Source organism: Hibiscus syriacus, unplaced genomic scaffold, assembly GCF_006381635.1.
Source record: "Hibiscus syriacus cultivar Baekdansim isolate YM2019G1 unplaced genomic scaffold, ASM638163v2 tig00111277_pilon, whole genome shotgun sequence".
Classification (NCBI taxonomy): Eukaryota; Viridiplantae; Streptophyta; class Magnoliopsida; order Malvales; family Malvaceae; genus Hibiscus; species Hibiscus syriacus.
In genome coordinates this window covers 284487-415526 of record NW_024063044.1, presented here as the reverse complement: position 1 = coordinate 415526, position 131040 = coordinate 284487, and the positions used below count along the sequence as shown (strand labels likewise).

The 131040-nt window shown below is 33.5% G+C and overlaps 2 protein-coding genes and 8 pseudogenes across 2 annotated transcripts; 2 read left to right on the top strand and 8 right to left on the bottom strand.

The window, feature by feature from the left end:
- Nucleotides 1-13410: 13410 nt before the first annotated feature.
- Nucleotides 13411-26250, bottom strand: LOC120157884 (annotated as a pseudogene).
- A 1928-nt stretch (nt 26251-28178) lies between these two features.
- LOC120157868 lies at nt 28179-29361 on the bottom strand. The gene is made up of 4 exons (XM_039168867.1): nt 29254-29361; nt 29006-29056; nt 28660-28922; nt 28179-28578 (listed from the first exon to the last, which is right to left on the bottom strand). The coding sequence occupies exons 1-4, from the start codon at nt 29359-29361 to the stop codon at nt 28179-28181; spliced, it is 822 nt and encodes a 273-aa protein (XP_039024798.1).
- An 11724-nt stretch (nt 29362-41085) lies between these two features.
- LOC120157882 lies at nt 41086-42616 on the bottom strand (annotated as a pseudogene).
- A 5036-nt stretch (nt 42617-47652) lies between these two features.
- LOC120157881 lies at nt 47653-50914 on the bottom strand (annotated as a pseudogene).
- A 3677-nt stretch (nt 50915-54591) lies between these two features.
- Nucleotides 54592-84069, bottom strand: LOC120157883 (annotated as a pseudogene).
- Nucleotides 84070-84653: 584 nt separating this feature from the next.
- Nucleotides 84654-86386, bottom strand: LOC120157866 (annotated as a pseudogene).
- A 5289-nt stretch (nt 86387-91675) lies between these two features.
- Nucleotides 91676-93767, bottom strand: LOC120157885 (heat stress transcription factor A-8-like). The gene is made up of 2 exons (XM_039168874.1): nt 93424-93767; nt 91676-92751 (listed from the first exon to the last, which is right to left on the bottom strand). Exons 1-2 carry the CDS (start codon nt 93640-93642, stop codon nt 91789-91791), a joined length of 1182 nt encoding a protein of 393 aa, XP_039024805.1. The 5' UTR covers nt 93643-93767; the 3' UTR covers nt 91676-91788.
- Nucleotides 93768-99212: 5445 nt separating this feature from the next.
- Nucleotides 99213-104688, top strand: LOC120157875 (annotated as a pseudogene).
- Nucleotides 104689-107419: 2731 nt separating this feature from the next.
- On the bottom strand, nt 107420-115175 carry LOC120157874 (annotated as a pseudogene).
- A 4408-nt stretch (nt 115176-119583) lies between these two features.
- Nucleotides 119584-127056, top strand: LOC120157865 (annotated as a pseudogene).
- The last annotated feature ends 3984 nt before the right edge of the window (nt 127057-131040 follow it).

The following is a 131040-nucleotide window of genomic DNA, read 5'->3' as shown; positions in this document are numbered from 1 at the left end:
TTAATATCTCATCGTATATTTCTATAATTAAATTTAAATAAAAATTATTTCTATAATTTAATTCGAATTCACGTTAAGCCGCATTAAAAATCTTTTATTTTAAGGCTTAAATATAAAATAAGTGTATAAATTTTACCCTTTTTCACGAATATGTGTCAAATATTCTTTTGACTCATCATGATGTCTTAAGTTACAAATGTTATCACTTTAGGTATTCGGGCCGTCAACAGCGTCAATTTCTCTCGTCAAGTGATATATGTTACAATCTAATAATTATAAAAATTTTATTTGAAATTAAAAAAATTAAAATTATATATTTTTAAAAAGCATAATTTTTTTAAATAACCTCAAAACTTTGAGAATCTTCATTTCAACCCTAAGGCAAAGCTCCATCCGAATTCACCTCTCCCGACGACCAAAACTCCTATGAAATTATGATCAATTGACGTTTTATACCCTGCAAACCCTAGTATGAAAATCGCCCCACACGATTCCGATGGCCAATCGACGGTACCTACTGCGGCGTATGACTAAGAGGATAACATAGATTATGTCGGCGGTGAAGGACGTGGCACTTAACAGAATAATTTAACGCTATTGACGGCCCGGACACTTAAAATAATAATGTTTGTAACGTTATGCTCCGAGATGAATCAAAATATACTTTAAGCACGTGTTCGTGAAAAAAATATATAATTTGAACACTTATTTGATATCTAAACCTTATTTTAAATATGAACAAACTTACGAGACTGGACTGGTCCGATGGAAGGAATGAACATCCATCATCGTAACCTTAAACTCTTGAAAATCAATCATCCCCATTTCAGTCATTATCATCCTCCTACATTCTCCCATCGCCCATGCTTTTCAATGTCTCTTGAAGTTTATACAAATAAATTTAGGATTCTACGCTAGAATGTATAAATTTTTGAAAAATTATGTTAAAAAATTTGAGATGTACAATTAAATCATTTATTAAATGTCCTTTTTCAGATTCTCGAATACATGTTCGGATTTCATCTGTTTCGTGTTCAAATTTAACTCCAGGAATTGTTTGAAATTCAAGAACCCATCATCTAGAGTTGTTGTTTTAATTGGCCGAGGGAACCTCACAGATCGGTGGTTAATGAGAGTGTTGTTAGGTTTTAGGTTTAAATAACTCTATCAGCATTATGAGTATATGTTGTCAATATCTGAAAAAAAATATAAATAATTACTATATGTCGAAACCGTATTTCGGTTAGGCCCGAAATTGGGCTTCGACTTGAAATAATGGGTTAGAGTCGCCACTGACAATTTTAAAATGAATTTAGGTGGATCGGACACCATCTTACCTGATATGCGTTTTACCAGAAACGTGGCGGGTTCGGGAGTCGGTTACGGTCAAGGAAGGATTAGCACCCTTGAACCGCCCTTTCGGTACCAACTAATTTTTCAGTTAAATTAGAAATTTTAAAAAAATGTTTACCTTTGATTGTTTACCTTTGATTCAAATTAGAAAATAAAAAATAAAAAATGTTATACAAATAAATAAATAAATAAATAAATAAATGTTAAGTAAATAAAATAAATAAATAATAAATCAAAAGGGAAAAAAAGAGAAAAAATAATAATAATTTAAAAAAATGTTTAAAAATGTTAAATTTTAAAAGCAATAAAATAAAGAAAAATATTAAGAAAGAAAAAATAATAATTAAAGAAAATAAAAAAACTTAGAGGATCAAATTGAAATAAATTACAATTAATGGGTTAAATTGATATTAAAAATGAACTGCAAAAGTAAAAATAAAAAGTTAGTGGGCCAAATTATAATGATTAAAATAATTTTTCATGCAAAAGAAAAAAGATCACAAACCTTGAAGGGCCAAAATGATAATTTGCTCTTTAAAATTTCAAAAGCAATGGATTCCACGTGAATGCCTTGAACCTTTCTCCAATAATTGTGAAACCAAATTTAAATTTGGTTCATTTTTCCTCTCTAAAATCTACACAACATAAAAACAGAGAGGTCCCTCTCGCATTGGCTTTAATTTTCAGACCACCGTGGTGCTCGTCGCTGGTCACCGTTCGACCCCAAATTTCACGGGAGGTCTCGTCTCGATGCGAGGAACACGGATCCGACCTCCGTTTTGCGAGGAACAGTCTCCAACTTGACAAAAAGATCATCAACCGTTCAACTTTCTCCATTCCGATTTACCGCTGTCCGTCGTTGGATTGTCAAAATTTTCAGGTATGTCGTTTTCTTGTCTTTCATTTGCCTTCTTATTATGTTTTGCATGTTTTGTTGGTGGTTAATGCTTCCATCGGGTTTTATTCGAGCAATCACGATGTATGTAAAAAAAAGCATGAAACAAAAGGGAAGCTTTTAACTAAAAGAAACTCTTTTATTGACTTTGATGATTGAGTTACAATATGAATTTGGTCTCCCCCTTGTGCATGATTTACATAATATTTATAGCCCAAAAGTGTGGCTATTTTTAGAGTTTAAATCGGAGTAAAACACTGATGTTGGTTGCTCTTGTTTATTTCTTTGTGTGGCGTTGGTGAGGGCTGAGGATCCCGGTTGTTGAAGGCGAGACGTGCAGCGTAAAGATCGGGCTTGTTGACCGAGCTGTTGCAGGAGGCGTGGGGCAAAAGGTTCTGAAACGTGGTCGAACTCGAGGAGTCTTCGGGGGCAGCTCCACTGGATCCAGTTCAGGTTAGTGACTGGGCTGTAGCTAACAAACAAATGGAAAAAAATATTAGTTTAATAACAACAGTAATATAATAATGTAATATACGTACTATACAATGTAAAAATAACGTATATATCGGACGAAAATTAGTATCTACACTATCCTATAATCATTCCATAGTATTAAAAAAGTAATAGGCGTGCAACTAATTATAATATTTCAAATATGACTGTAAATTTTAGGCTTAATGGCCAAATAAGTGTTCAAACTATACAATTTACGTCAAATAAGTGCCCACATTTTTTTGGGCCCATCAAGGTGCCTAATGTTACAAACGTTAGCACTTTAGGTTTTTGGGCCGTCAACGATATTAGTTTTCCTCATTAAATGACACGTGTCATAATCCGATAATTTTGAAATTATTTTTTAAATATTAAAATATTATTATATTTATATTAAAAAAACCTAAGTTTTCTTATATTATAAAACAACAAAAAAAATCTCAAATCTTAACCTTAATTCGCCGTCATCACCCTCTTTGACCACGATCACTGCCGCCGACGTAGTCCATTCCATCATCTTAGTTATATGTCGTCGTAGTTGTTGTCGATTCACCATCGGAATCGCGAGATTTAGAACATTGATTTGTCATCGATCGATCTTCAACCGATCACGATTTCATAGGATTTTGATCTTCAGGGGGAGGGGAGGTCTGGTGGAGTTTCTTCGACGATAAAGAGTCGGCCTGGTTTTAGGGGTTGAAATGAAGGTTTTCAAAATTTTAAGATTATTTCAAAATTTGTGTTTTCTTTTTAAAAATATATATATATATTTTTAATTTTTATATGAAAATTTTAAAATTATCAGGTTGTGACACGTGTCACTTAATGAGAAAAATTAATGTCGTTGATGCATGACCTGAACACCTAAAGTGCTAATATTTGTAACATTAGACATCCGGATGGATAAAAAAATATAAGCACTTATTTGACACAAATAATATAATTTGGACACTTATTTGGATATTAAGCATAAATTTTATGAAATAAGAATCTATCATTGAATGGTACGACTTAAATTTGTTAAGTGACATAAATTCAAACGAGATTCACGTGATAAAAAATTAAGTGCTTGTCAATTGCATGTACTTATGACCACCTTCCTTATGATACAGCTCCGCAGTGCTCCGTGTTTTTTTGGCATTATTTGTTGTCTTATTTGATAAAAGATGTTATATTAAAGTTGTATTAAAATATATTAAAATTGATAGTTTAAGTATTAAATATATAATTTATCCTATTATCTAAGATCAAATTATCAAAACATAAAAAAAATTATCACTCAATACATGACATATTATTTCCTTAAAAATAAAATGCTTACTTTTTTTTCTTACTTCAACTATTGTCGTTGAATCAATTATCATTGTTTATTTCTTCTGCAATCGAATCTCATTATTGATTATTTTACTCTTTCATCATCATAAATATACAAACAAAATATTACAAACAATGGCAGATCCAAAGTACACGCGTGTTCACTTGGAAATCGATTTTTTTATATTAATTATTCATTTTACTATTAATATCCACTTTAAAATTTTATTTCTACTGGGGAAACTTCCACGTTAATGCATGGCCAATATATTTTCCCAAAAATATACTCATGCTATTATTTCCCCAAATGGGTGTTCGCTACAGAAAAGTAAGATTTCCCGGCGTCTTCAGAGGTGTGGGATTCACTATCGGATATCTCGGCGTCTTTTATATATGTTAGTTCAAAAGATGTTCATGGGAGCTCTCGGCGTTCTATATATGTTCGTTCAAAATGTTCATGGGAGCTCTCGGCGTCTTCTTCAGCCTTGGGGTGGAGTTCTTGGCGTCTTCTTCAGCCTTGGGGTGGAGTTCTCGGAGTCTTCTTCATCAGCATCATGCAGGTCCACCAATAATGCATGCTAATGAGTTAGTTTGGAAGCCAATAATTCAATGAGTTTTGGCAGTTAGAAACCGATAATGCCAAAGGAAATTTTATATAAAAGCATACACTTTATAAAATGTTGCAAAAGTATTGGGCCCTAGCAATAAACAAAAGAACATGTTTTATAAAAGAAAAGTTTGGTCCCTGACAATAAACGAAAGCAAGCACATGTTTTATAAAAGAAAAGTTTGTTGTTATTAGAAGAAAATTTATAAAAGTATTAATTTTATAAGTGAAAGAAAGAAAGGTGACAAGTTAAGCAATAATGCATGCAATAATCAATAGAAAATTTTGCATGGTGGTGTAGTAATCGGAAATCACTCCATAATATGTGCGCATGTGAGTAATAACGGTGTGTTAATACACTGAATATGATTTATAAATAGGAGGATAGTGGTGTCTGGGAGAGTGAGAGAGTGAGTTCGAGGAGAAGTTAGAAGAGAAGAGAAAAGCTTACATCGAGATTTCGAGAGTTATTTCGGGAAAAAAAAAAAGAGAAAAAGTTGAACAAGGAAGAAATAAATCGGATTTATAGTAAGTTTTATGTAATTTTTATAATTCGTCAATTATTTTAATTTTTAAATAGAAATTAATTAGATTTTTTTTGATTTTAAAGAATGAACTATATTTATGATTTTGTTATTGAGTAATAAATCGAGTATGTAGTGGGTTATTATAATCCATTAACATCTCGGTAGGTTGGTGGTTGCAGGTTATTAATTATCCATTATAATTTAGAATGTAATTTATTCTAAATATCTATATTTTACGTGTAGAGAAAATGAGCAACAAATTTTCACGATTGTCATTACAATGGACACATGAGGAAAACGAGGCCGGGTTATTTTCAGTCTGAAAAACCTATAATATGATGTTTAAAAGGGACATCACATTTGTAGAGATGAAGGCGAGGATAGAAAGAAAAATTCGTGCTACTGTTGATGGTATGAGGTATAGATTTATGGTATGTCCCAATCCGGTCAGGTATGCTGCAGTACCATTGTAGAAGTGATGATATAAAAACTATGGTTGAATACATGACTCGAAAAATATTCCAATTATTGAGTTACTTGTTGTGTAATATATCTAATGTGCCTGGGTTATCGAGAAATGCGGTTGGAATTCATCTCAAATGGGTTTTGAGAGACAGTTCGATAACCCGACATATAGGTCGATGAACAGCTTCGTGGCGATGCTGGAAAGAGCAATGAAGTTGGTGGAACATCTGGAGCCGCACAGTATGACGCAGAAAACCGATGGGAAGAAAAACTTGAAGATTCCAGTGAAGATGAAGAAATTGAACCTCATTTGGGTGAGGAAGACGTCATGTTCGATGGTGATGAAGCTGATATCAATATTGGTGAATATCCGACACCTTATCAACCTAACCTCACATGCAGGAGATTGATATGAAGCAATGAGGGACCTGAATTCCACCTGAATTCCCAGAGATGCCACATTTAACTTCAGGTTACATGATTGAATCGTCTGATAACTCTGGTGAATTATCAGTTGGGAAGAATATAGAGGAAAAAAGAAGCTACACTGGCGATTAAAGAGTATTGCATAAGAGGTCAGTAGATTGCAAGGTTGTAGAGTCCAACCAGAAAACGTTGTACGTGAAGTGTGTTAATATGGGCTTGAGTGTAAGTGGCTGATCAGAGTGTCCAAAATACAAAGGCAAGATGCTTGGGTCATCACAAGGTACAATAGTCCACACACATGTTTGCAAAACTCTATCGAACAAGATCACCGACTACTGGACTCAGATGTAATTTGTCAATATGTGAAGGTTTTGGTTGAACAAAATCCAAGGATCCCTTACACAATACAGATCGCAACAGTAATCTTATTATTTATAAATTTGTATATTATATTTCAATTACTTTAATGATTTAACTTTAATGATTTAATAATAATTACTTTAATGATTTAATTTTAATGATTTAATAATAATTACTTTAAATGATTTAATAATAATTACTTAACTTTAATATTTAAAATAATTACTTTATTTAACTTAAGATTAATAATAATTACTTTAATGATTTAATTTTAATGATTTAATAATAATTACTTTAATGATTTAAATTTAATGATTTAATAATATTATTTAACTTTAATGATTTAATTTAATGATTTAATAATAATTACTTAATGATTTAACTTTAATGATTAATATAATTATTTAACTTTAATGATTTAAAAATAATTACTTAACTTTAATGATTTAACTTTAATGATTTATAATAATTACTTGACTTTAATGATTTATATTTAATGATATAATAATAGTAATATATTCGATTCATTACTTTAATTTGATACAAATAATTAATAAGGTTACAACTCTTGTCAGTGTTGGGGTGTTGTTGAGTAATAATGTTGAGGCCCACGTCGGTTTCGTTGGTCGTTGCACTTGTTCGGAGTTTGTTCAGCATAACCAACCTGCTCATTCATCGAGGGCATAGGTTCTAGTGTGTAAATATATGCCCACCACCACTATGCTCTCTCATCTGAGGACAACACTCGTACTTGTCATCATAGATGTCATCTGATCAAAATCATTTGTTGCCCCAAACATAGGAGAGAACATGAGTGATTGATGAGAACATGCTGAGGAGTGTATGGCGTAACACCAGAATCACCAACCACTTGACTAAATGATCTTGTGTGATCAAAAGATTCTGGTGGGATATTATCCATTGTCTCTTGTTCTGCTCCACGGTGAGAAGAACTCCTACTCCCATTCCCACTCCCAGTCCTTCTTGGTTTCTCGGGTTTACCGAATTTTTTCGTATACTCTATAAATTGTCGTCTTTCTTTGATCGTTGTCAAGAACGACTTTCCATCCCAAATATTCAGGTAATCCGAACTCTTGAAGTCAAAGTCATATGCTTGTATGGGAGGCGTTGGCAAGTATGAACCCCTGTTGTTCCAATGATTGATATGGGTTGGCAGCCTCACCGACCAATCCTCACCGACCCTACCCCACCCATCTAATCGATGGAGAGCATCATGATTCTCTGGAATGACTGGAATATGTTGGTGGAAGCCGAACTGCCTCAACACTCTATCGGCAAATTGGAACTCTACAAACCAATATTCACAACCCTCCCAGACATGTGCTTTTGTTTATTGCTAGGGCCCAATACTCTAATTTACCGTTACACCATTGATCCATTTCATGTTGTGGTTCCAATTTGCCGATAGAGTGTTGAGGCAGTTCGGCTTCCACCAACATATTCAGTCATTCCAGAGAATCATGATGCTCTCCATCGATTAGATGGGCGGGGTAGGTCTGTGAGGATTGGTCGGTGAGGCATGCCAACCATATCAATCATTGGAACAACAGGGTTCATACTTGCCAACGCTCACTCCCATACAAGCAGATGACTTTGACTTCAAGAGTTCGGATTACCTGAATTTTTTGGGAACATGGAAAGTCGTTCTTGACAACGATCAGATAAAGATGACAAATTTATAGAGTATACGAAAAAATTCGGTAAACCCGAGAAACCAAGAAGGACGGGAGGGAATGGGATAGGGTTTCTTCTCACCGTGGAGCAGAACAAGAGACAATGGATAATATCCCACCAGATCTTTTGATCACACAAGATCATTTAGTCAAGTGGTTGGTGATTCTGGTGTTTACACCCTACACTCCTCAGCATGTTCCTCATCAATCACTCATGTTCTCTCCTATGTTGGGGCAACAAATGATTTTGATCAGATGACATCTATGATGACAAGTACGAGTGTTTGTCCTCAGATGGGAGAGCATAGTGGTGGTGGTATATTTACAACACCAGAACCTATGCCCTCGATGAATGAGCAGGTTGGTTATGCTGACAAACTCCTGAACAAGTGCAACGACCACAACGAAACCGACGTGGCCTCAACATTATTACTCACAACACCCGACACCGACAAGAGTTGTAATCCTTAATTTAATTATTTGTATCAATTAAAGTAATTGAATCGATATTTCTATTATTATATCATTAAATATAAATCATTAAGTCAATTAATTATTTTAAATCATTAAAGTTAAATCATTAAAGTTAAGTAATTATTTTTAAATCATTAAAGTTAATAATTATTATTAAATCATAAAGTTAAATCAATAAAGTAATTATTATTAATCATTAAAATTAAATCATTAAAGTTAAATCATTATATTAAATCATTAAAGTTAAATCATTAAAGTAATTATTATTAAATCATTAAAATTAAATCATTAAAGTAATTATTATTAAATCATTAAAGTTAAATCATTAAATTAATTATTATTAAATCATTAAAATTAAATCATTAAAGTAATTATTATTAAATCATTAAAGTTAAGTAATTATTATTAAATCATTAAAGTAATTATTATTAAATCATTAAAATTAAATCATTAAAGTAATATTATTAATCATTAAAGTTAATCATTAAAGTAATTGAAATATAATAATACAAATTTATAAAATAATAGATTACTGTTGCGGTCTGGTATTGTGTAAGGGATCCTTGGAATTTGTTCACCAAAACCTTCACATATTGACAAATTACATCGGAGTCCAGTAGTCGGTGATCTTGTTCGATAGAGTTTTGCAAACATGTGTGTGGACCATTGTACCTTGTGATGACCCAAGCATCTTGCCTCTGTATTTTGGACACTCTGATCAGCCACTTACACTCAGGCCCATATTTAACACACTTCACGTACAACGTTTTCTGGTTGGACTCTACAACCTTGCAATCTACATGACCTCTTATGCAATACTCTTTAATCGCCAGTGTAGCTTCTTTTTTTCCTCTATATTGCTTCCCAACTGATAATTCACCAGAGTTATCAGACGATTCAATCATGTAACCTGAAGTTAAATGTGGCATCTCTGGGAATTCAGGTGCCCTCATTGCTTCATAATCAATCTCCTGCATGTGAGGGTAGGTTGATACGGTGTCGGATATTCACCAATATTGATATCAGCTTCATCACCATCGAACATGACGTCTTCCTCACCCAAATGAGGTTCATCAGTTTCTTCATCTTCACTGGAATCTTCAAGTTTTTTCCCATCGGTTTCTGCTCATACTGTGCGGCTCCAGATGTTCCACCAACTTCATTTGCACTTTCCAGCATCGCCACGAAGCTGTTCATCACCTATATGTCGGGTTATCGAACTGTCTCTCAAAACCCTTTGAGATGAAGTTCCAACCGCATTTCTCGATAACCCAGGCACATTAGATATATTACACAACTCAACAAGTAACTCAATAATTGGAATATTTGTCGAGTCATGTAATTCAACCATAGTTATTATATCATCATCTTCTACAACTGGTACTGCAGCATACCTGACCGGATTGGGACATACCATAAATCTATACCTCATACCATCAACAGTAGCACGAATTTTTTTCTTCTATCGCCTTCATCTCTACAATGTGATGTCTCTTTTAAACATCATATTTATAGGTGTTCAGACTGAAAATAACCCCGGTCTCGTTTTCCATCATGTGTCCATTGTAATGGACAATAAGAAAAATTTGTTGCTCATTTTCTCTACACGTAAAAATATAGATATTAGAATAAATTACATTCTAAATATAATGGCTAATTAATAACATGCAACCACCAACCTACCGAGATGTTAATGGATTAATAACCCACTAACATACTCGATTTATTACTCAATAACAAAATCATAAATATTCATTCTTTAAAATCAAAAAAAAATAATCTAATTAATTTCTATTTAAAAATTAAATAATGGACGAATTATAAAAATTACATAAAACTTACTATAATCCGATTATTTCTTCCTTTGTTCAAACTTTTTTCTCTTTTTTTCCCGAAATAACTCGAAATCTCGATGTAAGCTTTCTTCTCTTCTCTTCTAACTTCTCCTCGAACTCACTCTCTCACTCTCCCAGACACCACTATTCTCCTATTTATAAATCATATTCAGTGTATTAACAACACCGTTATTACTTCACATGCACACATATGGAGTGATTTCCGATTACTACACCACCATGTAAAATTTTCTATTGATTATTGCATGCATTATGCTTAACTTGTCACCTTTCTTTCTTTCACTTTATAAAATTAATACTTTTATAAATTTTCTTCTAATAACAACAAACTTTTCTTTTATAAAACATGTTCTTGCTTTCGTTTATTGCCAGAGACCAAACTTTTCTTTTATAAAACATGTGCTTTTGTTTATTGCTAGGGCCCAATACTTTTGCAACATTTTTTCTTTCACTTTATAAAATTAATACTTTTATAAATTTTCTTCTAATAACACAAACTTTTCTTTTTAAAACATGTTCTTGCTTTCGTTTATTGCCAAGACCAAACTTTTCTTTTATAAAACATGTGCTTTTGTTTATTGCTAGGGCCCAATACTTTTGCAACATTTTAAAGTGTGCTTTTATATAAAATTTCCTTTGGCATTATCGTTTCTAACTGCCAAAACTCATTGAATTATTGGCTTCCAACTAACTCATTAGCATGCATATTGGTGGACCAGCATGATGCTGATGAAGAAGACGCCGGAAACTCCACCCCAAGGCTGAAGAAGACGCCAAGAACTCCACCCCAAGGCTGAAGAAGACGCCGAGAGCTCCCATGAACATCTTTTGAACGAACATATATAGAAGACACCGAGAGCTCCCATGAACATCTTTTGAACTAATATATATAGAAGACGCCGAGATATCCGATAGTGAATCCCACACCTCTGAAGACGCCGGGAAATCTTACTTTTTTGTAGCGAACACCCCATTTGGGGAAATAATAGCATGAGTATATTATTTTGGGAAATAATATATTGGCCATGCATTAACGTGGAAGTTTCCCCATAAAAAACTTTTATATTATCCACCTTCAAAAATATTTCGATCGATCACTTATTACAAACATACAACAAATGATAAATGAGAGGGGTACCATAAACGATATATACAAGAGATGTCGTGAACCGAATTTTATAGCTTTTGCAACGAGAAAATGAGACTTTATTATCGCAGCGATGTGAAAGTATTCAACGACGGCAGACAAGTTAAATAATTTTAAAATTTTAAGAAATTAAAAATTTTAGAATTTTATTTTAAGAAAAAAATATTAAGGGTTATTATCAAAATAAGTGCTCATATTATACTATTTTTCTCAAATAGGTATTTAAAATATTTTTTGACTCATCTCGATGTCAAATGTTTTATTCACTATCATTTTAAGTGCTTAGGTGTTAACCAACGTTAACAAATCTTATTAACACGTGTTATGTTTTTAGTAATTTTGATAAGTTTATTTTTTAGAAAATATTTTTTATTTCTTTTTAAAAAAAGACCTCCCTGCGCAATTCCATCCCCATCCCGCCGCATCCCCTACTTTTCCGTTGTGCTCTCGTCATCATCTCCATGCTTCAATTAATTATATTTAATAATAAATTTGGGTTGAATTTAATAATAAACTTGGGATTGTGGTTAGGGATTTAGAAATTAGGTTTACGGATTTATGTTTAGAAATTTATAAAGTTATGGAGATTTGGTGATCGATCGGTTATGAAAGTATGAGAGTTTTGTTTGAGGTCGGTCGATCGGTCCGGTCACATGTCGTTAAGTGTTCGACTAATTGACGATGTTGATGGTGGCCGGCAGTGGCAAAGGGATTAAAATTAAGATTTTAAAAGTTTTGAGTTTTTTTTCTAAGGTTTGAAAAAAATTAGTTTTTTTTAAAATATTTTTTAAATTTTATTTTAAATAAAATTTATCATACATGTCACATGTCTCTTAATGGAGGTTTTTAACGACAGTTAACGTTCGAGCAGCTAAAATAGTAATGGAGAAAACACTAGGCACCTAAAATAATAACAGAGAAAATATTAGGCATCGAGATGAGTCAAGAAAAAGTTTAGACACCTATTCGAGAGAGAAAAAAAAATATTTTGGTATTTTTTAATAATGAAGTGATATATTTTCAATAAGCGTTAATGAGAGACTTTAAAATAATAGCATATAAAATATTAGGTACCTATTTGTTAAAATGGAGTATTGTTACTTAAAAGTATAATAAAAACACATATAATACTTATGTTTCAATGAAATTCCTTTTTATTCTACACCTAGTTCCAAAAATAATGAAAACTTTAAATCTTCCTCCAATATGCTTATAATAATTTTGGGATATGTTTATACAGCCATTCCCATTCGTTGACACTTTGACATGGAATTAGATAATTAGGATTGAATATCATCCTCCTCTTCCGAACAGTGATTAATAAAATGTGCAGGGCATACATTTATATGCCCAAAACTTTCCATGTTAAGATTAATGCTTAACGGTAATCAAAATGAACTCGAGCAATCAAGGGTTGGCGACATTACTCTCTTCTCAAAATACATGTTGCAACGCAACCGCTTGTGTGTCCAAAGACCTTTCTTCGTATCGGACGTGAGATTGATGACCTTTAAAGCGTTTGGTACGACACATGAACCAACAACCAAAGTTACAGGTTCAACTACTTCCATGACCCGCACGAACTAACTTACCTCAGTGGTTAAAGGAATCGTTATTGTTCGTAGAGGTCACGGGTTCAAACACCAGCGATTGTAGTAGGGTAATTAAGCTTCTATTGTTAAATGGTTGAGAATATTTAGAATATATACTACTTTATAACCACCTTAGCTTAATTGGGAAAAAAAAACTACTACTATGACCCTGTTTGCAGATTCAATATCACTGGAAGGTTATATTTTCACCATCCCAGCCTCCATGAGTTTTATTATAGAAACAAACTACTATGGATATACAATTTTACAAACTATACCTAATATTACCTGCGGCTCGTAGTACGATTTAACTACAAGTTAAATCTGCAAGACTCCCCAGCCCTCTCCTAGATGATCTTGAAGGAGGCTTATTTGTCTCTGATGTTGGAGATTGTTGGGATTCTGCTTTTGGGACCATCCTGGATATAGAAGAGCGATGATACGTTGATAAGAAATAGTGGAAAACCATAAAAATATATAAGACAAACGATGTTACTCCAACTCTTTATTTTCTCCCAAGTATATGCCCATGTCTGATACATAGGTAGCGGAGTATGGTCCTTCGAATGCATATAACTTCGAAAAGTTTGAGCATACTCATGTCGGGCGTGTACCCGTATCTGATACTCACTTGAGCATATCCATGTCGGACACATACTCATATCAACATTGAACTTCGAATCAGAAAAACATAGCAACAACGTACAAAGGGAACATAAAGACAATTGGAGTTTGAAGCTAACTCTATTACAGGAGAGGCATTTTCTTTACCTAATTGATAATATATGGCCTTGTCTAACAAAATTAAAACAATGATGCCAGAAAATGAAAACAAGACCCCAGACTAGCAGCTCACGCACCTTCAACAATGAAGTGGAACTGTCTCTTAATTGCGCTCGTGATTTTGCAAGCATATGGTGTTGTTGCTGAATTTTCTTAAACTGTTGCAGTGAAGCAAAGTCAAATCCATTCTGCAAATTCCCATTATCTTGGTCCATATCACCATCCTCAGTAATTTTTGATCCACTATGATTTAAAATTGGGGAGTAATGGTTGCCTGATGATGTTCGTTTGAGTTGATCATCATTGACAGAATTTGATGGCACAGTTTTTAGACGTCTTCGCAAGATCTTGAAGGCAGCACTTTGCTGCAGTTAAATAAACAGGTTGGGTATAATTTAACAATGAAAAATAATGCACATCTGTTGAGAGAGAGACAGTTTGTGACGGGTGCAGACAGATAAGAGATGTCCCCTTTAAACCATTAAACCACCCCAAACCCGACTGGAAGAGATATATTGATCTGTTTTGATGACGTTAAGTTTTTAAAAATAGGAAATACATACCTGTGGAAGTACCATTAAAAGGCCATATAATGCTTTCAGCAACCATATGTATCGTCGAGGTTCTAGAAGCTGGAAATCAGGAAAAGATCAGCTACATAACATATTTTCTAAACTAGAAAGAAAAACAAGGAAAATGGAAATCTAAACCAAATATGTATTACAAAATTGCAAATACAATGAAAACTAATGGACTCACTAAAGCTAACATATTTTGTCACGTTAAATTGATCATCAATCCCTTATTTTCAAGTTTACGATTAAACGCAACTATCTGATTGTTCGTCATATAAAATAGAAGTTTGATGGCCAGTCACTGAATTGTGGATGCATAACCTTTCCAAAAATGAAGGCTTCACAATCCCCGTCATTGGCAGAACATCCCATCATCAAATGGTAAGGAAAATTTTAGACATTACCATGTGAGGGAACATCTATATTACAGCAAACATAAAATAGTCATGAATAGCAAGTACTGCTTAAGACTTGCTGAAATATAAGCATCAGAAGTGAACCAAGTGAACCAAAAACTAAAAGAAAACTTACTGCTACAATCCTCAACAAATCAAGTATATTAAAGCCATAAAAACAATTGTACGGCAAGTTGGTGGTATCTATTTAAGCACCTGCAATCTTAGATAAGCGAAGATCGGAGCTTCGAGCAAGCGAATCAATTTATCAAGCTGGATCAAGAGTTTGGCATTAATATCTTCCTCGACCAGGGACTGTATCACTGCACATGCATGCTGGTACGTCTAACATGCAAATAAATAATAGATTAACAACCATGAAAGTATATGGTGCAACACAGCAACTGGTCCCTAAGCTAAACACACATGAAAAGAGAAAGACTGGCTATCCATTTAAAGGAGTTACAAAGTCTTACCTGAGCTAATAAACAAAGACTAACGATTGCCATGGGTGAATGACACCATGGTGCATAAAAAGAAACAAATAGATCTTTTCCAGCAGCATTAACCAGTGACTGTTTCAAAAGTTCCCGAAGATCAGATAGCTCAGAAGAAGTGAGTAGAATTAAATTCAATGCCTGAAACACAAGTGGAGAAAGTTTTAAATGTGTAGCTAATGGAAATACCATTCTAACTAAAGAAAGAAGTCCAGAAAAAATTATAACTTTAACATGTTGAAAATTTAGAATATCATTTTTGTACAGCCATAAATGTTATGTATATCCCATGATTTCTGCTCTATTTAAGGTTAATAATAATTTACTTCCAATGTATTTTAGGATAGAATAAATTAGCTCCTAATTTTTTGGGGGATTACAGTTTTCATGGAATTGACAAAAGTCAACTTCCATTTGTATAAATAATGTACAGCCTAATCCTAGAAAAATATAACAGAAAAATTCAGTTCTTTTTATTTTTACATAACAATATACTTAAAATTATAGAGTTGCCTCATGTTATTACTTATGATCAAAGAGCAATATTCCAGTAGTTGAAAACTTTAATTAGATAACAGAACCTGAACCATAGCACAGGCAAAATCTAGGTCTGCTTCTCCCTCTAATATGGTGGATAGCTCACGATAGACCCTCTCAGCATCCAAGAGAACACAAAGTCTACGGATTATTAAAGCACCACGCCTAAGAAAACAGCAAGATGATTTTCAAAGAAAAGGTGAAAGATAAGTAAATATTACAATAAGCATAGTAAGTCGGCCCTTTAGTCTACTACATGAGTGCTCAACTCGGAAAAACAATTCATAACAATTATAATTTCAAATCAAGAAATTTTGGAGCTTGAGGGTCCAAGATTCACCTTTCCAGAAGAGAACCATCAACCCGGAAATTATGCATCAGAAAAACAGCAAGCCGGCGGAAGTGCAGGGGATCTTGTGCTATGCAAGCATGAATGTCAAGAATCCGAGCACCACCTGGTTCAAAAAACAATTGCAAGGTAAATTATCATATAAAAAAGAACACTGAAGATACTAGTTTTTTTTCATCCATTTGTTTTTATTTATATTTTTTTATTATTTTTATTTTATTATATTATTATTATTTTTATTATTATTATACATACCAAAAAAACCGGCCTAGTTACAAGAGCCCAACCCAGACCGGCCCAAAAAAACCCTAAACCCATCTAGGGTTTTCATCTCAGCCCCAACCGCCTCTTCTTTTCCATCGTTGGATCTGGCTTAGATCCAACGGTCTAGATGGCTCCAGCAAGAAACCCTAGGGTTATGATACCCTAGGGCCACGTCGTCGCCGCCGCCTCTACTCTCATCAAACACTGTCGACGCTCATTGCCACGACGCCCACTGAAGACTCCGGAGATATCAACGCCAGCCGCCCACGTTTCAAGCTATAGGGTGAGTCACCACCATAGTTTAGTGACTCACCAAACTTTGCCCTATTAACCGGCCCGAAGCAAGCGCTGGTAATGGCTATAAAGCCATCGACCGAACCTGCAAAGAAAGAGGCAGAGAGCAAGAAAGCAACCAAAAACCCACACAATCAACAATAAATCCACAATACAAAACCGAAAGAAAGAGAAGAGATTGAAGGACTTACCACCGGGGAGCTACACAGTCGCCGGAGCCTCCGAATCTCGCCATAGAAACAAAATACAGAAGGTATTTTTTTGTAGATCTACGCAAATAGGAGACTTTTTAAGAAAAATGGGGTTGGAATAAGTCTTAGATCATTCGGATCTATATTTTGAGGAATTTAGAGAGAGGCGAGATAGAATTATTTCTCTCGTTTTTAGAGAGAGAATGAGAGGAGAGAAATGAGAAAATGGCTTAAAGGCCGATTATAAGGGGGAATAAATACCCTCACCAAAACGACGTAGTTTTGTTGAGGGACCCCTGTGTAATTTCGCGCATGTTTAACTATTCTCGCAGCCACTGTAACTTTAAAAACTTGCAATTTGATCCTTAAAGCATGTTTTCATTTATTATAATTTGGTATTCGAATTTTAGTTTATTATAATTTAGTCCTTTACATAATTATATATATTTTAGGTAAAATAACCAAGTTAGCCATTATAATTTTATTAATTAATATTTTAATCACGAACAACATATTTTAATTTGTTTTAATTTGATGTTCGAATTTGATATATGTTTATTTTAGTCCCTAAATTAATAATAGGTAAAATAACATGTTTATCCACTGTAATTTTAAATTACTAATTACGAATTAGGGTATTTAATTTTAATATGTTATAATTTAATCACTACTTTCATTTATTTATAAGTTTTATTATTTTTTTTCAATACTATAGTTTTAATTTTATTTATTTTAGTCACTATTTATTTATATTTTAATTTAATTTACTATTTAAATTTCAATATGTTTAAATAAATATTATAATTATTATTTTATTATTATTTTAATTTAGTCATATAAATATATATATATAATAAATATTATTTATTTATTGACTTTTTTTATATTAAATTAAAATCCTATTTAATATATATATTTGTTTTAATTTTATATAAATTACTTTTAGGAAAAAGTCATATTTTAATATTTATTTTTAATATTAAGAAAAGGGGATGCCTTAAAGCAACTAAAAATCATTTTTGATATTTCTAAATAAATAAATATCTTATTTATAAAAATATAAAAAAATATATGTTTATAAAAATTAATATATTTTCTTGGAATTATACTAATAAATTTAAAATCACATGATTATGAATTAAATATATTTTTGAATTCTTAAATTTCTAATAATAGAGACAATTTATAATTAATGAATATCAATTTTGGGCGATATAGGAGTGTTAATCATTCCCTAAACGTAACCGACCACTAATCTTTTTTTATTAAATTTTTTTGATTATACGCAGATCAGTTTATCTTTTAAATTATATTTTTTTAAAAATTATTTTAAAAGATTGTTTTTAGGTATTTGATCCACCTAACCCAAAAAGATCAATGGTGACTCCCAAAATATTTTTTAAAATCAAAATCATTTATTTATTCATTTTAATTTTTCTGTCAAGTAAAAATTTATACCCAAAAAAAAACCGGTTACGACAAACACCTTTAGGTTACCACTACACATTCATTTTAATACCGAGACAATATGTAAATATTTGGAATTAAAATCCTAAAATCAAATACGAAAAGTTCTAAATTTCAGTTTATGAAGTTAACAGGTATGGGAGAGCAGAGACTACATTAGATACATTCCAAAAATAATAACATTCAATTGTTTTCATAACTGAGAAGATCCAACTTCTCTCTAAAACTCATGCGTTTTTAAAAAAGTTTTCCCTGAAAACATCATCCCCAGTGTCATTCCCTTCCTAACCCAGCAACCGGCCACCATTTTCGCTGCCGCGTCAATCACCGTCATTAAGCTCCGACCGACGCTCGTCGGCATAAGAATAGTAAGAAAAAGCCACCATTCGAAGCCTCTCTTCTCCCTGGTTATGAATCTGTAGTTGGTTTTCTCAAAATCGAACTAGATAGACGTAGATCTAGAGGAAGATTTTCGATTCTGCCAGTCGATTTTCCTGAAGATACAAGCTGCTGCTTTCTCCTCCTCTTCCCTTCTCCATCTTTTCGATCACTGCTACCCCAAACCCATCTACAAATTTCACTACTTCAGCCTTTCCCATTGACGGCCTCCAAACTTTCCATTCTTCTCTTCCGCCGTTGATCATCGGAACTTCCAGGTTTGCTCGCCTCGACGCCAGCATCAAGGATAGGCTTCGTTTCTAGAGGGAGAGCCTCATCACAATGGATCTACGCCGAGTGTTCTTCAAATCTGCCGCCGTCGCCGGTGACTTATTCCGACAACAGTAATCTAGTTCTGAGCTTGGGTCCCTTCGCACGACATCAATTCGGCTTACAATGTATAGATCTCCTTCGGTAGGCATTGAATCGTCTCGGATCCGAGGTAGGTTGCTCCCGGGGTTATACAAGGCCTTCTCACCTTTGCGATTTGCCGACGGAGAGGCCAGACTTCGGTTAATGGTTCTGCCCCAGAGTTATGGCTCAAAGATGACGGCCAGGAGGCGACTACGGGTTATCCAATCACAGCCGGAAAATGGTGAACATCTCCAAGCCCTCGCCGAGGGCCGTGAATGGCGGGATTCGCCTGTTGAGAAGGAAACTGTCAATGGTGGGTCTGGTGGTAATAGGATGCAGCCGTTGAGCGGTGGAGATAGCGGGGTCAGGTTAAGTCAAGATCAATGGGGGGAAATACATATGAGATCCCGATTGGAGGCTTCGTCAACAAATAAGGACACCTTTTTTGTAAGAAATATGGCGGATAATGAACCTAAGTCTAATGGTTTGTCTCGTTCACAAGGAGGGCAATATAGAATTGGGAAGCTTTCTTTAGTAGCGGCATCACCAACTCTTTCTGCCGTTGATGTTGATCACGATGGAACCAAGGAGTCATCATGAAGGGGTATTCTGATGAAAAATCTTCTGAAGTAACAAATAGGAGGAGAATCGGGTTTCATAATTGGTGGAAGGAAGGTCAACCAAAAATCCATAATGGGTACAGAAGTGGTTGCTACACGTTATTTATCGAAAACCTACCAGAGAATATCCATTAGAAGAAGTTTGGATCTTTATTTTGCACTCACGGTCGGGTAATTGATGCTTTCATTCCTAATAAAAGAAACCCAAAAGGAGTTCGTTTTGGGTTTATTCGTTTTGCAACAATCGAAGAAGCAAGGAAAGCAATCTCAGAAATGAAAGGTTATTATATTGACGGCAACAAAATTAGTGTTTCTTTGGCTAAACATAAACCTCGACAGTCTTTTTGGAGAAAGGCCTCGACAACTATTCATCGCAAGGCGAGGATGAAAGTTGTTTCGAGGAATAATCATTGTGAAGTTGAAGGTGTTATTGACGAGGATAAACTTCACGTGTTGAGTAAATGTCTAGTGGGGTGGTGCAAGTACTTTATCAAAATTGGTAATCTCGCTAGTCAAATGTAAGCCAAAGGCCTCACTGGTTTCTCTCGTTAATGAGAGCTGCTAGATATGCAGTACTAATAATTTTTGAAGACTGCTTCATTGAGAAATGTGAAGAATGATAAATCAAAGACTCTCGCAAAGTGGTTCTCCAGAGTTAAAGCCTGGTCAGAGAATCTGGTGGTGGAATGTCGTCGAGTGTGGTTAGTTTGCGAGGGAGTTCCTTTTTACGCTTGGAATTTGGATACTTTCAAAAACATTGCAGATAAGTGGGGTAATTTATTAGCAATCGACGAAAGCTGTCAGTCACCATCATCTTTTGATCGGGCAAAAATTCAAATCCTCACAAAGGCTCATTTGAGAATTGATGAGTCGTTGGAGTTGAAGGTCGGTGCTAACTCTTTCAAAATCATGGTGCATGAAATTAAGCATTCCTTCAAACCAAATTCTTGGGTCCCTGACGAAGTCGATACTCATTAGATCTTGTTTCTTCAATTGGGGCTTTGATTTAGTTTACATGGTTGCAGGTGTTGGTTTTCTTTTGTGTTATGTTCTTTTGCGTTGTTTTTTTTCTTTTGCTGGAGGTGTAATTTAGAAACAGGGTGATTGTCGATGGAATTTTTTGGTTGAAGATGTTAGAGTTTTAGGTGTTTCTAATTTGTTGTAATGGAGTATTTCTCCATATGAGGATATTCATTGTTTTCATATGTATTCGATATTATTCTTATATAACTATGAGATACTCTTTTCTTCCTTCCAATGTTCATTAACATACTTCTTAGTATGTGGACGAATACGAATGGAGTTTTTAATGAGACCTCCAACTTTTATCAACAAAAAAATAATAATAACATTCATCTATATCTAGTGCATGGCACAAATAGTAATGTGTAAGATGTTTCAGGTTAGTAAGGGCTAAGATGTTTCCAATAGTCACAGAAAGAAAATTCCTAACCACAGTTTCATTATCCATTACATGGAAAAAGAAGCGAGGACAACTAATGATTATAACATTTGCAATACAATCAAAGAAATAAAATTTCCCAAGTAATGTTACATTATCACCAAATCAGCCTAATAAAAAGACAAGAATTGGTAACGAACTTCAAGATAAAGAGTGCATAAACAGAACTAATTGCTGGAATAAAAGCACAACTATAAATGATTGAATATTAAAGAAAACAAAACCAAAGAAACTCAGTAATGAATGTTAAATGGGCTGACCATTAGTAACTTGTACCAAAGTTTGGAATAATGTCAGAGGATATAAGTTTTTCAAGATAACCAAAAAAGGCAACAAAAGCAAAAAATTAGTGCATAGTTTGATTATCTAATACATGTGGAAAAAGTGAGGGCTACTAATGATTACAACATTCCCAATACATTCCAAGGTAGAAAAGTTACTACATTGTTTTACTATCACCAAAACCAAATGAAAGGATGAAAGAACAGGTAAGAAACTTCAAGATAAAGAACATAAACAAAAGAAACTCAGTAATGAATGTTAAATGGGTTGACCTTTACTAAGATGTACCAAGTTTTGGAATAATATCAGAGGATATAGTTTTTTCAACAAAATTAAGAAGACAACCAAAAAATGCAACAAACTCTGTCATAAGCTAGGGACATCACATTCTGACAATGAAATATAGAATTATAGTCTTCATAAGTAGTATGCTGTTTAGGTTCAATGAGTTGACAATGCAATAAAGATATCACACACCCGTAGTTAATCCCTTAAAAAAGAGAACCAAAATGAAGATGACAGTATAAAACCCCTAAAAGCAAGACTTTCTAGGTTCTTGGGAAAAATGCACATATCAGCATTGAGCTAGAAGTTTCAATAACAGTTGCACCAAAGAAATAAGATATTAAATATATTGGGCACATCCTAGTGTAATTTAGTGATGCTCATAAACAAAAAATAAATAAATAAAAAAGAACAACAAAATAAAAATAAAAGAAACCAAATTAGAATCAAACACAAAAGCAGGACCAGAAGTTTACCTCATCAGAAGAATCAGACAAAGCTTTCAATAAGGTGTCAAATATGTCATTTAGGAAACAAAAGACCTGTTTCAGGTAAAAAAAAAAGTTTAACATCATTTGTATTGGAGAAACACTAGCATCAGAAACTGCACCTAAATGTAACATACAATTAAGAAAACTATCACACCTTCACACAGGCAATGCCGTCTTTTTTATACATGAAAATATTTTAGGTAGCATTAGATATGCTTCCGCAAAGAATGCTAAAAGTATTACAAAAAAACACTCAATTAGGACTTTCTTCGTGATGCAGATATTACACATATGCACATGTACCAAAAGAAGTTGAGAAGGTCCATTTCCGGCATCCATGTACCAAAAGATTAGATATTTATAGCAAAAAATCTTTAAATACTTAAACAGTAATAAAAACCTAGACTTTGATGTAGTTTTAAAGCACTGATAGTATAAAACCAAAATATGAGAAAAACACAAGAACAGGATGCACATAAATAAATAACTGCTTTCTCACCTCAGCGCGATATCTGTTCAAAAGGGTTGATATCCAGTTCAATGCTTCAATTCTAGATGCCTCCCACTCACTATCCAGTTGCCTGATCAGTCAACACGGATAGTAATTACTACAAAGTCATTGCACAGTTAAATTATTTCAAAGAAATTAGAAAAACATCATTTTAAGCACTTTTGTATAGCTCTTCATAATTCAGAAGAGCTAAATATTCCCAGAGAAGTGCGAACAGCCAGTAACAATTTAAACATAGTATTTTTCCTAGGTAACAAAGACTACACCTCCTCGCAATGGAGAGAACGGCACCCACATCAAAGTTTTCTGCTGGATTAGCCTCAATTGCACGAAGTGCCTCATTGGTTTCACGAGCAACCTAATATAAGAATATGAAGATAAACACACAAAACGACACAAAGAAAACAACTCCACATGAATTTCTAAAAGGAATTGCAGATGGTTATTTTAAGATGCATTAAGGAGACTATAGAAGAAATAAACTTACCACTCTAGTTTTCTCTTCTTTATCAGATATGCAGGGAAGAATGGCTCCTAGGATGCCAGCATATTTTAGGAAAAAGCTGGTCTCCACCAAGTTTTACAAACTCACTTATCTGTACAATGAAAAAAACAGATTTGAACTGTCCATGATATGAAAGTACCAAATGGAATATTTACCGTATGAATAGAAAGAAAAGTAAAGTAAAGATTATCATAGTAAGTAACATATTGAGAAGGGGGAGAATCCCTTTTCAGAAAATATCCCCCTTTCTAGAGCAAGCTTAAGTAAATTCTACTTACCCAAGTGATAGCTGTTAACCGAGTAAATTCATCAGGAGCAGCTGCCCTTTGCACCAATATCTCAGCCATGCGACCATAATCTACAGACTTCAAGAGTAGCACTGCTTGAGTCAGAAAATTTACAAATGAAAAAAAAAGATTTTGTTTAATGAGAAATTCTTGTAAATGATACCAATGAGCCATAAATTTCTTTACTAAATAAGTAATCAGTCATGTTACTCATATATATGTGTAAAAGGAAATCTTGGCATAAGAAACTTTAAGAAAAGCAACCATAGAGCAATCCAACACTTAAAGAACAAAATCTCAGAGGATGTCTTACTGGAGAGTTCTTAATCTCTTGGAGAAACTCTGAAAGTGCTGAATCAGCTTGCTGCCGTATTTCACGACTAGAATCACTTAACATATTAAACAAACCTGAAAGTTACCAAGAGCTAATTAAATCACTTCTTCTAGAGAGTGGCATACTAGTTAAAAGGAATAAAACTATATTACCATCAAGAAAATCAGGGAGGAAACCCAACATGTCAATATCTGGAACACTATCCAATACAGTTATCCATCCAACCAAAAACTGACGGACATAGGGATTTAGAACATTCATGCGCTCTCTCAACAATGGTATAAATTCTTTGATACTGAAGAAAAAGCAACCATGTGTTAACATTATAAGGATGTTTCCTGGAAAATTAAAACAAGACCTCTAAACATAAACAAACTCCACGGAGAAAAAATGGAAGCAAATAAAGCACACCTGAACTGGTCACATTCAGTAACAATGTCCTGTTTCCCATTGAAAAATATAAGAGCAATAAATTTCTGTTTCACATGATCAAGATGCTGGCATTTAAATGAGGTAAAACTTACTAACCTTCACAAGCCTATCTAAAAGGTGAGCAGCACTCTGTACATTGACATCTGGATCAGCGGAGAGCTTGCATAAAGCATTAAATATCTGATTAAAGAATATAATTAAATCTCCCCGTACAACCTGTAGAGCAGAAGAAGGAATTTCCTGTCCACTGTTATTCAAGAAAACAATAAATGATAACAAAAAGAAAAATACTCTACCTTCACCTTTGCAATGTTATATAAAGCTTCACAAGCATAATAACGAACTCTGCTATCTTGGTCAGAAAAAGAACTAAGAACCGGTGGCACAATTTGCTGGCAGATTGCATCAAAAGCCAATTAATCACCAAATTATAACAAAAGAAGAGAAGAAAATTTAAGGAAATAAACAACTGAAAAAAAACTGACTTATCAAAACAGGAAAATAAAAGCAATCATCCAACATCACAGCAAACAACATTTTTCCAATTTTACTTCTTATTCCATTTGAGAAAGAAAATAAATTGAAGCAATGCTAATCCCCTCTAACTACAAAAGAACATAAAATATCAATCCCTACCAGAGATCAGAGAGGTCTGGAGATCAAAATCCTACAGTTTATTAAATCTAGAATGGAATATGACATAGCTTATGTCAGGTAACAGTCAATAAGGCACACCAAATGTACTTGCTTTCCTATTCATAGTCAAAGACGATACCGGCATTCACTGAAACATTACAATCATAGAGCACAAATCGTTAAACCTTAAAGCAGAATTCTTAGTTCTTAAATGAAAATGTGATGGTAAATATTACCCTAATCATTGCTAATAAGATGTAAACATTTTAATAGATAGCGATTTAAAATTTTGAAGGCAAAGTAATTCTTACCTCAAGATGTTGGGCCGCTTCAGAAGTCAACCCAACAGTGGCAGCAGCTAAACCTATCAATCCTCCCTGCATAGACGCAACAACAATTTTAACAAAACTAACCCAAAATTCAAATTAAATAGATACAAAGAATCATGGAAATGTACAAAATTCTGGAAATTATTCATCATGCACCAACCTTACGGTGATTGGCTTGTGGAGAGTAGACAAATTCCATAGCTAATAAATTGATCACCGCCGATATCTTCTCGTGATAGCCCGACGAAGCCAGCTGTTTCACAATTCCTTCAATCTACACATAATTGTGGTGAGAAAGGCGTGAGCAATTCAATCATTTAAATTCCATGAAAATTCAAAAAAAAAAAAAGGGGAAAAAAACCTCAAGGGCCGCATGCTTGCGCTTCTCATACAGCTTATCAGAAAGATTACGGAATAAGGAGGCAGGAATCACGGAGAGCGCGTCAGCCATAACAAATAATTAATTAAAGAAAAAAAAACATTTTCCTTTGATTAAATCAAATTCGCTTCCTGATCTTTTCAAGTTCGAATCTGAACATAGTTTTTGGTCTTTTTAGAGTTTGATGCTTCCTTTTGCGAGCGAGAAATGAAAAATTGGGGTAATTCAGATCTGGTAAAATGGAGCAGAAAGTATAAACCAATCGGTTTTTTCTTTTCTTTATTAATTTTACAAAAGGCTATCGGATATTCTAATTTCCTTATTAACTATTATTACGTAAGAAAGAAAGGAAATTGAATTTCATTTTCCGGGAAAGTTTGGTGTTTGGATTGTGGTGTTTTTGTTTGTGTAATAAGATGTTTAAAATGTTTTAAACAGTATTTTTAAAATCAGATCGGACCTTAAACCAAAGATACTAGTTTATTGGTTCATTGGTTTAACTGTAGTTTAATCGGGTTGAATCGAATTATATAAAATAATTTTTTTTAAATTTTACATAAAATTTAAAGCAATATTAATATATGCAGCACTAAAGAAAAACGTCTAAAGAGCATAGAATAGCAAATATAAGAGAACAAAACAATCTCACATAGTTAAAAAAATATAGAAGAGCATCCCAAAAATCTAAAGAATAAAAATAAGAGAACAAAACAATCTCACATGACTAATAAACATAGAAGAGCATCTCAAATGTCTAAAGAATAAAAATAAGAGAACAAAATAATCTCACATGACTAATAAACATAGAAGAGCATCCCACCTTACTTCTATAAATAATAGAGGTAATTTGACATTCAAAATCATGGAGCCTTTTGGTGAGCACATAGCAAACTATTCTTTCGCTTCAATTAAGCTTGAGTTTCAGGCTTCAATCGAGCTTTTAAAATTTTTTTGAGTTCGAGCCTTTTCGAGTTCAAGTTTCAATATTATATTTCGAGTTCGAGTTGAGCTTAATAATTTTTAGCTTGCGAGTTTTTGAGTCGAGTTGAGCTTACTTTTAAAGTTTTTGAGTTCGAGTCAAGCTCAGCAATACTGGAGTTCGACTCGGTTCGTTAACCAAACGACGTTGTTTGGTTTATTTTTTTTAAAGAAAAAAACAGAATCGGCGGTTCACACTGGTTTTGTCGGTTTTCAGTAGGTTCACACTGATTTTACCGGTTCTCAGCCGGTTCATTGCAAAATTAGTTTTGGAAGTTAACCGGACCGGACATACCACTAGTTCACGGTTCAACCGGTTGAACCGGCCGGTACGGTCCGGTTTTAATAACTATGGTTTTAAAACATATAAAAATTAGAGTAAACTATGCGAGTACTCATCAACCTATTATTTTACTTCCATTTTGGTCATCAAATCAAACTTTTTCTTTTTAAAATTACACCAACATTATTTTTTTTTTCTATTTTAATCATCGATCATTATTTATTTAACATCTATTTTAATCACCAATCACTAATTATTTAACGACGATGCTAACAATAGATTTCTTAATTACTTTTTGAACTTTTATGTTGTTTCCTATCTACACTTGTTTTTGTTTAATTTTTAATATTTCAAAGTAATGAACGTAGTCATATAATCCATATAGAGAGAGACACTTAAATGAGTAATTTTTAATCATTCTAATAATATCCCTTTTGAATGAATCATTTCTTTACATGCCCTTTGTCGTTTCAGGGTGGAGTGTTTCATTGAGCACCAAGATGCTTCTACTGTTCGAACTTCGACGAGTTCAACCGGAATTGTAAGTCGTGAGGCAGCCGACGTTCTCTTCTCGAGCAGTGTGCTGTGGGGTACTAGTCTGTCGAGTGATATCAGATTGAACATGGCCCTAACGACGGCGAAGACGTTGCTTGTATTACCCATGCCAAGACCAACTGAGATTGTTTTCTTGTACAGTCATGCATAGTTGAAAAGTGAAATAACACTTATTCTCTAATCACAATTCAAAGAGACAATACCTATCTTTTTTTATTTTGAAATAGGAAAATCTTTATATTCCAATAGCATCTGGGATTATAGACTTAATATAATTGGGTTTATTATAGTAAAACCAGTACGGATTGAGTCTCAACAAAGCCCAATACGCATGAGAGTGAGCGACTTAATTTGCATCACGGTTTACATAAAAAAAATTAAGATCACAATTCCTGATCAGAATATCTTGTGCTTCGTTGAGCGACAATCCGATGGTTGAAACATCTTCTCTTCTATTGGAAAGTCAGTTGACAATGAAAATCGTATCGCCTTCAATAATTGTATCCATCCACCCATTCTCCATTGCGAACTTAAGTCCTTGTGTAAAAGCTTCCACTTCCGTGGATTCTGTCGTGAAAGGTGGAGTAATTTGTCGACGCATGCCCCCTAGCACCATCCCGTTGTGGTCTATGGCCACAATGCCTATTACTGATATGGCTTTTGTTGTGCTAAAAGCCCCGTCAACATTAATCTTAACACCATTTGTCTTAGGGCAACTCCAAAATGTTGATTTCATCGAGTTCTGTGAGGGGGTGGGAAAAGTTCCAATTGAATTGGCTTTAACAAAATCAGCACAAAGCCCCCACACGACCACCATCACATCCCTATCGTCTTGCGTCTCTTCATCATGCAACCATTTGTTCCTTCAATTCCACACGTTCCAAAGCAACACCAGGAGTCTGGCTAGCCCAACTGTATCCAACTGAGTGATTGTCCATTCCAACCAATCCTTATACGAAGTCCCTTGCCAGTCGATGATTGAGGGATTGAGTCCTGAGATTTGGAGGATGGCACGCATCTTTGGGCAATTCTTAAGAGCATGGATCGTAGTTTCCAGTTCACTCCCACAAAGGGGACATGATCCCTCAGACAGTCGGGCCTTCTTCAATTTTTCCCTTGTAGGGATTGCCTCATGGCACACTCTCCATCTAAAGATCCTAATTTTGGACAGCGTAGGCAATTTGCTGAGGGTTTTCCATATCTTTCCCTGTTATGATGAAACCAACTGGTGTCATGATGGCTCCAAATCAATCTATTATCATGGGTGGGGGCAATGAGGGTTCTGAGGACTTTATTCGCATCTTCAGGGTGAGTAGTTGTTGGATCTTTGCTTCGTCCAATCTGGGGACATTTGGAAGCATAAAGTCGGAGCATTTAAAAGGAGAATCCTCATTATCGCGGTAAAGGCTCGTCCAACTTATTGGAGATGCATCCCCTCATTTGTCAAGGAACATTTTGGCTAGTCCAAGCAAACGAAGCTTTATTTCCTATTTTTGCTTCCAAAAAGAATGAATTGAGGAAATACTTTCTTTGAAGACTTTGAAAGCCAGGGAGTTTTCAGAAAGAATAAGAACCCACAAACAAAACGCCCTGCAGAAGAGAACAGCAGCCACCAATGGACAACTGCACAAGACACTACCCCCCATCTAAGCCACGCTACTACCCGTACATAACCATTCCAAGCCAGCCCTGTAACTCAGCAAAACAGGAGCATGCTAACAACCTGCCCTCTAAGCCATCAGCTATGTACACAAATAAACGAACAAAGAAACACCTACTGCCCTCAACATAAAGCCCAGCTAGTCAGCAAACCTTGCATGGACGATCCAAATATAATTGTTAGAAAAAGACTCAATAAAATTTAGGAGACATTGTTTAATAAATCAAATCTATTTTGCTTTTACACACATTTTGAATTTGATCCATATATTATGAATATGCTCCGCACATATTTAAGTTGTCATTTAATATTAAAATTAATCATTGGATTCATACGTTTCAAATACTCTCTCGATGTGGTTACTGTCCTTGGAGGTGACACGCAGGGAGTTGTTTGCATGATGGTGGCATTTAGCTTATTATTGGCTGCTTAGTTTGTTTCTTTTAAATTCAAAAATAAAAAATATAATAATAATATTTAATTCGAGATTTTAATAGGTAATAGATTAGTTGTACATATATATTACTTCTTCTTTTTCATTGTTAATCATTGAAACTATATTTTATAAGTGCAAACATAAATACTTACCTGGTTATAAAATTATTCTTTTTGATTTTTTTATTATGAAAAAAAAAATTATAAAATAACTTCAGTGACCGAAAATGCCTTATAATATACGATTTTAACCAACTTTTTTTGGATTTGCGAAAATGACCAACAAATTCGCAACGAGAACTCCAATTTCGCAACACAGGTTCCAAAATCGCAACGCGAATAGGTAAATCGCAACGATAATATGTAAATCGCAACGATAATATGTAAATCGCAACACAGAAGTTAAATTCGCAACGCTAATTACCGATATAGGTAAACAGTACTATCGCAACGCGATTTTCGTTTTCTCAACGCGAATTTCATTTTCGCAACGCTAATTACCTATATCGGTAATTAGCATTACGAAATTCGAGTTGCGAATTTGGAGAATTCGCGTTGCGATTTACATATTATCGTTGTGATTTACCTATTCGCGTTACGAATTTGGAAAATCGCAACGCGAATTTCGTTTTCGCAACATTAATTACTGATATAGGTAATTAGCGTTGCGAAATTCAAGTTGCGAAATTTGAGTTGCGAATTTGGAGAATTCGTGTTGCGATTTACATATTATCGTTGCGATTTACCTATTCGCGTTGCGAATTACATATTATCGTTGCAATTTAACTATTCGCGTTGCGAATTTGACTTTCGCGTTGCGATTTTGGAACCTGTGTTGCGAAATTAGAGTTCGCGTTGCGAATTTGTTGGTCATTTTCGCAAATCCAAAAAAAGTTGGTTAAAATCGTATATTATAAGGCATTTTCGGTCACTGAAGTTATTTTATCTTTAATGGTTGACCCTTTTTTCCCATATGTATGGGGTAAGGAAGAGGTAAGATAGTAGGCTGCCCCCAACACCAAATTGAGAGCAACTTCCGTAGGAGACCTCCGAATTATGAAATGCCCTTCGTGAGACTCGATCTCACGACCTCAAGGTTAAGAACCTTGTGCTCTCTTTAATAAAATTGATATAATAATAAATTTAACGAATTAATTTTTAAATTGTTTTATCATTTCCTGGTCACTGATGTGTCAAGTACATTAAATATTTTGGTTCTTCTATATTGAAATTTCTCTCTAATTTTTACTTTCCTTGGTGATTGCTAGGACTCTAAAGTTGCCATCTGATTGTGCTAGTGATTTTATACTTATTAATCATCACTGCAAAATGGAACAATGGAAGAGCTAAAGGTGATGCCAATTTAAAAACAATAGAAAGAAGATGTATTAAATGATAAAACTTTTAAATGTTGAAAATTAAGTTTTTAGAATCAGAATTAAATTAAAATAAAGTGTAAAAACTGAGAAAATAATTTATTATTACATCAATTTTATTAAATACGCACCATCCAAACAATTTTTAACTTGTTTTTTAATTTGGTGATCATTTTGTAATATTTTATAGTTCGCAGACTCAACAAAAATGTTCATATAATTAAAGGACCATTTGTGTACTTCACCCTTATTTAAATAATTAATTGCGCTGACTTAATATTTTTCAGCAATACTAAAACGAGACCACAAATTCAAACACGTTTAAACTTGAAATAATGTATAAAATCTAAACATCATCTATATCCGATTCATTATCTTTAAATAAATAGTGTTTTATATTTATCCCATATTAATAAAAAAATGTTACAACTTCAATAATAAAAAGAATAATTGAATGTTATAATTCATAGGCATTATTAAATGAAAAATCCTTGTTAATGTTTTTTTTTTGAAAAATAACTCGTGTCAGATTAGTTAGAAAATTAACCCCAAACAACCCATATAAGACTATCTCATGTCCTATAAAACGTGTTTAATGAACCTCGTGTTTTATAGGACTCTAGACCTATCAACTTTTTTCCAGATAAAGTCATTTAATATTAGATAAAGGCAATAATAAATACATGAAATTCGCTTTTCGTATTGTAGAACGCAATATATCTTATGTAGACAGTTTGAGGGTTATTTTTCTAACTAATCTGACACGACGGTTGTTTTTCAAAAAAAAATAATGAGGGTTTTTCATTTAATAATGCCCAATTCATATTCAATGCTAACTTCCTAATATCCATTATTCGAGTTTAATTAGGTGAATATGACTATTGTTTCCATTCATATCCACTTGATAACGTTTATTACACTTAAAATAGCAGCAAATATTAGTAAAATTAAAATAACTTCTACAAGATGCATCATTAAGTAAAAAGGATCAATTTTATATGGTAAAACTGTAAAAACAACAGCCTAAACAAATCTGTATCGTGGTAGAACCCCAAATATTAATAAACAGATGATGCCTAAAAGTTAATCTGATGCCCTATGTAGGATTGTAAATGAGACGAGATAGATCGTGAGCTACTCGAGATTGACTCGATCAAGGTTCGATAAATACTCGGATCGAATGGACTCGACTTAAGCTCGACTTGAGTTCTTAACGAGCCGAAATGAGCTACTCGATATTCGACTCGAAAAGCTCGTGAGCAGCTCAAAAAAATGTTATATTATAATTTTAGATTTTTTAAAATTATATTATTAAAAAAATATTAAAAATACACTATTGATAATTATAAAATTTTAAAAATATATTAAAAATTCTATAATACAACTACCCTCAAATTTTAATTAATATCTTTGTAATGAACCTTAAACCCTAAACCCTAAACCTTGAACTATAAACCATAAACACTAAACCCTAAAATGTACTTATCTCATAAATCGGTACCAAGTCGATTAAGTAATGTCTTTGTAATGAACCCTAAATCCTAAATCCTAAATCTTATACCCTAAATACTAAACACTAAACCCTAAACTCGATTATGTGATAGGGGTTAAGTTATGCACATGAAGGTAACATACAAATTATGCAAAATGATGTTATGTGACTCCTAAATAAATCATTCGCATACTTATACATAAACATATCAACATGCAAAATAAATATAAACAACTAAATAAAAAAAAATCCTAAACAGTGACTAATTTAAGAGAAACCTAAATGTGAGGAATAATTTAAGCTAAATATACTAACTTTAGAATGATGATTGATGATTAAATTCACGTAAATGTAAAATTAAACTTACAAAATTGGAATTAAATCAATGACTTAAATACAAAATGTGCATAAACTATGTCTTATATGCAATTGATCCTATTCGGTTTAAGTTAAAATAATATGGAAAATAACATAAATGACACCTGAACATTTAAAACAAATATGAAAATTTAAACAAATGTGATTGAAATACAGAAATTAAAATATAACATACAAAACTATAAATTTATTAAACATGCATATACATATTAAACTAATGACTAAATTTAAATAAACATAAAATTTAACATACAAATCAAGAATTAAATTAGAGATTTACAAAAGGGTGCTCAAGTTTGGGGGACTATAACTTAATTTACCAAAATATTAATATGAAACCTAAATTTAATTAAACCTAAACTAAACTCACGCATACAAAATACCAAACACAGTCGCATAACCCCTTTATTCTCCAACAACCTCTCTCGGTAGCTCTCTTAATCTCGTCTCTCCCTCTCATGCACACATGACACCACTCTCAACATGATGGTCCTCTTCTTCTTCGGCGAAGACCCTAATACAATAGGGTAAACCAAATCGAAAACTTCTACCCTTTAGGTTTCGAACTACCTAAATAAACCACTTTATTTCCCTACTATCCTCATCTCTCTAGGTGACCGAGAAAGCTCGAAAGCTTTCTACATCGGCCACCACAAGCGAGTGGCCAAATCCAACTCCGACCACCACGGGACTCAATTGGTAAGTCTCTAATCCTAACCCATACACTACCAAGCACTTGGTTCTATTCTAACTCATTCTTTTTATTTACCCTGATCTAAAGCTAAGGAACACAACACCACCAGCCGAATATTCCTAAGGCTCAGACGATTTCCATTTAACAGTCAACCCTTCCTCTTCTCTTAGATCCCTAGCTAAGGTATTTCCCCCTACACTTTCCTCATTTTTATGATCTAATTTCGTCCTAAGGCTTTCCCAGGGAAGGTAAGAAAATGGTCAAATTTTGAATCTGATTAGAACTTTAATTTTTGTCCATTTCTTTTTCTGTCTAAATTTGTAAAACATTTTGTAAATCGATTTCAAATTTCCAATGATTTATGTTACTACTTCTAGGTCCTTAATGCTGAGCAAAAGTCTTGATTCAAGGCTCACTGAAGCGCCATGGTATTAAACTATCAATTTCTTAGGAAATTATTTCTTTCTTTCTTTTTACTTTCTCAATGATCGTTAAGTGAAAAGCTTGTTTATGTATTTGTTTCCTTGCAGAATTACCTAGTTGGAGCTTTCAAGCCGCCGTGTAATATTTTCATATCATTCGCTGATGGAAGAAACCACAGGCTGGTATATCTCGCTTCTGACGTTTTAGGTCAATAGGAAAAGTTTGCTTTTAGATGCAATGCAGAATGCATCATGATTTTCCTTTATACTTTCCAGGCAATTAATGATAAAGTTGAGATGTAAGTAATTGTTCATTACATATTTGTTTCACTTTTTGTTAATGCAAAAGTTCACATAAAGTGTGTAATTTTTGATGCATTTAATTTTGAACTCACTATCTTCCCTCCCGTTTTTCTCTTTTTGAATCAAGCTTTGTTCAACAGTTGTGCTCTTGAATTCTAAATGACATATTAGATTTTTTTTTCTGCACGTTTGTTTGGTATTTTGTCTTCAAATATACTCTTAATCAATGTTCTTTTGTAGATACCGCTAAAAAAGGAAAATGGGAAAACAGTTATGGTTGCACTCTTCCAGAACCATGAAACTATTGTAGGAGAGGTAGTGTTTTTCATGTTTCCATCTCAGGACTTATGATTGAGGCATCTGCTTGTTATATCCAAACTGTTCTATTATTTATTTGCAGTCAAAATTGTATTCATTATTTTTCTTATTGCTGATACTTCAGGTAGTTATATAACCAATAATTAAAATACCCCGAGAAATCCTTCAACAATATGGTATACATATGGAGTATAAGAACACTACCTCCTGTTGTTGATTCCTCTGTGGTTTTTTTGATGGCTGACCTCTCCCCCCTTTTCTGATGATGATCGAGACTATATCCTTGATATTTTCTATTTGTCTTCTTGTTGTGTTTGGTGTTATGTCCCTTGTTTTGTGTGTCTGCAGAGAATGGATTCGAGCATGGCCAGCATGGGCGACGGCAACATTGGTTTCGGTGGATGGCCGACCAGCATGGGTCTTTCTCGGTGGGTTCACGTGGGTGGCGCACTGTCTTGGGCTTCCTCCTGGTGAATTTGCACCATATGTTAATATAATAAGCATGAGTAATACTAATACTAATAATTATTATTATAAAAAAACTTCAAAACTTATATTAATTATCCTAAATTTCTTGTAATTGTATTTTTATTTTTTAGATTTTTTATTGTTCATACATTCATATTATAATGTATTGGTGATGGTTGATTCAAGAGAAAATTATTTATATATTTTAAATGTAATATAAGATTTTTGTAGGTTTAAATTCGAGTTTGATTTCGAGCTTGAATCGAGCTCAAAATCGAGCTTCAATCGAGCTCGAGTCTCTAGCTTCAATCGAGCTTCAATAATTTATTTCGAGTTCAAGTTGGGCTTCATTATTTTTAGCTCGCGAGTTTTCGAGTCGAGTTGAGCCTACGTTTAAAGTTTTCAAGTTCGAGTCGAGCTCAATAATACTAGAGCTCGACTCAGCTCGTTTACACCCCTAGCCCTATGCCACCCATATGCACCAACAACTTGATAGCTGACAGTTTCTGGTAATTTTCCAGCTAGATATCTACCAGAAATCATAGAAAATTTTCTATGATAGAATGGTTGGAAATGAAATCAAACATGTTACTCGCATTTGATGGACCTGTATATGTGACGGACAAAGAGTAACGAGGCAAGGAAACTAACTGTCCCGAGTATGAGGAAGAATCAGTAACAGATGCAGGCCATATAACCAAAGAAGAATGAGGTTTGCATAAAGCCAGACATGTCGGATCGAGTGTAGTAATAATACAAGCAGCAGGCATAGATAAAGATACCGGTTGATCCACCACAGATGAAAGACATGTAACAAATTAGACTTGGATTAGTGAAGTCAAAGACTAGCAACGCTTAAAGTCATCATTAATAAAGTCCATACAACCACTAAGTTTCAACGGAACAAAAAAGTTATGATCAAACAAATTCAACAATCAAACACGATAAAGAGGACAAATGAAACAAACTACAAGCTAACAGAGAATAATTTTCTCTTGACAATTCTTCAATTAAACACAATATTCATCAAAATGACAGAATAACATTTGCCAAGTGCAAGGCTGAAAAGAAGCATAGATGTGAATGCAGAATTAGATAACTTATGTACCTCCACCAACATTCATGATCTTCAGCAGCAAGTTGGAAATATGCCAAAGCCACAGTTATAAAAGCAGTGACAATCAGAAGGATGATGAAGACAATAAACAAGATACTATATATGGTATAGATCCTGTGGCCCCAGATGCCGGCGAAAATGTAGTAAAGCTCGATATAGATAGCACTAAATGGAAGAAATCCAGCCATTGCCATATGAGGGATGGCATTCCTGTACCAAGGCAATGGTGGAATCTCTCGAGGATATTTTATGGTGCGGCACGGAGCTTGGAACTTAACCTTGCTATTTTTGCCAGCAATTCCACCCAGAACAAGCAATGGAGATGTCACTAGTGTCTGTAGAAATCAGAGTAATTCTTTGTATTTTCATATTATTTTCAATAGGACAGATTACATATTTATATACAAATTATCTCTCTAAAGTAGGAAACACTTAAGAAAGGAAAAATACTAATCCTAGGATGTGATCCCTTAAAATAAGGGATTGTATAAATATATGTACAAAATCCCTTAATTAAAGGAATGATATCAAATCATAACAAATCATATCTATATAATTCCTACACTTCCCCTCAAGCTGGAGAATATACATTGTATAATCCCAGCTTGAATAGGAATTTATTGAAAACAGGTTTTGGCAAAACCTTAGTAAGAATGTCTGCAACTTGTTCTTCTGAAGAAATGTATGAAAGTGTGACTGTCTTTTTGTTAACTTGATCAGCTATAAAATGCCTATCAATCTCAACATGCTTTGTCCGATCATGTTGAACTGAGTTCTTGGCAATTTGAATAACAGATTGATTATCACACAATACTTCAAAGTGATCCTCTTGATTAGTGCCAAGTTCTTTCAGTAGTTTAAGTAGCCAAATTCCTTCGCATATTCCCAATGCTAGTGCTCTGAATTCAGCTTCAGCACTATTTCTTGAAACGACATATTGTTTCTTACTTCTCCAAGTTGTGAGGTTACCCCAAACAAATATGCAGTAGCCACTAATGGATCTCCTTTCAGTAAGGTCTCCTGCCCAACTAGAGTCTGTAAAAATTTTAACAGTTTTGTCTTGTGTCTTCTTAAACATTAAACCGTGTCCTGGAGTTTTCTTCAAGTACTTGAGAATTCTATTTGCTGCTGCTATATGCTCTTAAGTATGATTAGTCATGTGTTGACTTATCACATTTACGGGAAAGGCTATATCTGGCCTTGTCAAGGATAAATAAATTAGTTTCCCAACTAATCTTTGAAATTTCTCTTTGTCTACTAAGGACCCATCTTCTTTGCTAAATTTCAAGCTTGCCTCCATTGGTGTATCAATTGGATTACAACCAAGAAAACCAGTTTCTTTGAGTAAATCAAGTACGTATTTTCTTTGGTTGATTACAAGTCATTCTTTTGACCTTGCCACCTCTATTCCTAGGAAATACCTTAGCTTTCCCAAATCCTTGGTTTCGAATTCCTCATTTAACAACTTCTTCAAATTGCAAATATCTTCTTCATCATCTCCGGTAAGAATTATATCGTCCACGTACACAATAAGGATAGTTTTCTTATTTGTAGAAATGAAAAGAGTATGATCGGCGAGGGACTGCTTGTAGACGTTTTTCATAATGACTTTAGTGAACCTCTTGAACCAAGCTCTAGGTGATTGTTTTAATCTGTATAGAGACTTGTTGAGCTTGCACACCTTGTTACTTCCTTCAACAGACTTTAAGCCATGTGGCAACTTCATATAGACTTCTTCTTCTAGCTTGCCATTAAGAAAAACGTTTTTTACATCAAGTTGGTGTAATTTCTAATCGAAATTTACAGCCAAACTTAGGAGTACTCGAACAGTATTCAGCTTTGCCACAGGTGCAAAAGTTTCTGTGAAATCTATCCCATATGTTTGCGTAAAGCCTCTGGCCACTAGTCTAGCTTTGTATCGTTGAATACTACCATTGGAGTTATACTTTACAGCAAAGATCCATTTACAGCCAACAACCTTTTTTCCTTGAGGAAGGTCCGTCCAAGTAGTATTTTTCTCTAGTGCACAAATTTTCTCTTCAAGAACCCTTCTCCATTTTGAATCCTTTAGAGCTTCAGCTATGCTTATGGGAACATGTTCTTTATCCAAGTTTGTTGTAAATACTTGAAAAGACGACATCAATGAATTATAACCAACAAATTTTTCAATAGGATGCTTGGTGCACTGTCTAACCCATTTTCTAATAGCAATAGGGAAGTCATCTAGAGTAGGGGAAGTGAACTTACTGATTTCTTATTCTATTTCGATAGTTGGACCCAAATCCAATTCTCGATAAGCATCAAATTGCAAAACAACCTCAGGAATATGTTTGCTTTTCCTTGTATAGACATAAAGTTGTTTGATTGGTGATGCTTGTGGAAGATTTTGAATGAGAGTAGGTGTGTTTTCAGGAAAGGTGTTTAAAGTAAGCGTGGGTGAAGTAGTAATAGGTACTACAGATAAATCAATGGGAGTAGTTACAGGTGACAAATCTGTAGGTAAAGACAAAATCGGTGGCAATTCTGAAGGTTAAGAATTAAGAGTATGAGGAGATACTTGATGTGGCTGAAAATCCTTCCATATCTCCCCCTGAATTTTAGCTTGAGTGAAATAGGGATTATGCTTATAAAATATTATATCCATAGTGGTAAAAAATCGTTTAGAATGAGGATGATAGCATTTATAACTCTTCTTAAGTGAAGAATACCCAACCAGTACACACTTTAATGATTTATGATCTAACTTGGACTTATTAGGAGCAATGTTTTGGATGAAAATAGTACAACTAAATATTTTAAGTGGAAGAATGGAGGAGATATGTTTAAAATTGGGAAAGTATTGCAAAAATAATATATATTGAGGTGTTTGAAATTATAAAATCTTACTAGGCATTCGATTGCTTAAATATGTGGCAGTTAATAAGGCTTCCCCCACAAATATTTTGGAACATTAGTGGTAAATAGAAGAGAACGAGTAACTTCAAGGAGGTTTCTATTTTTTCTTTCGAAAAATGTCGTTTTGTTGTGGGGTGTCAACACAAGAACTAATCTGAAATATGCCCTTTTCCCTGAAAAACGCACCCAAAGACGTAACAAAAAATTCACTGCCATTATCAGATTTAAAGAGCTGAATTTTAGACCCAAATTGAGTGAGAACCATGTTATAAAATTGGGTAAAAACACCATCAGTTTCAGATATATCCTTTAGCAAATAAGTCCAAGTTATCCTACTGTGATCATCAATGAAAGTGATAAATCACTTACAATTATCAGCATTCTTCACCCGAGAAGGGCCCCAAATATCACTGTGGATCAAAGCAAAAAGGTGAGAAGGCTTATATGTAGAAGGAGAATAAGTTGATTTAGTATGTTTGGCATGAGAGCAAACTTTGCAAGAAAAAGAATTTGACCTTTTATGAATGAATAGAGTAGGAAAAACTTTTGCAAGATAGTGGAAACTAGGATGACCTAAACGATAATGCCATAACATAACATTATCAACTTTTTCTAAAGCGGTGAAAGATTTCGAGATTTCGGTTTTAGTAGAGGTAGGAAGAATATAGAGATCATTCTGCAAGCTGGCCTTACCAATCATCTTCTTCGAGTTCAGTGCCTGCAAAGTACAATCAATATCATTAAAAATTGCAGAGCAGTGCAAGTCGGTGGAAAGTTTACTAACGGAAACGAGATTGCAAGCCAGATTTGGTACGGAGAGGACATTTTTAAGTACAATTTAGTCATTGAGAATAACAGTACTATGTCCTTCTATTTTGCACAAGGAACCATCAGCTGTTTTGACAACTTTACCAAAATTTGGAATAAAATTGCAAAACAAATCCTTATTACCAGCCATATGATCCGTAGCACCAGAATCGAAGATCTAATTAAGGGTCGACTGGGAGGAGAAAAAATCTGTAGCATGAGGTTTACCTTCTGGTTCTTTCATGACCAGATTACCTTCTGATTGAGCAACAAAACCAGAAAAATTTTCTGGATTTGAAGTGATCTCCGAAGTAGGAGAAGAAGTTGTGGACATCGTCTAGGTTGGAAAGAAACCGTAACCCTGCTATGATACCATGTAGAAATCAGAGTAATTCTCTGTATTTCATATTATTTTCAATAGGACAGATTACATATTTATATACAAATTATCTCTCTAAAGTAGAAAACATTTAAGAAAGGAAAAATACTAATCCTAGGATGTGGTCCCTTAAAATAAGAGATTGTATAAATATATGTACAAATCTCTTAATTAAAGGAATGATATCAAATCATAACAAATCATATATCTATAATTCCTACAGTGTCCATATAAGGACTATTACTACAATAATTCCAAAAGGCAGTGCAGCAGTTGCACTGTATATGATAGCAACCGTGTTAAGGAAGCAGAATGTGAGAAACAACGGACCACAGAAAAGACAGCCAGTCAATAACAGATTCCTAACTTGTCATTCAGAGAAATGATATAAATACATTTGCAAAGCCAAAATTATAGTAGCATCGCATTTAATTCCAAACTAACAAACTCCATCTATACCTACCCAATTGTTTCCTTCAAGCTGACAGTAGAAAGAAGTTGATGTATATCCTGCAATTCCTGATGTAAGTGCATATATGACCACCAGGGCAGTGAATAGAGCTCCTCGATTGTATGGATAAAAGACACCAACCAATGCAAGCATAAAAATGAAAACCGATCTGATAATCATACAAATGATCAGAAACTAGATAGAGGAACATCAACACATGACATATAGATCACAATGTGATAACTCAAGTCCACAAATCTGAAAGAAACATAAATACCAAATAAATGGGATCCTTACAAAGTAAATAGCTGTGTTCCAGATCCAAGACAAGCAGCAAATAAAGTTTGTACTTTGGGAACCGGAATACATCTCCATGAATATATTTCCATCCAGTTTCCTCTTTGTCATCAGCTGCTTCTTCATCTTTCCCATACCTTTCATAACAAATCGAACATTTAACGCAACCAATGACAAAAGAGAAATAACAAAAATATGAGAAAATGTACAAATAGAATTAATAGATCTCACTTGATGAAATCATTCTTCAAGACCCGCATGAGAATAGTTGCAAGGAAACCAGTCAAAAGGAGAACAGTAACACAAGAGTTTATAATCGAAAACCAATGAATCTCCAAATGATGCGGCAAAGAAGAAGACATGGAATACTTGTCCATCCTCTTGTCAAAAGCCGTATCAGTTTCCTTCCATTTCACAGAATACATAAACTCAGCATCAACTTCCTTATCCTCGGTCAAGTCCACAAGCGAATGAGGATCCATCCTTGCGTTGACCTCGATAACACGGTCTTTGTTATAAAGGACGTCGAACTGGATATGCTTGAAAAGGAAATACTTGTACTCGCTTGGATCAGTTTTGCCTTCCGAATCAACTTTTCCAATAAAACCCCAGATTGGCAAATCATCATAGTTCATTTGGAAACAACAGTCCTTGTCAACAGCCTTTCGAAAATAGGCAACCTCATCTTTCGAGAGCTTCTTCTTACAAACAACAGAAGAATCTTTTTCCTCTTTAAAATTCAATTTATAAGGAGCACTAACAAGTCGATCTCCATTCAAAACCTCACCTAAAGCTTCTTTCTTCTCCGTTACAATATCTAAATTCCATTGGAAAATTATAACATTTTATTGAAATCCAAATTAAATTAGTTAAGATAAAAAATTAACAAAATTATTAAAAGGAAAAAAAAAAACCAGGAGAACAGAATGGCAGATCAAAGTAGCGATAGGTTTCACTAGAAACAAACAAAGCAAATTAAAAACAGCTAATTTAAATGAAAAAACCAAAACAACGTGTCAAACGCAATGAGATCCGAGTTCAGTTTAAGATAATTTGAATACTCCAAAAAACGGTATCATGAAATGAAAATAAAAACATTGTGATTCGGGATGCGAAGGATGAACGACATTCAGAAGTAAACTCCGATTTACCAATAGAAACACGAAACGATAGGATTACCTGGGATTGTGGAAGTGGGACAGGTTCACCGTCTTTGTAACGGTTGCCGGAAGCATAGGATATAACATAGGAAAGGCAATTTAGGATCAAAACTCCGACGAATACGAACGTCGGAAAATCGCCGGTCTTCCTCATTTTCCGGTGATAAAATGGATTAAGAGAAAGGGAGAGGAAATCTGAAATGTTTTTGAGTGTCGAAAACAACTGAACGAGCGGTGGAGTTAAAATATATAAATAAAAACTTTTTATTGTTTTCTAAAATTCCATTTATCTCATAAGTTAATAACATTTCCTTAACAAATTAATAAATAATAATGAGTTAATAATTTATTTCTATTTTTGTTTTGGACGTCAACGAAATTTTCGACATATTTTTTAAGGTTTTTTTCAACTATGATGTAAAATGTTCTTAAAGATATTATATACAGTAATTTATTATAAAAACATTTGTTTATAATTATGTACAAGGGAATTCATCCATATAATTATTTTGATTTTTGATTTTTTTTATAATTTATAAATATAGAAAAAAATATATTATATCATTTAAGATTATGATTAAAATCATTACATCATTATTCTTGTTAATGGTATAATGAAGATGGTTAAAATATAACCAATAATTTTTGGATAAATTACACGTTTAGTACTTAAATATTATTTTTATTTTGTTTTGATACCTAAACTTTATTTTTTTAAATCATACTTAATGTTTAGTTTATATTTCAATTTGGTATCTTACCATTAAAAATTCGTGAAACTACTTATTTAACATTTTTGCTTTTTAATGATAATGTGGTATCAACTTATGGTGACATGTCAATATCATTGTTAAGTTTTTACGGTGGCGTACTAAAATGAAACATAAACTAAACGTTAGATATGATTTAAAAAAAATAAAGTTTAGATACCAAAATGGGATAAAAATAATAGTTTAGATACTAAAAATGTAGTTTACCCTAATTTTTCTAAGGGTAAATTATCCGTTTAGTATCTAAACTGTCAATTTCAATCCATTTTAATACCTAAACTTTTAATTTGTAACAAAACCATACTTTAGCGTATAGTTTTTCTTTTGCTTTAGTAACTCACCTTTAAAAACTTAGTGGGTGATTTGCACGTGGCACCTTTTCCATTGGTAAATTACATCATTTATCACTCATCTATCTCTCACTCCTATTTTGGTCACTAAAGTTTATTTTTTAAATTTAATTACATAACTTTCAAATTAATCCTAATTTAAGCACTCTAACTTTTAAATTTATTTTTTTTATTTTTAATTATGTCAGAAAAATTAGGTATTAATAAAATAATAATAAAAAATGTCATGTTAGAAGAATTATTAATAAAATAAATTAGAGTGGTTAAAATAAGAGCAATTTGAAAGTTCAGTAGTTTTATTTAAAAAATTTAAACTTTAGTACCAAAATAAGAGTGAGAAAATAGTTGAGTGATAAATGATGTAATTTGCCCATAAAAGACGCAGTGTCGTTAAGTTTTTAACGATTATGTACTAAAATGAAACAAAAACTAAATATTATGTATGATTTTAAAAAAAATTAAAAGTTTAGATACTAAAAAAAAGATCAAAACTAATAATTTAGATACTAAAATTACCTTCTTTTCATGCTAAGTTAATGAATTGTTCCAAAACATAGTTTGAGGGTGACTCAAATTCGATGGTCTACCATTCTTAGCTCTTGTAGTCTTGTTTGTTAAACTATCGGCTATCTTTTTTCTCGGTTCCTTATCACACGTCAGATCTTAATCTCTTAATTTAGTAATTTCTTAATTTAATTGGTATTCAATAACTTATAATATCAAATTTAATTTTTTTTAATGTAATCACTTATATTTGACTCATTGATCGATTGATCCGAATCGAATATCGCATAAATTATTATAATAGTTATATTTTTTAGTCCAGTCTATTTCTTTCACAATGCCAACATTCAAACTTATATCTTTACTTAAAACTTTGATAATTATTATAAATATATTATTTTTTTGTTTTCTTTTTAGTTTTCTATTTTACTTTCCTTAATCAAAGTTGACCATTGAACATCAACCGAACGGGTTTACATTTTAAAGCTCCACTGAACATATTTATTAAATTATCAAACCAAAAATAACATACGTAAAAATATATTAAAATTCCACGTTATTTTAAGTGTTTATTTTTTTAAAAAAAATCTCATACACTGCATGCGTGTATATATATACATGATTATCCTTAGGCATGATTATCCTTCAGGCATGGAATGTACGAGACGAATGATTATAGGGAAAGCGAGGAGGTGGTGCATCAGGGGATAAAAGAAAGCGCATGGGATCAAACGATCAACAAACCTCATTCTTTGTGTCAATCCACACCTTTCTCTCAGCCACCAGATCTTTACAGTCCCAGATATTCGGTGGAACAATCTGATTTCCTTAAGGTACACTAGAAAATAACACTTCTCTGTCTCTCTCTCTCTCTCTTTCTTTTGTCAGTTTTATATAAATATATAGAGTATAGTATGATCGGAAGTATGAATTTATGTCAATCACGAATTTAAGAAATTATATTAGAAATTAAACGCTTGATGGAATTTAAAATTTTGAAAAAAATGCTACTTTACTTCAACATTCCTCTACCCATTTCCGAGTATAGCATGTTAAGGTAAAAATAAAGAGTGCTATGTACAACTGTAATATACACCACTGGATTATATATACGAGTATTATTAGCATATTTTGTAGTTAGAAACTAGCATTGATAGAGGTGTTATGTTATGTGGTCCAATTTGTAATTCTAATGAATAGGAGACCCCTTTTATGTAATTTCAAACCAATCTTTATTGCATTGGACCATACATTACCACTTTAGAGCCTATGGTCTTCACTGATTAGAAAGCTGGTGGGACTAATTTCTTAATAGTTTCCCTTTACGTTGTTTTGAATTTTTTTTATTAGTAATTTGTGTTGGATTTGAGATTTAATGTTAATTACTATTAAAAATTATATACATATAGTTTTGGGTACGTGGTAGCAGTAACTAAAGCAGAACATTCCTTGTCACAGGTAGCCGAGGCAGAAGTAGAAGATGAGAAACATGCACATGAGCAACACGGTCAGCATGTAGAACATAATATAATGGCACACGTAGAACACGATGGTCGTGGCGGCAGCTGCGATTTATCGTTGTCACTGTCGTCGCAAAACCGTAATTTTCCATCTGGAATCAGCAGCAGCGAGGCATTCTATTCGTACTTTAGGTCGAATTATAGAGACGGCCCGGGCTGTTCTTCTTCGTTGTCGTCGTCATCTTCTTTCATCACGCAACGTAGTAGTAGTAGTATAAACTTAGATCTGTCCATTGCTCTTTGTGGCAGCTAATGTTTTAGTTTATAGGAACCCCACCTCCTTCCCAAGCTCTGGTAAATTATTAAGCTTTTGGCTTAGAATGTATGACTTGAACTCTCATGAATTTTGATCAATTTTTAGCATATTTATAACAATAAAATTCTCAATTTGATTAATGAACTTTCAAAATCTGGCTCATTTACGTTACTCAACCATTAATTTTATAACAACATTTAATTTTTCTTTTGTGAATTTATGAGAAAAGAATTCTAAAACTTTTCTCTCAATCCCAAATTTTCGGACACTCTTTGATTCATCAGTGTTTGAGTATTTTTTTTTTCAAAATTCGAATGGTGAAAGATTAAAAGATGAAGAAAAATAATATATCTCAATTTCACGATGATCAAATATTATATATCGAATCAAGATAAGTTTAAAGCTTTAATTTAAATTTTATTGATTTCGAGAAAAAACAAATTACAAAGAAGAAAAATGAGAGAAAGTAAAACATTTTAGTATTAATTACATTACAAACGAATGTATGTAACAATCAAATGGCAATGGAAAAGGGTATTGTAGAGGAAGGAGAAAATATAATATATATATATATATATAGGTTTAATTCATAAATAAAAAACCTTAAAACACAATGTTTTAGTGTTGATGGTAAAGATTTAACATGTTCTTTTTTCAAGGGCAGAGTTTAATTAATTAGCCCAATAGGGAATATAGAAGTTTGTTTAGGATCTACGATATATACTACAGTGATTTGAAACTCATCACGTCGAGATAATTAATTTTAATAAAAAAATATTTTTATTCAAATTTTTTACTCCGATGTGATAAAAATTAATAATAAATTTATATTTTATTAAAACAACTCATCTCAAAGTGACAAGTTTGAATAAAAAATATTTTTTTATTAAAACTTGTCACCTCATCGTGACGAATTCCATGAATACTTTAAAATACCGTAGATTCCAAAAATTAATTTAACAACCGATCCCAGAATCTCAAACATCTATCGCCTCCCAGTAGAGATGCACAGAAGTCGGATTTCAATCCAATCCGGATCGGATAAAAACCGATCCGGTTTTTTCCCCCAACCCAAAAACCGAATTTTAAAAAAACCGGATCGGATTCTAACCGGTTTGGAAGGCCGGATGGTGTAACCAGTTTCGGTTTGTAAAAAAACCGGTTTTTTAAAAAAACCGGATTTTTTCAGATAAAAATCCAATTTTTTTAAAAAACCGGATTTTTTTCGGACAAAAAACCGGTTTTTTATCCGGTTTGAAAAAAACCGATTTTTAATCCGGTAAAAAAACCGGTCGTTCAATTTTTCCCCAAACCGGTTATACTATCCGGTTTTTAAATATCCGATCCAGTTTAAAAAAAACCGGTTTTTCCAAAATCCGATTTCGGATATTTTTTAGGCAAAATCGGATATTCGAATTTTTTGTGCACCTCTACCTCCCAGTCATCATGTTAACGGCCAGCTTAGACAACCGTCAATTTTGTAATGAAAAAGAACGAGTCTTAAACATAATGAATAGTCGAGTGACCATTTTGTAACTTTTAATAGTCAAGAGACTTAATAAAACAGTACCCTATAGTCGAAGTACTATTTGTGTACTTTATCCAAGGTTTTTTATAATTGGCTAATATGATGAAATTACACTAAAACTTTGATGACTATAAATATAGTTTACTCCCTTATTTATTTACTGAAGAAATATATATAAAAAGAGGCTAAATCACAAAATACTATTGTTAACGTTGACATAAAAATAAATATAACGACATGATATATTAACAATTGATATTATTATAACACAAATATGATATGTTTAAAATAATTATGAACATTTATCAATATAAAAGAATCAATTCAATATTAGAGTTTAAATCATTAACACACAAATTAGTTTACTCGACTAGAAACCAACCAAAATAGCACAAATAATAAAATTAGACCAAGTTGGGTGGAGGGGGAATGAGAAATTGTATGACAAATAAAAATAAAAGAAATGGAGATTAAAAGTTTCTTATTCACTTGTAACTTTCCAGTCATGCACTAGAGAATCTAAGGGCCCCCAAAAACATAAAATGAATGAAAAGTCCGTTACCTTACTTTAAGCATTTGCCTAATAATCAGAGGCTATTGCTGCAAGTAGTTTATCTCCCCACTGCTCACGAGAACATGACACCGAGCTTCTTTTCAAAGTCATCTCCATCGTCCTCCATGTATTCCTCTTCACCGTAGTTATTTTCCCCTTCATTGCCCTGCTCATAATAATAATCCCCATCCCCCTGGTCATCTGCCTCGTGCTCGTCATTTTCCGTTGTCACATCCCCAATTATCCCGTCCTTGGTCTCATTCTCTCGTATCTTCGGTTGAGAAGATTCACCACCGGCAACTTCCACGGTCCTGATATCTGCATATGTGGGCTTGGATTCTTCCTTTCTGTTGGCCTCCTCCGGTGCCAATGAAACTACCGTGTTAGTGGAGCTGCCATTCAAGGTTTCTTTGCTTTGTTTCCGGTTAACGTCTTCTTTGTGTACTGCCGCCATACCACTTCCAGCAGCTGCAGGGTCAGATTTCCTCTTTCTCTTCAGAATCTCACTAAGAGGCTTTGGCCCTTCAAACGAAATACCACCTTTGGTTTGTTGACTATCCTCTATTATGCTCTTTCGCTTCCCAAGAGAAAGGCGATCCTTATTATCAGTTTTCTTACAAACTTTCAGCTCTGCAAGACTTTTCGGACCAGCAAAATCGGCACTCCTCTCATCCATTATTTCTCTTCTTATTCTTGAACCCCCAAACCTTCGACCATCTTTATTGTTGTATTCCCCTTCCACCCTTCCTCTTATTCTGTCACAGAGCCGCCCCTGGTGGGAAGTGGTTGGCTTTCTCGGTGAGAGTCGACCCCAATTTCGTCCCCTTTCTATCTCTCTTTCAGAATGCGAGTCAATCCCATTAACTGTAGATCTTCCAGGAAGCTTTATTCTAGCCTGAAGACGACTACTAAGGTAACTCTCATGGGGAGGTAAATGGTAAGAGTCTCTAAGTGAACCATGGTAATTTCGCTCCCCTTCGTGGTTTTCTAGGGCATGATCCTGACTGACAACAGACCTCAGGCTATTGAGTCGCTTATGCTTAGATAATCGATGCCGTAGGTCTGACTCCTCAACAAGATCAGGACTATGAGGTCTGCTGTAGCCTCTTCTTTCAAAGGTGGAAGGTCCCAGAGATATCCTCTCAGATGAAGCCCTCCGTTGGTCCCATCCGTAGTTCCCTTGCACATGGTCAAACGAATCATAGCCACGCTCATCATGAGACATTTCTCGGTCAACGTCAACCACAGCATCATAATTAGCAGCATGACCAATGTCATATTCATTCACAATCCTTCCCTCAGGTCCCCTTGCACCTCCATATCTATCTTCACCGTGGTAGAAATCAGAATCTCCATGCTCATCATCCACAAGAACATCAAAACCAGGAGAACACTCCCTCAAAAACTCGTCAATCTCCTTACAATCATGAAAACTCGGTTCATCAGAAACGTGGGGTTGATGCAAGCAATTGGAACGACCCATAACGCTACCATTTACAATGGAAGTAGTATATGTTCCTTTATATTGAGGAAGTTCTTCATCCATGCCAGCCAGATGAGGCACACTTCTTTCAAAGCAGTACTCCTAGCTGAAGCAGCTTCAACTTTTGGGGTAGGTTTACCTTCAGGAGGAACTCCAACTGTCTTTGAAACATTAGTTTGGGGAAACTTCAGCAACTGAGATGATTCAGCTGCACCAAAAGTCTTCTTAGAAGAATTAGGCTCGGTAGCAGTGAAATTCGTCGGCTGTGGGGCTTTATTACTCTTACTTGGACCATTCAATGCAGTTGGCAGAAGGGATTTATTACTCGTACTTGGACCATGCAAAAAAGCGCATAGGTCACCTTTTAAGCAAATCCCTTTTGGAAGAAAACACATGGCACAGATTGTTTTCTGGGATTGTGAGAAACACCCTGGTTATAACTAGCTGGTGTTGGTGTTGCGGTGATGTGTGATGAAGGCACGGAAGAACTAGCCGGAGCTGGTACTTGGTTTCCCAGTAAACCATCAAGAGGCTGGAAAGACGCATCAAAACAAAACAAAAAATTATTAAAACCAGCACATAACACTACTGATACTGTTGGAAAAAGAGGAGAAGAAACTCACGGGATGCCGAAATCCGCATTTCTGGTTCATGCAATTACCATTCATCCAGTAATAACAATCCCTTGGGTTAACCCGAGCATATTCGCTATGGCGATACTCACATTCAATTCCCTATTGGCACATAAAAGAAAATGAATCTAACAGAATCCAACGACCATTGATGACAAAGAAAAGGCATCGCAATACATCAGATACGTCCGCTGCACAATAGATTGTATGGATTAATCATAGCACAACTTTATATTATCTAAAATATTGGTTCTTACAAACAAAACGGTGCAGATGATAAGATATTTACACACATATTCAATGGCATAAACTTGGGGACAAAAGCAATAATTTCCATAAATCTAAAAGGCACGTCAAGGGAAAGATTCACTACATTTCCTGAGGAAATTCACCGTTTTTACTCGGATCTAGCCCAGAAACTTCTAAAGAACAAATTTCACTTTCCAATTAAAATTAACATATAGTTTTCACCCAAAGTTAAATAAATAACTAAACAAAGAGCCATGGAAACTAAAGAAAAGTAGAAGGATAAATCTGAAACCCTAATTAAAGCATAAAAGCAAGCTTCCAAGAAAGGAACAAGATCTTATTTGGAACCCTAAAACCCTTTATAAAAAAATCCAAACCTTTTTGCAGGTTAACGGTGAGGCAAGAAAGTAAACGCAATCCGTGTTCCTCTTCAAGGCCTCTTCTTCGGCCGATGCTTTCGTAGCCCCCGCCGTCGCTGCAACCGCTTGTTTTTGCTGCGAAGCCGCTATCATGGCGGATTCTTCAAGATATATATGTATGTATCAAAAAATCCCGAAATCGAGAAAAAGAGAGAAAGGACCCTTCCTTTGTTAGATCGAAGCCTTAAATGAAAGAGAGAAGAGCGAAAAAAAAAGGGTGAGCGATTAGGGTTTGAAAGGAAATGCAAATGGGCTAAGCTAAAGCTTTTATTCACATTCAAAAAGAAATTAACATGGAAAGCAACGGGAAGGGGGGAGAGAGAGAGAGAAGTGGCGGTGATGTTCATTAATTTCGAACTCTCACTCGCTCTATTGCTTTTCACTCTCTAGACCCAATTTAAATTTGAAGTCGGGCTTATTAATTTATATTTTCCACTAATAAAATTTTAAATCGTGATATGAATTGTAAGGATTAAAACATTTTACAAGATAATATATAATTTTATGAATTAAATTTCCTATTTTTTATAATTTAAAACAATTTTATTCTTTTTATAAAAAAATAAAAATAATATATATATATATGTTATTTTTCTAAATAAATCACTGCTGCCATAATTTAGTATCTGATTGGCAAAATCTATTTTAGAACTGTATTAGTGTTAACGTGCCGAAAATAATGTTTTATTAAGATAATTATAAGAATTTTTTTTCGTATTATGAACTATATTCTAAATGAATTCTAAAATTTTAAAATATTTTATTCATCTTTAAATTATGGTTTTAAATCAGTCTTTAAATTTTAAAATATTTTATATCAACCAACAAGGTTCTTATCTTTGGGATCGTGAGATCGAGTCTCACGGAGGGCATTTCATAATTCGGAAGTCTCCTACGGAAGCTGCTCTGAACCTGACGTTGGGGGCAGCCTACTACCCCACCTCCCCCTTATCCCATTACATATGGGAATAATGGTCAGCTAATTTTAATTTGTTTTATATCAACCAACAAACTATTAGTATCATTATATTTGAATATTTTTATGGGTAAACTACAAAGTTTGTCACTAATGTTTGAGATAGTTTTCGTTTTCACCACTGATGTTTCAAAAATTACAAATCGATCACTAACGTTATCGATCGATAACAAAATGGTCACTTATTGTTAACCGACGTTAAGAAATGTGACGAAAAACATACTTGGCGCGTTATGTGTTGACATGGATTGATGACTGCCACGTTGGAGAACCATTTATCTCTAATAGTCACCTTATCTTCTCCTTTAGTATTAAACCCAATCCCAAACTTAAAATTTAGAGTTTTTCATTATAATATTTGTCCCCTTCTCCTCTTCTTTAAAATTTATGTCTGAAAATTGTAAAAGAAAACCCGTGAAGATGGAAGATTTCATGGATGTTCCGCTTTACAAGTGTGGCATATAACAGGATAACTTTTGCAAATCACAAAGAAACTCGGCAAGATATCAAAAACCCTAAAACTTTATATGTCAAATCTAAAGAAAACCCAAGAATAAATTAAGCGAACAAAAACTTAATATTTCAGAAAATTAACAACATATCAAAAACTCTAAAACCTAAATCGTTGCATGTTAAATCAAAGGAAAACCCAAGAATAAACTTACCATAAAGCATAGTGTTATTCCCCTTTTTATCGTAGCCTCCATGTAAGTACCATTTTCCCTTAAAGAAATCTAGGTTTTTTTCCTTGTTTCTTTGCTCGGATGCTCAAAGAAAACCTAAGAATAAACTTGTTCCTTTGCTCTTAATCACTCAAACCTAAGTTTTCCTCCCTTTATTCCCATATGATTAGCCTTTTTTTTACTGATTTATCTCATACTTACAATTGCTTTTCTCAGACGAATGGAAGGGAAGAACAAATGGGATCCTAATGGTTTTTCTTTCATATAATTTAAACCTTGATTTCCCCTAAATTTTCCCTAAATTTATTAACCAATTAATTATTTATTGTATATTTCTTTAATATATATTATAATATTTATAAATCGTCGGTCAAAATGATATTAATGATTCTCCAACGTGGCGGTCAATAATTTGTGTCAATACTTAATGCACTTGGTATGTTTTTTGTCACGCCTCTTAATGTCAATTAACAGTGAGTGACCATTTTGTTACCAGTCGATAACGTTAGTGATTGATTTGTAACTTTTGAAACATCAGTGGTGAAAATGAAAACTACCTCGAACATTAGTGACCAGTTGTATAGTTTACCCTATTTTTATTAGCATGATCTTAATTTTACTGGTTAAAAATTTAGGTAGAAAGGTAAGCAAGATTCTTGTATTTTTTGAAAAAATCAATATAGTCCTCAAATTATTTTTACACTCAATGTGACTCTCAAATTTAGGGGAAAAAACTCAATATGATCCTTTGACTAATAGTTTTCATTGTTGACCATTATGATGATGACATAACACTTCATGGTACTGATGTGACCGTTCACGATGGCTAGTAACATGGTTAATTACGTGGCAGATGTACTTAATTATTTTTTTGATCAAGTTCGAGGATCAAATTGAATTTTTAAAAATTCAATAGCTTATTTGATTTTTTAGAAAAAATAAAAATATTTAAAATTTAAAATTTAGAATATACAAATATACAAAAAAATATAAAAATAATAATAAAAATAAAAATTATATATATACACACACATTAACTAGAGTTTTATCTAATTTAGTAGTATAATTATATTGTTATGTTCATACATGTTAATTCTAAAGTGAGTTTTATCTTGTTTTTATTTTGTAGAGATGAATTTGTTATTCCTAAAATCTTAAAAAAATTGAGAGTGATAGAAGAACCCCAAACTCATGTTATATTCATCAAAATACTCTTCTTAATTGTATATAGTTATTTCTAATGAAAATTGGAAGACAGGTCAATTTTCTTTTTCTAAATAAATTTTATGTGAAATTTACTTACTTCTATCATATTATATTCATTAAAATGTTCTTCTTAATTATATAATTATTTTTATATATTTTTAATTATATAATTTCATGATAATTTATAAATAAATTTCAATTTCATAAATTTTAAATTTTATTTTACTTATAAAATTTTATAAAATTTATTTAATTTAAATTTAAATTTAAATTTAAAAAATTTAGTAAAATAGAACTAGAGAGACATTTGAAATTTAAAATAAACAGAGATGAATATGTAAAATAAAATTTATACACGATGAACGAATTTAAATTTATATAAATAAAAGTCCGGTTAAATTTGAAGTAAAATAATAATTTATATATTTCTAATTTTTTAATAATTTATTTTTTATACTTAATTTTTTTTTGAATATTTTTATATCTTAAACTTACAACATTTTATTTTGATAAAAGAATAAATATGCCCTTGAACTTTTGAAAAAATAAATCTAACTCTTAAACTCGACAAATTAAAATCAATTTATCCCACTTATCACGTCATCAACCACATCACTAGTCATCGTAAAATGTCACTTCAGCACTTTGAAATACTACGTAAACATCATGAGGGTCAATGACAGAAAGATTGGTCAAAAGATTACATTAGATTCTTTTATCAAATTTAAATACCAATTTATACCATAAACATTTTTAACTTTATCATTCAAAATACTGTTAAAAATTAATATGGTTAAAATAAAATTTTGGAGTTTTCATATGGTTAAAATGTACTTGAAAATTAATAATCATCGAATGAGACAAAACCCATAAACCCATTAGAGTGAGATTATCAGAGCTAACAAATCATTGATTCGACCTCCAAATTCATTTTACGACCTCCAAAAACGATGTAATTTTACACATAATGTTGCCAAAACCATTAATGTCTATACAAACGGAGCAAACTACTCTATAAATTTCCTCTTACGAATAAATAAAGAATCAATATCATGAAAAAGCAAATGGTTCAAAAAACACACCTATAAATAGCATGCAGATGAAGACATCAAAGAGGAAGAGACGAGCAACAACTTCAACCCGGAAAATGGAACCGGTGCTGAAATCGAACCGGCATGAACAAATACCTGCAATTAGAAGTGTAAATGTTTAGATATCTCAACCCCACACGGGAACCTGATAAATTTCTCTAGAATCATTCCTGTTTAATTCACCCATACCCAGAAAAAGAAGTGTGAAAGAAAGTATTTAATATATCAGTATAGACACTATATAAATATTACATACATGAATATCTATATAGGTGAATTGTTTATATGATATTTTTATTTTGAAGAATTAGTAGCAAGACAGTTAATTCTATACAAATACGAATACATGATACTTTTGAGGTCAGCTCCATGAACAGTATTCGCCCCTACATGTTAAATTTAAGGATGAACATGGTTTTGGATGTTACCTCAGCCAAAAAAAAAAATAGGGGTATACCATTTTCTTTGATAAACAAACATTTCAGGCTCAAGGAATCGGATATCAGCTGTTCGGGACAAATGCAGCAAGGGCATTAGCATGTGCCGGTGGATGGTTGATTAGTATGGGTTGCATATCTTGTCTGTAAAGCGAAAGTAGGTGAGAAAATGCCCCTCCAACTTGAGCTTTAACTTCTGAAGTTTCAGCTGGAGACACCAGTACCTGAGCAAAAATATTTACCAACTAAGGTACATGAGAGAGTATCTGCTTCACATATGCAAAATACAAATCAAAATCAACAAAATATTTACTTTCGACACTTCTCTGAAATTGAGCCATGGTAAAATATGGGTTTGTTTCTTCAGGGACACCAAAGCACACAAATTCTCTAGAAATAGAGTTATAAGTAGTGTAACAATGAATCCCACGAAAATTTCAATACTAGCTTAGGATGAACACGAATGGCATGCTTAAGGGATGCATGTGTTAACAAACTTCCAATTAACATGTTAATTAATTTTAGTAAGTTTACCATCACGGTAAGGAAGTAAAGACAAATACCTGGGGGTTAGATGACAAACAAGCATAGAAACACAATTATAAACAGCCAAGGACTCCTCATGATCTTCTTTTAATGGAAGAACTCTCAGAAAAACAGGAAGAACCTGAAAATGTAACCAAGATATACAGAAGAAAACAGGGCACGGTAATGTTGTATAAATAGACAAGTTGGAAACAGACCTGAACAAAAAGGAAAAAAACAAAGGAACTTGGAAACAAGCAGGATTAACCTGGTTCAAAGGGATGGATTGTGGATGCACCATTATCATCCTTGAAACAACACCAGCTGCATTATCCCTGACAGCATCATCTGGCTCGGATTCCCCAAATAATGGGTAAAGCCCACGCAATATATCATTGTAATATCTATTATTGATGAGTGGAAGAAGCCCACAAGGCAGGAAAATGAAGAGAATATGTACAATGGCATAACTGGTAATAAGTTTTTATATTGATTGTAGCTTATATAGACAATAATGTAAATAACGGTTCAAAGCACGGAAATAATGGAAGAGAAGAGAGAAGAAAGGGCATGTGCAGAAAAAGGATACTTCAAAGCTGACTCCCCTCCATTTTTGGCCAGCTCTCCAGCACAAAATGCAGCATTCCTTCTATTTGTTGCTGATGATGATGCCAACTCTTTAAGCACCAAGGGCATCAATCTCTGGAACATGGAAAAAAGTTTATTAAACTGCAGCATACGTAAACAAAAAATATCAAATATGTTTCATGGACTAAAATTTATTAAGTCAATTTTATGAAAAAATTCCTAATTATTACACAGACCGATACCCTATAAATTGATATTGCATTTTGTTTGTCTTTTAATATTTTAGTTAACATTTTGCTTGCAATAATTCAAGCTTGCCCTATAGCACCCTTTTAGGCAACAAAAAGCACATAATAAAAGGGAGAACCAAATAAAGCCTAAATACATGAACATTAAAATCAAATTACATCAACATAGCCTGCAATTGGATCACCCATATCCTGAGCAACTTCAGCAAGACAAGCAACCACCATAGTTCGATCTTGAGGAGGCCGTGAAGCTTTCTGCACTTGCCAACAAACAAATATAAGGATCTAATTATAGAAATCACAACTTCATACTAAAAAATAATACTCACTGCAAATTTCATCAGAGGTTCAAATAGTCTTGCAAATAAAGGAGCAAAGTGACAACCCATTGACTTAGCAAATTCAGGTAAAAGATCAGAAACTGCATCCATAAGAATTTCATCATGTTCAGTATCATCCTCATCATCTACATCACTCCCATTCTCTAATTGCTGACAAGCTGATTCCTCACGAAGCAATGTCAAAGTTGCATCCACTAGACGGATATATCTGAAAACAATAAAAAAAAAATGAAATTGACAATAGATATTTTATCTTCATCTGAAAGATTTTAGCACCAAAGATTCCCAACAAGGAGCGGTCAACTACTTATAAGGCTCTAGAGCCATATAACCATAATCCTTGATAACATCAGCTATGCTCATACACTCATTTGCAACAACTTCCTTGTCATCATCTTCAGTCATAGTCTTGATGTAGATATTCATCACCATATCTACAAAATCAACGAGCTTAGTCAGAACTACATTACCAATTGCAATCTAGGGAAATCTTAGACATAAAAAGTTTTAAGTTAATACCTAGCACTTCTCTTGCCTTCATAGACCCATCGTGCACAGTAGAAAACATTGAAATCGTATCAGCAGAGTACAAGGTCACCACTAGTCGCTTTGTGTGACCATGCATATGTACAATTTAGTGTGTATGAGCAACTGTTCAACTCTGTAGCATATGTCACAGTTTTGGCACACACTATTATGAAACGGACATGTGTCAGAATGTGCATGTGTGGTTCCTCTCTAACTAGCTAGGTAAACAATTTATCGGTCTATCAGAAGAACTTAATTAAAAGCATCCGTGATGTTAGGAAATAAACCGAGTACAAGTAATTTCCCTATAACCAGATTAGTGAGAATGCAAATTAAAAGCGGAAAAATAATACCCGAAAATTTATAACGGAGTTCAGCCAATTGTGCTTACGTCTCCGGGCTGCTGCAGATCTTTTACTAAGAGAGAAAATTTACAGGTGTTTACAAAACACTCACTACTCACAAGAAAGCTCTCTAGTATAGGAAGAAAGAAATGTTTTGGGATGATTTTGAAGCTAAATGGGCTAGGGTATTTATAGTTGAAACTTAGGACTAATATTGTAAATACCCTAAAGTGTGCAGTGGCTAAATATGTGATTTAACCATTTTTTTATTTTAATTTAATATTGGGGCACCGAATTCGATGCCCCCCTTTTACAGTCGGTGCCCCCCTTTTTTGCAGCTATTGTTGACTTTACAATCTCCCACTTGAAGATTGATTTTAATCTGACTTCACACATCGATCAAGCAGCATTTCTAGTCTTGTATTCTAGAATGCCAACTGAAGCTGAACACAACTTCAGTTTGTCTGTGGTCACCGTCTTTGTTAACATGTCTGCCGGATTTTGAGCTCCACTAATCTTTTCAAGTTTCAAAATCCATCTTCCAGAAGAGAGACCGGATAAAATGATATCGCAATGTGTGTGCTTCGTCCTGGAATGAACGACGGATTCTTTGCTAGATGGATAGCACTTTGACTGTCACAATACAAGACATTGTTTTCTTATTTCTTGCCTAACTCTTCCAAGAAACTTTGGAGCCAAACCATCTCCTTGCTGGCTTCTGTAACAGCGACATATTCTGCTTCAGTTGTGGAGAGAGCAACTATCTTCTGTAGTTGAGAAACCCAACTCACTGCAGTACCTCCTAGAGTATAGACATACCTGTAGTGCTCCTTCTGATGTCAACATTTCCGGCTAAGTCAGCATCTACATAGCCTGTCAGTATCGTATCTCTACCTTTGAAACAAAGTGCTTTGTTTGTGGTACCCCGCAGATATCTGAGGATCCATTTGACTGCTTCCCAGTGTACCTTGCCCGGATTATTCATGTACCTGCTAACAGCTCCCATTGCATGAGCAATATATGTTCTGGTACAAACCATGGCATACATCAGACTTCCAATTGCTGAGGCATACGGCACCTTCACCATGTGTGCACGTTCTTCCTCCGTCTTTGGTGATTGGTCTTTGGAGAGTCTGAAATGAACACCTAAAGGTTACTTACTAGTTAGCATCTTGCATGTTGAAACCTGGAGAGTACTTTGTTGATGTACTCAGCCTGTGATAACATCAAAGTCCCCGACTTTGTGTCTCTTTTGATCCTCATCCCAAGAATCTGCTTTGCAGCGCCCAGATCCTTCATAGCAAACTGCTTCGACAATTTTTGCTTCAAGTGTATAATCTCTTGCATGTTTGAGCCTGCACGAGCATCATCAACGTACAACAATACAATAATGAAGCTATTGTCGAACCTCTTGATGTAGCAACAATGATCTGCTTGGCATCTGGTAAAACCACTGCTACCCATGAAACTATCGAACTTCTTGTACCACTGTCTAGGAGCTTGTTTAAACCATACAAGCTTTCTTCAACCTGCATACCAGGTTTTTCTTGTCTGCCTCTATGAAGCCTTCTGGCTGCCTCATATAGATTCTTCCTCCAAATCAGCATGAGAAAAGCTGTCTTTACATCTAACTGCTCAAGATATAAATTCTCTGCAGCTACAATTTTCAGCACCAGTCTGATTGTAGACAGTTTTACAATGGAGAGAAAATTCATTGTAGTCAATACCTTCTTTTTGTTGAAAACCTTTGACAACCAATCTTGCTTTGTAGCGTTTGCTCCCATCGTGCTCTTCTTTGATCCTGTAAATCCACTTGTTATGGAGCGCTTTCTTGCCTGGTGGTAATTCAGCTAATTCCCACGTCTGATTTGACATAAGAGAGTCCATCTCATCTTTCATGGAAGACTTCCACTTGACTGAATCATCCACCTGCATCGCTTCATCATAGCACTCTGGTTCACCATTGTCAGTCAGCAACAAGTAGTGCAAAAGAAGCGAATACCGTGGGTTGGTTTAGGAATTCTGGATGAGCGTCTCAGTTCTGGTGTGCCTGGTTCTTTCTCTTGAACTGCTTCAGGATTGATCTGAACATCATTTCCAGAAATCTCCTCGAACTCAGCAAATTCTTTTATTTCAGCTTCGGTATTACTTGATTCTGCGGTTGACCTGTCTTTGTACATCACATTTTCATTGAAAATGACGTCTCTGCTTCTGATGATCTTTCGATTTTCGTAGTCCCAAAACCGTAACCGAACTCATCACCACGAACCAACAAAGACGCATTGTTGGACTTGGCATCAAGTTTACTTCTTTCAGCAGAGTTTATGTGTACATAAGAAATACAACCAAACACTCTTAAGTGTGAAAGGTTAGTTCTTTCTTGCTCCAAGCTTCCTCTGGTATTCCTCCATCCAAAGGAACTGAGGGCCCCGGTTGATCAGGTAAGCTGCAGTGTTGATAGCTTCAGCCATAGAAATTTGGGCAATTGTTTGAGCAGAAATCTCTGAATCTACTGTCTTTGTACTCTCCTCCATTGTCAGACCTCGCGCTTGACTTTCAAACCAGTCTCATTTTCCACCATGGCCTTCCATTTTCTGAAGGTATCAAAGACTTCTGATTTCTTCTTCAGAAAATAAACCCACACCTTCCTTGTTGAATCATCAATGAAGGTGACATAATATAATGAGCCTGCAAGAGATGGAACTAGGGATGGTCCTCATACATCAGTATGAACCAATTCTAACCTTTCTGCCTTTGGAGTCTTGCCAATCTTTGTAAAGCTGACTTTCTTTTGTTTGCCAAAGATGCAATCCTCGCATAGTCTGACATCTATATTCTTTAGATCCGACAGCTTCCCTTTTGACAAAAGGGTCTTCATCCCTTTCTCGCTCATATGGCCAAGCCTTTGGTGCCATAGGTTTGATTTTCCGTCAACATCTGCTACTGCAATGATATTCTCTAAATTCGAGGTTACATAGAGAGTACCAGTCTTCTTACCACGAGCAATGACGAGTGCTCCTTTGGTAATCTTTCATTCACAGCCTGAAAAGGTTGTACTATAACCTTCTCCATCAAGCTGTCCAACAGAAATCAGATTTCTTTTGAGGCCAGGAATATGTCTCACTCCTGTCAGCTTCCAGGTGGTCTGATTTGGCAGCTTTAGTCGGATGTCTCCTTTTCAGACGATCTTCAAGGTTTCATCATCAGCTAGATGAACCTTCCCAAAACGTATTTTTCTTCGGTGCTCGTCAATCTCTTTCATGTTCTTGATTTTCCCCGTCTGGATTTGGATCTGCCACGATTTGAATTTCTTTCTGAAGTTCTCCCTCTAGACTCCGTGTGCAAGGCTGAGGAGGTTGATGCTTCACCCGCTTCTCTTCGTCGAATTTCTTCACTCAATACCATCCCGAAACATCGTCAAATTTTAATTTGTTGTTTCCTGATGAGCTGCTTACTGCTGTAACAGTAGCATTCCAACTGTCTGGTAGAGATGATAAGAGAATTAAAGCTCGAACTTCATCATCGAACTCAATTTCCACGGAACTCAACTGGGTTGTGATTATGTTGAGTTCATTCAGGTGTTGAGCCACTGATGCCCCTTCCGTCATCCGCAAATTGAATAATCGCCTCATCAAATGAACTTTGTTTGAGGCCGATGGCTTCTCATACATACTGGAGAGAGCCGCCATAAGACCTGCCGTGGTCTTTTCCTTTGCTATGTTGAAAGCAACATTGCGGGATAACGTCAGTCGGATAACTCCGAGGGCTTTTCTGTCGAGAAGAGCCCAGTCTTCATTCTTCATGCCCTCTGGTTGTTTTCCTGAGAGGGGTTGATATAGATTTTTCTGGTACAGAAAATCTTCAATTTGCATCTTCTAAAATCCAAAGTCCGCACCATCGAACTTTTCAATTTTCACATTCCCTTCGTCTGCAGCCATCGCTCCCAGTCGAATCTGGCTTCGTTTGGATCGTTTCTGACAATTTCTGCGAACTATCGTGTATTAGAACACCTCCGTCGACAAATTCGTATCGCCGACCGAATTTCACTATTCACGAAATTCACTATTCACGTGAATAGTAACCCGAATAGTAACCTCGCAAAAAATTGACAGAATTCACAACCAAAAGCTCTGATGCCAGTTGTTAGGAAATAAACCGAGTACAAGTAATTTCCCTATAACCAGATTAGTGAGAATGCAAAATAAAAGCGGAAAAATAATACCCGAAAATTTATAACGGAGTTCAGCCAATTGTGCTTACGTCTCCGGGCTGCTGCAGATCTTTTACTAAGAGAGAAAATTTACAGGTGTTTACAAAACACTCACTACTCACAAGAAAGCTCTCTAGTATAGGAAGAAAGAAATGTTTTGTGATGATTTTGAAGCTAAATGGGCTAGGGTATTTATAGTTGAAACTTAGGACTAATCTTGTAAATACCCTAAAGTGTGCAGTGGCTAAATGTGTGATTTAACCATTTTTTATTTTAATTTAATATTGGGGCACCGAATTCGGTGCCCCTTTTGCAGTCGGTGCCCCCTCCTTTTTGCAGCTATTGTTGACTTTACACGTGAATGGCCAGTGGGAGTAATTAGTAAATAAAATTTTGTGCTCAAATTTGGCCAAGTTTACCAAGAAAAATTTTGAACTGCATCGGAGTAAAATTTTGAACTACATGAAAGTAAAATTATTGCTTCAAATTGCATATACATATATCATTTTGAGGAAAACTTGGCAACCAGAAAATTTACCCACTCCTCAGCTTGAACCCCTTTTTCCTGCACTCTAGATGGAAAAATTAAGAGAAGAGACCACCATGAATGCCAATGAAAAAAAGGGAAGGGAAATGAAAGGAGCCAATATAACTAACATTCTGGCACTGAAAGATTGCATGTGCTGCTGTCAAAATATCTGCAATTTCAATCAGCAACGAAAGTTAACAGTTAGATTTGGATACGATGAATAAATGAATGTAAGAGACAAGTGCTATTCAACTCATGAAGATAGTAAACTTGTACAAGATCACAATGCAGTAGATTTAATCTGGCAGACAATGGAGGAATTGTAGAGGGACAGAGGCTAAAACAAACACTTTTCAGAACAGAAGACATATTAATTGACGTATAGAATGGCTTTTTAGGTAAAATGTGTCTATCAAGGACAACAATAATAAATTTTTTCCATATATGATGACCAAATATGTGGATGATATATGTTGGGAGTTTCATAAAGCTTTTAGTTGGTACTCACGTTTCAAAGCAATATTGCTTGAAGCCTCACATCTTCATGAAAATACCCGAATTCTCTCCAAAATCTTCAATGATTCCTCCAAATAGCTTAAAACAATTAAAGAAATCAGTAGAGGGGAAACTACAAATTTTAATTGCAATTTACACTTGCACTTGGGACCACTAAAGAATCTAAAAGATATTTCAGTTCTAAATCATTCGTAACATGTTGCTTGGTTCAAAATCTCAAAGCCAAACTTCTAATATGATTGTTTTCCAGATAAAATGTAAATCGTGATAAGAGAATAAAACCAGACTATTATCAGATAAAAAGAACCGATAATTTAGGAAAAAAATAGTCAATCAGAAAAAATAAATGAACAAAATTCAGGATACGGAGCAAAAGAGCTTTTTGTATGCTGGGCAAATAAGCCAAGAGCTTGGTTGCAGCTGCTTTTCATCCAATACACCTGTTCGTATACTGATTTCTAACCTTGGTTCATCATGAGCTTCATCATCCGATGAGACATCACCAAAACCATTAATATCTCATCAGCAGATTCATCAATGTCTACTGCAGACCCATCATCAAGATTGCAGGATGAAAATCCCAGGGGTACCACATGAGGAAGATACTGCTCACAAAATAAAATTAAACATGAATATAGGTGCCAAGCGAAGGACAACAGAAGTTAATTGAAACCAATGCACACCTTCAAGAAGCCATCGTCCATAATTTCGGCAACATTGCTGAAGAACCCATGAGTGTACTCACGCAGTTCACTGAATTCTAATCCAAATCCCTGAGGTGATAGAAACTATTCAACACATCAAGGATATCATATTCATTTAATATGCTTAGAAGAAAATGATAGTGTAATTACAGCTATAGCAGCTTCTACAAAAGCGGGTAATATTGGCTCTATCCTTGTTCTTCCAACAGACATTGCAACAATTCCGACAAGCTCAGTAGCTCTTGCTCTGGCACGCAAGTCATCATCATTGGTGAGAACTATGAATACTTTCATCAGCTCCAGAACCCTTTCGGCATATGGAATGAAAGCTTGCTCTGCAGCAGCTGCAACAGAACCAATTGCAGACTGCACCAAATATCAACAAATAAATATGTTACAGAATTAAATTCTACTATTATATCATACAAACTATTTGGACTTTAAAGAGTTTAATTATATTAGTAACATTGTCTAATATCATCATGTCTTCATTTGACCTGTGAACTTATCTGGACTTGTTTGTGAAACTTTTCTTTCTTTGTCAGTTCAAAGAAATAACAGAGTACATTTGCTTACCATGCATGTTTCTTGCAAATTACGGGAACCATTTTGGAGGGCAGCCATTAGCTTTCCCATTAAAGGATCAAGAAAAGGTAGGATTTCCATGCCCATATCTTCACAAAAAGCTGCCAAAGCATAATATGACTTTTCCTGCATAGAGAATCATATAGTGCTTACAAATATTACAAAAAAAAATCTTAAATATAAATACAAACTTAAGGTGGAAGCTGAAAGTACTATCAACTAAACTGATTTATACCAAAAATTTAAACCTTTCTTTTGTGTACCTTCACTTCATCAGAGACATCCTCCAAAGCATTGAGAATGCAGGGAAGAACGCTGGCATAATGAGATATAATTTCTGGCTGCAAATGTTCTGCAAATTGGCCCAATGCAAAAGAAGCAGCCCCTCTAACCATTTGCTCAGGGTCCCAATGCTCCTAAAACAATCTGAAGAACAGGCCCAACTTATCCTTCATCTGTTCTGCACAACCCTCTGAAACACACCTAAAGCTGTGACAGAAGCCCCCCTAAACTTTGGGTTTGCATTCTGGCTGCTACAGAAGCAAACTCAAACACAAGAGGGAAGACATGCTTAGAGATTCAAGGTCATTGTGTCAATAACTTCTGCAGCAGCTCGATCAGGAGCAAGATCATCATCTTCATCATCATTGAATGATTCTGCTAGCAAAGGGCACATTACTTGCAGAATAGATGTAACAGTTTCTGCTTTTTTAGGGAATTAGGTTTGTACTTAACCAGCCACGAAATTATTTGAATAGCCTGAAAAAACAAAAAATGTAAAGACTCAGAGCATGAAACCAAAAAAAAACGGCAACAGAATACTTACATGATTAAATGTAAAAAATAATTGGGAAAGGAACCATCTTTTATACCTGGTGGCGAGTGTTAGAGTCCAAGTTCTGGCTTGAGCTAACTTCAAGAGAAAACTGAACAATGAATTTAACAGAATCCCCAAGAAGAGGAGCGGGAGACTCAATAAGCTCATCAAAAATTTCAAAAGCAATAATAGCAACATCCTTCTCCCCAGCAGCAAGGCATTGTCTTGATACATTAAAATGCTAGGAATGAATTCTCGAAACTTAACCTGGTAACCAGTTAAAACAGACTACACACCAAACATGCCTTATATTGTCTATACAAAAAGGTTAATTTTCTGCTCAGGGGTAGGAAACACATGGGGCAATAGCACTCAACTACACCCTACTACTAAGCTTTAATCAGAAATCAGTTGTATGAAGTTACATGCATATATGACCAACATTAATTTACTTGAATTTTCATTAGTCACATTTAAACAAAGCAGTTGGCTTCAGTTTTAATTTTATAAGATGATAGGGGTCCATGCACATAATATCTTTTCAGATCCTCCCAGTCCAAAGGATATTGACCGTCCTGGTTTCTTCCAGTGTATTAAAAATCTTCCAAACAAAGTACAAGAATCATCCACACTCAATTTATCTTTGCTTTCACTTCATTGGTGACTTTTATCAAATCTGGTGCTTTATAATCAGTTTAAGAATTTAATCCTTCATCAATTGAATCTCTTATCTAAGTATGATTCAAGTTTTGCACAATGATATTTTAGAAACTTAATTACCGCAGAAGATTAAAATCACCTAATATCCTTTCTGGATAAAACCAAATTAGTCCTTTTCCAACCCTATTTCTATCTTGGAAAAGCAAAGTAACAAATGCTCAAAAACTTCACCTAGCAGTGGAAACAAACATTGTTAAGAGACATACACTTCAAATAGACTGCACAATCAAACAATAAGCAGACATTTAACTATAAACAGTATAAAATGGACACAACTTATAGTTGAGTAAAGTATTGAAACTCACAACTTCAGCCCCGTCGTTTGTGAATTAGAGAAATGACCCCACTGCCCTGCAGAAAAGAAAATATAGGAACAAACCCCAAAAATTATTTCCTTAACAACCAACAAGATCAGAAAAAAATATCGAGAAGGAAAATATTACTTTAGAGCAGCAACTCTGACAAGATTGCTTGTCTCATCCTGCAGGCACTTGAGCAAAAGTGCTTGCAGCTCTGCAAAATGAGGTCTAAAAGTATTCCCAATTGTTTCAGTCAGCGAACTGAAAAGGATCAATGCCACCTGATATCACCAGAAGCAGATAGATTCATCTGTTAGTCCTTGAAACGGAAATAGAATACACTGGACACAAGAGAAATGAGATCTGCTATCTATATAAAAGATGATTACTATTTAAGGTCCAATATTAGGCCAAAATGACACAAGCAGGAAGACTTGATTTAATACAACAGCATGTGACTGCAGGTGTCTGTTTAGGGAAGTTAAAAAGTACTAACTTATAAACTACATTAAGATCATACACACATCTTCACACCACAGGAAGCTCTCTTATTTTCACTGCACCAATAAATCCGTGTCATTCAATTTAAGCTTCAACTTAAGATTACATGCATTAGCAATTTGATATTTCCATTTACTGTGCATAAAGGTATATTTTAACTCTTTTTCTACTATGAAGTACAATAGGCAAATAATATATTTTATTCTAGGCTGTACTTACTATTATTTACTTACTAAGATCGCATTTCAAAAATTGGATTTTGAAAGAAGGGCCTCCAAAATTCATGGATTGTCCTATTTAATGGTGAATCAGTTAGTAATGCAATTGATTCAACTTCCCCAAAAACAAAACTCAATAACTTACTTCTCTATGATCTTCTTGCGGACTCTGACTACACTGAAACAGAAATGGCAGTAGATCAGACCACTCTAGCTGGAACTGCGTATTTCGCAACAATACTGACTACATTCGCGCTGGCTCGCCTCACAGGTGGACTGCCAAAACAATCAAACCATCCAAAATCAAACTGAATTGAATTTCAATATAAGATCAAAACAGTAAAAGAAGAAGAATAAAAATGAAGTCCAATAATGAACCTATGTTCCATTGTGATGCTTTCAATAAGGGACTGCTTGACAAGTTGCTTAACCTGAGGAGCAAGCTTAGCCCAGTGTCCAGTGATCTTCTTCCTTAAGAGTACCGCGGCGAGCTGACGAACGTTGGGAGTCTTGGCAGTGCGAAGGTGCTGAACGAGAGCCGGGACGACTTGCGGATCCTTCGCGAACCTCTCCTCCTTGCATCGTTGTCTGGCATTAGGAATTGAATCAACAACAATTTTTTTTTTTGAATAAGTAAAATTTTTATTTATCCAAAAGGAAGCAGTTGCTACAAGGTATATTACAATCAACTAAATCATATCAACTAAATCAGATTCCAACCGAGACACAATCTCCTATTTATATTATCTAATCTGTTCATATGACACCTATAAATTTTAACTCTAATAGCCTCTCTAATTCTATCAACAAGACGAATCACACCTCTAAAATACCTGTGATTCCGTTCCTCCATAGAAAGTAAACAAAACTAGTCCAAACTAACTTGAGAATTCGAACTAGAAGGGATTTACCTTTCAAATTCAAAGTCAGCCAACGCAAAGCATCGTTCCAGCAGTGCAATATCTGGAGTTGAAGTCCACAAGTTCTCAAAATAGAACCTCTTTCGCAAAGGGACATTCCAGGAAAAGATGATTACGGGATTCCTGGCCAGCATCGCATAACCCACCTATATTGTCAATCACCATGCCAAATTTGGTTAATCTGGCCTTTATTGGCAGCCTATAAAGAATCACCATCCAAGCTATAATAGAAAACTTAGGAATATGAGTTGTGAACCAAATAAGCCTATGCCAATCAACCTTTTCCCTCCTAACGCGAACATTTTCCCAAATCCAACCACCTTTGATCAATGTCAAATAGTAGCTGGCCAAAATAGTCTTCTAGCTTCCTCCCTTAGCTTTAATAACTTTTTGAGAATCCAGCTGAAATGGGGTTTGTAACCAACATTCCAATAGTCCAAAGTTTAAAACAATAGCCTTTGATCCATGCAATTCATAAGGAACCATCATCAGCAAGAATTTTCCTGACAAGCATAAGGCAACAAGCCTTGCACCAATCTGTTAACTTCCTCAGTTCCAGACCACCCTCAGATTTTAGACTACAAATTAGATTCCAACTCACTCTGCCCCCCTTTACTGGAATATCATTACCCTTCCAAAAAAACCTCATGCAAAGCTTTTCAATATCTTTAATAACACCTTTGGGCAAAACAAGTTGCCTACTCCAATAGCCAAAAAAGCTAAACAAAACAGATTTAACAAGTTGAAGTCTCCCATCAAAGCTTAGATGTATGCTAGACCACTTATCAATCCTGCTCTTAATTTTAACAAGCAAAGTCGAGTAGTCATTTCTTGTAAGTTTACGAGTAACTAAAGACACTCCTAGGTATCTAACAAGTAGTTGGCTAATTTTGAAACCAGTAGCTAATCGAATCTGCTCCAAACTATTCATAGACACCCCACAAGCAAAAAACTCAAATTTCATAGCATTTAGTCTTAAACCAGAGAGTTCATAGAATCTGTCAAGAATGCTAACAACCCCTATAATAGAATCTAGAGACCCATGGCAGAACAAGAGAAGATCATCAGCAAAGCAAAGGTGGGTAAGGTAAATTTTTTGCACTTTGGATGAAACTTAAAGACACCATCCTTAGCAGCAACATTCAGCAGATTTGAAAGCACATTTATCACAATAACAAAGAGGTAAGGAGACAGTGGGTCTCCTTGCCTCACTCCTCTAGCTCTCATAAAATACCCTACCAAACTACCATTTAAAGATATAGAATACCTAGGAGTAGTCACACATGCTTTAATCCATCCACAAAAAATGGCAGGCAGACCCAAAGCTTCAAGAACATTCAATAAGAAATCCCAATAGACTGAATCAAAAGCTTTTTGGATATCTATTTTCAAAGAACATCTAGGAGAAAGGGTTTTCCTAGAGTATCCTCTAACAATCTCTTGAGCAAGCACGGTATTTTCAGCAATATTTCGACCTTTTACAAAAGCTTATTGATTTTGGGAAATCATATCAGGAAAATAAACAGCCAGCCCAGTGACCAAAATCCTGGTAATTATTTTGTAAATTATTGAGCAGCAAAAGATAGGCATAAAGTCCTTAGCCATACAAGCATTCAAGGATTTAGGCACCAAAGTAATTGTGGTTGAATTAAAAGCAGACATGAGTGAAGATGTTTGAAAGAAATACCTTATAGCATCTAGAAATCTTTACAAACAATCTCCCAAGCTACCTTGAAAAACCATGAAGTGTATCCATCAGGCCCTAGGTTTTATCCTTCCCTGCCTGAAAAGTGCTTCCTTAATCTCCTTGTCTGTGATCTCACCAATAAGGACATCAGCTCCATCAGGTAAGGAGTAATTCAGCAGGGGTTTCAACCAATCCACATAACAACCCTTCACCAGAGGGTTAGGGGTACCAATGAGTCTCTTGAAAAAAATTGACCAGTTCAGTAGCCATGCCATCAAAAGATTCATGAAACTTCCCATTCCCATCTTTAATAATTCTGATAGTGTTCCTTTTCTTATTTGACTCAACTCTCTGATGAAAAAATTTAGTGCTCAAGTCTCCTTCTTACAGCCAGTGAACTTTTGCTTTTTGTCTATAAAACTCAAATTCTGCAGCTTCCAATTCGATTAATTTTGCCTGAATAATTTTCTCTTCAGCCACTATTCTAAGATCAGTTTGGCCAAGATTATGAATCTGGATAGATTCCATTTAAGCTCTTTACCAGCCACTCTACCAGAGATGTCAGAAAAATAGTTCTTGTTGAACTCCCTTAACAAAGGTTTTAGCCTCTTCATCTTGTAGAACAGAATTTGCATAGAATTTCCAGTACACTATTCTTGCCAGGAATCCATAACAACCCTAAAAAAATTGTCATTTACAGTCAAACAATTAAAAAATTTAAAAGGCTTAGGCCTATGGACTTGAGCACTTCTTTGAGACCAAACAATGCCAGGATAGTGATCAGAGACTCCCTGAGCTTGAAACTCCACAAATGATTCAGGGAACTCCAGCAGCCACTGAGAATTTATAAGAACTCTATCCAGTTTTCGAGCTAAATAAGTTTTTTCTTGCTTATTTGACCAGGTGAATAGAGGGCCAAAGAAAGGGTGATCATGTCCTCCATGTCAGAACTGCTATGCAATCCTAAAGAAACAAAATCTGAACTGTAACATCCCAAACTATGGGTTAATGACTAAATTATAAAATTTCAGAATTTGGTAATTAAAGTGGAAAAGTTGAAAAGTTCAATGATTTATTTGAAAGTATTTCCTGAAGGGTTGTTGGTAATTATTAAAAGAATCAAATGACAAATGAGTCATTGAACAAGGAAATAATTAAATAATAATTAATGGGTATTAAAATACCCATGTGGAGCATGTGTAGGAAACAAATGTTTCCAGATTACTCTTCATTCTTCTTTCTTCATCATCTTCTTCTCTTAAACGTGAAAGCTCAAAGAAAATGTGAGTTTTCTGATTTCTTGATTGTTTGTTGATTTTAAGCATGAGTTTTGATCATTAGATGATAACTAAGCTTAAGGAAAACTTAAGTTATCATAAAATCAAAAGATAAAGGAGTTGTGATAGATTAAAGAAAATGAGTTTTTAAGTGAAATTTTGAATAAGAAGGTTTAAATGAATTTGGAGGATTAATTTGACGTGTCATCCATGAGACTAAGAAGTTAGAGGTGTTAGAATTAAGTTTGAATAACATGGAAAATTTGGTATGATTATTGATTTCAATATGAAAGATGGAATTTTGAGGTTAAAGATGAAATAAATGGATATAAATGAGTTTAAGCATGTGTATGTGAGTTAAGGATATAAAGGGGTTGAAATATGGCACAATTAAATTAGAAGGAAATAATTTATGTGTATAAATGAGAATTATGGACTAGTGTGCATCGGTACACATTCAACATGTACCGATGCATCAAGGGTAAATTTCCAAAAATTATTCAGTATGCATCGATGCACACAGGTAGGCATCGATACATGGAAATTTCGAAGCTATTTTTTGTACCGATGCACCCATAGTGCATCGATACACCCCTAAAGGAAAAATATAATTTTGGTTCATTAAATTAGCCTAAGTTTAATACCAAGTTATAAGGTTTAGGCTTTTGATAATTGTTTCGAAAATTATGTTTATGTAGATATTGAGCCTAAACAAGTTTCATAACAATTAAAGAGTTAGGATCGAATCAAAGCAAGGCTAAGGTGAGTGCAATTTAATTGTACTTAAGTTATCGATCAAACATTGGCTTGCGATGAGCCAGTGACAGAGTTTTTATGGTAAAGAGTAATTTCTAAAATGTATGTAATCTTTATATGTACATGAGTACATGAAAATGTGTATAGGTGTCATATGTTATTATATGCGATATGTGATATTGAATTACATGAATATGTGGAAAATATGATATCAACTATGTGATATGCATGATATGTTATCTTATGTGCTATGTAAGGTATATATGAATATATGTGGCATATAAATATACAACACATGATACATGTTATATGATATGAACCTATGTGATTACGTGAGAAAGAATATATGTCTATGAGAAGACATAAGAACAAGGTATAAGCTATGTGACATGTGAATATGATTCATATGAAAATGTTCTATGTGTAAGTGAACAATGTGTTGATGTGACATGTGACAATTATAAAAGATAATGCCCATGTTATGTGTCATGAGATCTAGAGGTATAGTTGGCATGCCAAGAGTCGAGGGTCTACACGGTCATTCAGGACAATTCTACATGGTCCTTCGGGACATATATGTATTCTTTGGAACATGTATGAGGTCTTTTGAGACACCTACTTGATCCTTGGTATATGTGTATGATTCTTAAGGAATTTATATGTGGTCCTTATGGACAATCTTATATGGCACTACGGTACATTTATACACGGTCCTTTAGGACAAATTCTACGTGGCACTTTGGTGCAAATTTATACGAGCTGTGTTGACAGCATTTGTGCACAACCTCAATGTACTCGAATACCTTAAGTTCTAAAAAATGTACATGGGCTAATAAAGAGATAATAACAAATACAATACATATGATGTATATGTTTTGGTGATATGAAATATGTTACATGAATTATATGATGTTATGTGTGTTATATGATATACATAAATTATAAGTACAAAATCATATGATAAATAGAAATTATGATGATGATGGTATATGTATATGTATGCATTTTATTATATGAAATGTTCTATAGTTTTATTATATGTTTTATATACCTCACTAAGTCTATGACTTAGCGTGTGATTGTTTCACACGTGGGTTTGGAAAGCGAAAGGAGAAGTAAAGGGGAACAAGACAGGTCAGTTCTCCTTACCAAAGATCAGATCAGAAATATAGATCGAATTATATGTATTTTGTTAAATAGAATTTTAGTTGGCATGTAATAAAAATGGTGTTTATTGGATACACTCTGATTGAATTTTGAAATGTTTTAAACGTATATATGTAAATGCCTAGTAATGAATGGATAAATTTTTACGAGTTTTGTGTACATTTTACGAAAATCACTGTAGCAGTGCTCGATGCACTGTAGTAGTGCATAGATGCACAATTTTGCTTCGAAATTTTAGTGCATCGATTCATTGTAGTAATGCATCGATGCACTGTAGCACTGTTCATTATTGTTCACGGTACTATTCATACCATATTTTACTGATCAAAAATACGTTTTTTCCTCAAAATTTCACAACAAATACAATTCAACAATATATGATCGTATTTTCTTAATATAAGTTCAAATATTATGTTATTTTGTAAGAATAAAGGTTTTGAAATGTCAATGTGTCATCTCGGACTCGTATCCGGGTCAGATACGGGTTGGGGTGTTACATTCCTCAAAATTTTCACAACAAATACAATTCAACAATATATGATCGTATTTTCTTAATATAAGTTCAAATATTATGTTATTTTGTAAGAATAAAGGTTTTGAAATGTCAATGTGTCATCTCGGACTCGTATCCGGGTCAGATACGGTTGGGGGTGTTACATTTAATGGTATCAGCTACGATTTAGCCGATTCTAAACTAAAAACGAAGTCAAAAGTGTTTTAAAAAGTATAATGCCAACACAAAGTGAAAAATTTTCTGATCTGATAGTGTAAGAGTATATTGTCTTGATAATATAGTTAAAGTGTTATGTTATATTAGATGATCATAAGTGTTTTCAAAGTGAAGCACCAGGCAATAGACTGAAGGTAATATCATTCATATGCCCTGGCCAGGCAGGGAGAAGAGCGAAAACCTCAGAGAGTGCCTGTATAAGATTAGAGAATGTTTCATGATGTTGAATGATATTTTGATGTGTTTTCAATTTTATATTTCTTTAACTCATAGAATGAATGTATTAAATAGTTAAAAGAGTTAAGAGCACCCGGGTTCAAGGGTGATTTGAGGAAGGTTCTGTTGTTACAGACCTTTGGGATAAATGATATGAAGAAAATTGTTAACTTATGTGCTATGTAAGGTATATATGAATATATGTGACATATATATGCAACACATGATACATGTTATATGATATGAACCTATGTGATTACGTGAGAAAGAATATATGTCTATGAGAAGACGTAAGAACAAGGTATAAGCTATATGACATGTGAATATGATTCATATGAAAATGTTCTATGTGTAAGTGAACAATGTGTTGATGTGACATGTGATAATTATAAAAGATAATGCCCATGTTATGTGTTATGAGATCTAGAGGTATAGTTGGCATGCCAAGAGTCGAGGGTCTACGCGGTCATTCGGGACAATTCTACGTGGTCATTCGGGACATAAATGTATTCTTTGGAACATGTATGAGGTCTTTTGAGACACCTACTTGATCCTTGGTATATGTTTATGATTCTTAAGGAATTTATATGTGGTCCTTATGGACAGTCTTATATGGCACTACGATGCATTTCTACGTGGTCCTTTGGGACAAATTCTACGTGGTACTTCGGTGCAAATTTATACGAGCTATGGTGACAACATTTGTGCACAACCTCAATGTACTCGAATACCTTAAGTTCTAAAAAATGTACATGGGCTAATAAAGAGATAATAACAAATAAAATACATATGATGTATATATTTTGGTGATATGAAATATGTTACATGAATTATATGATGTTATGTGTGTTATATGATATACTTAAATGATAAGTACAAAATCATATGATAAATAGAAATTATGATGATGATGCTATGTATATGTATGCATTTTATTATATGAAATGTTCTATAGTTTTATTATATGTTTTATACCTCACTAAGTCTATGACTTAGCGTGTGATTGTTTCACACGTAGGTTTGGAAAGCGAAAGGAGAAGTAAAGGGGAACAAGACAGGTCAGTTCTCCTTACCAAAGATCAGATCAAAAATATAGATCGAATTATATGTATTTTGTTAAATAGAATTTTAGTTGGCATGTAATAAAAAGGGTGTTTATTGGATACACTCTGATTGAATTTTGAAATGTTTTAAACGTATATATGTAAATGCCTAGTAATGAATGGTTAAATTTTTATGAGTTTTGTGAACATTTTACGAAAATCACTGTAGCAGTGCTCGATGCACTGTAGCACTGTTCATTTTTGTTCACGGTACTGTTCATACCGTATTTTACTGATCAAAAATACGTTTTTTCCTCAAATTTTCATAACAAATACAATTCAACAATTTATGATCGTATTTTCTTAATATAAGTTCAAATGTTCTGTTATTTTGTAAGAATAAAGATTTTGAAATGTCAATGTGACATCTCGGACTCGTATCTGGGTCGGATACGGGTTGGGGTGTTACATTTAATGGTATCAGAGCTACGATTTAGTCGATTCTAAGCTAAAAACGAAGTTAAAAGTGTTTTAAAAAGTATAAATGTCAACACAAAGTGAAAAATTTTCTGATCTGATAGTGTAAGGGGTATATTGTCTTGATAATAGAGTTAAAGTGTTATGTTATATTAGATGTTTGATCATAAGAGTTTTCAAAGTGAAGCACCAGACAATAGACTGAAGGTAATAGCATTCACCTGCCCTGGCCAGGCAGGGAGAAGAGCGAAAACCTCAGGGAGTGCCTGTATAAGGTTAGAGAATGTTTCATGATGTTGAATGATATTCTGATGTGTTTTCAATTTTATATTTCTTTAACTAATAGAATGAATGTATTAAAATAGTTAAAAGAGTTAAGAGCACCCGGGTTCAAGGGTGAATTTGAGGAAGGTTCTGTTGTTACAGACCTTTGGGATAAATGATATAAAAAATGTTAGAAGGTTTTCATTTCTCTAAAGTGGAGAAGTTAAATTGAGTAGTTTCGTTACTACTGGACAAGTTAGAATACGGTGGAAAATGTCACCACAAGAATGTTAAAGATCAAGTGATGTGGTATTATTTGTAGAAGAGTTCAAGAATAAGTACATGGATGACCAATTCATAAGACAATTGAAGCTCGAATATATGAACTTGAAGTAAAGGAATTACACATACATATGTATGAGTATAATTTTAATAAGTTAAGCAGATTTATTGTTGAGTTGATTCTGACTAAGAAGGATACATGTGATTGGTTGTTTAGGGATTACGCCTTAAATTAAAAGAGTGTTACTGGTTTTGAATTTGTTCTCATTTCGAAAAATGGCTAATCGCGCTAAAGCTCTAAAGAGAGAGAGTTCAGAATAAAAGGATTGGAGAATAAAAATCTCAGATGATTAAGAGAATTAGTGCTTCATAGAATTACACACCCTCAAAGAAAGGTAGAGATTCTATTTTTCAACTTTAAACCAGATATGAATTAGTTGTATTTTCACCAGAGAATCAAATCAGATGGGAGTCAGAAAGACTAAAGTAGTAGGGTCTGATATTTAAAGATTAAATAAGGAGTTAATTGATAATAAGTCAGGGTTAAAGACAACCTTTGTGAATTGGGTTAAAAGCTATGTTAGAAGTTATGTAAATTGAAGCAGAAAAAGTATTTTAAATGGATTAGATGAGTATTGAAATCTGGTGATTGCTGAAACAAGTAGAGAAAACATAAGTATAAGAATGATAAAGAATAAGGTTTTACGCAAGTAAAGATGACTATCAAAGCCATGAAAATGTGATAAGGAGTGATAGTTAAGGATAAATATGTGTGATATAAAAGAGCATGGGAATATGAAGTACATGATATGATTTAGTTATGTATAAGACAAAGGTAAATGGAATGGTTGAATTCGAACCAAAGGAATTGTATTTTGGATGAGTGAGAATGAAGGTTTGATAAGTGAAGGAAATAGATGATGAATTATTTTGACTGGAAAGAATATATGTATGGATAATTTGATGAAAGTTTACATTTTGATTGAAAGAAATAAGTTGAATAATAAAGTAATGTGATTGTGAGTGTATTAAAGTTAAAAGGATAAAGAAGGATAAGTATAAATGATATGAAAGGAATGTAGAAAGATAGGGGAAAAAGGAAATGAAAGAATTAAAGTAATGAAGTGAAGTTATGATAGCACGAAAGATTTGTTGAAGAGGTGATATGTAAAAAGGAATAATAGACGTGTAGATAGTATTGTGTATAAGCAAGAGTATGTATATGAGAGCTTATACTCTAGAAGGAAAAAGTTAGCGTTGGCTAACGATATTAAGAGATAAAAAATGTATTGGAAGTATAAGACTCTAAGATATTGTCAGGTTAAGATAACCAATTATGAAGTGGATTCGAATACAGTTGTATATTTTGATCATAGTAATGTGATATAGTGAAGGAAGTGAGAATTCGTATGGTTGAGTAAAGCTAAAGATTGATAAGAAAAGTTTAAGAATGAATACATCAATGATCAGTTTATAAGACAAAGAAAATTATAATGTTTGATTTTGAAACAGAGGACTAGTACTGTGTGTGAGTAAGAGTATGAGTTTGAAAAGTTGAGTAAGATATCGTTGAGGAAAAATTTTGACGGAAAAAAATATATGATCGGATTGATAAGGGTCGTTCCCTAGATTGAAAAGCTAAGAATAATGTTCAGAAAACTGAATGTGCAATCAAATAATATTAGAGGATTTCCACTATTCTAAAGTGGAGAATTTATATAAGTAAATTAGTTGCTATGCGGTTTAGCTAAAGTATAGTAAATAAATGCTAGTATGGGAATAATGGAAGATTCATTGATGTAAATATTATTCCAGAAGAGTTTAAGAAATATGTACATTAGTGATTATTTTATAAGATAGAAGAAGTTGAAATGTTAAGTGTGAACAAAAAAAATTTCAGGGTGTATGAGAATGAATGTGGATTTGATAAGTTAAGTAAACTATTGTTGAGATAATTCTGATTGAAAAGGGGGTATATGGTTAATTAATTAATTAATTAGGGCTTGTGCCCTAGATTGAACAGTTGTTATCGACTAGCCGTAAGAGTAAAGGTGATAAACTTATAAGATTGAAAGAAAAGATAAAGTGAGTTAATTAAGTTTGATGTGGATTTGAATATGGTTATGTATGTAGATCATATAGATATGATGAAGACAAAGAGAAGAGTATTTACAAGTTTTAAAGGGAAATTTGAGGAAGAAAAATACAAGTACAAGAGATGGTAAATAAGGAGGTTCTGTATAAGTGAAGCTACTTATCAAAGTTATAAAGATGTGATAAAGATCGGTAATTAGAGATGAATATAAATGATAGGAAAAGAGTATGTGAACATGAATTAGAAGATATGACCTATGTATAAGGAGATTTAGATTTGTGAAGGAATGAAGGACTAAGGAAATTAAATGATGGAGTTTAAAAGCTCAAGTATGACAAGGATTATGATGAGTTAGTATAGAAGTAAAAAAAAAAGTTCCTAAGACTATATGAAAATTGTTGGATTTTGGCAAAGTGTATGAATTAATCATCTGCAATGAGGATTTAAGGTTATGTTTCTTGGTCAAGTGGACGTGGACATGGAGATAAAGAATGATTTATATGTATTAAGGAAGTTAAGATGTAGTTGAATAATGATAGAATAAAAGTTTGGTAATTAGAGACTTATGAGGAAAGTGAATGATTTGGGATTTTGAGTAATAAGAATTGATGTTACTATCTATATGATAAGGGATATGATATAGATGTATAAAAGAAAAAGGTAATGGAAATATTGAAGTAAGTTAGCACATTTTGTTATAAAAGGGTGATTATTTCTTAGACAAGTACGTGAGATTATATGAAAAGAATTTTGCATATTGTAGTACATACAAGAATTAAGGAATGGTGTAAAGTGATTAAAGAATGAGGAAGGAAATCAATTGATTCATAATATTGAGCAGTAAGAATTGGAGTATTGTCTATATAATGAATGACATTATATGGATTTATAAAAGTATGATGTATATGAAGAATTGAATAAGAGAAAAAGATAAGTCGTTAGCGATGAACAGGAAATATTAAGTAAAGGAAGCAACATGAGAATATTAAAAGATATGTTCTTATCAAGAGGTGCGGTGAAAATTCGGGGACGAATTTTCTTAAAAGGAGGGGAGATTTGTAACATCCCAAACTATGGGTTAGTGACTAAATTGTAAAATTTCAGAATTTGGTAATTAAAGTGGAAAAGTTGAAAAGTTCAATGATTTATTTGAAAGTATTTCCTGAAGGGTTGTTGGTAATTATTAAAAGAATCAAAAGGCAAATGATTCATTGAACAAGGAAATAATTAAATAATAATTAATAGGTATTAAAATACCCATGTGGAGCATGCGTAGGAAACAAATGTTTCCAGATTACTCTTCCTTCTTCTTTCTTCATCATCTTCTTCTCTCAAACGTGAAAGCTCAAAGAAAATATGAGTTTTCTAATTTCTTGATTGTTTGTTGATTTTAAGCATGGGTTTTGATCATTAGATGATAACTAAACTTAAGGAAAGCTTAAGTTATCATAAAATCAAAAGATAAAGGAGTTGTGATAGATTAAAGAAAATGGGGTTTTAAGTGAAATTTTGAATAAGAAGGTTTAAATGAATTTGGAGGATGAATTTGACTTGTCATCCATGAGAATAAGAAGTTAGAGGTGTTAGAATTAAGTTTGGATAACATGGAAAATTTGGTATGATTATTGATTTCAATATGAAAGATGGATTTTTGAGGTTAAAGATGAAATAAATGGATATAAATGAGTTTAAGCATGTGTATGTGAGTTAAGGATATGAAAGGGGTTGAAATATGGCACAATTAAATTAGAAGGAAGTAATTTACGTGTATAAATGAGAATTATGGACTAGTGTGCATCGGTACACATTCAACATGTACCGATGCGTCAAGGGTAAATTTCCAGAAATTATTCAGTGTACATCGATGCACACAGGTAGGCATCGATGCATGGAAATTTCAAAGCTATTTTGTGTACCGATGCACCCATAGTACATCGATACACCCCTAAAGGAAAAATGGAATTTTGGTTCGTTAAATTAGCCTAAGTTATTAATACCAAGTTATAAGGTTTAGGCTTTTGATAATTGTTTTGGAAAATATATTTATATAGATATTGAGCCTAAAAAAGTTTTGGAACAATCAAAGAGTTAGGATCAAATCAAAGCAAGGCTAAGGTGAGTGCAATTTAATTGTACTTAAGTTATCGATCAAACATTGGCTTGCGATGAGCCAGTGACAGAGTTTTTATGGTAAGGAGTAATTTCTAAAATGTATGTGATCTTTATGTGTACATGAGTACATGAAAATGTGTATAGCTGTCATATGTTATTATATGCAATATTTGATATTGAATTACATGAATATGTGAAAAATATGATATCAACTATGTGATATGCATGATATGTTATCTTATGTGCTATGTAAGGTATATATGAATATATGTGGCATATAAATATGCAACACGTGATACATGTTATATGATATGAACCTATGTGATTACGTGAGAAAGAATATATGTCTATGAGAAGACATAAGAACAAGGTATAAGCTATGTGACATATGAATGTGATTCATATGAAAATGTTCAATGCGTAAGTGAATTATGTATTGATGTGACATGTGATAATTATAAAAGATAAAGCCCATGTTATGTGTCATGAGATCTAGAGATATTGTTGGCATGCCAAGAGTCGAGGGTCTACGCGGTCATTCAGGACAATTCTATATGGTCCTTCGGGACATATATGTATTCTTTGGAACATGTATGAGGTCTTTTGAGACACCTACTTGATCCTTGGTATATGTGTATGATTCTTAAGGAATTTATATGTGGTCCTTATGGACAATCTTATATGGCACTACGGTGCATTTCTACGCGGTCTTTTTGGACAAATTATACGTGGCACTTTGGTGCAAATTTATACGAGTTGTGATGACAGCATTTGTGCACAACCTCAATGTACTCGAATACCTTAAGTTCTAAAAAATGTACATAGGCTAATAAAGAGACACTAACAAATACAATACATATGATGTATATGTTTTGGTGATATGAAATATGTTACATGAATTATATGATGTTATGTGTGTTATATGATATACATAAATGATAAATACAAAATCATATGATAAATATAAATTATGATGATGATGGTATATGTATATGTATGCATTTTATTATATGAAATGTTCTATAGTTTTATTATATGTTTTATATACCTCACTAAGTCTATGACTTAGCGTGTGATTGTTTCACACGTAGGTTTAGAAAGCGAAAGGAGAAGTAAAGGAGAACAAGAGAGGTCAGTTCTCCTTACCAAAGATCAGATCAGAAATATATATCGAATTATATGTATTTTGTTAAATAGAATTTTAGTTTGCATGTAATAAAAATGGTGTTTATTGGATACGCTCTAATTGAATTTTGGAATGTTTTAAACGTATATATGTAAATGTAAATGCATAGTAATGAATGGTTAAATTTTTACGAATTTTGTGTATATTTTACGAAAATCACTGTAGCAGTTCATCGATGCACAATTTTGCTTCGAAATTTTAGTGCATCGATGCACTGTAGCAATGCATCGATGCACTGTAGCACTGTTCTTGGTAGGGATGGCAAAATAACCCGAACCCGACGAGGAAAACCAAAAATTGAATTAAACGGAGACGGGGAAAAACCGTTTATGCTAAACGGGGATGGGGACGGAGACGGGGAAAAACTGTTTATGTTAAACGGGGACGGGGACAGGTTTAGTAATCCCCGCCCTGATTACCCAACCCGATTCCAGGCCCGATAAATATTAAAAATAATTATTTTATATATATATATATAATATTAATAAATTTCATTTAAATTAATATATATATATATATATATATATATATATATAATATTTATATATTTAATTTAAATATATATACCCAGCCCAATACCCGGCCCGACACTCGTTTAAATAACTGTTTATGCTAAACGAGGATACCCATTTCCCCGCGATTTTCCCCAATTACCCAATGGGGATCCCCGTTTAAATCCCCGTGGTTTTTTAAGCGGGGACGGGGGGATCAATACCCGGCCCGAACCCGGCCCGTTGCTATCCCTAGTTCATGACACTGTTCATTACTGTTCACGGTACCGTTCATACCGTATTTTACTGTTCAAAAATATGTTTTTGCCTCAAAATTTCATAACAAATACAATTCAACAATATATGATCGTATTTTCTTAATATAAGTTCAAATGTTCTATTATTTTGCAAGAATAAAGGTTTTGAAATATTAATGTGACATCTTGGACTCGTATCCGGGTCGGATACGGGTTAGGGTGTTACATGAACTTTCTTGTGCATTGGCAACAACATTGAAATAACCCCCAATAATCCATGGGAGAGAACCAATGTCAGCTTCTAAATTCTTCAAATGCTCCCAAAGACCCTCCTAGCCAGTCCATTATTACTGCCATACACAACAGTAATAACCATGCTATGGCCAACTACATCTCCAACAAATAGTAAGGGCCTGATCGCAGCCTTTTAAGAAAGAAAATGCCAGCCCATTTCTCCACAACACCCAAAGTCTGCCTCCATCATAGAAATCATAATTAGCAGCACATTTCCAATCAGTACTCAAAACTTCAAAAACCTTTGAGAAATTAGCATTGCGAACTCTGGTTTCCATAAAACAGATTACATCAACACACAAAGCCTCCAATCTCCTAATAACTCTTCTTAGTTTAAGGCTATTATTAATCCCCCTTACATTTCAAAAACTAATGATCATTTGTTAGGAGTAGGAGGGTTTCTACTACCAACACCACAACTTACCTCTATACCTTTAGCCCTATCCATATGCTCTTTCTTTTTTGTCTTGATTTCATTAAGGAGCATAACAACTCCCAAGGCTGCTGTCCTAGTCTTCCTTGGCCCATCAAGAAACACCACCTACAATAAGAGCATCCAATTTGCTTGATGAACCAACATTATCCTTCTTTTTCCCTCTGGCCTTCCTTTTTTGGTTCAAGGAATCTTGTAGAGAAGGGAATTCTCCACCACAACTCATATCTTTAGGAATGATTTTATCTCCAGCAGTATCCACCAAAACATCACTTCTATAAACTTTCTCAACAGGATTAGTAATGTCAGCATTCCCAGGAGATTGAGTGTGAACAACAACACTCTCCATTGACTCAAGCTTGCTACCTTGAATAGCAAGGTTAGGCAGCAGATCACCAACACCAACTTGACCATCTGTCCCAGGACTATCTGCCAAAATCTTTTCCACCTGCATAGTGGTAGAAGTATGCTCCTGAAGAGAAAGAACATATACCTCCTCAATAGTACTTAATTGCAAGCTGATAGCCCTCTACATCTCATTACTAGATTGAGCCTTCTGTGCAGCAGAAGAAGAGGGAGCCAAAGGAAAACTAGAGCAACCAACCAACCTTTCTTTACCAGCATTACCAGAAACACTTGAATTCACCTTCTTCCGCCAAATATGAGTATCCTTGGTTTCCTTAGTTTTCGAAGAGGCTTTTAGCACTTCAACATAGCTACTTGCTAAGTGGCCAAAAGTATTACACTGCAAACAAATCTTAGGAAACCAAGGAGCATACACCCTAATTCTTGCAATAGAGCCATCCCTTAAGACTACATGGATCACCTCATGGATCACTTCCCCAGCTTCTACCTCAACACAGACTTTGGCGAATTCGAGCCTTTCCTTTGAAGCAGTAACATAATCCATATACAATGGATTTCCCACTGCACTAGCAATATAGCTAAGACCAACTCTAGAAAAGAGCTCTAAGGGAACATTGTATAATTGAACCCAGACAGGCATGCGTTTAAGATCAAAATCAAGTTTCCTTAAGTTCGGTTCCCATTTCCTTAACACGAGTGGCTTATTTTGGATGTGCCAATGGCCATTCTCAAGCACCCAATCCCTCAATTTCAAATTAGAGAATGAAAAAACGTAAAAATTGTGCCCAACCAAACTTACCTTAACATGCGAAGCTTTCCCCCAAAGAATTTCAACAATACGCTGCATGTAACCAAAATTGGGGGCGTCTCCAATGAACTGCCCAACCACAACACAATCCCATTTAGCAATTGCCTCTTCAATTACAACAACAGGAGGCTTTACAGTAGAAACTCCCTCCAGTACTTCAGGTGGAAAATACTCTAGGGATTGCTCCTTCGTTCCTCGAAAAGTTTTCTCCAATCAAGCTCGAAAGATAAGGAATCCATAAAATTCAAGAAAGAAATGAAAGAACATATCAGTAACAACCAAAATCAGGAAAAAAAACCCAACAATTAGCAGCGAAGAAGACGAAGATTTGAGTGCCCATTAGACCTGCTATCAAGTGCCCAGAGCAGTTCCATCGCTCGTAAATTTATGATTAAGGTTTTTTTTTCTTTAATATCAATCAACAACAATTCTAGGGATTGCGCCATGGTTAACTCGCGTGAGTTTGAGTCGTTGCTATTGAAATTGAAGAGAAACAAGCAAAGAGTAAAAACCCTACTACGGAGGCTGCGCTGATATTTGGCCAAAGGGTTTTTGCTTCTCTTCTAAGTTTAGATACTTTGATGGGCTGAGCTGTATTTGGGTTTGCACAGATAGAAGGAAAAGTGTGCTGATTTGGCTACTTGTGCGAATATTTTTTGGGTAAAATGCATGAATAGTCATTGATATTTGAACAAATTTCTTTTTACTCATCCGATGTTTCAAAAAGTAACAATTTAATCACTGACATTATTGATTAATAATAAATTGATCAATCAGTCGTTAACGGCCCTTGTACTTTAAAATGCACAAATTAAATCATTAATTTCAACCTATATCAAATAAATCATTTAACCAAAGAAACACATCATTGATGTGGTTGCCAACACATGCCTTTCATTCATTTTCCTGAGCAGTTGAGGCTCTTCAAATTAAGCTTTCCACCTTATTCATTTAAGGCAGGCATGTGTCCGACATTAACATAACATTGACACAGTAAACTTAATTCTGATATATTATTCTTTTTCCTGAGCAGGTTTTTTTTTATTAGACCCTTTTTTTTAGAACCCAAAGTGCCATAGTTTTGTGAAATTTGAATCAGAGGCAATGAACTGAAGCCTAATGTTTAATGCATCAGCAATCAAAGAACACATTGCGGAAAATAATCTCACTCCATACCCACATCGGATGCAAATAAGCTACAATCAAGTCTCATTTCAACCATAAAACTCTCAATCATCTCATTCAAACGATAGTATTCAGGCCGACAATAATCAAAAGCAGTAAACTCATGAATTGCACCATTGATTTCTATCCAGCTGCATCCTGGTGTCTTTTTAACGCCCCTCTCTTTCATGATCTTTCTTATTTCAGCTGCTGAATCCCATTTTTGGCGCCTTGAATACAAGGTTGCCAAAAGTGCATATCTACTACCACGTTCTGGTTGCAGTTTGATCAAATGCTTCCCTACATATTCACCTAGATCATATGCCTTGTGAATCATACAAGCCCCCAACAAAGGTGCCCATACTCTGGCTGTAGGCTCTATAGGCATATCTAAGATCATCTCCCTTGCTTCTTCCAAGAGCCCGGCTCGACCAAGCATGTCAACCATGCAGCTGTAATGATCTAAACCAGGTTCCAAGCGATACCTTTTCTTCATCGTTGCAAAGATTTCACGTCCCTTGTCAACAAGACCTCCATGAGAGCATGCGTTAAGAACACCGAGGGAAGTTACTTCATTCGGATGGACACCACTTCTTAGCATCTCGTTGAACAGATTTAAAGAGCTCATTGCATCACCATGCATAGCAAATCCATTAATCATGGCAGTCCAAGCATAAACGTCTTTTCCACTAAGCTTCTTGAAAACCATGAAAGCCTCCTTCAAGCACCCACATTTTGCATACATATTTATCAATGCTGTCCCGACGGCCGAATTCCTATCCCATTTGAATCTAATTATACGCCCATGAACCCACCTTCCATGGATCAAAGCCCCTATTTCAGCACAAGCAGTAAGAACACTAGTAAATGTAAATTCACTTGGCCTAACCTTCTCCATTAGCATGCCTTGAAAGAGGATAACTGCTTCATTATATCTATTACCTTGCAAATGGCCAGCTATCAAAGCAGTCCATGAAACCACATTTCTAATTGGCATTTGATCGAAATACTTTCGAGCATCATCATGGAAGCCACATTTTGAATACATATCAACAATGGCACTACCAACGAAAACATCCCATTCAATCCTCCCTGTTTCTATGTAAAATCCATGAATACTCTTTCCAAACCAAATACTACCCCTTTTCCCTGCAGCACCGAGGGGCGAGGACACCAACGACACTCATTCCACAAACTTCTACACCCTTTAACCTCATTTCATTGAAGCATTCCAACCCTTCAACAAGATAACCACTTTTCAGATACCCATTAATTAAAGCAGTCCAAGAAACCACATCCGTTTGCGTACTTTCATCGAACACTTGACGAGCGAGCTCCACGTTAAGGGAGCTAAAAAGCACGGAAATCAATGAATTTCTCACGAAAGGGTCTGAATCCATTCCGAACTTAAAAATGTGAGACAAAAGCTTAAACGGGTTTTGTTTGGAGTTGGAGAAGGATTTGAGAAGGGAAGGAAATGTGTGCATACTGGGAATTACGCCGTTTCTACGCATTATAATGTAGGAGAGGAGGGACTTCTCCGGGTGGGAACTTGAAGAAATCTCTGTGATGATGTCTCATTGATGAACGGAGGGTCGATCGATTTGATTAAAAAGAAGAGATATGGAAGCAATGTCATTGGGGGAAGCCAAGAGCTTATTGTAAAAAAAGGGCGTTGTAAAAAAAGCGAGTCATGGGAGAAGGAACGAGCTAACGAGAATGAAGTGAATTCGCTGGTGGTCAATGATGAGGTTCGAGTTAATGGCGACACATGAGTGATTGCAGACATGAAAAACATACACTACCACCGTTCCGATGTTTGTCCACGATCTGTACGATGGAGAATAAAGGGTTTACGGGTGAAATTCGATACTTTATCTTATAAAGATGAGATTAAAAAATTAAACGGACAGACATAAACACAAACACAACTTTATTAGTTTAAGTTCGATTCATTTATTTCTACTAGTAATATAAATGGAATATAAATAATTTAAAATGTGATAATTTAGATACTAAATATGTAATTTATTCTGATTTTTTAGAGTAAGATTGATAAGAACAAAATGATGTGTTTGGAAATGCAGTTCCATCCAGTATTTAACGAGCGGAGGGGGATCGAAAGCATGGAGGGGTGACCTTAAACCTGAGGAGGATAAGAATCATACCGTGTTAGGTATGGCTCATAAATATACCAGTAAAGAGGACAGGAGATGGAGCGGAGTGAGCGAAGCGAACATCAACTGTCCTTACAAAGAAAGTCTCGTTGTGGGGTTACGAATTATGTGGGTTGGGGGTGCGGGGGCGCAGCCCCCGTGGTACGGTACAGGGTTAATTTTGTAATTATGTACCAGGGTTTTCTATTATAAATAGAGATGTAACCTAGACCTAAAATATCATTGAATAAAAATTTCTAGCGCCGCCTAGACACCGAGGACGTAAGCACATTGCCGAACCTCGTAAAATTCTCGTGTTCTTTTGTTTTCTTTACCCGTTTTCGTCAACATACCGCCAAGTTATTGTACGATGGGCAAGGTTTCATGTCGGTGGAGTTGAATGAGAAAGACGCCACGATTGTGTTTTATGATGTTGATGGCAAGGTTTTGCACGATTGGAAGGTCTCTAAACAGCTGTATTCTGCAGTATAGAAAAGCTTTCATTAATCATAGGCATGTAAACGAAACGAACGTACACGAACGGAGGTACGTTCATATTCATGTTCGTTCATTAAGGAATATAGTTTGTTCATGTTCGTTCATTTAAATGATAAACGAACATAAACGAACGTAAGCGAACACAAACGAACGAACATAAACGAACATAATAAATGAACATAAACTAACACAATAAACGAACATAAACGAACAACACAAACACACAAAAAACAAACTTATTCAAATACAACAAATAAATGTAAAAAAAAAAGTAAACAACAAGAATAACAACTTAAAATTCATTAATATAACCTGCAACTTTAGAGTTAATTTTTTCGAATACGACAAAAATAAATATAAATTATAAATAAGCTATATGAACATATAAAGTCTTAAAGTTAATTTGTTCAACAAAACAATCTTCTTGAAATCCAAACAACTTCAATAATCTTCGTAACATATTCAACTTGTCTTCTGTTCGAACATAAATGAATATAATTGAACATAAACGAACGACCATATAATCGAACGTTCACGAACGTAAATGAACTAACGATCCCTTTGTTTGTGTTCGTTCATTTAATTAAACAAACATAAAATCTTGTTCATGTTCGTTCATTTAATAAATAAACGAACATAAACGAACTTCATGTCGTACGGTTCATGAACGGTTCGCTGAACGTTCAGTTCATTTACAGGCCTAATTAATTAGTCAAAAAAAATCTAAACAATTTTATTCTACTTGGAGATTTAATTAGGTTTGTCAATTTTATCTCCCAGTATTATTGTATACTTAATTTATATACAAATAAGTGTTTATGTGTAATTAAATTATTTGTCAACATGGAATTTTTTTTGACAACGAATAGGATTTTTTGTGCCATTTGTTAACAAGTTTTTATGTGAATTTCAGTATGTATTTAAGGTTGATATGGGGATTTTTTTTGAATTAATTACTGATATCCAATCTATTGACCGATTAATCCAGATCGAGTACTGCAGAGGCGAGGGCGACCCTCCCAACCCTATTAGCTCTATTCGTAAACGTTAGGATTCGAACCCCTAACCTTACTTAAGAAACCTAACAAAGACTGGGAAAGGCAAGAAGAAGGCGCTTCCGGCTAACAAAGACAGATTCATCAGTAAGATGTTCCTTAGGGGAGATTCTGTCATAATTGTTCTCAGAAATCCCAAGTAAGCGTATCACATTTGGTAGTGTCAGCTATGAAATTTCCGGGGAGTTCGGACTTCTTTCCAAGTTTTAGAAATTTTCTTATCCGCATCTGTTCTTGTATGGGTTACTGAAGCTGCTGTACGGAATATTTTGTATGGGTAGTAAATGACAAAATGCGAGTAAACTTGTTAGACACAGTTGGGAATTGTTATGAGATAATTGGTGAATCAATAGCAGATTAATGAAATATTTTTGTCAGAGGCTCCTAGCGGCAAACATATTTAATCTTATAGCCCCAGTTTTAGTTTGATTTTTAATGGTGTATGGAAGTGGTATTGTTAATATAGATGCGTTTGGATCAGTATGATTTGGTTTAAAAGATTTTTCATGTATTTAGAATTAGTTTTTGAAAGATCGCTTACAACCAGCTACATCTCTCTCTTTTAAAGGTTAATGAATATGCGTTTATCAGCTATGATCGACACGGGATGTAGGGGTGAGCAAAACTCGACTCGAATTGACTTTGACTTATAATTTCATAAACTTGACTCGAAAAATGTTTTCAAGTTCAAATCGAGTTGTAAAATGTAACTCGAATAACTCAATTTTAGTAATTAGTGAATTTGTTTTTCAAGTGAATTGAGTCTTTAGACTTTATATGATATATGTATATCACAAAATGAAGAAAAAAATATACGAAGAAACATATTTGTATTGTACATATGGTTATAGAAATTCACTTAAATTGTAACAAAATAATATTACAATACTATAAATATTCACAAGTAAATTTAAATGGAAACTCGAAAAATCAACTTGACTCTATTCGAAAAAATTTTAAGTCAACTTCGAGTTGCAAAATAGGATTCGTCAACTCGAATAACTCAAAATTTGCTGACTCGACTAAATTCGATCGAACGCTTACACCTAATACAATGCTCGCATGTAAGGCTAGGTGAGTGAAAATGGTAAATTCCGAGGAAAATAAAGAGAGCATGATCCTTAAACAATGGTCAATCTGATTGGAGGTTATGCAGTTCCAAATACTGCTGCTTCCTTTTGATTCCGATCCAGTGCCAAAGCTCTTGTTCATCTCAAGTTTACTGGACCAAAAATTGAATTAGAAAAAAATATATGAGATTCATGGAAATTCAAACTATGAGCCGAATATTGAATTAAATTTTTGAGATTCATGGAAATTCAAAGTATGAGCCCAGCTTTGATCGAAGTTTGAGATTCATCAAAAATCACTTTGATCAATTTTTTATACAGTGAACTTCGAATCATAACTTTTCTCACCAGATGAAGGTTTTATCGACATAATCCAATCAATACACCTGTTATGATACACGGTTGGAACAAAATAAAAATATTTTTTATTCCACAGTTAAATCTTTGATCCAATTCTCTAATGATCGAATGATCCATCGACTATAGGGTGTGTTGTTTTGTTGAGTCCTACATCTATTAAAAGTTATAAAATGATCATCCGACTATAGAACGTTGTTTTGCTAAATCACTTAACTATTAAAAGTTATAAAATGATTACCCAACTATTCATATGTTCTAAAATCTTCCTTTTTTTGTTAAAATTTAGCGGCCTTATGAGTTGAAAGTTAATATACTGACTGAAATATGATAAATATGATCCCATAATAGTTTGAGTTGTATTTTATGGTTCTATTATGCGCTTACATTATGTTATCGAGTCAGTGTTTGAAAGATTATGTCGTTGAAAGCAATGATGGTGCCAATATGTATCATTAAATTATAATTTCATCATATTTCAGCCAATAAGTTAACTATCAGCTCAAGTGATCGTTAGTTTTTTTAATAAAAAAGAATAAGTTTGAAAAATATTAATAGTCGGTGACCATTTTATAACTTTAAATAGTCAGAGATTCGACAAAGCAATTCCCTAAAGTCAAATGATCATTTTGTAACTTTCAATAGTCTAGAGACTCAACAAAACATACCTTATAGTCAATGGACCATTTGTATAGTTTACCCTTATTTTTAAAACTTTAAATAGGATAAAGTAAAATAATTTTATTATCAAAATTAAAATAACATAACCAAATCTTTTTCTAATTGAACTAAATAAATTGAACATGTAATTTTTATTTTTTTAAAGATATCCTCCAGAATGAGCCAATTAATAATCTCTGCACGCTGCAGGATGAACATCAACAGTAATTTTTATATATTTTTTAAATTTATTAATGAATAAAAAATATCATTATAAAATTAAAATTTTATATGTAATTAAATAATTAAATTGATTTATTTCATACTTAAATATTTAATTAAATAATCACATTCAATTTGTTCAGTTAATTTTGTGTACCAAACTTTTTTTTAATAGATGTAGCTAATTTTATTCAAAAATATGAAATATCTCAAATTACAATAAAGACTTACAATCACAATCGTAAATTAAGCACATAATTACGAAAATTTTCTATAATCATTGAAATAAAACTAGTATTTAAGATCATATAAAGACCATATAAGGAAATATTAAATCTAACCAAGAAACTCGAACAAAAATAAATATAAACATATCTGATCGCATCGACAAATGAACTACAGAAAAAAATCAAGCTATTAAAAGATTATTTACAAATCACAAATCAAACTCGAACGATGCGAAAAGCAATTCACGAACGTAAATCGAGAATCCAAATCCAATCCAATAGTCAAAAACAGAAAAGATCAACAAGATATCATATAATCGTCATCTTAATTAGTTGTAACGATGTCAAATCAACCTTAGAAAAAATAAATGAAAAAAAGGTCAAAGAACCGAAAAATATATAAAACATAAAAAATACCATAAAGACAAATTAAAACGTGCAATATAGACAAATTTATTAAAAAAATAAATAAAATATGATATAGAAAGAAAAAGATAATAAAAAATACTGACTGTCAATAATTAATATTAAAATTAATATTACCGCTAATCAACAAATACTATAAAGAAAAGATATGAGCAACACAAAAATGAGAGAGAACTTTGTGTACGGCTGTACGCAACTTACCCCAACAAATAAAAAGAATATTATAATTCAACTCTAGCAGAAAATGATTTCATCTATTATTAATTTAATAGTATTTGCTTTAAAACTAATATACGCATTCTCATTTTCTCGTTTATAAATAATAATGTTTGAAGAATAGAACAGCTCTATAAAATTTTCCATGGAGTTCCATTCCATGTACATGCAGTTCAGTACTATGGGAAGTCAAAATGCCCCATTTGTTGTGTAAGAAGTTCCAAGTCCTGAGATTTCTCAGGCATCGATCCATTCACCAGTGGTTCAATCTCCAGGTTTTGTGTTTTCTCCATATTTTCGAGAAACAGTTCGAAACTCCGAGATTTTTCCAGACGATTTCCGGAGCATGTCACCTCCATCTCCATACCAGAATTCATGAACTCTTCCTTGTCTTGATTTCCACCATCATTATTCTCTACGAAAACATTATCCGAAAGAAGCTTTTCCCATGCACCATCATCATGTAAATCCAGTGGAATGAAAGGTGTATGACTTTCATCCATAAGCACCTTGGCGAAATCGATGTTCATCCAAAAATCTTTCATCCCATCCGAAAAAGTATCGGATTCATTATGATTTTCTGGACCTACCATCGGTGTGTGCACCGGTTTCGATGTTTCATCCATTGGTGGCTGATATCTAACTATCATATGATCAGAAGCCACTGGTGGCTCACCATCCTCTGCAACTTGTTCTAGCATATTGCTTGCTTCGGCCACACGCCGGCTATTTTCTTTCGGTTGAATCAGTTGGATCAAAAACCCTGGACTCTGCATCGCCATTATTAAGAACGACAACAACTGCTGCTGACTCTTCTCCATTCCTTGAAGACGATCGTTCAATCGAAGCATCTTAGTGTCTGCAGTCTCCTGGTACTGCCTAAGTTTAACCAACTCCTGCATGAGAGCAATTTTATCAGTCTTCAAATTCTCAACTTCTTTCCATATCTCAGTATGTTCATTGTTTTCACACGATCCAACAGTGTTCTCTTGCTGCTGAGGAGGCTCCGGCTGCAACTGTTTACGCTGCTCGGATCCCTGCAAGTATTTCCGTCTAGCAATGTTCTTCAGTAGGTCCTTTTGACCTCTAATAAATCCGTCGTTTGCGAATTCCCAACGATCCGTATCAATTTTTCTAAAACCCTGGAGGAAAAAACTTGAAGGGTTACTAGTGTATCATGCAATGGTTAACAATTATAAACCTGAAGAGGACTCTTATATGAATCAATGGAATAGAACATTGAACAATGACGAGAGAAACCGAAAATAGAACGAAATCAGTAACATAAAGAATGACAAAGACAATGTCAATCTAAATACTAGCTGAAAATCAAGCCAAAAGTAGTTAACAATCGGCTTCTGCAATCTTCTCCGACCCCTGACATATACTCGAATCCGACACTTACAGGCAAATCTCAGTAACATAGCTTATCTCGATTGATTCTAAATTAAGCATACAAGAAGAGGACCAAGAGCAAATAATTCACCCTTTTGCATACTTCCTTATAGACTACCCTAATTTTCTTGATAACATCAATAACATTTACACTGCAATTCCAATTGAAATAAACAATTATCCAGTATCACACACGAGCTGCGAGCAAATACCTTGAATCGTAAACACGTGAATACGATGGGCCAAAAATAACAAGGAATTACTTCAACCCAGCAACCCTTTACATACAAAAACTCAAAACCCTAGTTCAAAGCTCCATAATTCAAACTCAAATGCCACAAAAAGAAAACCCAAATTTGACATGTTTTACGACAAAAAGGGAACCCAATGAAAAAGAGGAAGAGGAAGGGGAGACTCACATAAATATTGAGTTGCCGGATGAAAGAAGAGAAATTACTGTGCTTGAAATACTTGGGAAGCAGACGAACTGAAAACTCAGTCATATCCCAAATGATAAAACTGCCACTGTTTTGGCTCCACGAAATGATTGAATCCGTAGTCTCATCATCTACCATTTCATAACATTTTTTAAGAAAAGGAGCTATTGATTGAGACCCATTTTCACTGGGTTTCACCATACCTGAATTTTGATAAGAATAAGCAAAGATTTCTGATCTTTTAACAGATAATGAAACTGGTAAGTGGGATTTTTCTTCCTTGAAGGAGGAAAAGAAATTTGTAGGGCTTCAGATGAAAGTCTTCGCTTCAAAGCCTTCAACCGCGTGAAGTTTGGAATTTACGGAGACAATATATATATATACGAGGCAACGGACCTTTCACCTTTGTGTTGTTTCCCCCCATTGATGTCTTTACAGTTGGTGCAATCCAATTTGATCAACTCCTAAATGCCGTCTTCGTGCGTCTAGGGGACGACCACCTGTTATTCGATTATAAATGTTTAATTTAGGGTATGTTTGTTTCCGTAATTAGAATTACGGAATTGGTTTTCCCCGAATTTCAGTGTTTGTTTCACGTAATTCGTTTTTCGGAAAATGTTTTCCCGTGTTTGTTTCACGTAATTCGTTTTCCGGAAAACGTTTTCCCGTGTTTGTTTCACGTAATTCGTTTTCCTAGTAACATGATTTCCTTTGTGTTTTCTGTAAAATGACTTACGGATTCATTTTCCGTAAGTCATTTTCCGAACTTTTCACTTCAAAGCAAAAATACTCAAAATAATTTTATTTTATGAATTTAATATTAAGGGTCTGTTTGTTTCCCGTAATTCGAATTACGGAATTGGTTTTCCCCGAATTCCAGTGTTTGTTTCACGTAATTCGTTTTCCGGAAAATGTTTTCCCGTGTTTGTTTCACGTAATTCGTTTTCCGGAAAACGTTTTCCCGTGTTTGTTTCACGTAATTCGTTTTCCGGAATATAATTCATTTTCCTAGTAACAGGATTTCCTTTGTGTTTTCTGTAAAATGACTTACGAATTCATTTTCCGTAAGTCATTTTCCGAACTTTTTACTTCAAAGCAAAAATACTCAAAATAATTTTATTTTATGAATTTAATATTAATAAAATATTTTAATATCATTTTCATCAAAATATTAATTATTAAAATATTTAAAATATATTTATTAATATTTATAATAATATAATATTATATTTTTAATATTATATAAAATAATCAATTATATTATAATAATATAAGATATTATTTATTAATAATATATAATAATTTTTTTTATATATTTAATAATGAATAATATTTATATATTTCAATAATATTTTAGTAAAGATATTAAAATATACTAATTAATATTTTTAAAATAATATAGTACTATTACTTTAATAATTAATATAATTTATAAAATTTTATTTCACTAAAATATACCGAAAAAATGTTTAAATAACATCTTCCAAACATCATAAAACGTTTTTCAGATGTTTTCCAGAAATGTAATTCATTTTCCAGAAATGTAATTCATTTTACAGAAATGTAATTCATTTTCCAGAATTCAAATTCCAGTAATTCATTTTCCAGTAATTCAAATTCCAGTAAGGGTCTGTTTGTTTCCCGTAATTCGAATTACGGAATTGGTTTTCCCCGAATTCCAGTGTTTGTTTCACGTAATTCGTTTTCCGGAAAATGTTTTCCCGTGTTTGTTTCACGTAATTCGTTTTCCGGAAAACGTTTTCCCGTGTTTGTTTCACGTAATTCGTTTTCCGGAATGTAATTCATTTTCCTAGTAACAGGATTTCCTTTGTGTTTTCTGTAAAATGACTTACGGATTCATTTTCCGTAAGTCATTTTCCGAACTTTTCACTTCAAAGCAAAAATACTCAAAATAATTTTATTTTATGAATTTAATATTAATAAAATATTTTAATATCATTTTCATCAAAATATTAATTATTAAAATATTTAAATATATTTATTAATATTTATAATAATATATATATATTTTTAATATTATATAAAATAATCAATTATATTATAATAATATAAGATATTATTTATTAAAAATATATAATAAATTTTTTTTATATATTTAATAATGAATAATATTATTTATATATTTCAATAATATTTTAGTAAAGATATTAAAATATACTAATTAATATTTTTAAAATATAATAATACTATTACTTTAATAAATAATTAATATAATTTATAAAATTTATTTCACTAAAATATACCGAAAAAATGTTTAAATAACATCTTCCAAACATCATAAAACGTTTTTCAGATGTTTTCCAGAAATGTAATTCATTTTCCAGAAATGTAATTCATTTTACAGAAATGTAATTCATTTTCCAGAATTCAAATTCCAGTAATTCATTTTCCAGTAATTCAAATTCCAGTAAGGGTCTGTTTGTTTCCCGTAATTCGAATTACGGAATTGGTTTTTCCCCGAATTCCAGTGTATGTTTCACGTAATTCGTTTTCCGGAAAATGTTTTCCCGTGTTTGTTTCACGTAATTCGTTTTCCCGGAAAACGTTTTCCCGTGTTTGTTTCACGTAATTCGTTTTCCCGGAATGTAATTCATTTTCCTAGTAACAGGATTTCCTTTGTGTTTTCTGTAAAATGACTTACGGATTCATTTTCCGTAAGTCATTTTCCGAACTTTCACTTCAAAGCAAAATACTCAAATAATTTTATTTTATGAATTTAATATTAATAAAATATTTTAATATCATTTTCATCAAAATATTAATTATTAAAATATTTAAAATATATTTATTAATATTTATAATATAATATTATATTTTAATATTATAGAAAATAATCAATTATATTATAATAATATAAGATATTATTTATTAATAATATATAAATTTTTTTATATATTTAATAATGAATAATATTATTTATATTTCAATAATATTTTAGTAAGATATTAAAATTACTAATTAATATTTTTAAAATATATAAGTACTATTACTTTAATAATTAATAATTTATAAATTTTATTTCACTAAAATACCGAAAAAATGTTTAAATAACATCTTCCAAACATCATAAAACGTTTTTTAAGATGTTTTCCAGAAATGTAATTCATTTTCCAGAAATGTAATTCATTTTACAGAAATGTAATTCATTTTCCAGAATTCAAATTCCAGTAATTCATTTTCCAGTAATTCAAATTTCAGTAATTCAAATTCCAGTAATTCATTTTCTGGAAAACCAATTACAGCTAAACAAACAGACCCTAATAAAATATTTTAATATCATTTTCATCAAAATATTAATTATTAAAATATTTAAAATATATTTATTAATATTTATAATAATATAATATTATATTTTTAATATTATATAAAATAATCAATTATATTATAATAATATAAGATATTATTTATTAATAATATATACTAATTTTTTTTATATTTAATAATGAATAATATTATTTATATATTTCAATAATATTTTAGTAAAGATATTAAAATATACTAATTAATATTTTTAAAATATGATATAGTACTATTACTTTAATAATAATTAATATAATTTATAAAATTTTATTTCACTAAAATATACCGAAAAAATGTTTAAATAACATCTTCCAAACATCATAAAACGTTTTTCAGATGTTTTCCAGAATGTAATTCATTTTCCAGAAATGTATTCATTTTACATAAATGTAATTCATTTTCCAGAATTCAAATTCCAGTAATCATTTTCCAGTAATTCAAATTCCAGTAAGGGTCTGTTTGTTTCCCCGTAATTTGATTTACGGAATTGTTTTCCCCGAATTCCAGGGTTTGTTTCACGTAATTCGTTTTTCCGGAAATGTTTTCCCGTGTTTGTTTCACGTAATTCGTTTTCCGGAAAACGTTTTCCCGTGTTTGTTTCACGTAATTCGTTTTCCGGAATGTAATTCATTTTCGTAGTAACAGGATTTCCTTTGTGTTTTCTGTAAAATGACTTACGGATTCATTTTCCGTAAGTCATTTTCCGAACTTTTCACTTCAAAGCAAAAATACTCAAAATAATTTTATTTTATGAATTTAATATTAATAAAATATTTTAATATCATTTTCATCAAATATTAATTATTAAAATATTTAAAATATATTTATATTTTATAATAATATAATATTATTTTAATATTATATAAAATAATCATTATATTATAATAATATAAGATATATATTATAATATATAATAATTTTTTTATATATTTAATAATGAATAATATTATTTATATTTCAATAATATTTTAGTAAAGATATTAAAATATACTAATTAATATTTTTAAAATATAATATAGTACTATTACTTTAATAAATAATTAATATAATTATAAAATTTTATTTCCTAAAATATACCGAAAAAAATGTTTAAATACATCTTCCAACATCATAAAACGTTTTTCAGATGTTTTCCAGAAATGTAATTCATTTTCCAGAAATGTAATTCATTTTACAGAGATGTAATTCATTTTCCAGAATTCAAATTCCAGTAATTCATTTTCCAGTAATTCAAATTCCAGTAATTCAAATTCCAGTAATTCATTTTCTGGAAAACCAATTACAGCTAAACAAACAGACCCTAATTCAAATTCCAGTAATTCATTTTCTGGAAAACCAATTACAGCTAAACAAACAGACCCTTAGTTTTTTTATTAAGATAGATGATTATAAATTAATATTTATTTTAAATATTTTTAATTATTTTACAATTAACGTTTAAACATGTTGCTGTAATTATTGGTGTTTATATTTATAATTTTTATAAATAACAATGACTCATTTAATTACCTAAATAAATTAATTCGTGTAATATTTAATTTAATTTTTAAATTTAGAGTTAAATAATTGATGTTATTGGAGTTAATTTCTATAAATAATTTAAGATACTAGTTTAATTTCGGTTTGGAATGTTTGATTTTTCACCACACTGTATCAAATATATAATTTAAATTATTTGAAATTTTTTCATTTAAATAGTTAATTATAAACCTACTCTTTTTATAACTTTCTCACCTCACCTTTGAATAGGTATGTAAACAAACTACGTTCAATGAATTATTTATAAATCGTTCAACAGAATGTTCATTTATTTATTAAACAGATTAATATGGATAAGATCTTATATTTATTTAATTAACTGAACGAACATAAACAAATAATTTATTTATAAATATTTGTTAAACCGTTCGTTTATATTTAGCCTAATTTTCATACTCATTTGAAAAATTAAAACTAAATAAATTTTAGTCTTAAACCCATTAATATTTTAAAACACAATTAAGTTTAACCCAAATAAAAAATACTCAAATCATTAAAATAATATAAGTCCTAAAATTATTTAGAAAGGAAATTTTTTTCTCAAATATAAACTCAATTAATTTGTGTTTCATTATTTACATTTGTTTATGTTCGTTAGTTTGTGTTTGTTTATTTCGTTTTTCGTATTCATTTATCATTTTAACGAACGAACATGAGCGAACACGAACAATCTAAATTTCTTAATGAACGAATACGAATAAGAAATTTCATTTGTTTAGTTGTTTGTGTTCATTCGTTTATTCGATTAAAATTAAACGAACGAATATAAACATATCATGTTCATGTTCGTTCGGTTCATTTACATGTCTATCTTTAGACCAATCTAATGAATTCGGGTTATGATGTGGGTAAAGTAATACAAGTTCCGTTCGGGTAAAAAAGTCCGTGTCTCTCATCCTTCTCGCCTCACTTCCTACCTCCTTTTGCTCATCTTCAGTGAGCAGTTAAACGTTACGTTCAATCCCTTTTTCCTTAAATTATAGTGACCCTAGTTTATAAATAAATAATTGCCCCATTATCCATTCCTCAAGTGCGGTTTTAGGTGGCTACTTTAGGGTGGCTACTGTTTGGCGCAATTAGGTGAATCCAAGGCATGGGTCGATCGAGGGCAGTCTCTCGCCCCACTGAAGAGGATCTCAATCAAAGGTCTTTCCCTTTCTTATGTTCTTAACTTTTCCCTTCAAAGATTTTGTTTCGAGTTGAAAATTTGCCCTTCTTTTGTTTTTCGTAGATCCAAAAGGAAAAGGATCGGGTCGGGTGTCGTCGACAATGCAGAGCTTCCATCCACCAGTATGACAAATTTAGGGTTTCCTTGGTTGTACTTATATTATATATTCTTTCTAAAGCTTGTTTATTTTGCAAAATGAATAATTGTACAATTTTAAGAATAGAATGTATGATTTTACTTTGTTGATAATAAATTGCACAATTTTACTTTTATATAGAATGATTAGCTTTCCTGCTAGGCTTTTATATCAACTTTTAGCTCCTATCAGAAGTGATTTACTTTTACTTGATTATAAAGTTAACTCTATTTGGGGAAAAAGGCAATAACAAGAAACCAAGCAGCGGAAGTATGAATTGAAATGAACCCTAGATGTCTGAAAAATATTAATGAAAAAGAAATGCTACTGGTTTAAATTTTCCTTCAAGTTATGAAGTCTTACTTCTTCTTTTGTTTTAAGGATGACCATTTTAGATATGATTAAGATTATGGTTTAATTTTGTTATTCTCCATTGATTCCATTTCATTCAATAAGGTGATGGGCAAGTACCAAGTGAAGCAAAAGGGCCAGCTTTATATCATTGTAATTATTGCGACAAGGATCTTTCTGGAATGGTTCGGGTTAAGTGCGCAGTTTGTCCAGATTTTGATCTTTGTGTTGAATGCTTTTCTTTTGGAGCTGAAATTTCTCCTCACAAGAGCAATCATCCATACAGGGTTATGGTTAGTCACCCCCTTTTTAGTTACTTTTTTCCTTTAGCAGTTCAAGGTCATATCATGATCAGTGATGGTTAACTCAAGTAAAGTATACTAGAGCTCTTTTGATAATGTCAATGAAACATGGTTAATTAGGTTTTACGTGAGCTACTATCAGATTTGTTTTATGTTAAATACCAATATTGTTTTTTTCCCAAAGTTCTTACCATTGGTTTTTTCTTTTTGTTACAACTGCGTTCCCTACACCCTCTCCTGGCTGCTCAATGCTAGGCTGCTCAATGCTAGGAAACCTTGTTCGTCTATCCTGAACCTCACTTTGGTGGGACATAACTTAGTGATTAGCATCTGTGAATTTGTGTACCAACTGGCATTTGTCATTCTTTTTTACCATCTACTCTGTTTCCTTCATTTTTTCTTATGTTACGACTTCAAACATGGGTTTGCCCCTTTCGCTATTGGTTGGAGCATGTGTTAATTTTTTTTTCATGCAGGACAATTTGTCTTTCCCACTATTTGTCCAGACTGGAATGCAGATGAGGAGATATGCTTCTTGAGGTATGCCTATATGCTAACTTGCACTTTTAGGGGCATCTTTTGGCTTTTGATTGATTAACATATCTGGCAACTGCTGCTCATATTCTTCTGTATTCCGTTGGATTTGATGGTTAGATGTTGACTGTCTTATTTTCAGGGATTGAAATGTATGGATTTGGGAATTGGGCTGAAGTTACAGAACATGTTGGAACCAAGAGCAAATCACAATGTATTGGTCACTATAATGCTATATACGTGAACTCTCCTTGTTTTCCTCTACCCGTAACTCATGTTAAATCTTGGCTTTAATGACAATAGCCACACAGCACATGCAAATGCAAAAACGTAAATAAAAATACAAATACAATTTTCTAGTAATCATAATTACATTGTATGGTTATTTTCTTAGGACTTGTGTCATGTTCTGGGAAAGAGCAGAGAGGAGCTCCTTGCTATGGCCAAAGGGAATGGTCTCGTAAAAAAAGGTTAGACTAAACCTTTTCAAGTAATTACCAGTTGCTAAATTGTTACTATAAGATGATTTTTTGGCTGTTTTCCTTCCCACAATTATTTTCATTTAATTGGAATATTGGATCACTTTGTTTTTTTTTTATGGGAACAAGGGTGATCTGCAGATTGTCAATATTCTTGTCTTATTCGGTTTCTGAGAGTCCTAGATTTTGCATGTGCTTTTGTGAAACGAAGTTGCTTGAATAAATGGTTGTTTGCAGAATACATCACACATGGTGAGCTTACCGTGAAACAAGAGTCTTCGTCTGGTGCAAAAGTGAAGTAATTTGTCTTCCCTTTCATTGTTTTTTTTTGGTCCTGTTTTAGTTTTGGAGATTTATTTGTTTATCTCCTATAATTTATCAGATATGAGCACCAAGAAAAGAAGACCCAGCTTATCAATCCTCATCTAGCTTAACCGGAGGTGTGAAATCATTAATTTTGAGACATTATTTGAAACGAAGTTGCTTGAATAAATGGTTGTTTATGCAGAATACATCACACATGGTGAGCTTACCGTGAAACAAGAGTCTCGTCTGGTGCAAAAGTGAAGTAATTTGTCTTCCCTTTCATATTTTTTTTGGTCCTGTTTTAGTTTTGGAGATTTATTTGTTTATCTCTATAATTATCAGATATGAGGCACCAAGAAAGAAGACCCAGCTTTTCAATCCTCCTAGCTTAACCGGAGGTGTGAAATCATTAATTTGAGACATTATTATTAAAAGTGGGCTGCCCCTTTGGTTTTTTTTAAAGGCATGATTGTGTGGCAACATTTGCTTATACGAACATCACACTCTTTTCTATCAATATATTATATAAACACAATGCACTCTTTGGCATCAGAAATAGGTTCCATATTTATTCGAGCACTGGCTGTAACACATTCATAGTGCTGGCAAAAAGACCTCCATCATGGCCCAGAATAAAGATGGCATTAAAGTAGAAGGTATGCTCATATTTCTGCTCATCATGACTGTTGCTTGTGCTTTACATTCTGCATGAACTATTGACTGCCAGCGTGGAAAATTCTATCTAAAGTGACTGTAAGCGGTTTGTAAGTATTGTAAAAGGTGACTTATTCTGAGATAAGAATTTGACTGTAAGATTCGATATCATAATTTGTGAATTGTGAATCAAATAATAAATTTTTCTCTTTTTATAGTGAGTTTGAGTTTTGTTGAGTTGAGCTGTCCCTTCTTTTATTTTGGTGTTAAATGAGGTATGTTGTTGGTCATTTCCATGGATTGGTAAGAAGTACTAATTAACTTTTTTTTCTCTAAACCTTGTTCTCTGAATCTCATCAGGCAGGAGCATTGCGAGAAAGCCTAGGGTTTTCATGGAGGATAAACCTTCTATGATTGAGCGAGTGGCTATAATTCCAAGAGGCAGGAATCGAGGTTGAATATGATAATGACGCGGAACAGTTATGGCAGACATGGAATTTAAGGAAACTGACACCAAGGTGAGCAGAATTGAAGTTGCGTGTACTGCATATCTACTCAAAAAGGTGTTTATCTTGTAAATGAGTAGCATGTTGCATATTTTCTTGTCTCTTGACATGGACAAGGTTGATGACCATCAGCATTTTTCATTAAAAAAATCTATAGGAAATGTAGTAAGTGGCAATCTTGAAGAGAAAAGATTACTGCTCATCTGTGAAATGAAGCAGTTTCTCTAAAACACCTAATCTTGGTTTAAAAACTACTTGAAGCTCTAAGATTTATGAATAAAATTCAAAGTCAGAGAATGTGAGATTTCAACTTCATGAACCATCAAATATTAGGATAGAACTTTCCTACAATATCATGAGAATTTGGAGTTGATTTCAAAATCTGTCTACACTTGAAGATTTAATTTGTGCTTGCGTTATTTCGTTTATATAGTTCTATGTTTTTAGCTGTGTCTGTGTGTGCTTTATATTGTCATTGTCTTTACTGTTTTATCTTAGTTATTGGAAAGATGAAATAGGCATGTAGCATACACACCCTGTGGACTGACATATCATCTCATATTGTAAATTACGTTGGATAGTGTGTGTTTTTTGTATCAGGTTTGAAGTTTGGTTATTATTTACAGGCTTGAGAGAGAAAGCGTAGGAAGGACCTCATTCTTGAAAGAAACTTACTTTACCTTGACCCTTTTGAGAGAAACCTTCACCCGAGGAGAGGGAAATATATCAGCGGCACAAGGTGTTTATGCGCTTCCACTCAAAAGAAGAGCATCAAGAGTTGCTTAAGAGTGTCATAGAGGAACATCAGATTGCCAAAAGAATACAAGAACTTCAGGTTAAATGTTTGCTTTGTGCTGACTATGAACTAGTATAGATTCCCACAAAATTAAAATCAGGTTTCCATTGAGATTGAAGTTGATTACATTTTCCCCATTCGGGGGTGCTGGAGTCTACTATTAGAAACTAGAAATCTATGTGCCTTTGACTTGGTTCCGGCTCTCATCTTTTAATCAAATTGTTGTATTCTCCATTTTCAATTGGTTCAAAATTCCACATTGATTTCTATCCCTGGGGTTGAACCTCCAAATGCATCTATTTAAGCATCAAAACATTTCAACTCTATTCAGGTAAATTTTATGTGCAGGAAGCTCGAGCTGCTGGCTGCCGAACCACTGCTGAAGCCATAAATTTATTGAAGAGAAGAAGAAAAAGGAAACTGAAGAAAATGCCCAGAGACCCAAGGAAAGTGTACAAGCTGGTCCTAGTGGAAAAGTGTTATTGCATGGCAGTCCGAGAGGCATTGTGAGGGGATCCACTGGTTTACAACCTTTCAGTAAAGAAACTTCAACTGTCATGAGGCAAACTACATCAAGCACCCTGGATGATTGGGATATCTCTGGATTCATAGGAGCCAATTTATTGTCGGATACTGTAAGGATACCATCCCTACCTTGTTCTTCTACATTGCATAGATATATGGTTATCGTTCACCACTCTGTCAAGTTTAATTAAAAAAACTGAGGAAACTTTATGGATACATGTGAAACATGAAGTAGCATAAAGTTTAATCGGAAACTATTTGTGACTGTTACCACCTCCAATATCATTTCAGATTTCGGTCTCTCATATGTTGTTTTGTGCAGGAGAAACAGCTATGCAGTGAGATCAGAATACTGCCTGCACATATCTCTCAATGCTGCAAACCTTATCAATGGAGATTATGAAGGGAAATATTAGCAAGAAATCTGATGCTCACAACCTGTTCAAAGTTGAAGCAGCAAGGTGGATAAAGTCTATGATATGTTGGTGAAAAAGGGGTCGTTCATCTTGATCAAAATTCAGCACCTCCTTTGTTGTAGATTGACATTGTACAGATCTATTAACATAGGTAAAAACGCTAATTGTATTGTTCAGTAATGATACAATTCATCATTAGCAACCAAAATCGTAAAATCTCCTCACCTCTCTCATCTCAATACAACAAATTTGTTCACTTCTTGTGCCTCTGTCGCGGATTCCGCAGACTTCAAAATAGAATATCGACAACTGAAGAACCGTACAAGGTTCTGGGAATCTCCTTGTGTGACCGGATTGCCTTCCTGATAACTCAAATGGCTGAGGTAGGCTTGGCCCTTGTAGATGTAACATAGTTGCTTCCCTAGGAGTAAACATATCTCCACCGAAATGCTGATAAAAAAATAGATAAACGAGGAGGAGCCCTCTAGGAGACAACTCCATGGCGGAGATTACCAAAGCCAGAATTACTTCATTGCGACGGTTGGCAGACGGGTGGTAAATAGTGCCAAGTGCTCGAGAGTTTCGGACTCCAATGACGGCCAGATATGGAAACTCGTATATGCAGAGATCACTGAAACAGAGATGGTACTCAAAATAGCTGAAAATAGGAAAGCAATGAAATGCCGATGATTCGCTGCGACAGCACAATTCCTATCTCTCACATCACGGACCAAATATTTTATTGTTAACACGAAAGGACCAAGAGATTGGGTTTGAGGTTTATTTGGGTTATGATTTGTAATAGCTCCAATCTGGTGTTGTGACAGCCTATTATCTTATTTCTTCTTACCCCATTATATGGGAATAGAGTCAGCTAATTAATTTGTCATGGCTCCACATCAACCGCACTTGATGACTGCTCCGTTTGTTGTCGGAAGGTGTCAATCCGCATCCCCAGCACGTTGCTTCTTTCTCCTTCCCCAGGCCCAGCTGTTGTTTCAATTTGTTCCTACCATTCCGATATAGATGAACTTTTAATACCATATTTTTTTTTATAAATAAATCATCTTTCCATCAATTACAACGACAAAAGATTTCTAGGCATGTCAAAATTAAAGCATAACTTTCTTACCAATTTATTCATTTCCATCGTCCCAAACAGGTTCCATAGTTTAGTTTTTATTCCCCCACCCCCAGAAAGATTGTGTAATACGATTACAAAATCCGCAGCAACTAAAGTAATAAATTAGATAATAAAACACACCTTGCCCGAGCCAGCCATGTTCTTCGGGCTTATTATTAGTTATAATAATAAAATAAATACTTATTTTACACAATTACAGCAATGGGTATTCTTGATCCTTCATTTTAAATTTGAACCAGAAGATTTCGGGGGAGAAGGATTTGTAATTTCAAGATTTAAAAATTAAAAATTATTTTTTATTTTATTTTCTAGCTTCAAGAGCGGGCTTCATGAGCCTTGGCAACCAAATTTCGCTTCTTCTTTTTTCCGGTTCAAACTTTAACTAAACCAAGTTTTTTTTCCCTTCGAACAACAGTATTTATTTGATCGCCTCTTTCATTTCGATATTTTTTTTGTCAATTAAACTATTCACTACTGCTCCAATTAAGGCATTTATCTTATCATTTAACAAAATAGGTGATATGATAATTAACAAAAACTGATATAATTACATATTTGATCATTGATATTTATATATTATATCAATTTGATCTTAATTGTAATAAATTAAATTAACTTTTGAATCAGATGATATCATTTGTTGTTGGTGACAAGTACAATGACATGTTCTATCATTAGATTGGAGAGTTAATTTTATTTTAATCTATTTTTTACCAATTAAAAGCGACATAAAAAAATAAATTAAAGCCTATGTAACAGCAAAAGGAGCGAGAAAGCAAGCACCAGCAATTTAGCCAATGCTAACAATTGGTATAATAGACAAGTAACATATATATATCTTAGTATATAAATACTATTAAATTTATAATTTTTTATATTTTAACTTTTAAAAATATATTTTAAATATCTTAACTTAAAATATATTTAAGTATTTTATTTTTATTTTTGATTTAATATATATACATTTAAATATATATTTTATTCTTATTTTAATATAAAAATATATATTTTATTCCTATCTTAGCTTTTAATAATATATTTTTAAAATATCTTAACTTACAATATATTTTATTCTTAAAATGTAATATATTTTTTGAAAAGTATTTTTTAAGTTAATATATTTTTAAAAATATATTTAAGATAATATATATATATTAATGTAAAAAAATAATATTTTTTTAATTTAAAATAAGAATAAAAAATATTCAATAAATTAATATAAAAAATAATATATTTTTAAAAGTTAAAGATATATAAAATATTACGAATTTAAGTTAAATATTTATATACTAAAATACAACATACATTTTACTTATTGTCTATATTTTACAAAATGATAGCCTTGGCTCAATGGTTGGCGTTTGCTTCTTCACCCAAGGGTCCTTCATTCGGTTCTCATTGCCCCCATTTATCCTTTGATTTATTTTCTTTCAAAAAGAGAATGACACATGTCATCCTCATATTGGTGGAAAATAGATCTATTGAATTGAAAATAAGTTAACATAAAATTAATACTTCAATCAAATGATAAAACTGTCACGGCACCTATCACCAATGACATATGGTATCATCTGATTCGATAGTTAAATTTATTTTAATTTATTAAAAATATGACCAAATTAATAGAATAGATAACTATTAGGGACCAAATTTGTAATTATACCAAACTGTGACTTGATTAGAATATTTAAATAGTTGAGTGGTTTGATTGAAGAAATCAAAACATCGGAAAATGTTTTATTCGTAAACGGACAATTCCTGTATGTAAAAACTATTTGAAGGGGGGGGGGGGGAACTAACACAAGGTCCCATTAACGGGAGAGTACCGATCAGTCATTGATAGCTTTATTTGCACCACAGATTTTACTATTGTAGGAAATCTTGAAATTGGTTCGTGGCTTCACAAATGCAACTATTGCTTAATCAAGTTTCTGATAACATATGGAAGTATGCCTCCATTGTTGAAGTAGGCCAACTCAACCTACAGTTTTAAACACGATCAGTTCTTGTTCTAAAATTTGTAAAATTTAACATACGAGTCAAATAAAGTCGCCGAGCACAAATATTAATCCATGTTAGATACATATTCAGATGAGCACGGTGATGTAACCCAATAAATAACGAAAAATTATTAGATGAACACAGCTCACCACATCATCTATGGTCTAACTAATAACATTTTTCCATCTCATTTTTCTAAGGTGAATCTTTACCTCTTTCCTACGTGTAAATAAAGAGTGAGCAGTTATTAGGAAGTTATTTTAACATTAATGGATGTGATTCACTGGGACTATAAATGATGTGGTGAGCCAAGTCCATGAAATAATTCCTCGTAAATAACCATGTTAGGTGAGTTCTATGTTTCATGCAAGGACGTACTTTTCTTCGTTAAAATCAACCACCACGAATGATGATCACATGATAGCAGATGATAAAACACAATGCATTGCACGTAAAAAAGAATATTTGAAACCATTTGGTACCTCAGTGTCGAAGCGGACAGTGCAGGTGAAAGACTTCCCATTGTCTGTCGTGACAGACACATCTTGGCCGGGTCTTATATCAGTTATGTTGCTTGGGAGATCTATGGTGTAACGCTCATGACCAGTTAGGCCTAGTGTGTCTGCGTCCTCACCAGACTTGAAACAAAGTGGAATGATGCCCATTCCTACCAAATTACTTCGATGGATTCTCTCAAAACTTTTGGCAATTACTGCTTTTACTCCCTGTTATGCAACAAAGTTACTCGGGTGCACAAAACAGCAATCACGCAGCATGCTACTCAAACGAGACAAAAAAAAATCTAAATCTTGTTCATTGCTGAGTCGAGCTTGATCAGCTCGAGCAATGAAGCTAATTTGTTTTACTAGATAAACGAGTTTAATCAAATCTAATCAAGTGGAGCTCAAGCTGCTCAATTTTTCTTTTAAATCCTGAACCAATTTCAAATTTCAAACTGAAATTTGATTAAGTTTGAACCTAACTTCGAGATTCAAATTCTGAGTTTAACTCAAGCTTTTAAAGTTTGAATACAACCAGGCTAAGCAAAGCACATCAAAAAACCAATATGAATTTCTTTACTGTGGTCAAATCAAGACTTACCAATAGCATTGGACCTTTCGCAGCCCAATCCCGGGAGCTACCACTTCCATACTCGGCTCCAGCTAAAACAATGGTGTCACACCAGCTTCTTTGTACCTCTGCAATTACAGATTGATTGTTAAGCTTACTATTTGCATACTGTGACTGCAAAATAATCTGATAAATCGTGTTTCATATAAAAAAAATTTGATAGAAACGTTTTTCATATAAATCAAAACCAATAATTGACATTTATTGAAAACAAAAACTTGGTAATGGAAGTAGTGCGATGAAATCAAGATATGTCACCGTAGAAAGTTAATAAATTAGTTTTATATGAAATTGTACTTTAGCATCAAAGAACTCACCATTGCTGCATCAAATACATAGAGTTTCTCTCCTGTTGGAACATGTATGGTTTTCGGACCAACTTCCCCATTCAACAGCTTGTTAACAATGCGAATGTTAGCAAAAGTTCCCCGAGCCATCACTTCATCATTACCACGACGACTTCCGTAAGAATTGAAGTCCTTGCGCTCTACCCCACTGTCAAGTAGGTATTTTGCAGCAGGACTATCCTTATGGATGCTTCCTGCAGGAGAAATGTGGTCTGTTGTGATACTGTCACCAAAGTTCAGTAAGCAGTAGGCATCCTTCACGCCATGGGCTCCAGGAGGCTCCATGGTCATGTTCATGAAGTATGGAGGCTCATGAATGTAGGTTGAGTTAGGATCCCATGAGTACATGGTGGAAGAAGGCATGGATAGTTGATTCCACATGAGATTTCCTTTTGTAATTGCCTCATAAGTACTTTTGAACATATCTGGCAAGACACTGGAGTGAACAGCCTAAAATAGCAGAGAAGTTCAAGCTTATTAGTTTCGTGCTTAAATTCATGAAATATGATACTTTTACGCAAATTTTAGGATCTCTACCTCTGCAATTTCTTCACTAGATGGCCAGATATCCTTAAAATAGACACTCCGACCATCCTTCCCAGTTCCAATTGGCTCCTTATCAAAATCAATATCAACCTGGAAAGTCGCCATAGTTGATCATAGAAAATGACACCACGAAAGATATTAGTCCTATATCAAAAAAAATGAAATACATTGATCTGTCCGACTCCATGACAAGACAAATCGAATAAAACCTTATTGAAAACACCTATATTTTTTTCAAAGGAGATTAAATCCATATGCACAAGAATTAACTAATTTAGAAGATAATTATCATTAAACTCTCCAACATTCCGAGTAGACATCAAATTATATGGATTATATAATGATAATATAGATCTCGGTAAACATTTAACAATATAAACTTCACCAGTAAATAATTAGGTATTATGTACCGTGCCAGCAAGGGCATAAGCAACCACTAAAGGAGGTGAAGCAAGGTAGTTGGCTCTTGTTAAGGCATGCACACGACCCTCGAAGTTCCGATTCCAGAAAGTACAGCAGACGCTATTATATCTGTGTATAGAAAATATTTTAGATTAGCCGGTCAAAAACTGGACAGTAAATTTTAGTTCCAGAAAGTACATGCTTACATCAAACAAATTATGAATAAAAAAAGGTTTACAGTTGAAATTTTCAAGGTTACCGTTTTCTGAAATAGCAGTGGCAACTGATTCATCCAAATCTCCTGAATTTCCTATGCATGTTGTGCAACCATATCCAACAATATGGAAGCCCTGCTTATTCAAATATTCTTGCAACCCACTGAATCACATAAACCCAAATTAGTAAACATCTTTCTTATAATTATATAGAAATATTTTATTAAAAAAATCACTCCAAATCCATTTCTTATAAACGTAGAAATTAAGGAATACCTCTGTAGTAAATATTTTGTAACAACTCCTGAACCTGGTGCAAGACTTGTCTTTATCCAAGGCTTGACCTGTAGAACAAATATGCAAGCAAAATTCACTTATTCACATTGATATTAGTATTCATATAGTTCAGGAAAAGTGAGGATACATTGACGAGAGGTTTCTATGAAAATACGAGGGTGTGGAATGGGAAATAAAGATAGGCGATGTTGTGGAGAAGGAAGGACAAACCTGTAAACCAAGTTGGCAAGCCTTTTTTGCAACAAGACCTGCCCCAAGCATGACACTAGGATTTGATGTATTGGTGCAGCTCGTAATTGCAGCAATCACAACACTGCCATGCCTAAGCTCTGCTGGCTGTCCATGGAACGAAAATTTTGCCACTTTCCCCTGTGCCTCTTTTGGCACAGCAAACCCCTACAACATATGGTAAGACATTCAGCAGAATGTTTAAAAGTTTAACAGAAAGCCAATAATTCTAATAAATTTACACATAGATGAGGAGAGCTTCTGATCAGACTCGGTCTATTCCATTTCCTACCTAATCTTTTTATTTTATCCTTTAATTTTTCTACAGTGGGGTTTTGTTGCTCGAGTCACCAGATTCATGGAAAAGCAGTGTATGGTTATGTTCTAGATGACCAGAGGGGTAAGAAGTCTAGAAAGAGGGGAAAAAGGAAGAAGAGACAGAATTGTCCATATGAAGATTCATATGAACATGACATAAGCGAGGTGGCTTCCTTGTTCTATGTTTCAGATTCATGATAGAATATTTAACACTATTACAAGTTACTGACAAATTATGGTTATGATTTTATTTTGAAAGTTATGCCACACACGCGAGCGTATGAAATCAGAGGTATTTGGCTACAGTTTTGAGCCAGGTAAATTTTACTTTTCTTGATCATCATACTTCAATATCAAATTGTTTGTGTTTTGTTCGGTTAACCCAGGTAAAGATAAATAAAAAAATTGTCAAGCAATTCATGGTAAAAATCGTATACTTAAAAACAGACTATGAGCAATAGCGAGGTCACAGATGACAAGAACTAAGATATGCAGAAATTCAAGACTCACCTTGAAACCAACTTTATTGTTAAGACAAGAACTCCAATCTCTCTTCATTTCTCTCAAAGGAACCCGGTCATGAGGTCTGAAAAGAAAAGAAACAGTTAACATTGAAGTAGTATAACACATCATATTTAAAATTAAAAAAAGAAGCCAATTGCCAGACAAAAATGGCAGAAAAGACAAACCTCTTTGGCCCTGATATACAAAAATGAAGCCAATTGCCAGACAAAAAATGGCAGAAAAGACAAACCTCTTTGGCCCTGATATACAGGGTTCAACTTCCCCAAGGTTTAATTCTAGATATGACGAGTACACTCTTTTTTGTTGGGGCTGAAAGTATCAAGACCAGGTTTGGGAGCAAGCACATGTAGAAAAGGAAGGAATTAGACTAGCCAGACTGAATGGTGAATACAAATAGAACAGCTGAAAGCTGAAAAGCATCAAGGACAGGAAGTAAAATGAATGAAGAAGAAAAATTCTTGCCTCGTTATAGTCAACAAACATTCTATTTGCACGGAGATATGATTCTATCATTGCCACCTGAATTTCAGGACAAGGATGTCACCTATTACTTAAGTTTCAGTAATTGCAATTATAGGATGTTAATGATGAAGTGAAATACTCACAGTTTCATCACTTCTGCCAGTCAATTTCAGATACTGCAAAGTAACATGATCTACAGGGAAGAATCCCATGGTTGCACCATACTCGGGAGACATATTAGCAATGGTAGCCCTGTCAGCCAATGAAAGTTCACCCATACCGTCCCCTATAAATTCATACAAAATAAAAAGCTTAAAAAAATTGGATAGTCAGACATTAAGGAAACAAGGAACTAAGAGTAACTTGCATCAATCCCACGCAAAGTAATTACCATAAAACTCAACGAATTTGCCAACAACACCATGCTTCCTCAGCATTTGTGTCACGGTTAGAACCAAGTCAGTAGCAGTCACGCCATTTCTTAATTTTCCAGATAACTTGAATCCAACAACACCAGGCAAAACCATGCTCATAGGCTTACAATTTCAAAATAACTAATGTTAGGAAAAAAGTAAAAGCGAAAATGATAGAGATGCATGTTCAAGCAAATGAACAATAATTGAACAGTTTCTTTTTCAAAAAAATAGTAAAAATACGAAAAGGTAGATAGTATACGGGATAACAGTTATTGTCAAAGACTACAAATAATTAATGGAAGATAAGGATCACATGCACAATCAAGTTATGTGAAACTTAATTTAAAAGAGGCCTCAAAATTTTGCATTGAAAATTCAGGCTCATTTTTTCACTTTTATTTTATCAGGTCATATAAACATTAACTGGCAGTTATTAAACAGAAAAAAACTGTGTTGTAAGTTTTGCTACCAAGTAGCGAAAACTGAAATAATCACCGAACAAAGTTAACCACCAATTTTTTTTGGGGGGGGGGGGTTGAAATATTGTTGATCTATGGCAAAGCCTACCTGACCAAGCATGGCTGCCTCAGCTTCAATACCACCAACTCCCCAACCAGCTACTCCAAGACCATCTATCATAGTTGTATGGGAATCAGTTCCAACCACACTATCGGGGTACAACATTCCGTTGGTGTTGAAAACAACCCGCCCAAGATATTCAAGATTAACCTAAAATTTTACAATTGCATATCAATTTGCCACCATAATTACAAAGATTATCACGTCCATGAAAATTTCAAATTAGTGAAAAATGTAAACTTATTAGCTCACAACTTTCATAGAAAATTTTCTACACATTTCTAAGGATATGTAGATCATTATGTTAAAAGTGTTTATTGCATATTACACTCTGTTTCCAAATTGCAAACCTGATGCACAATACCAGAACCAGGAGGAACAACAAGCATATTATGAAAGGCAGTAGATCCCCACTTAAGGAAAGAAAATCCCTCTGAAACTCAAGTTCCATGTTTGCTTGCACTGCATTTTCTGATCTGGTTACATCAACTTGAACCGAATGGTCAATGACAAGATCTACAGGAACCTGAATATTTTCAATTAAGCCAAAAATATAAAAATATTGCAATCTTTACATATGGCATCCAAAAACTGACCATCCCTCAGAAAACAAAAAATAGTTGAAAATATTCCAGCACGCACAGTAAATATTCATGCAATTGATGTAAACAAACGCACCAAAGGATTAATTTTGCTTGTATCACTGCCAAGTTTGTGCATTGCATCACGCATACAAGCAAGGTCAACCACGGCAGGCACTCCAGTGAAATCCTAGCAGAAAAAGAAGATCCATTTTAAAATAAACAAAACACCATTTATTTCTTTCAGTAGAGGAGCATTTATACACATATAGATGTAAACTAGTTTTATCAAATACCTGCAAGAGAACACGAGCTGGCTTGAAGGATATTTCTACTTGCTTTGGTGATATATTTTCCCAATCAATTATTTTCTCAACATCTTCCTTCTTAACTTGGAAGTTGTCGCAGTTACGAACCGCAGATTCAAGCAAGATTCTGATAGAGTATGGCAGTTTATCTATCATATATACAGAAACAAATAGCAGATATGATCAATCACACAACTAAAACGAAGACAGGCATTAAGCAGTAGTACATCAAATTCATGAAGTGAATATAAAATATATATTTGATTTGTAGGAGAAAATTTACCAATCCTTGGATCATTCAGGGCCGGCAAGCTGTAGAACTTTCCAAACTCGCCTCCACCTGGCTTGGGAAGACTTGTCAACACTGCCTTAAAGGGATGTTCAGCAGCTGAAAAAAAAAGAGTAAACAGAATTTCTCAGCCGATAAATTTTCAATTTAATCATCAACTTTAAAATACTTCACATAATTAAATTAATATCTTTTTTTCTTCCGAAAGTGCTATATATACATTCTTTATACAGATTTCATAATGCGCCTCTTCCCTTTTATCCTGCTAATAATAATGAAAAATTAATTAAATTTCAAATTGAATTCGTCAAATTGAATCCTAGGAATTAAAACGTTAAATCTAAGGCTTCTTATGAATTGAACCCAACCAAGTAATCTAAGATTTTAAATGAGCGTCAAAGACCTTAAAATAATCTAATCCGCACTAAATCAGCAAATAAAATGTTAAATTTAAGCTAAAATCAGATCCAATCAAGAAAAAGAAAAAATAGCCATAGCAGTACCCATAGTAGCAAACTTCCGGTCAAATTGTTCTATGACTGGACTAACAGCTCTGATCTGAGCACGGAGGCTAAGAGGAGAACTCCAATCGAGACGGTGGCTCCACCGCGGAACAGAGCATTGGAAAGAGCGAAAGGCGGCGGAGGCCAGAGATCGCTGGTGATTGAGAAGCAAAGGAGAGGTTGGGCTGAGATTCCGGAACGAAGAATAAAAAAACCGAGTTCGAGAGTATGAAGAAGCTGCTCTCAAAAGAGAGGGTGAAGCTGAGGATGAGAACGCCATCAAAGATCACACGATTTAGCGTAAAAACAGCAATAACCAGAGAGCAGGAAAGGGTGGCTAACAGAAGTTCATGGCCATTTCTGGCTTGTTTGAGAAAGGGAGTGAGTGTGGAGAGCGAGTGCCGCTGAATAAGAGACCTTGGGCCTATATGAGATATTTTGTGCCCGACAACGAGTTTGGTTTGCAGTTGCAGTTTATTATTATTATTATTATTATTATTATTAAGAGAACAAAGTTTTGGTTTAGTTTTAAAAATAATAATTTAATTTAATTATCGAATAATTTAAATTCAATTATTTTAATGATTGAATAATTCTAATTTGAATTTGTTTATTTTTAGCAAATTAATATTATAAATTTTAATTTGATTCTTTTAATGAATAATAATTACTAGTTGTATGATAAAATATTTAAATTTAGCTTATTTGTCATTAGATAAACGAATTTAATTAAATATTAATAGAATAATTTGATCTTTAAATTATTCAACTTAAACTTTTAAATTGAAATTAAACCATGCATTAGAGTTATACCACGTTGACCAATGGGTGGAGACAGTTGTATCAACCATTTGATTGTTCCCATCATGAAAACAAAAGCCTTTAAGCTTTTAAAATGGATGAGAGCCCAGGGAGTTGCTGTGTGGCGGTGATCTATGCAGAGGTAGAGACTAGCGAATGTTGGGGACATTAAAACTTTTGAAATGGGAGTTGTTAAAGGCTTTTACAAGTGGAGTATGACCTTTTTCTAGTGGGAACCAGCGCATTTCGACGTCAACGACACCTTTACCATTTTTTAGGTTAACTTCGGGCACGAATTATGCGATTTCAATAGTAAAAGTTTTTATTATTTTTTAAAATTTTAAATTTGAACAACATAAATATTAGAATATAAATATTTAATTTCAAATGATAAATTATATTATTCATCAAATAATTATCTTTTAATTCTTATTTTAGTCACTAAAAATTAAAATATCTCAATTTAATAATTTAACAATAATTTTTTTATCACTCTACTGTTCTCTCTTTAGCTTTACGATGAAATGATATTTTTTCATTAAGTTTTAAACTAGTACATTAACACCAATTTTTTGGGAATATAGTGAAGCTCGTACGTTTGCCGTGTTCTTATCACTCTTGTTCTGTACCATGTTTCTGTTGAATCGCATGGTGGAGTGTGGCAGGATGGTATCAAAACTAATTTTTTAAACCAAAGCAATTAAATATGTAATTATCACAAATCTTGCAGCTCTGCTTATATGTTTGTAACTGATTTAATTGTATATCCAATGTTTATGATCATGTCTATGGGAGAGGTAATGAGTTGAATGGTGTTCGATGTAATTAGAAAATTATTTGATTCAGTATTTGATTTAACTCGATACTTGTTAAGTTAAATAAAATGTTGTATGACTCGAGCTCATTAAGAATAGTCTAATGATATTATATAGATAAATTAACAAATTAAAAATATTAAAATAGTACGTATAATAATTTTAAAATTTAAATTCTAAAGTAAAAATCCACAAATTCACAAAACTAATATATTACAATCAATGTAACAATCATAAACTAAGTACCTAAACTATTTTTTATCAAAATAAATCTTTAAACTATTATATGTAATCACTTTAAGTACTTAAACTATTTTTGGTCAAACTAAATCCTTAAACTATGACTCTTTTTGCTTTAAACCCTTAAATTTTTTAATAAAAAAGTACTTAATTTTATATGACATGTCAACATCTTATTAGTCAAAAAAATTTCTAATTGAAAAATAATAGGACTTAAAATGATTAAATATAATAAATTAAGGGTTTAGTTTGACAAAATAATAATTTAAATACTTAAAGCAAAAAGAATACATAATTTGAATATTTATTTTTACTGTAAACCTTAAAAGTAAAACAAAAAATATCTTAAAACTTTATAAAAGAAATTAATGACAAACTTATCAAACTCGAATTTAAATTGATTGAATTAAATACTAGGCTTACTATCAAAATAAGTGCTCAAACTATATCGTTTTCCCAAATAGGTGTCTAAACTATTTTTTAACTCATCTAGGTACTTAACGTTACAAATGTTACTCATCTAGGTTCTCGGGCCGTCAACGGCGTTAATTTCCCTCCGTTACGTGACACGTGTCACTGTATGGTGATTTTGAAATTTAATTTTAAAAATATTTAAAATATTATGATATTTATAATAAAACACACTTAGTTTTCATATGTTATAAAAGAACCCCAAAATCCCAAATCCTAACCTTAATTCGTTGTTGCCGTCCTTTCCGGCCATGACCACCGCCACCGACATCGTCTCCGCCATCCTCCTACTCATACGTCGTCGTAGTTTTCGTCGATTGGCCGTCGGAATCGTGTGGGATCATAAATTTCATCCTAAGTTTCGCGGGGTATAAAACGTTGATTCGTCGTTGATATGTCACAATTTCATGGGAGTTTTTGTCGCCGGGGGAGGGGAGGTTGAGTGGAGCTTCGTCGACGGCAAAAGGTGATGGTCAATGTGGGTTTAGGGGTTGAAATGAAGATTTTTAAAGTTTGGGGTTTATTTCAAAATTTGTGTTTTCTTTTAATATATATATATATATATATAATTTTTATTTTTTTACTTTTAAATAAATTTTTTAGAATTGTCATGTTGTGACACGTGTCAGTTAACGGAGGAAGTAACACCGTTGAAGGTTCGAGCACCTAAATGGGTAACGTTTGTAATGTTAGGCACCGAGGTGAGTCAAAAAATAGTTTAGGCACCTATTTGGGAAAAGAGGTATAGTTTGGACACTTATTTTGGTATTAAGCCTAAATTGTAATTGTAATCAAATTTGTCTTAATACAAAAATAAGTAGTCAAACTGTGCTTTTAAAAACGTTTTAGTGTCTAAAGAATTTTTCGCTAAAAATAGGTGTCTAATGTTTTTTCGGTTATATTTTTAGATGCCTAACGTTATATTTTTTAATTTTTTTATTTTCATAAATAAAAAATATTATTTTTTTAAAAAGAAAAAAAGGAAAAAATTAATTTATTTATAAAGAAAGACCCAAAGTTTTTAAAACTTACAAAATAACCTCGGTTAGGTTTCATCGGAGCTTCGAAGCTTCCTCACGACAAACAACGACATTACTCGACGAGAGGATGGTTGGATTTTCCTCGGCATGAGATGGCGCTCTCACTGGTGTAAGAGGTGACAGTCACGGCTAACCCAGAGAAGGGTTCGTCGGTGAGGAGCAACGAACAATTTCTTATTGTTTTGCAACGATCGACGATCGATTTTGGTGATTGTTGGTTGAGATTGAGGTCTCGAGACTCTGACGAAGCTATTGGTGTGACGGTTTACGCCACTAGCTGTTGGTGGCGGTGGCATCGGGGAGGAGGAAGGGAAAATGGAAGGGAGACGGGGTGGGAGGATTTTTTAAAAAAGTTGTTTTTAAATATATTTTCATTATTTTTTTATTTTTTTTTAATTTTTTTTAATTTTTAAAATAATTTCTCAAAATTACTAGAATGTAACACGCATCATTTAACGAAGATTTTAACGACGGTTAACTTCCAGGCATCTAAAAGTATAACATTATAAACATTATGTACATATTTTAACGAAATATTCTTTAGACACTAAAACATTTTTTTGATGTAAAGTCTAAACATTTACTTTTATATTAATCTATCAAATTTTGATTAAATAAAATTTGAATTACCGGTAAACAGCACAATTGAGTTAACACAACCATGACTCATTTGTACACATGTATGCTGGTCATTTTAACACAATTTAATAATTATTTTATAATTTTTTAAAAAGTTAATTATTAAAAAAAATAATTTAAATACTATAAGCTGCCGATGTATTTCGTAATCTTTAATTAAAAAATACATCTTTAGTTTTAGTGTTTTACGGTTGTACCCAACACCTCGAAACACTAATCCAATCCGGTCTCGTTACGCGGCTTTCTCTGCTCCCAAAAACATGGCGATTCTGGTAGTAGAACCACCGCTGAAAGAGGAGCTACCGTCGGTTCTGGGCTCATGGTTTCCCATTATATTTAAGAGGAGAACTCTTCCGTCGACTGAAAAGTTATTTTGGAAAAATATTTAAATCATCTAGATCTAGTTTACGAAAGTAGTATTATTTTCTGACTGTAAAAGAAAAGTATTTAGCGTTAAAAAATACTAGTTAATCCCATTCACATGCATAGGATAAAGCATCGCACGTAACTGAGGACTAAGACGAAATTTGGCAGAGCTTATACATGAATTTGTCTTTCCATCTCCACCACTCCACCTGCACCCTTATCCATCATCGTCGAAATCGACAAACTAAGCCGAAAAAACCCACCAAATCGAGGAAAGCAAACCGCCACTATAATACTCTTTCGCTATTTCCTTCCGAATCCCCATTTCTTCCATTATTTACGGTAAGACTATTTCTTTACACACTCGTTTCAATATATACAAGTGATGAAACAACGTGAGTTTTGTGTTCAGGTCTAGCAGGTTTGAGAAGTCGAATGACAAGGAGAAATGGGGTATGTAGGTGCACATGGAATAACAGCTTTGCATAGGTACAAGTACAGTGGAGTGGATCACTCTTACCTTTCTAAATATGTATTGCAACCATTTTGGAGCAGCCTAGTCAACTTCTTCCCTTTGTGGATGCCATAAATTTCTTTCAAATTTCCCCCTAATAATATTGAGTTGGATTGTGCTAATTTGATATATATATATATATATATATATATACTCTAAGCTTAGATGAATGAAATGAAATTCTGTTTGCTGCTGCTGATGTATTTATGTTTGTATATGCGTACGCACGCCACCTGCTCGCCATTTTCTCCAGGCCAAAGATGGTACGCAATGCTTACTGCTCTAAATCGTCATTTTCATCGACCGAGTTCAATGAGTCTCCCAAGCTGCCCAAGGGTCGGGCTTAATTCGCTCATGGCTTGAAGCGCAAGTACAAATGAACTAGACATGTGGGGCAGCTCGAGGGAATTGTCATGGAACCCGGTCGTAATTACATACACATAAATGCACCCACGGAGGGCGTATGCATGTATTAATTACTAATTTGCTATGCTTTTGTTTCTCAAGATAACACTTACAGGATTTATGTTCTTGGTCGTATCTGCCCTGCTCGCCTATGTGAGAATCTGAAACTCTCTTCTCCCTATTTCCTTGTTTTGATTTTTGAATCCCTTAGATTCACGTTATATTATGGCCTAATCTTTAATTCCATTATAAAATTATGGTGTTTAATATAATATATAATATAATATAATATAATATAATATAATATAAATATAATATAATAATATAATATAATAAATAATATAATATAATATATAATATAATATAATATAATATAATATAAGATTTAGTCTCATAGCATCCCATCCCATCCGTAATGTAATAGACTTGGTATTTTTATCTTTTATCTTTTATTATTTTAATTTTTAATATATTAATTATGATTATATTTAAGTATATAAAAATATAAAAATAATTAATTTTATTAAAATAAATGAACTTTGTAACAATGACAATTTAATAGAATATGCTTTTAGATATATACAACCAAACACTGTAGTCTTATTTTCATCCAAATTAATTAAATAAAATAATATGAGATTTCCTCTAATCCTATCTAATAATCTTCTTACTTACGTCCATAATCTATATTATATGAATCAAACATACCTTAATATTTTCAACAAAAAAAAACTTGAGCTTTTTTCTGGTTATTCCTTCCGGTTCTCAAGGTTTCACCTTAACCAGGGGCGTGGCTTGGGCGGTGCAAACTGCGCGACCGCGCAGGGCCCCCAAAAAATGCCCCAAAAAAGTATATATATAGTAGCGTTTTTCTAATAAACGCCACTATAGATGGATTTATTGCGACGTTTTTTCAAAAAAAAAATGCCACTATTATTGTGCAACCCCAAAAAATGCCCGAAAAAAATATATATAGTGGCGTTTTTCTAATAAACACCACTATAGATGGACATATTGCGACGTTTTCTTCAAAACACGCCACTATTGTTGCCCCGAAATCGAATATATCTAAAAATTAGGGCCCCTTTATAAGAATTTGTATAGGGCCCCCGAAAACCTAGCCACTGCCCTGACCTTAACTAATCTTGATTGATCCGGGTTACATAACTGACTTTGGTGAGTGAGTCTCTCAACGTGATTTTCTGCATACTTAAAGACTTGAACTCGAGACATGCTTACCACTTGAATCAACCTAGTGATAAAACATTGAACTTTTGTTTTTACTGTTCCAGATATATACACCTTACTGCGATTCACCCTCACACGATGGGTTCATTTTGCGCACATATTTATTTTTATATCAGGTAATTCACACCTTTTTCCCGGTGTAAACAGTTTACTTCAATTTTTCAGGACACGGGGTTAATGTTTTTGACATATATCATTGATCTACTTGCTTGTCTTTAGATGCTATCGATGGGAAGCAAGGTAGAAGAACAAACTCCTCCAGTCCACTCGGTGAACTTTTCGATCATGGTACAATCCCTCACCTTCATGGCCAACCTGAAATATTCACAGGCTGCGACGCGCTTGCATGTGCGGTATGTCTATACCACTCTACATGAATGAACTTGATGGATGATCATGGATCGAAGGGACCAGGCGGTCACTCTCTTTTGAAATTTTAAATTCTAATATAATTTAGATATTCTTTAAGTTCGTCTTAGACATAAAATTATGTGTCCGCCCCAACTTGTCTTTGCATACATTTTTTACTGTTATCTTTGAAAGCATCATTTTGCTGTAAAACCATAACATTCATGGCTAATAGGAATTCCTCCATTTTTACTGCCTGTAATCATGGCTGTTGGAAGCACTTTCATGTCTGGGAGGGACATTTTCTGGTTCTGGGTAATCACAGCCGTTACGTTTTATGGAGCTACAGTGAGTAAAATGTAAAATGCAATCTGGTTTCACTTGTAAGAAACCAGGCCATTCGTTTATTTTGATTACACTACAATTGCTTTGTTTGTACCTGTACCTTCTTTCTCCTCCCATGCAGCTGTTTCACCAATACGCTTGTACTTCCTGTAATTAATGGGCCAACCGAGGGTAATGCCCTCGTACATACATGCCATTTTTTCACAAAATGGGTTGGAACGTTTCCTCATTTCTTGTCTTCTTTGTGCCTCACATTCAAACTTTACTAATTTTGTTTATGTTGTTCCAATTTTTGTGTATGCTCGTTATTAATATGTATCTTATATGCAAACAGGAGTGGTACAATCCAAATCTAATCCGTTTCTATTAATTCTTAAAAGATCGTTTTTATAATTCGAATTTGGGGACAGAATTTATGAAAGAGACAACTTGAACGAGTGTGAAAAATCTCATACCTGGCCTAAATAATTATTCTATTTTTGTTTTCTAATTTCATTCCAAGGTGCGGAGTGGTGGGCTCAGCCATTTGGGGTGTCCGTTCCTTTGTTCAGTCGGGTACCTTTTCTTAATGGTAAGTTTAGGAAAACTCGGGTGTAATATAGATAGGGATGGACATGGGATCCGAATCCGACGGTTCCAATTCGATCCGATTTGATTGTGTTTTTTTTAAAATTCAGTTTTAGGTTGGGTCGGATCGGATTTTTTAAAGGTGATATTTGGGTCGAATCAGATTTGGGTTTAGGGTGAAAAATATATGACTCGAACCGAAAAAATATAATTTTACCTTATATATTTAGAGATAATTATAATAGTACCCATCTTTATATATATATTTTCAATTAAATCACTGCTTCTCTAAATAATATTTTTTATTATTTCAGATCTAGTTCGGATTATCTCAAAAAGTCGAGTTGGGTGAAGGGTATATATTTTTCGAGTCAAGTTGGGTAGGGTGAAAGATGTAAAATTTTTGGGTCGGGTCGGATGTTCATATGTTATTTTAATATTATCCGACGAGTGGATGAAACCAACCTTTTCAAATTCTGGGTTTTCAATTAAATTAATTGATTAGATAAATTTAAATTTCTATTAATATTCAAAACTTACACTCATTATCGATTAAGATATTTCTGATATATTTTATATTCGGGTAAACAACGCGTTTAATATCTAAAGTATCGGTTTTGTTCCATTTTAACATATAAACTTTGGATTTTTTTCGAAACAATACATATTATTTTATTTTAGTACATACCGTTAAAAATTTAACGTATTTAGTACCTAAACTGTCAATTTTAGACAATTTAGTACCTAAACCTTCAATTTTTTTAAAACTTAACGTTAAATTTTGAACGGGATACTAAAATAAAATAAAATACTAAAATTTTTAATGTCGGGTTACTAAAATGAAATAAAAATTAAATTTTAGGTATGGTTTGAAAATATTAAAGGTTTAGTTACTAAAACAGATAAAAATTGATAGTTTAGGTATTAAATACGTAATTTACCCATGAGTTTTCAAAAGCGTGCCAAAGACACCGGGCGCGGAGAAAATCGCATCCGAAGAGGTAGGCATGGCATAGTACCGGAAGCCCTCCCATGCGCGGGCTGCCGACGCTTTTCTGCTGGGAGTTGGGCACGAGCTTTTTATTTATAACAAACCCATTAATCAGCTCAAATCAACAGATCAACTCTAATATTTTTTATTTATAACAAACCCATTAGTGCTTCTTTTACTGTTTGCTTGCTGTTGATCAAAAGTACAATATTTTATATTTTCTTAATTAATTAAATAATATTTACTAATAAAATTGATTAAATAGAAAATTTAATTTTTATAATAATCTAGAGTTATATAAGATTTTAAATTGATAATAAAATTAATTTATAACATTTACAATTAAATAAATTATTTAAGTATAAAATTATTGTTCCATGATGACCATATAATTGTCTTATATCCATGTTTTTTTAATCAAAATTAAGATAACCTTAACTCTATGTTGAAATACTATAGAAACTATGGTAGATGAGGGGATAAGCAATGGTGAAAGGAAAGGGCGTGGAGACGAGATTAAGTATTTTAGGAGTGAATCAGTGGGTAATGGGCGTGAATGTACTCTAAAATAAATTATTTAACTTTTTAACATAAAAAGTGTGCATCGCTTACGAAATGCGCACACTTTCGTCTTGCGCCTAGGTTTTAAGGACCTTTTGTACTTTGATGCGTCTAACTCATGTGAAACCAAGATTTACCCTTTATCATTTTTCATAATTGGAATATAAATTCTTCCGTTGAAATATATTATCATTATAATATTGATTAATTAAATAAGATATTTTTACTTATCATGAATCATTATATACTTTATTTATTCCATAAGATTAACACATATATGTTAAGAAACGTAAATCAAGCTTTGGTTCCCTTACTTTGTTTAACCATAGTTATTTACTTATTTTTCTTTCTTTTTGACATCAGAAATTCCAACAAACAAAGCTACACTGTATTTGATGACAGCATTTGGTGTTACACCTACCGTCGCTTGCAAGTAATAAGTATTCACATTAATTGCCCTCCCATATTATATTTTATTTTTAACATTTAATTTTGATACAATACTTTTACCATCCAAACTCCTCACTCATAGATTGAAAGGAAAAAAAATAACAGTTTAAGGGTGCTCTAATGCACATCTTCCTGTATATTGTACAAGCAATAATACAATTCGAATTTGAATAATATAGGTCAACATAAACTTCTCTTATGTTGTACGGATTCATTTGCAGTGTAAGCAATGCCCATAATGGCATTCGAGAAAGAAAAGGAAGGATGTTACTTGCATTAGCAATGGTATCTCACTATCCCATTCTTTGTTTTGTTCTTTCATCCTTGTATACACATACTTAAAATTCTCTGATGTTTTTTCTTCTTTCCTGTTTTTCCTTGTCAGTTTCACCCTTTAATGTTACTCATAGGAGGAGTGCTGCTTTGGTAAATTGCATGTATTTTTTATTTAAATAGAAATGTTGGGTTCTTATTTTGTACATGTTGGCATTACATGAACTATATTGGTTTTTTTTACACTGAAGGGATTATGTTTCGCTCTCTGATATCATGAGAAATCACCCACATTTACTTGTACTAGGAACCGGGCTTGCATTCGGGTTCCTCGTGGTAAGCTTTGCTTGTTGATGGTTATATATGTTAGTCTAATTCACGTGTTTACTGAAGGAAAGCTGTTTATTGACAGGGAAGGATGATTCTGGCTCACTTGTGTGATGAACCCAAGGGATTGAAAACAAACATGTGCATGGTATGTAACAATTCTTAATTGATGAATCCAGAATTTGGGTACCTATATATTTTGTTCGGTTTTTTTTAAAAAAAACCGGACCGAACTATTATCATTCTAGACCAACATGAGCAGCTTGTACCAGGGTTTTAAATAGCGTTTTCGGTCGCGTCAGGTTTATCGCGGTTGCGGACATAACGGATGCCATCGCGTTCACTGCGGGTGTCGCGGTCGTGAATTTTTTTAAATTTTTCACAACTTTATATTAAAACATAATAAAAATAATTATAATTATAATGAATCATTTTAATAATTTTTAAAATATTTTCTAAGCGAAATTGACATATATATATATAATAGTTTAACAAAGAAAACAAAACAAAAACGTAAACAATGTAAATTATTTGATTTTTTAGGCTTTTTTAAGTAGGATATTTATTTATTTTAAAATATCAGAATATAAGGCCTAAAATAAAATAGTTCAGAATATTAAAATATAGAATTAAAATGACTAAAATATAATAAAATAAAACATAGAGACCAAAATAAAATAATAACAGTAAGTAGATTATAAATAAAACATTGACCAAAATAAAAGAAAATAAAAACATCACAGCTAATTTTGAAATAAAAAAATATAAATGAGTGATTAAAATAAAACTAATGAAACAAGAGCATTATATTCAAAATAATAAAAAACATGAGGAAGGGGTGACTATTTCATAAAAAGGTGCATAAATATTAGGGACCTAAGAAGGATTAATCCTAAAACTTCTTAATAAACACTTCAACAAAATATAAGGTAAATTATCATGATCAGACCCTATGATCCAGAATAAAATTCACAATAGTCCAAATTTAATGACAAAAATACAAATATGTGGCTAAAGATAGGGGATTTAAAATAAATTAATCCAAAAATAAATTAATATAACCTAAAACAATACCCATGTGGCCCTGTCTGCACTTCATCTCTTCTATTTCTCTCCCTCTCCATCTCACGAACGCAGCTCCCTCTCCATCTCACGAACGTCGCTCACCATGGAGGCTCCAAGCCTCTCGATCGTCGGCCACCGTTATTAATGGTAGATAACGGTAATAGCGTCCCGTTATCGGTGCTATTCACTATTACCCGTTAGATTGCGGACGCGATCGACCGATTTTGGCATGAATCCGCTGCCCACCGAGATTTTCCCGGATTTCAGTTTCGGATGGCGGCGCTACCGCGAAATAGCAGACGCTATTACGTTTTCATCCCGCTATTTTAAACCCTGGCTTGTACCTTCCATTGGCAACCGCAAATGCTCCTACAACTAAACTGAATGAAGGATATGTGTATTGAATTGTTATATGTTTCACATACAGTCACTCTTAAACCTTCCATTGGAAACTGCAAATGATCTTACAACTAAACTGAATGAAGGATGTATGCGTTAAATTCTTATATGTTTCATATGCAGTCACTCTTATACCTTTCTTTGGCAGTTGCAAATGCTCTTACAGCTAGACGATGAAGGGTATATATATTAATCGGAACAAATATATGATTTCGACATGAAAAATCTAACATGAATACATGAACTGACAAGTCCGATTCCTCATCAACATGAATGCTGATAGTTTCTTTTTCCATTTTTTGTTCTCCAGTGTTCCTTTAGTAGATGAATTATGGGTTCTTCTTGGTTACTTGTATTCACAGGTATCACTGCTTCCATTATTTAGTCTGTCTAGATACTCAAATTTGGATGCGAGTGTCGGATAATGTTATATTTTACCTGTTGATTCTCTTTTTTTGTCAAACAACATCATTTTACCTACACTTCGCCATATCAGTCATGTTGCGGAAGACGGCTATCAGATAGAACAAAATCGCAACTGATAATTTGAGAAAATAAAAAAATGAAGATAAAGAAGACACAAAATTTATGTGGAAAACCCCTAAATAATATAGGGTAAAAACCACGGGCAACGGTATAAGAATTTCACTATGAGAAAATAGGAATTACAACCTCTCTCGATCTACCAATGAGAAAACAATGATAATTCTCTCTTGATAAAAAGGAGAAAACAACTCTCAAGAAACTCTCTAAATTCTCTAGTATTGGAAGAAAGCTAGAATGCTTTGGGATGATTTTGAAACTAAATGAGCTAGGGTATTTATAGTAGAAGCTTTAAGGACTAATCTTGAAAATACCCTAAATTACAATAACTAAATGTGAGATTTTGCCATGTCACTTTTCAACCATTATTAGTGCCACCTATGAACCATTATTGTTGCCAACTTACAATGCATTATGAACCATTATTATGCATTATACAACTATTATTAGTTGCATGACAACTAATAATTTTGCATGACAACTAATAATCTCTCACTTGAAGATATCTTCACACCATTCTTTCTACCTTGTATCATCATGTTGCTTACGTCTCTGACAGGCCACAAGAGGATCGACATCAAGTAAATTTATCAGCATTGATCGCTTTCGTCATGAAATCTGCTATGTTGTCTTTGGTATGGATCTTCTGCATATCTAATGTCCCTTCTTCCACCTTTTCACAAATGAAATGGTACTGAACTCGTATGTAATTTGTCCTTGAATGAAATATTGGATTCCTTGCTAAATACAAGGTGCTTTGACTGTCACAAAACAAAGAGACATACTATTGACTGTCACAAAACACAGAAAGGAATCAGAGTGAACCAATTCTAGAACACTTTTGGCTCTAGAATTTGACGTGTTGAATTTCAACCGGTGCTGCTTACTTGTTATGCAATGCTCACACAAAGGAAGTGATACATTTGTTAAGTCTGGAAGTAGCTTTTTCTCCACAAGGACTTTCATTCCTTGTTCTGACATGTGTCCAAGTTTCTGATGCCATAGCATTTCAGAATCTGAACTACATGAGACAACAGAGGCTTCTACTTCTAGCAAAGTTTCTCCCTTCAGCATGTACAAGTTTGCAGCTATCTTTTCGCCTTTCAGCACCACAAGCGCTCCATGGAACACCTTCATGATTCCTTTCTGTGTTTCAATCTTACTTGCATTATTATCCAACAATCCGTAGGATAATAAATTTTTCTTCAGGCCTTTCAAGTGCCGCAATCTCGAACAACTTTAATTGTTCCATCATACATCTTCAATTTGATGGTTCCCACGCCAATGATCTCTAAGACATGATCATTGCAACTATACGCAGATCCTCCTGAGACAGGTTCATAATGATGGAACCATTCTCTTCTTGAGGTCATGTGATATGTTGCTCCCTAATCAATGAGCCATATGTCTACATATCTCTTTCTACCTTCCACGGTGGTTGACGCTTCACAGCATAGAACATCTCCATCATCTGAAGTGTTTGCAGTATTGCCTTGTGGATTGGAGTTTTTATTTAGACTCCAACAATCCTTCTTCAAGTGACCCTTCTTTCCACAGTTGTAGCACTTTAAATTCTTCTTGCTTCTTGACTTCAATCTACCATGTTTGTGACTGTTGCTTTGGCCACGTTCTGTTGATCTCCTTCTCATCGTTGTCAATATATATATATATATATATAAATAATATTTATCTAAGTCTTATATATATATATATATAAATAATATTTATTTATTTTATGAAAATCCTATTTATATATTATTTTTAAATCATTTTAATCATATTTTAAATATTAAGAAAGGACAGTCTTAAAATAACTGGATGTCAATTTTCTGATATTTTTAAATAAAAAATAAATATTTTACTATATAAATCTATTTTTATATTATTTTTATGTTCTATTAAAATTTGTTTATTTTTTAATATTAAGAAAGTAGCTGTCTTAAAGCACCTAGAAGCCCTTTTCTTATATTTCTAAATAAATAAATATATTGTTTAATAAAATATATATATTAATATATTATCTTAAAATTATATTAATAAACTTAACATAATTATGAATTAAATATCTTTTTGAACTTTTAAATTTCCCTTAATAGAGACAATTTATAATTAATAAGTACCAATTTTGGGTGTTGTAGGGGTGCTAATTCTTCCCTAAACGTAACCGACCACGAATCCCTTTTCATTATTAAAAAGAACGAATTTTTGGTTAAACGCAGACCAATTTATCTTTTAATTGATGTTTCCTTAAAAACTCTTTTAAAAGATAATTTTTAGGTATTCGACCTACCTGACCTAAAAGGCCGATGGCGACTCCCAAAACATTTTAAAACCATTTATTCATATCACTTTTCCCGCCAAGTAAAAATTTCGTGCCCGGACGAAAACCGGTTACGACGGCTTGGCGACTCCGCTGGGGACCAGTCAAGCTTTCAAATTAATTATAAATTGTCTCTAGAAATTAAAAATTCATATATTTAATTTATAATTCTTTCCTTTCAAATTTTTTATACATATACTTATTATTTTTGTAATATTTTATATATTCTTCTTTATGATTGTTTTTATTTTATTTAAAGGTGTTAAATTTCATTTTTATTTAATTGTTTGTTAGAAGTCTGAATATTTCTCCTCACACACAATACTTGCATTGCATAAACATAATCTCTATAACTAAGATTTGTCCCTTTTAAGTGGGAGTGAAAGTGACGTCTTCGTGAGAATTTATTCTCCGTGTCAGACCTAGTAAGTAGCTTTCGGGGTTCATATGCTCTATGTCTTCGTGAGAATTTATTCTCCGTGTCAGGCATAAAGAAATGTCTCCCCTCGAATTGAACTCGGTCCGCTTAAGTCTGTAATGGACTATGATTGAGGGTTGGCAGTCCAAGGGGGCATCAACAAGGACAGTTCGAGTACCTTTACTCTTAGAACTAAAACCCTGCATATAATGAACCTTAGAAATTCTCCTGATCTAAGACAGTACTGAACCTCTGTCCGTAAGTGTACGCAAAGGAGAAATAAGATTTTGCTTTTAATTTATTATTTTTCTCTCTGAATAAATGCATGTGAACTAGTAATCATGCAGTTAGGTTAATTTTTCCAAACAAAGCATGGAACTAGAAAGCATGAGGTTAGGATACATTATATACCTTGATAGATAGAATCTTTCTTGGTATTAACCAATTTATTTTTTCCCTTCCCATTTTTATTTTTCATACATTTTATTTTGCTCTAACTTGTTTATATTGATTTCTTTCGTTTGCATTGCATGATCATAGCATAACCAAAAGGTGTTGACTTGAAAGACTGTTCATCAAATTGGAAAGAAATCATAAATGGATAAAAAGTTTTATGATCGAACAAAATATGACGCAACCATGGAATGGCATCTTGAGGGAACTCCGAAGATACAGGAGAGCTATGCACCTAAAGATCATGTGTCCATTAAGGAGCAAGAGGAGATACGAGAAATAAGAGAACAAATGTCCAAGATGATAGATAAAATATCTGTTTTGGCCAAAGGAAAAGAGATTCCTGCACAGAAAGAGAGAAAACTTAATGAATATAATCCTGCAATTTCATATATGCAAAGGACTTCTGATCCTAACCAATTTGAGAAGTTGCAGACAATCATTATTTGTATTCACAAGTTGTCTAAAGATATTCAGGAACTGATGACAACTGTAAAAGCTCCCAGAGAAGAGAAGAAATCATATAACCTGAAATCATCGAAGTTTAGTCTGCTCCCGGCATCTAAAACTCAGGTTCAATCCAAGACAAAAGATGGTTCTCATGTTGATGCTACACCTATATCATATAAAGAGTTGTATGAAAAGCTACTTGAAGCATGAGAAGTGGCTCCATAT

Bases quoted from the DNA above. Each gene is read 5' to 3' on its own strand.
- LOC120157868 (XM_039168867.1), bottom strand. From the start codon at position 29,361: ATGGGGGGTAGTGTCTTGTGCAGTTGTCCATTGGTGGCTGCTGTTCTC. The intron at 29,057-29,253 runs GTCTTCAAAGAA...AAATGTCCCCAG, and splicing joins AAAACTCCCTGGCTTTCAAA to ATTGGACGAAGCAAAGATCC. The intron at 28,923-29,005 runs GTCCTCAGAACC...TCATCATAACAG, and splicing joins ACCCTGAAGATGCGAATAAA to GGAAAGATATGGAAAACCCT.
- LOC120157885 (XM_039168874.1), bottom strand. From the start codon at position 93,642: ATGGTGAAACCCAGTGAAAATGGGTCTCAATCAATAGCTCCTTTTCTT. The intron at 92,752-93,423 runs GTGAGTCTCCCC...TTTTTCCTCCAG, and splicing joins TCCGGCAACTCAATATTTAT to GGTTTTAGAAAAATTGATAC.